The sequence below is a fragment of the Chrysoperla carnea genome, chromosome 1 (assembly GCF_905475395.1).
Source record: "Chrysoperla carnea chromosome 1, inChrCarn1.1, whole genome shotgun sequence".
Classification (NCBI taxonomy): domain Eukaryota; kingdom Metazoa; phylum Arthropoda; class Insecta; order Neuroptera; family Chrysopidae; genus Chrysoperla; species Chrysoperla carnea.
Window position 1 is genome coordinate 128870601 of NC_058337.1, and position 144179 is coordinate 129014779.

The 144179-nt window shown below is 28.6% G+C and overlaps 5 protein-coding genes across 10 annotated transcripts; 1 reads left to right on the top strand and 4 right to left on the bottom strand.

Annotated features, from left to right (window-relative positions):
• The first annotated feature begins 17754 nt into the window (after window positions 1-17754).
• LOC123291015 (exosome complex component RRP41) lies at window positions 17755-19162 on the top strand. 3 transcript variants are annotated; one of them, XM_044871436.1, is made up of 3 exons: window positions 17755-17999; window positions 18060-18196; window positions 18469-19162. In XM_044871436.1, exons 1-3 carry the CDS (start codon window positions 17826-17828, stop codon window positions 18932-18934), a joined length of 777 nt encoding a protein of 258 aa, XP_044727371.1. In that variant the 5' UTR covers window positions 17755-17825; the 3' UTR covers window positions 18935-19162. The 3 variants fall into 3 exon arrangements, with proteins under 3 accessions (XP_044727371.1, XP_044727372.1, XP_044727370.1); XM_044871437.1 differs by having other exon boundaries at window positions 18072-18196; XM_044871435.1 differs by having other exon boundaries at window positions 17755-18196.
• A 133-nt stretch (window positions 19163-19295) lies between these two features.
• LOC123290986 (trifunctional enzyme subunit beta, mitochondrial) lies at window positions 19296-25573 on the bottom strand. Its single transcript, XM_044871400.1, has 7 exons — window positions 25416-25573; window positions 23529-23694; window positions 23146-23333; window positions 22635-22822; window positions 22054-22575; window positions 21502-21741; window positions 19296-19448 (listed from the first exon to the last, which is right to left on the bottom strand). Exons 1-7 carry the CDS (start codon window positions 25483-25485, stop codon window positions 19401-19403), a joined length of 1422 nt encoding a protein of 473 aa, XP_044727335.1. The 5' UTR covers window positions 25486-25573; the 3' UTR covers window positions 19296-19400.
• Window positions 25574-35910: 10337 nt separating this feature from the next.
• LOC123290996 (KH domain-containing, RNA-binding, signal transduction-associated protein 2-like) lies at window positions 35911-78873 on the bottom strand. 4 transcript variants are annotated; one of them, XM_044871413.1, is made up of 7 exons: window positions 78555-78873; window positions 46624-46748; window positions 40778-40973; window positions 39934-40131; window positions 39551-39854; window positions 38498-38574; window positions 35911-36230 (listed from the first exon to the last, which is right to left on the bottom strand). In XM_044871413.1, the coding sequence occupies exons 1-7, from the start codon at window positions 78805-78807 to the stop codon at window positions 36115-36117; spliced, it is 1269 nt and encodes a 422-aa protein (XP_044727348.1). In that variant the 5' UTR covers window positions 78808-78873; the 3' UTR covers window positions 35911-36114. The 4 variants fall into 4 exon arrangements, with proteins under 4 accessions (XP_044727348.1, XP_044727347.1, XP_044727345.1 ...); XM_044871412.1 differs by having other exon boundaries at window positions 39922-40131; XM_044871410.1 differs by having other exon boundaries at window positions 35912-36230; window positions 39919-40131.
• A 9538-nt stretch (window positions 78874-88411) lies between these two features.
• Window positions 88412-89971, bottom strand: LOC123291003. Its single transcript, XM_044871419.1, has one exon. The coding sequence runs from the start codon at window positions 89847-89849 to the stop codon at window positions 88749-88751; it is 1101 nt and encodes a 366-aa protein (XP_044727354.1). The 5' UTR covers window positions 89850-89971; the 3' UTR covers window positions 88412-88748.
• A 2856-nt stretch (window positions 89972-92827) lies between these two features.
• On the bottom strand, window positions 92828-94066 carry LOC123294837. The gene is made up of 2 exons (XM_044876011.1): window positions 92969-94066; window positions 92828-92893 (listed from the first exon to the last, which is right to left on the bottom strand). Exons 1-2 carry the CDS (start codon window positions 94064-94066, stop codon window positions 92828-92830), a joined length of 1164 nt encoding a protein of 387 aa, XP_044731946.1.
• Between the last annotated feature and the right edge of the window lie 50113 nt (window positions 94067-144179).

Here is a 144179-nt window from a genome sequence, read left to right on the forward strand (position 1 = left end):
GATCTTCCTTCCTATCTTACTTTTGGAAGAAGTTCATTATTTTGTAAATGATCGCAGTTTCTAAAAGTATACATTAAAACAAAACTCCTTTTAAATTTTAGAAAAACAGAAATAGAAAATAGAAAACAGAAGTAAAAAGTTTCAGGATTCCCGTTTATGAAAATATCTACCCCGATTTTTAAACTTTTTGGGTCAAAATTACCTTATATACTGAGATTTATCGATATTAACAGCCCCATGTGTTAAAAATATGTATCAAATACATTCAATAACTTTATATATTGTGAATTCAATTTGTAAATATTTTTTAAAATAAATAAAACAAATTTTTTCAAAATAGAGTCATACCTACTGCCGACATTAAACTAACAATCATATAATAAAACTATTATTGATTCATGATAATTTTGAATCATAAAGGTTAATTTTTATCTAAAATATAAAAGCAAATAATTCAAAAACCAATTATTTCTTTTACATTCCTAATTGAAATTGTATTGACAAAATGACTAAATATTCTTTTTTAACAAAGATGTTTAAGATATTCTGTTTAATTGTTTAAGTACAAGTATAATAATTTTTTAAAGGAATATCGCAGGCTTCTCTTATCCAATTGCAAGTGTCCAGGATCTTCGCTCGACTCAGGTCTGACCCAAAGAGTGAGGCTGCCCCTTTTTTGCATGTTAGCAATGACGTGACCACAGACATAGAAAATGTTTCTCGATCTAGCTGCGTCTAATGAAGTTTTGAAAAAAAAGATACGGTACGAGATCCTTATGTGTCCAGGTACTCCAAAAGGATAAAGACAGTCCTGGGAATATGTTTATAGATAAGTACATGTACATATTTTATTAAAGATCCAATAATTTTCGATGTCGGTGCATTTGAGTATTATTTGAAAGTATATTTTCAAGATAAATGTTGCAAGTGTTGGCGAGGAAATTGTACAGCGCATATGTTCTGGAGGACTACGTGTTCCTTCCATGGTCAAGTTTCAAGTCAAATCTAAGACCATCATTAGATTATACGAGCAAAATTCTACAAATTTTGTCTTGGTCATTTTTTTAGTTATTATTTTCTGAAAATTATCAGGGGAGTATCGAACTTTTTGAGCAGTTAAAAAACATATAAAACGGATAATCTGCCTCTGCTTCTCTACCCTTAAAAAGAGCCTTAATCGAGCCCTAAGGGACCACGTAAACTATAACAAAGGTTATATTGGCTGTCCACGAAGGACACACTTAGGCTATAGAGCCCTTGTGATACCATATATGTTTTTACCACCTTTCCGATGATAATTTCATTTATCAGCTCCTCAATTCCGAGGCTGAGTGCAAATCCTTCATGCATATACCATGCACTACACTAGCCCATCACATTATTAATTAAATTAATTTTTGTTACTGCGGCTGGAATCGAACCCGCAACCCTATGCATATCGCTGAAGGAATTGGTCATACCTTAACCAACTGAGTTAATAGAAAAAGCTTTTTAGCTTAGTGTATGAAATCTAATTCGAAAGGGAGTTGTTACTACAAAATAGATGCTTGTTTTTAACCACATTACCCAATAAAAAAACAAATGGTACTTAATATTTATATATGTTCACATGACAAATGTATGTTGTTATACAGTTTATAACGTTGTTGATATCAATTTACTTATTAATGTCTTCACTATTAAATTAAATTAATCGTTTGCGGTTAAATATACAAATAGGTACCGATTATATTTGAAACGTTTTCATGTATAAGATATATTATAAATGCTATTGTTTTGATATCTTTTATATAGTTATGTTAAGTATGCCTTGCGTTATATCTATACACAAGGTCAGCCAAGATTTTTATATTATCTAGTTCTAATAAACTTCGTTAAATCTGTTCGTTGATAGCATAATATTACAAATATTGATCTTTCCCGCAGAAAGCTATCAGCATAATCCAGCAAAGGGTTGCAAAGCTGAATAAATATTTGTGTATTACTGATTAATCATTTATGGTAATCATTCTCGTTCCGTACCGTTTACTGTGCCACAGATAGGAAATTGCGCGCGCCAAATTTATTTATTGGGCCCAATGGGTAATTAGGTATTTGTCATTGCACGAAAAATCTTGCGTGAAAGAAAATATTAAGCGCGTACAGTCTTTCCCGTACACGCTCGAGCATTAAAAGTCCATACTTCCTTCGTGCTTCTAATTCAGCTATCGTGTTTAATTGATAATTTCTACACTTGTTTCACGATATATACTATTATTTACTATTTCTCATCTTTTCAGAAACATCCATATTAAAATTACGATTCGATAAACAGATACATGAATTTTTAATCAATTTGACCGAAGTTAGATTGATTAGACGTATAATTTAACCCACCCTCTTTCCCCATTGACTCCACTGACGCAACAGAAGCATAATGTCTTCCGAGAATATACAAATTCTCGCCTTTACCTTTTGCTTTGACCTAAACTTTTTGAAATTAGAAAAGAGACTTGGATTTATATTTAGTACATTAATTTATGTCTGTACAGAGTGAGGTAAAAATAGGTATACAGTGATAAAAAGTATAATTTGCTTCTTTATTATTTTCGGTAGTGACCATCAAACTCATAAATCAATATTTATAAATAATTTTCTTATGGAATTTGCAGAAATAATATGTATTTCTTGTACTGTAGGAATGGTCTTCCCTGCGCCAACACCAAAAATACATTTTTTTTTTCTCATATATATATACATGTAATATAACCATGGTTAATGTTTCTGTTCGATTATTTTCTGCGGCTTGGCTCAGAAGTTCTTGTCTCCGACACAAATCTATGAAAGAATATAGCTCCGGTATTTAATCCATATAATTCAAAACTGATTTATTTTTTGACTAAGATTACGGTTTTTTTAAATTTATTTCTGGGATGGAACAATCTAGATATTTAATTATTCAATTTGTAAATATTGGACATACAGAATGAATCATTTGAATAATTTTCAATTGAATTATTTTAAATACTTATCACGTTCTCTTAATAAAAAATGATCGTTTAATAAACTAACATGAAGCACGATGCTTCTATTGTGTATTTATAATAATGTTATATATCACGTTTTAAAAATTTTAAACGAATTCGATTACTTTTATTCCAACATTAAGTCTGTAACGGTGTGCTTTAAGTATATAGTTCTAAGCATTTATAAATCATTCTGTTCTCAAGAAAATAAGTGGAGATAATTTTTCTTCTTAAATATCACATCTCTTGTTCAAGTTTTATAGACCTGATAAAATTCACTTCAAGTAATCCATAGCTAGTTCTTCATGTCTGATTCCGATGGTAAGACCTTTCGGTTTTCATACTTCAATCTTTTATAAATAGCCATGTATTAGTGACTCACAGCAATAATTATTTTCTACTTTTTAGTAAAATAAAAGCTTAACTTTTAAAAGATAATTTTTGTTTAAATTATTAATTAAAACTAAAAAAGGTATGTAGGTACATCAAATTTGGTGGAAGCAATGGTAAAATCAGGTCACCATAAAAATACATTGTCATCCGATTTACATATGTTATTCGCATTCTTCTCAGTAAACCCTTTCATTTGGTACTCATATACTGTTGGCTTTACAATGACATCACTTAGCTATCCATACATTGTCAACCTAAACGTCAAATGTCCTAAGCGTTATCCTAAGCTAGCCATGCATTGTCAACTTAACGTGTTTGTAAAATTTGTGCTCAATTGGTTGTGGATTAACTGCTTTAAAATTCAATTGCAAAATTTAAACATATGTACAAACTGTAATTTTCCCGCTTGCTTTTCATGGGGTCAGGGGCGTAGGAACGAAATTTTTGCTCGGTGGGCAGGTTCGAAATTTTTTTTTTGCTGGGTGGGCAGAAAGGTTAATTGTTAGTGAAAAACTATTGTTTTGCCCTTAAAATTATCCTACACGAAATTTTAATAGAGCAATAAAATTTTTTATCTCTTCAACAAAGGGGCATGGCCCACCTAGGGAAATTCGTGGGTGGGCAGCTGCCCACCCTGCCCATACGGCTCCTACGCCCCTGCATGGGGTCCTAACAGTTGCGGGTGTTCCTCAAGAAGCTGAAGGGAATACATTCTCAATACACAGTAAAATTGGATTGAATCCTGAGTTGAATTGATTCTTGAGTCAGTGATGTCTTTTCTTAAATCAAGAAAATAAGAGTTCGACCGCTTAAAAATTAAAGTATAGAAGCATATCTTCGACTATGACGGCTCAAACTATGAAGGTAGTAATTTATCTGTTAATGCTGGATCAAAAGACTCTCAAACTATAAAACTTCTCTCAAAATAGGATTTTTGCAATTATTCTTTAGTGTAAATATCCTTGAAGAACGATTGATTAACTTTGGATAGCTTTAGGCTACATTCTCCGTTGCTAAACTGCACTCTTATAAATAATCTTACAAACTTGAACGGTTAAAAGGATTTTCCTTCTACCCTTGGAGACATTAGCAAGAGCAAGAAATGTCAAGAGCTTATTCAGGATATAAACTCATTTATATATTTTGCCCATTGTCCTAAATAGATAAATCATCATTGATAATTATCTTTTTGTTTATTTTAGTTTATATTATTAAATTTTATCATTCAAAATATTTATCATAATTTATTAATATATTTATAAAATAATTTATAACATACTTCTTATTGCATTATTGATTTGAAAATGCTATTGAACCGTTTATTCATTACATTGATAATAAATAAACAAATGTTTTTGTATCGATACAAATGTCGAAAACTAAAAAAAAAAATCTATACACGAAATACAATATCTATAAACAGCTTTACTAAGGTCATATTTCGCCCCCATTCTATGAGCCTTATTATTAGATGTTGTTCATTGAAATGGGATTTTTTTCTTTTCATGTTTTTGAAACATGAAATAAAGAGTGTCCAGAAGTAATTTTGGTTTTTTAATTTAAAATTGTACATTTTTTTTTAATTCATAAAGTTTGCAGTGTAGAGTTTATGAATAGAATAGCATATCCGGTAAAGTTCATAATATATCAGGTAAAATTACAAGATCTTAATGGCACATAGAAGCTTTTTTATCGAAATTTTTTCTTGGCCATCACTACATAGTATAAAGCTGCGTAAACGGTATAATCGTTTACACAAAATGATCCTGTAGGTAACAAAAGATAATACATACGTTAAGTTTAGTTATTAAAGTCCAAAGTATATTATTTCATATAAATTAATAAATTCTCTTTATGAAACCTGTTGAAATATTAAGAATACAATTTGATTTATACTAGTTTTGCAAATAGTGATTATTGTTCTATTCTATCAAGTAATCTGCAAGCCTCGGATTTCAGTACCTACATCAAAAGAATTGATCTAAAATCTAAATTTTTATGCTGACATATAATTTAATATTTTGTTAAACAATCTTCTTGCTAGTTAGCAAAAACTTGTAATCTATTGGTGTTGACGCAGGGTAGTGAACAAAGCTTTTTAAATTGTTATTCAATTATTAGTTGCAGTTTCTGTATTTGTGTTAAAATTAAAATAGCTAAAACTAAATCAAAAGTTTGAATGCAACACACAACTTTGATATTTTTGAATATTTGGAGACTGATTTTAGTTAAACAAAGATTTAAGTCGATAGATCAAATAGTTTTCTCATAATCGTGGGAAACATTTCGTAAAACTACATTTCGAGGAAATCACGTTGAACTTTTAATGTATATTATCAATTTTCTTATCTATATCATTTGTCAGTGATTTCCGCATCATAAAATAAGCTAAATAATTCCTTATAAGCTTTTTTCTGTTTTGAAAGTTGCTTTTTTTAATCCTTTAGTTTTTTAGAATTGATTGTTAATATACGCCCGTTAAATAACACGCTAAAAATTGGTATTTTTTTGTTTTGTAATTATCAAATTATCGTAGGTTTATTTAAAAATAATACAAATTTTCTTTTGTAATTTTTGGGGTGAATTCTAAACACATTAAATAATTAATACGAAAAAGCTTGGGCTGAACATTAGGCAGAGAACGTACAATATTAATTAAAACAAAGATATTAAAATGAACATATGGACCTTAATATTTACTTGATAAAATTTAATTACATCACCGTTTTATAATAACACTATTATATACAAAATTTTAATAATTAAGAATTTCCATTCAATAAAAAAAAATTAAACTTCTTTTTAAAAGAAAAAAAGAAAACCTTTCATATCAAAATCATCTAATTGAACTTATTGACATTCAAGAGTCAACAAAATCTATCTTATCATATTTCTTTATATTTAATTATTACAGTTATTTGTGTGTGGTATATTTTAAAATATATTATTATGTCGTGTTGGGTAAATCTGATTTTCTGAACGAGCGAAGATTGGATTTATAATTCCATTTTGGAATCATAAAAAATACTTTTTTCGGGACAAGCTTTTATGGTACAAAAAGTAGAAAGTAATTTTTCTTATTCGAACTTATTGGATTTTGTTACAAAAACAGGAAGAATTTATGAAGATTTCTATAATAGCCAGAACATAAGATATTAAACAGCTGAATATATTATGATCAAAAATTTTCAGATATAGTTGTTACATCTTTCTGCCTTATGTATGACCTATGTTTCGTTTGGTCCAGGCCCAACGAAGACTAATGCCTCTAAGCAAGTCACTGCGTCGTGCTGACAATCATTTTAGGATATAGTCATGCAAAATTTTTGTAATTGATACAACATATTTATATAAAATGTTTTACTCGATCGCGATCCTATCGCAATCTAATTAAACATTTAGTTTTTACACAAAACAATTTCTTGGACTTTCCAATCAATTTGGAAACAGTTTCTTGTGTTCGTATTAAATTCTAGTAAAAATAGTTTAAATTTGAGTCTGTGCTTGGTTAAAATCCGTTCCTGAATCAAACAAATTCAACTCAACACTAATCGTTAAATAATAATAATAAGTCATTAAAGTTTAGTCATTTGAAAATTCTATGAAAACAACAAAAAATTATTAATTTGTTTATTTGTTTTTGTTTCGAGATTATTTATTTGTAAAATTTATGTGACAAAGTGCGTTTACGGTTTACGTCTATGGCCAAATTTCAAATAAACATTATTGTTTATAGGCACGATTTTACGTAATGCACGATTTTCATTGATTATATTGACCAATATCCGTGATTACTGATAATACTTTTACACCAAGCAAATTAGCAATTGGTTCCTTGTCTATTTTATTTAAATTCTGAAACAAGCAGTTTTCTCAACGTAAAATTGTAGGTTTATTTCTTTAAAAAAATTAAAATGGTCTAAGAGACGGTATAAGGTCGATCTTCACCCATCTGATAGCCAAATAAGACGTATTTTTTATGAAATTTTATTGATGTTTAAACACTCCACCATAATTTTTCTATCGAGTGTTCAAAGTGTTGATGGCTACTTAAATTAATTTTAATCCTATACCATTATTTCCGTAATTAAAAATTATCTTTCTTCTGATACCAATTTCGATTGGTGAACAGATCGGTGTAGTTATCTATCTTGACTTATCTGTACACATTATATGAACAAATCTACATCGATCTTTTAACCAATCGAAATTAAATAATAATGGTATAGGCTTTCCTGAAAAAAACCGTTCATGGAAAAAATTGATTAAAATTAATTGAATTAAAAGTGGCCATGAACACTTTTCGGTAGAAAAACTATGATAGGAGTGTTTAAAAATTAATAATATTTAATAAAAAATATGTCTGATCTGGTTATCAAATGGGTGAAGATCGACCTTGTACCGTCTCTTGTACTATTATTGCCAAAATCGAACGATATAACATATTTAGTTTAAATAGACTGAAAAAGATTTTCGTATTCTAAAAGACTGCATTAAATATCGATTCTTTCAAAAATTAACCAAACCGTAAGGTTTTTGAATTGTTGAAATTGAAAGGTAGCGATCTACACATTTATTACTGATGATTAAGAAATCTGGAAAAAGCTGGTATAATTACAATATTATGATGAACTTAAAAAAAAAAGTTCGTATCTTTTCCAAAAAATTGTAAACATATGTAACAAAGAATTTTTGGTTTTGAAATATTTTAGCAATTTAATAAAAGATAATTTATTTCAAAAATTTTTGACCTTTTGTAAATAATTTTTAATTCTCTTTGTGTACGAAACATAATTTTTATTAATGGAGATAAGTAATTATTAAAATTAGATTATAAAACTCGAAATATTTATTAAGGTTAATTTATTTTTTGGTATTGAAATTGAAATATTTAGAACAATATAATTAAAAAAAGATAAGGTCATGTTCCAAATTTTTTGAGAGTATTATTTATATTGAGAGGAATTGTGGAATAGAATACGGAAAGATATTTCAAAAATCCGAAATTTATATGTCGCAAATATTAATGTTACAGCTTAAATTGTTCTAACTAATTACAGATTTTTCGATAAATTAAGGAAAACAAATGTGCTTTAAGTTTTAAGGAAACTGAAAACTGAGGAAAGTATCTACTTTGGTAATTTTCACATGTCAATAAAATGGCCTTAAATTAAATACTATCTGAATATCTTTATTATTTTAGACAGGTCTATCAAAAAATTACGATCAAATAGATATACTAGATATCGATTTTTGGTCACACAAACAAACAGTGTGCCTATTTTCAGTTTTATATTATCCTGAATTTTCAAAGTTCATGATTTTTTATGCCAAATTATGAAAATTTATATTATTTATAGAAATATGGGTAAAATGGAAAATACAGACATGGCAACCTTTGGTAAAATAAGTAATATGTTTTAATAGTCTATTTGCGGGGTTTTTTATAGTTTATTTGGATTGCGTTTTTAGAGAAACTTTATTATTTATGGCCATAGATATAAACAAAAGTTGTTCGAAAATTCATTTTCCAAAAGTTTCGATTGCCTGCAATTACTGTTAGTTTTAATTTAGATTTGACTTGTTTTCATTAAATTGGTGTTGGTGCAGGGAAGAAAGTAAAATTGTTTAAAATATTTTTTTTAAACTATTTTCCATTATTGTTAAATTAGACTAATGCTATTCGAAGTTTGTAGTTTTGATTAATGGGTATCACTTATTCATGAAGGTTATTTGAGTATTTCAAACATTGAATTTCTTTCACAATCGAATGTGATACACAAATTTTTATACAATTGATAAAGAGATGCCAAAATAATTGCTCAAGTGAATGAACTTTTTAGTTTAATGAAATCTAATAATCAAAATTTCTCAACAGCACTATATTTATGTATGTACATAATGACTTTAATTCAAGCAATTAAAAAATTACACACGCATTTAACTTTATAATCTAAAGACCTTTGAAAAAAAGGATTCTCTATTAATAAAACAAATATAAGAATTATAAAACAATATGAGGATAAAAATTGACTTGAGGTTATTGTTTATATACCCTGTGTCAAGATAAACATTTTAAGAAAAAATACTTTTTTAATACGAAAACAGCAAATTAATAAGCTAGAAAACTGCTTCAATTTACTAACTATCGCTAAAAGCTCTTCGTCATAGCTATAACAATTCAACAATTATATCGAAAATATAATAAACATACCTGTAAATATTTTCGTTTTCCAAGTGCCACTTATTTGCATAAATCAGTAAGCTCTTGTTTCAAGAATTTATCATGTTGTAATCACGTTAACTCTTTTTATGATATACCATTCACTTTTCTTACAAAGATAAATACTTACACATTTCAATACTTAGAAATCATAGAAATTTCGCTTTATTATGGGCTTACGGTCAAACAAAGCCAAAAAACTCTTCAAGAACAATCCCCAAGGGAAATAGCACTAACAGATGAATGGGGAATGTATCGCATTGCAGATCAAGGCTTACCTAAAATTATACCGTATTGTAAGAGTTGTAATTTGAATTGTAAATTTATCAAAAATTGCTATCATTTTGAAATTCAATGTCTCGATAATTTGTTTTTAAAATGCGAAAAAATCATATCCTTTCGTAATTCATTTATTTCCATTTTGAATTACATAGGGTACAATTTTCTAATTTCAAAACATTATACATGGTATATAAAAATGAAATTTCAAATATAATTATCAGTTTGTTAAGTTTTAAAATAAATTTTTTTTTTATAAATAAAATTATAACATGAATAATAATTATATTAATCTCAGAAGGGTCGATGGTATTATTAGAAAAGGTCTTTTGGATTTTAGATAATAGTTTTGAAATTTATCTACTAGTTTCATAATAGACCGGTTCCTAGAACGAAAAATGGATCAGAATTCTGATCCATTTTTTAAATTCATTCAAAAAACATTTACTTTTATGCTTTAGAAATAAGTTGTATCAGTTTTTCAACACAATTTAAGAAGAAAAAATTTCTGACGTTTAGGTTTCCTGCAAATGAAAGTGAAAATTATAGCTGGATCCTTGTTACTCTTACATAGGTTTATGGAATAATTTTGACAGTCAAAACTGTTTTGCTTTTTTCATGAAGAAATAGTAAAAGCTTACTTCGAAAAACTATCTTATTGTAAATAAAAAATTAGAGTAATTACCCACACATATAAATGTTTCTATCCATACATAAACGTTTCTTTCTACCTACATCACCGACTAAGGTTTTTGATAACTTGTTTTATTCACTCACAGATAGCGAAACTATAATTCGCAATATATCTTGAGAATTTATTTCTAAATTAAGGCGACTTAGCCTATTAAACAAAAAACTATGTATATCAGAGTGACGTTTCTTATTCAAATTCTTTTTAAATTTTATTAAAATAACAAATCCATGCGCAATTTATCAAGCACTTTCAGTTTTATATTGATGGTGATTTAGATTTTCAATCGTATTATTTCGAAATAAGGTTGAATGAAAATTATCGGAGTAGATTAGAAATGTTTTTTCGAGGGATTCTAACAATTGTTGCAAGTGATATTAGCATCGATGTCCCACTCCATTTTTGACCTAAAGACTGGTCTATAAAAAAATAAAAAATTCAACATGAATTTTCATTCATGCACAAATATGTGATTACAGAAAATAGATAAAAAAATATAAAGAAAATAATAAAATTCTTTAGATTAAAATATAAATTATTAGGTAACGAAAAACTGCGGGGTCAATACTTTTATAGGATAGAAACAATATTTACAAAATTTTAAAAATAGCTAATATGAAAAAGTAAATAGAAATGATGGAAAATTCTTAAAACTCACTCTTCATTTATTCTTAAGCTCCTCATGTATAGAACATCAAATCAGATATCAGACTCATAATTATTTCTATGAGTCACTCATACAAGACTTGTTATTTTAAATTGAACTCCCTCAGATTTTACAAATATATATGAGTGAGTTATAGCAATAATTATTTTCTACTTTTTAGTACAATAAAAGCCATTAATAAGTATTTTGTTATTCACATTTTTTATAATTCTGTATCTTTTTGTTGAGTATAAAAGTCTCGTTGTATATGAATATTAAATGTTTGTATATGATATTAGTTATGATGGACTTGGAATATGGTTTCCGGTACCGCTTGATTATGAGACAAGGGGAGTTTAAATTAGAAAATTACTCATTTAATAATTTGTAAATGGGCATATTTATACTGTGTTATGTTTTTTTGTTGTCTTATTCATACTAGCGGACAAAAGTTTTGAACCTGTAATGACAAGGCACTTCGACTTCTAAGCAAATGGCAGTGTCGGATTAAGCCCATCGGGGGCCCTAGGCCAATAAAATTTTGGGGCCCCCCTTTTTTGAATAATTGTAAAATTAATCGTTATTTGTGTATTCATAGCATTCGTACAGCCTATTCATATCATTCCAAGGTTATAAACGAAATAAAATGAACAAAATAATTTTTTCTGTTAAATTATATATTTTCTGATTTCAAATAATTAACAATAAATTATAATTATTTCGAAATTTGAAAAAAAAATAACTTGAAATTGAAAATTTTTGTTGAAAAATAATCATATCAGATTTTCGTGGGGGCCCTAGGCCATGGCCTAGTCCGGCCTAATGGGTAATCCAGCACTGGCAAATGGGCTTATTTTTGTTCATTCTTCTTTAGTATCAATATGCTTTGGAAACGGAATTCTGGTGGGGATTCTGGTAGGCAGGAACCTCCTTTTTTATCTCATTTCGCTAGTAATTTACCAACCTAAAAATATTTATGATACTGTCTATTATAGCCGCTTAGAAAGCGATTGAAAAAAGACCATATTTTGTAATTTGGCTCCATGATTTCATGATTAATAAATTATTATTTTCTTCAATGTAAATTAAAAAATTGGCAACATTTAAAGAATTCCGATATGTTTCTAGTGACATGTTAGTTAATTTTGGAGAGGCTAGAATTCAAGAATTCATTTTTTCTAGCTTTTGGACATATTTACTACTCTTTTTCACGTTTTAGAAACTTTTCGTGTATTTAGGCAAAGGAACCGCTTCTATTATTTTTAGAAATGGGCAACGTTTAAAGAATTCCGTATTTTTTATGGTAGAAGCGCAAGAAAGTGATATATGTTTATCAATCTTCACTGCGCTTGCACATTTTATTCATCAAATTTATGCATATGTATATAGGAACAGACGATCGGCAAATTTTCACTTGAATCAAACTAAGTTAAGAATCATTTGAATAATCAAAACCTCCTAAGAAAAGGATTGCAGTTATCAGAGTGGAAAAGCTAGCAGACAAGCGTTTTCTTTTATGATGCATAGATTATACAAAAGTTTGACTTCGTTTTTTTGGGTATTTCATTAATTCTGAGTAAATAGCTGCATTGTTCTTAGATTCCCATCAGATTCTTAGAAATTATCCGTCAGATACATCGGAAAAAAACTGATAATCTTCAAACGGCTAATCAAATTTTCATTAAACATGTTCAAAAAAAAAATGTACACACTAAGGAATGTTAGCTAATTTGACACTGTGAATCCGTTTTTCTATTTGGAATATTGCTTAAGGGCCGTATTATAAAAATAACTCACAATATATTACACGTAATTCATTAAATATTATAAATATTAATATCTAAATAAACCGTATTTAATAAATAGTAAACAAAAAATAATCGTTTCGAACTACAGTGAGCAGGCCAGGATAATACACCTCTGGTAGAAAGATCTGAATGTAAAAAATGCGTCAATTTTTTTTTCTAATGTAAGATAATTTTAAATCTTTAAAAATATTTTGTGATTATCAAACGACCTTCTTGGATATTGGAAAAAGATCTCCAGATGTCACAAAATCTATCCCATAAAATCTTCACGTTATGATTCATTTAACTTTCGCCTCTTTTTAGTCAACGTATCAAATATTTATTTTTTCTCCCGCTTCTTTTGAGCGTTTTCAGTGGCCCCGTTTAGTTCTTAAGAGTTGAAATTCGGTATGCAGAGTTGTTTACTAGGCAGAACGATGTCATAAAAGTGTCGCAGAATTACAAGAATTCGGAGGAGATTCCCCGAAGAAATTCTCTTTTTTCCACGTTTAAATGACTTTGTGAATTGGCATATCACCTAAAAATTGAGCTAGAGATATGAAAAATGTTTTGTAGATTGGTTTAGTATCAAGAAAGTGTGTTTTGGGAGTGGCATCTGCCATTTCCCCCTTCACTATTTTTTATGTCGAAATATATCCTCTCTAAATTGAGCTATATGGTTGAAAATCCATTTGTAGATTGAGCTCCAAATCTTTTACCTTTTTATATTTTCAAAAATAATATATTTTCACGCTTTTAAATCTTGCGCATCCCCAAAACTCCGCCAAATTGAGGTAGAAGGTTGAAAATTTATCTGAAAATCGAGTTAAAGATCTCTCCTTTTGTTCTGTTACGCAAATATTTTATAAATTTAGCTAAATATTATCATTGTGGGCCCTGAAGGAGATATATTTTAACAAAATGTATATTTCATGTGGTCAAACATTTTTTTCTGTCCAATTCCTTCCTGAAATATTCTAGGAACGTTATAATCGAATCTGGAAAGCAAGAGTTTCGGGATCAGTATTTTCACGCTTAAACGAGTTTTTTTTTTTTAATAAAATTGATCAAAGTCAACTATTATCCTCAAGTTGTTTATTTGAAAATTTTACTTACATGGGAACGTGATATACTTATGAAATGAATTTCTATATCTTTTTGACCTTTTTTTTATAAATCAATAAAAAATTTTGCAAGTTTGTATCTGATATATCATTTTATTTAATTTATTTGTATAAGAAAATAATGACCAATTATGCAAAGTTTTCAAAAATAATTAATTGATACACGATTTCACAATACAAGCCATGTGCCATGATTTTTTTGTGAATTTCATTGAAATTAATTGATTCATTTTTCATAATTATCGATTTCCTGCAGTTGCAGTTAGATTTAACTTGTTTTCCACTTTTTTTTTTTTTTAATATATAATCAATCATCTTTGGGTTTCCCCCACTTACTTTTTTCGCTAAACTTCTTTTTGAATAAATTTTATTTCAATATGAATCATATTCATATTTGGTAGCTTTGTATTCAAACTATGGATGGTAGAGATAAAGAGGGTCATCTTAGTGTATCACAAAGTGTCCATCGAAAAACAGCAAATAAGGATGGCGCTGTTGTAGCAAAAGTGTAAGTTTCAAAAAAAGTAAGTAAAAGAAGATAAAGATCTAAACAAGTTGTTAGAGAAGGGTAGAGAAGTTCACATCAAACACCTTTTGCTACACAAGCGCCATTTGGGTAAAATTTTAGAACGGATATCTGATGTTTTCAGCTGGACACTTTTTTTTACTTTGACCCCTATTTAAGGTGGTCCTCCTTACTTCTTGCCTCCTAATTCAAACACAAACATTAATTTTATTAAGGTACAGGTAACGTGTAGGATAAACGGCAATCTGCGAGGATGATTTATTTTGCAGGGAAATATTAAACGTGTAAATCGATACTAAATTATCGAATAAATTCAAGGACAATCAGCAAAACAAATTTTAGACAAGAAAATGCATCAGATAGAAAGAAAATTTATCGATCTACAATATACTCTCTCAAAATGGGAAAATGGTTTTTCTATGTGACAATCGAAGAACAGCTCTTTGAACTAGTGATCCCTCTACCTAGAATCTGGAGAGCTATAAATCTACTGGAGAGCTGACATAATAAGGGATAATTCACGCCCATCATTCATAAGGCCCTCATCTACTAGTTTTTTCTCCTCAAAGAAACGATATTAATATTTTCTTATTTCCGTCTTTTAGTGAAACTCACCTTAATGCGGAACTAATTATTATATTTATATTGTAGGTAATACGCAAATAGAAACAAATTTACGAATTTTTTTGAAATAATATTTTTTATTTTGTTAAATCATTTCAAACACACATGTGGATACAAAAAAATTTAAACATTTCCATTAGTTTTCTGGAAATATAAGGTTATCAAGTTAGAAATACATAAAAAAACATTTTTTAAGTTTATTTACAATATAATCATCTATTAAATTGATAACTTAAAAATAATGATTAATTTTTAATTCGGACACCGAAAATTTCCAACATAAACACTTTTATTTATCCTAGTTTTAACACTTCCACAAATCAGCTGTCGCAAGATTTGACACAGATAAAATTGTAAGTTAGCTTTGATTAAAATTTCTCCGTTTTAATTCGTAATCATATTTCAATATGTCTAACATACGGAAAATTTTATAGAGTGTAAAACAGCTAATAATATGGTGTAAAAGTGTTGAACAGAAGTGAATGCATACCGAGAACGTCCTTGGCAAAAACGCTTTATTTCTTTCTGCGTAATATTGCAATTTTTATTATACAAGGTAATTAAATCAGGGCAACTTCTTTTACTAGCCATTATCTCGGGTCGTATAGAAAATAAAAAAATACCAAAATAGAGCTAAAGAATCTAGACCTCAGCATTGATAAGCCGAGAAAACTTTTTATTGAACTCATATAAACTTTTAAAAAATTTTAAAAACCTGTTTTGCACTGAGCGAATTATCAAAACAGATTTTTATTTCAAGCTTGAAAATGATAACCTCAGATCTAGAAGCGGAAATCGGGGCACGAGTCTGAGCTGAGTTTTTTGAACACATCCTATGTTGATTTATGAACGTAACACGAAAATATAATCAAAAGACTTTAATGCAGTTGATTTATTCCAAGAACTTGCCGTATTTAAAAAGCTAGTAACCGAAATTAAAGAAAAATCAAGTGTATTCGATGTTTTCTTCTCGATATGACCATTATTCACGAAGTTGCCCCCCATTTCAAAAATCACAAAAACTAATTGAAAATTATTTTGTTCCTTTAATTGATTGAATCAGTATAAAACACGTGTGAACAAAAAATAGATATCAAAAATTATTTTTTATACAATATACCAATACTTTTGACAACATTTTTTAATCAAATTTTTTTTGCAAATTTGATTACGTTAAACTTAAACCGGAGTTAAAAGTTTTATCAACATTTTTTTCTTTGACCTATAACAAAAAATTTTGACGTAAAATATATTTTTAAATTCTATTTATAGAATGGTATTCTAAAGTCAATTAGTCATTAACGTAACTGTGAAATGATAGTTCACTTAGGCAAAATGAGTAAGCAAATTTTGATAAGGGAGATTTCTATTAAGCTAAAAGCTGAAGAAGTCAACTTTCAAAAAAGTTAATCATTATTTTGAGTAATTAGCAAATAACTCCCCATAATATTAGTAAAGTTGGATAGTTTTTAGCTAGAGTGGAAATCTCAAAATTTGTTTTGAGATAAAATCGGAATCATATTTTTATTCCAAAAAATGGAAAAAACGAATTCCTTTGAGTCTTTGACCATTGCATAGTATAGGACTAGTATAGTACATACCATAGAAATTTGCATTTCAATCGCAAATCGTAAACACATTTTTCTTGTCTTTGAATTATTCGGGGCTATTGGGATACAAAGTATAAAAATTAAGTCGAGTTAAAAATTAAAAATTAAGTATAGATATGCAAAATAATCAAATTTTGCCATCGGCAAATATTTTTTATAAGATATAAGGAGGTTTAACGAAGACCGGTGATATTTATGAGAAAAGTAACACAAAGTTTGTTGGAAACATTTTATCGCCTCTGACTTCGAGTATCTTTTACTTTATAGCGAAGAAATTCTTCTATTTTCGCATTGAATTTCTGCCGTAACTATTTAATCCTGGAAGAAATGTTTCAAGCAAAAGTGAAAATACGTTTGTTTTTTACGGAAAACTTTCTAATTTAAATGTTCTTCTTGCCAATTATCAGTTTTTAATCCTGGGGAACATGTTCAAATTCCAGATATTTCAAAGATGTCACCCTTTGTGTCCACAATTTTTGGTTTGAAATTGTTTTTTGAAGATTTTTGAACTTATCGATCATAACAATGTTTCCCGTATAGATTTTTAGTTTTTATTCATTACTAATCATTCATGCTATATCTTTTACTTCTTTGATCTAACGTTTGCCTAAACTAAAGTAAGAAATACGTTCTTTGTTACATTTTTTTGAACACATTATCAAACAATTCTTGAAAATAACTGCTAGAAAATGAAAAAAAAAATTGATGGTTGAATCAAATTTAAAAATAGGATTTAAAATTCCATTGATTTCCTCAAAAGAAATTTATTTACAGAAAAATGAAAGGAAATGAAAATCTCGATTAGGGTTCCATCTACCCAAAGAGTCTCAAAGCTTGTATCAAAATCAGACACCACCACATTATTTGTTTTTAAAAAGTTAACCTAAAAATATTTAAATCATTATAAAATATAAATAATGGAAGACGAAGTAGATATAATAAATGTTGCAGGATTTCGTGAGGATGGTCGCTTACCACATGAATTACGTAAAATATCATGTAAGTTAGGTGTATTTTCTGAACCCGATGGAAGTGCGTTTATCGAACAAGGTTTAACGAAAGTTTTAGTCGCTGTATACGGTCCACACCAGGTAAAAATTACAATACATATTAGCAAAGCTTCAATATTAAGTTGTTATTTTATTTTAAAGCCGAAAATCAAGTCAAAAAGTCAGCACGATGTAGCCGTTATAAATTGTCAATATAGTACAGCCGTGTTTTCATCCTGTGATAGAAAACGACGTCCAAGAGGTGATCGAAAAAGTACTGAAATGTCGCTGCATTTAAGGTAAATATGATTTATGAACAAATATTTCAAGGGCGAATAGAATACAGATGGTTTAAAACTCATACGGATTGGTAGCCTTACCAAAGTGAAAAAAGACTATTTTTCCACAATAGTGTTTTAGTTAATTGGGTTGAATTAATATGGATCCTTAATTTTCGAGGATAAAATATTTGCTAATTAACGCCTCTTAGCCCAATAAATTATTATAAAAGATAGATTCGCCCTTGAATTTCTCTAGATATGAGAATATACTTAATAATTTCTAATTTCAGACAGGCGTTATCGGCAGTAATTCGAACAGACTTATATCCACGTTCCCAAATCGATATCTATTTTGAAGTGTTAGGAGATTTTGGTGGAAATTTTTCCGCTTGTATAAATGGTGCAACACTGGCACTTATCGATGCCGGTATTCCATTACAAGAATACTTATGTGCATGCACAGCCAGTATAGTTCAAAATAATACAACATTAGTGGATGTTTCCCGTATGGAAGAGAATATTGGTGGACCTGTTTTAACAGTCGCTTGTTTCCCGGAATCGGGTAAAATCGTATTTATGGATATGAGCCAACGATTTCATATCGACTATTTAAAACAAGTACTTGAAGTGGCGATTGAAGGATGTAAAAGTGTTAAAAAAATTTTAGATGAAGTTGTTCGATTACATATTGCTGAAGTAGGTTCAATGAGCGGTTGGGGTAAAGATGCAGCTGCACAAATGGAAACTCAAACTTAAAAGGGTTTAGTAGTTGTGCCTAAGTAAGGCTCTGCTTATTTTTGGGTGTAAAAAGTCGAAAAATAATTCTCGTTCTTCGCCGTTGAATAGAAAAAACACTTTTATTTCTTATATCCAAAAGTACAGGGCAGTCTTTACCTCGGGTGTGCAAGTGGTGCGTGGCCAGGTTAATTTTTCGGAGACAACAAAAAATCTTATTTTCGCACCTCCGACACGAAACAGGGTTTAGACGGCAATGGTTATTTTAAATAAAAAAAATATTTTTTTATAAAAATTTGTTATTTTATTTCTTAAATTACTTACAATATTAAATCGATTTAAAAATTATTTCTGAAATTAATTAATTTTAAATAAATTATAATTAAGTTTTCGAGAACAATATAAATTTTATAAATCCTATTAAATAGAAAGAGGCACCAATTGGTAAAATTTATATTCAGTACGTTTTAAAATTATAATACATTATTTAATTTGCAGTGGCATCTGGATGTCTTTCAAGAATCATTCCAACACCCTGAAATACAAAAAATTAATTGTTTAAATTTATTTCGTTTTAGAAATAGGAAGCTAGAATGATTTCGGTAATAAGCGAGATAAAGAATTTCTTATCTTTCAAATAAAATAGTTTATTGATAATAGGGAATATTCATGTATTTTTTTATATTTTTAATTCATTGTTTACACCGTTATAACAAAGTAAAAAAATATAAATACTGCTTAAAAATTCTGTATTTAAGTATAAAAAAATACTTAAAATACATTATAATTTTGAGATATTTAAACGCAGTTTTTTGGCGCTCTCTGTTGATGACGTATAAGTACGTGATCTGTCAATTTTTGACAGTTCAATGTATAATTTACACTTTAAAAAAATGAATTTACCCTCGTTATTATTAAGTTTTCTAATAAAAAGCCGTAGAATAGTATAATTTAATGAAATACCATATAAAATGTAAGTAATTAATATCATACAGTATGTCAACAAATTTGACAAGCCCGTAATTTGATGTCACGTCTGTATAAAAATTTGAATTTCCGTTTTAGAAATTTTTAAATGCCCTCATTGAATTTGTACTTTTATACCATGCATATATGAAATATACATAGTATATTAAGTTTAGTCCCAAGTTTGTAACGCTTAAAAATAATGATGCTAGGAAAAAAATTTTGTCATAGCTGTTCATAAAATCACCTAATTAGTACATTTCCGGTTGTCCGTCCGTCCGTCTGTGGACACGATAACTCAAAAACGAAAAAAGATATCGAGCTGAAATTTTTACAGCGTACTCAGGACGTAAAAAGTGAGGTCAAGTCCGTAAATGAGCATCATAGGTCAATGGGTCCGTAGGACCCATCTTGTGTACCGTTAGAGATAGAACAAAAGTTTAAATGTAAAAAATGTTCCTTATAAAAAAATAAAAAACTTTTGTTTGAAACATTTTTTTGTAAACATCACTGTTTACCCACGAGGGCGTTAATTAGGTGCAAATTTTATAGTATGTATTAATATAGAAATATCAGTTGTGTGTGTCTATTTAAAAGTGAATATCTTTTGTTATTTACGTGACGTCAAAAAAACAAACGATTGCGCATCAACACTGTCTATTCGCTCCGTGCGTGAGTTTCGTTTCCATGGTAACGATACACTACTTTAATTATAGAATTGTGTGGATGCATATATAATTGTATGGATTGCATTTAAGACATACATTTAAAATTTAATATTCTTGTCTCACAAATTTAAATAAATAATTATGATAATTTACATTTGAAAAATAATATTTGTTCAATTTGATTTCTTATTTTCACAATTTTTAATGCATTAAGTTTAATTAATTCGTTTTTTTCAATAATTTTAATTTGACATTTCTATTACATTAACATGTAAAGAATTGCAAATTAGTCATAACAGCCCCCTTTAACTCCAAAATTTTTCACTTAAAGCGCTGGCATCGATTTTATTGTCCCTACAATGACTACGCACACACCGAATACATTTTTGTATGTGTTATGTGATAAAGAACTGAACTCAACACTGACTATGCATGGTATTTCAACAATTAACTCAGTCAATTGTTTCTTTTCACTTGTTATTAATTAATTTTAAGTAATTAAAAATATATTAATTACTAAAAGAATGGTTTAGTTGAAATGTCCAGTCATTAAAGTTACGGAAGAAAAATATTTGAACCAAATTTAAATTTCATGAATATTCCCTATTAAGGTTCATAATTCGAGACCCAAAAATGGTAGCTTCACAAAAAACTAGTTTATCTTTAACTAGTTGCGACCTTTTATCTTTGACCTTTGGCCGAAATGTTGCGTTTTTTCATAGAATATATTTTTTTTTTATATCTCATGGATGTCAATTGTTTTACGAAATTAGCAAATTTTTTTACAAGATATATGCGACTTTCCGTGGCCTTTTTTGCACTTCCCTATCCCAACGAGAGTAAATATTAATAAGAACTGACAACTGCACAAGGTTGTTTTCTCCCAAAGTGTTTATTTTTCTCGCCTATTTCACTTTAAATTCAACCTGAAAAATAATAATGAATATTTTTTACCTGTCCACCAGCGGCACAAGCTGTAATAAGTGCAAATTGTCCATCTTCTTTAACTAATCTGTGAGCGCTGTGCATTGCTAATCTTACACCGGTTGCAGCAAATGGATGACCAATACTTAAAGAACCACCCCAGTTGTTGAATTTTTCTAATGGAGGTGCACCAACTTTGCTGCTACGTTTTAGATAATTTTGTGCAAACCAATCTGAATCCATGGCTTTTAAATTTGCTACAATTTGTCCCTAAAACATGAAAAAAAAAATTATTATTGAATACGATAAAATAAAATACTATAATAAAATCGAAGCACAGTAATCAGACAAAAACGTTCTTATACAAAACGGAATATTTTATATTCATGTATAAGTGACTCTGCTACCGGCAAGGATCATCGAACAATTTACAACATGTCGTAAATGAAATCATGAAGAACAAAAACAGATTTTTTTAAACAAAAGGTTTTATGCAAAACGTTTTGTACAAAATATTTTTGTTTGATAACTGTGTGTTAAGATGTTTAATTTAAAGACGTTTTGCAATGAGCCTTAACTTACAGCGAAAGCTTCATGAACTTCCCAAACATCAATATCAGATACTCCTAAACCGGATTGTTCCAAAACTTTAGGTGTAGCATATGTGGGTCCCAAAAGCAATTGATCAATTGGATCTTGTGATACATATGTGAAATTTCTTAAGTAAGCTTTTGGTTTCAATCCTAATTCTTTGGCCTTTTCTTCGCTCATGATTAAACAAGCTGATGCTCCGTCTGTTAAGAATGATGAATTTGCAGCGGTAACCGTTCCATGTGGTTTAACAAAAGCTGGTTTCAATTTCGCCATTTGTTCGGGTGTTGATACACGAATACCATTATCTTTTGAAATTGGTTTGTCGCTACCAGGGAATTGAACAGGAATTAAATCAGTAAAATGTCCCTTATCAGCAGCTTCTTTAGCTAATGTATGGGATCGAATTGCATAGTCATCTTGTTCTTTACGTGTTGCTTTGAATGCGGCTGCTAATCGATCAGCTGAATGACCCATTGTTTCTCCTGAACTGAATTCAGCAACAGCTGGTAACTAAAATTACAAATTATTTATTAATCCTGCGAAATTCTTGATTGTAACGAGGTACATACTTCTGGAGCGAAGAAATCTGGTCGAATTGTTGCTAATAAGGCCAATTTTTGCATTGGTGTTTTAGCTTTGTTTGCACGCAACAAGAGAGAACGCATTTTTCGACTGTGTCTAATTGGAATATCGGACATAAATTCAACGCCACCGCAAACTATGACATCGAATACACCTGAATTAATATAACCAATACCTGTAAGAAAAAGTTATTGTTTAAATTACAAATTCAAAAAAATTGTGGGTAAGAACTACTGAACGGATTGTGATGAAACGCGATATGTAAATATCTGGAGATCCAGATTTACATATTTTATCTCGAAATTCCCACGGGATGGAATATTATATAATTGCTAAGATATGGCAGCTAGAGGTGCGCCGATAGGCTAGGGCGCTCTCGACATTTAAAAAGTATGTTTCGTCGTGATTTAGTTTATGAACAATCCCTTATCATGTGAAGAATTTCCTTCATTACTTATATAAATAAAGTTTTTACTGAGTCGGAATGATTATATTTACCTGTGGTAATGGCAACATTTGAAGAAATACACGCCATAGTAACAGTGTGAGCTGGTGTTTTGTCACTATATCCAGCAGCTAATGCAGCTTCTCGAGCAATGTTTGATGTCTTTACTTCTTGGATTACAGTTCCATAGATGATATAATCAACTAAGTCTGTTGAAATTCCAGTTTTCTTGATGATACCTCTAAAAAAATAATTTTTACATTAATAATCACGCTCTGAGTACCTTGTTATTTAAGAGCGGTGTATTCTGAAATCAACCCTGCATGCTAACCTTCAAAGAGTTGCTGATTGGTTAACTAATTGTGTCAACATATTACTCTAAGCTGGATTGAATTTCAGAACCCACGCTTAATTATTTATTAATTAGGATACTTACAGAAGTGCTTGTCTGGCTAAATCATGGGCCATTAATTTTGAATAATCTGTACCTGATAGTAAAAACGGTGTTCGTACACCGTCTACAAGTACTACATTCTTTCCAATAGTTTTTGCTTGTTTTTTGGCGCATAATTGTGTTCCTGTTGTGATTGTACGAATTGCTCCTAAAATTACATGAAATTTAACTATTAGTAAAATATAATGTTTAAAAAAGTGCGATTTCTTAGGCGATAAATTGAATCAATAAAGCATGTTCTACAATTAAATTAGTATGTGGTCGACATTCGACTTTGATTGTAAAGGGTTAAGACTTAGATAAGTCAATATTTGGCTTAGTTCACCAGATATCGAAACCTGAAAATTCCTCCCGAAAAATACACTATGATACAAATCAGATTTGTTTAATCAAAAATTTCGTTTAGCGTAATAATCAAAAGTTAATACCAAAAATCCTCACTTGATTAAACTCAACTAAGCTAAACTTGATTTAAAATTAATCGATTTGTTATACTTTCGCTTCTAGAACATAAGAAAGAATGTTTTTTCCTTTTTGGATAATTTCGCTTGTACTTTGAAGAAGAGTCTCTACAATGAATTATTGATACGAATTAATGTAGAATTTTAGATTGAAATCAGAATGAGGCAAAAATTCAAATCTTTATTTTTAGTCTTTTTTGAAGAATTAATAAATGTATGATAAAAATTTCGAAGGTTTAACTGCCTCAAGTGTTATAGGTATGTTAATAGTAACGTCATTGATAACACAGTTCAAAAAAAGTGAAAGTCGGATAGAAAATTTTAAGAAAGAGGGTGTAAATGAACTCAACTTTTGCTAAACCGACAATAGACCCACCACCTTTTAAATTCTAAATAACGTCTAACCTCCCGAGTTGAGTTTAAAAAATTTATTTACTTGAGAAGGCTTTAATTCTCTGTCACCAAGTTGTTCGATGTCACTCACTAGTGGGAAAAATAGAATAGTGCATACAATCCAACAAGGAAAAATTCAGGGAGAGGCTATGGAGGCTCGAAAGCATAATTAAAGAGTGTACTCATCATCAGTACCGGATTAAGACATGTTGGGGCCCCTAGGTGATGCAATTCTCTAAAGCCCACAAACAATGTGAAAATCGTAAGGGGCCGATTATTCTTAAACTTCGTTATCAACTTGGCGCTTCCTTGTGTGCGTCCCATTCTCATAAAACTTGAGTATTTTCACTTTTTTTTCAGTTGCCTAATCCGTCTAAGATCTAATGATTAACCCGTCACTGCTCAACATTCATCACATGACTAAAAATTGTTCAATTTACAACTACAATTTCAGTTCCTACTTTAATAAATATTTTGAGAAAATAATAAATCTATCCCTGGAAATCTTCTTTCAATTACGGGCTATACATGAACTAAATGAAATTAAATAAAAACATTTCAGGTTAAAAAAATTTTATTTAAAACTTTTATAGAATCTTTTAATTTAGTTATTAAATGAAGGCCGGCGTTATTAAATTATTACGAAATATCTCATGTTACTGAATTGCCAAAAAAATTTCAAAGTCACGTTCAATAAACCCTAATCTCAAAATCTGATATTTCAGGATTAATAAATAATTAAAAATAGTTTGGATAAAATTAATTTGAATAATTCATAACAATTTTTGTCACAAACAACATTTGTCCAAAGTCCAGGGTACAAATTATTCATTAAAAAAATATATATAATAATAAAGGATACACATATAAAATAACCTTGTTAAATACTATTTACATCCTTTTCTATTGATTATTACATTTGTAGATATGAACTTTGAGTTGTCTACATATTTCATTAAACTTTCATACTTTTCTCAAATTTTATAAAAATTTATGTTAAAATAATAATACTCACCATAATTATTTTGTCCTAAAGTTAAAGCAAATGGGCTTTTGATGATATTTCTTGCAATATGAGATGCCATGATTTTATTTTAATTTTATAAACCCTTGTACGATTATCACCAGCCCAGCACTGACAGAACACAACTGATTTCTACAATGTTTTTACTTAGTGATCTGTGTCGTGGCGTATGCCTATGAATACGTTCCTACGTATACAAGTGTATTATGTTGCTTTGAAGATACGTAGCAAACAATTGTTTGCAGAGGAGAATATATTAATTTCAACGTTATTGTATTTTGTTATCATAGAAATTAATAAATTATTTGCTAATTTTGATGATAATCAGTGTTTAAATATCGCTATTACATTCCACGCTCTGGTTACATCTCTTGAGAGTAAATCTAGCAACAATATATAAAGTACTTACCTTTAACTTTAAACATCTTTACACTTTTCAGGTCCTATTCGAAAAATTTTATCTTAGACCTTTGTTTGTCGGTTTTTTGCCAAAACACCATTTTTATAAAGAAGGATTTACTTTAAAGATAAACGCCCAATTTCCTTCTAACTTTTTGCTAGATTCAACCAAATTCTTCGATGGTTTTGCGACATGTGTCGAATTAACCCACGTCGGAGCTCATAGGCAATTCAATTGTCCGGTACTCATATAGGAAATGTGTGTGTGGTTTTTTTAGTCTTCGTAAATCAACTTGAGGCCCTTCCCCTTTTGTGAAACCTTCTCATAAAAATTTGTCCTTCCTTCATTTTTTTTTACTCTTTCTTAATTAATTTGGCACCCCTTGTGTGCGACCCTAATCATAAAAATTTGTCTTTCCTCCTTTTTTCTCTTCATAAATCAACTTGAAGTCCCTTTGTGGCACCCTTCTCATCTTTCCTCGCGGCTCCTAGGCAGTTATCTACTCCGTCTAAAGGTAAATCCGCCACTGTCCGCTGCACTACAAAGCATTAATAGATACGAATGATAAATCAGTAAGAATTGGCACTATGTTTACGAATGACCGGGCATGTCAGAAAATCGAAAATGACCACATGAAAAGCCATGACATATAGACGCTAGTTGTCATACATTCTGAGTCATCGGATACACCAATATCAAGGGCAACATTAAATAAAACGGACTGGCGTATCTAGGCAAGAACAAAGCGTAGGCAGTCGATTCACGACTTCGTCGATCAATGATTTCGAGGAGCGTATATAATCTCGATAAAAAAGGAACAGTGAACTTTATACCACTCTTAAACAAAGGGAAGATATTTATTACAAGCACCAGAGCATTTAAGGAAACTGTGAGGTGCTACTCAAAGCGAGGAAATAAATTTTAAGGTTAAGAAGATAAAGAACTCTACACGAAGGAGGCATATGTGTTCATGAAAATTAGAGATCTAAAGTAGACAAAACAGGTCTCCAAGAAAAAATCACCAAGAATTTATTTTTATTTTAAATATTTTATTTGTCCCCCTGAATTTTTCACTTCCACTACGTCCCTGAATTTAACTTTGGACTTTGATTTCACTACTCGTGGTGTAGTACACTACAAAATAAAAAAATAGGAGTTTTGTATAACAAGTTTTTATATCATTTATTTTGTAATATTTAAAGAGAAGTACACTTAATTAATAAAGAGCTCAACATGATAAAGTTTATTACAATAAGCTCTTGTTTGCCCTTCTATTTTTTGAAATTTTTATACTCAAAAGACTTTTTTTTAAATTTGTATATATTATACGCATGCGTAATAATGACAATAGGATGTAAACATTTGAACCAATTTGAACACATTTGTCTTTTAGAATTTTATTAGATATATTTTGAACTTTGTGCTTTCTATTAAATTATTTGACCTCTCTAATAATTGGCAACATTTGAATGAAAAAAATAGAAATCAAATAATGTATCTATATGATCAATATTAAAAAAATTGAACTAATCTAAAATAAAAAATTTCCTACAGATTATATTTTAATACGACCTTACCTTTAATTTGATTTTGGAAGGAAATAATTAAATTTTTAATGAACTTATTAGTAAAGTACTGTTTATTTAAATTCGTGTCGTGCTATAATGTCTGAACCAGTGGAATCCTAACTTTTTAGTTTTGAGGACCACTTGCCATGTTTTTGTGTGATCCTCCATTTAGCTAACTACTTATGCATTTTTGAAAATTCATAAACTTCAAATGTGTTTTGACTCAGTTATAACTGTAATAATTATATAATAAACTGCAGATATTGGAGGCTGAATGCATGTTTTTGGAGACTAAATGCATTATTTGAATTTGTTCAAATATAGGCAATATATAATAGCCATTTTATAAAACCCTTGAAAATTTTTTACAATATTTTTCCTGTATACTTTAAAACACATCTGTGAATACTTTTAGCCTTGCTATTATAAAATTTGTTTAAAATAACTGAATAATAAAATTTTTGAAACATTGATTACAAATATTCAACAATTTGTTGAAATAAAATGAAATCACCTGTGTATTTTGATAAAACAAAACCATTTTCTACATTAGTAATAATAGAATATAGATGTGTATACCTACCTTTATAGTTTTAATAACAATGGATTTCATTACACACAAGGACTGAGGATACTAGTGTAGGTAACAATCATAATAATACAGTTACTCAAATATTGTTAAAATACACAATAAGGATATTATAGAAACATACTGGGTGTTCTTAAAAAGATGCAAGCAGAAAAATTATTATAACATTTATTTTGAGATTGAATCGCTGTAAACTAAAAAAATTGTTGTCTAATACCCATTGACATTATAGTACATAGACTGTACATCGCCTATCTTTCTGTACAGTGAGAGGTGTGCCTGCATCTGAGGTAATTGCTTGGGTCAGCTAGAGACATATATCAAAAGAATATGAGGATAAAAAAAATATACATTGAATATAGGGACATTTATCAAAAAAACATACATTGAATTTCAAATTTTCATATCACAAAATGTTTTACATAAAACATCGTGATTTCACTTACTTATCACTTCACATTTTTTCTTACTAATCTACAATGATAAGTATGACAACAACACTTTGTTTTTACATTTCTACACCGCCACCATGATGGATTTGACCTAAGCAATTACCTCACATATTGGCACGCTTAAAATCGTTTGACGCTCAGTCTATATAACTTAATGGTACAAGCGAATACCCTAATATACTTAGAATCTTTCTCACCGATTATATCTAAAAATGAGTTCTGTTCAAAAGGTAATCGTTACAGTTACAGAAAACTCGTGTCACTCATTTCTCTTACAGGCATCCACTAATCTGAGGCATATTATACTCATCAGTAACCAATAATTTAAGTTGGAAAAGATTTGCAAAACAATATGAAATTATCAGTTTATAAATAAACAATCAAAAGAATCACAAACTCTTATTCTGTTCGCAAATTTTATTTTTAGTTAATTCGAGAATAAAACCGCATTGACAAACAGTCTTCAGCCTACCTGCATTCTCATAAAATACCTACATTTCAATATAAATACAATCTTATCCTTCATTTAGTAGCGTTGACTAGCGTTTGATTTTAAAATCACGATTAACTTTTGTTTCAGACTAAATGATTTATAACCAATGTGATAAAATGAATAAAAATTATCCTCTATCTTAGTTCAACTCATTGCTGTCAGACCGAAAAAATAAACTCCGCACTTGCACTTATGGTATGATGAGAAGGTCTATTAAGAGGCCAAAGAAATAACTTTAAACTTTATTATAATACGTATTGTGTATAAGGATGAATTTTCGTTGACTTCGAGTTTTGGCAAACTATCCATAAACTCTCAGTTTACTAAGCTACTTTATTGATTTCTAGATTTTGAAAGTTTCTACACATTTACCTCCAATCTATCAGATACACCTTGTATGTAGTCAAATTAGTTGCTCAGTTTATTGTTAACATAGAGAGAGGTTCAGAGGCAAATATAACTAATTTATTTCAGAATATTGTGGTTGAATTGTGTGACAGAGTTAATATAAGCTTCATTTGTTTTGTATAACCCATCCACCCATACATATACACATCATTTCTATTCATCTTCTCTGCCATGGCACTGGCAGTCAGAACTACGTTAGCTTATAGCTCTTCACATGATGAATAATGCTATGAATAATAATGAAACCTTAACTAGGTTCTACGTTATACATACTACGTTTAATTGAGAAATTTATCACCTACATCATACGTAAATTACATCATTATAATTAAATTTCTACATATGGGATACCTCCCTATGCAACTCCTTCCTATGTCACTGCATCCAGATACAAAAAACTAAGTATAATAAAATGTTTTTAAATGTAAGTTGGGCACTTTTTACCTGCTCGAAAAATGTTATGATTATTGTTCATTCGTGTCAAAGGAAGCGTAGGAAAAGTTTAAGGTATATTAAATTAGAAATAAATTTTAAAATTTTCTCAACAAATTTTTATAAACACATATCTCAAAGGAAAGAATTTTCTGGCGTTTAGGTTTCTTGAAAATTAATGTGAAAACCAATAACATATATGCATAAGGACGTAAAATTCGAGTGCAGAGGGTAGCAGGAAAAAAGGCGTCTTTCTGGGCGAGATCTTGTCGTAGCGTTGCTCTTGGTTGCGTACTTTGTACTGTGGAGCAGGCTGTCTTTTTTTTTAGTTTTCAACATAGATGTTTTCAATCACTTAGATAGCCTAATGTGCAGTACGGAACACGCAACAACCGATGACTAAACCCTGCCCAGATAGACGCCGTAAACTCAGCCACTTATGACTAACTCAGCCACGAGTGGCGACACTTGTGACATAGTTCGCCATATACCTTAATATGCTATATAACCTTAAATATAGTGTCAATTATTGTCCAGGATTAATTTAATCCTTTTATCAATAAAGAGTAATATCTTAAACGTATTGCATTTTTATATATTAAAGAAAAATTCATCTTTTATAACTTATATAATACATACTCTAATATACGAACAGAGTAATTCCATTCACATAGGATCAAATTTGAATGTATTTGCTCTATTACATCCAAATTATATCAAATTTGGAGAAACCAGGTATGTAATCCTAAAATTTCTTTTAGGATTTTCTAGAATATGGGGTATTGGTCCCGATATTTAGTACAAAAGAGAATTTTACCGAAATAAATGACCCAAAATTACTGGATTTCAAAAAAAATTTCATTCAGTTCAGATCAAATTTGGCAATTTTATCAAAAAAATCGATTTAACTGAATGACGTCATCAAATTCAAAAAAATTTAACTTTGCTCTATCACATCCAAAATTTATTCAATTTTGATAATCCAAGAATTGGTCAGATTATAATTTTTCTTCCAAAATAGACTCATGCTGATTAGTACAATAAATGAGTCTTTATTAGCTCAACTCAACTTACTATAATTGGGTTAAGTTAATACGGATATGGATGTTTTTTAGTATTACAATGTGACCACGACGTATTAAGCTATTATAATTTGTAAAAGCCATTCAAAAATTTATACATCTAATTAGAATATGAATAAATTACCAAAATCTTTGAATATTATCCCCCGAACGAGCAAAACAAACCACTTGAATAAATAAATTATAATTCGATTTATAATATCATTGTACAAATAATACCTAATAATGAATTTTCAAATAATTGATTGGAATCATCTAACACATTCTGGGTATAATTAAATATAAACTTATGGAATACAAAATATGATCTTAAAATTTTGGTTAAATCCCTCGAGATATTCACACGAGTTCAAGTTCTGAATTAGAGTGTAGTGTATTGTATAACTTAAGCAACAATATACCTTATTCTCAACAATACAATAATGATGAAAACCAAAACTAAATTTACTTGAATAAATATTAACAGTGTGTCTATTTGGGGTATAATAATAATATTTTACCTATGAAATGAAAATGGTTTTGCGTATTTAATATTTTATATACAATTACTATTTTATTATGTTGTTCTTTATTAGTGTTGGACTATATCAACATTTAATTCACGAACAGATCCAACGAACGAAATCGTGAAGTATTTTCATAAAAATAATCGTGATTTCGGGTTTATTTACTCTAAATAAAAATGATCTTCAATCTTTATTTATCATTAGTCATTATGTATAACCAAATGTTGACGAATGGGCTTGATCAGTATAAGGGCGTATAACTTCGATGACGTAACCTCTTTATGACGTGTGACGATGGCTTTAAGCGTTAAATTGGGGTTCCACCTAGGTGAGAAAAAAGGAAATTGTGAAGCCGACGAGTTTGCCAGAAATGGCACAATGCTGCGGGACACAAGCGTCAATAAATACTCGGGAGTTCCATTTGCGAACTGTAAGTTACTCCTGAAAGAGGATATCCTGAAAAAGGCCAATCTTAGATGGAGGGAAGAACGTACTTGTGGTACTACAAGACAGATATGGTCTGAGTACAATCGCAGGCATTCCGAAGTTCTCATATCACTTCCAAGGACCTCTGTTCGCAAAGTTGTTGCGGCTATCACAGGACACTGGCTGGGCGGCAAGCATGCTGAACGCTTAGGCCTGGCAGTGTATCACGACAACTGCAGGAGCTGTCACAGTGGTGACGAGGAGGAGACAATGTCTCATCTTCTCTGTCACTGCCCAGCTCTTGTCATGAGGAGATGGACTTACTTGAGCCAGCCTCTCTTTGACGACCTCTCCGACCTAAAGTCAGTCGACGTCAAAGCCCTCCTGCTGTTCTTAAACAGTTCCAAATGGTTCATGGAGTAGTGGCCGGGGATGATGGAGTAGCACCCCAGGACAGCTACTCTAACCTAACCTAAGCAAACCTAGGTGAGAAAAATAGAGTTATGTCCAGCGTCAAATTGAAAAATGAGCGACAAAAAAGTTGATTAATATCGATAGTCGATATTATTTTGGATGGTTTTACAAAGATACTCTCTAAAACTCTTTCAAACTACATCACCAGGAATTTGTATTTTATTTCACTTTGTTCTTACAGATTATAATTAAAAATTATTCATAATTGAAGAACAATCCAAAATGATTTCTAGTATTGCAATCATTATCAGCGTGTTGAAATCATTTTCAATATCCCATTGATTAAAATTTGCATTAATCAAAGCAAGTCTGTAAATTTAATCAATAAAAAACAATAGAATTTCAAAATCAAATGTTTGAAAATTACTATTTTTTTCAAGGGCATAATATAGATAAATATACTTGAATTCATCAGGACAATAGGTTTCTTAGAGGGACTTCGCTCTTGAGAATTTGAGTATATAAAAAAAGAATTAAAAAAATATTGTTAGCATCAACTTTGTTCAATCCATCACTACTTTATTCATTTACATTATTCTCGTAAGTTTATCAAGTTCATATAGAATTTAGATTAAATAATAAAATTTAATTATTATACTCACTAGTTATTATTAGTAGTTTCCTTCCTAGAAAACTGTTTATGTTTAAATTATTATGTAATCTTTACTATTTTGTGTTGACATAATTATTTTGACACCTTTTGATACCACAATCTTGTGTTTTTATTCAATACTTACCTATTTCAATTTTGATTGTATTTTGTTGTAAGTGTTGAGTGTTTATGTTCCCTTGTTGAGCTTTATTACAAAATACTTACGTGTTTTTCTCTCCTGTCCCAGTAGAATTTCACCTTTTCTGAGAAATTTAATAACGACGAAAATTTTATTCAACTATAATTATCTTATAAATTTTTTTTATTCATTCATTAAACAATTCAGTAAATCTCAGTTTTATTGAATTGGGAATATTCATGTATTTCTTTTATATTTTTAATTCATAGTTTACACCGTTATAACAAAGTAAAAAATATAAATACTGTTTAAAAATGCTGTACATAAGTGTAAAAAAATATTTAAAATACATTATAATTTTGAGATATTTAAACGCAGTTTTTTGGCGCTCTCTGTTGATGACGTATAAGTACGTGAACTGTCAAATTTGACAGTTCAATGTATAACTTACACTTTAAAAAAATGAATTTACAACACAGAATTTACACTCGTTATTATTAAGTTTTCTAATAAAAAGCCGTAGAATAGTATAATTTAATGAAATACCATATAAAATGTAACTAATTAATATCATACAGTATGTTAACAAATTTGACAAGCCCGTACTTTGATGTCACGTCCGTATAAAAATTTGAATTTCCGTTTTAGAAATTTTTAAATGCTCTCACTGAATTTGTACTTTTATTAATTAATTTTAAGTAATTAAAAAGATATTAATTACTAAAATAATGGTTTAGTTGAAATGTCCTGTCATTAAAATTACGGAAGAAAAATATTTGAACCAAATTTAAATTTCATGAATATTCCCTATTCTTTGAGATTTACTTCTCGAAACAGGCAAGCTACATATCCAAATATCGTTTCTTCTTCTGTAATCATTTTTGACTCACCAGAAATATATGTCCAACAAGAATATGCCGAGTATCTAAAACTTGAATAGCTTCGCATGTAAAGATAAATTTTAAATAATTTTTACTATTTTATTTATTAATATATCGATTAATACATTACACGAGTTTAAACAATCGATTATTATAAGAATATTATTAATTTTTTATTGTTATTATTATTATTTATAATAATAAATACAAAATTTAAAATTTATTTAACTGAAATTTTTAAGATTCTTATAAACAAACAAACAAAAAACATTTACTGAGTTTTTAGAAAACACACGTATACGAGATAAAATATTATTATTGTTAACTTATTTTAAAAAACATAATTATGGTTTTTTTATATTTTTTAATCTCTTTTTTTTATAAACACACAAATTTTCAAAAAAATTACGTGTAATTGTTTTGTTTTGTAAAATACTATAAAAAAAACCTTTATGAAAAAAGTTTTTCTTGAAGTTTTTAATAATTTTCACAATAGTTTTTCTCCACAATAAATAGTTTGTTTAATTGTAGTTTTTTAATTCAAAAAGACTAACTATTTTATTAAAATGTTTTTTTTCTAAGCTAATTTTTCTCACGTTACACTTAATATAAATATATTTTAATTTGTTTTCTGTTTTTTTATAAATTAATATATAAAATGAAAACCCGGTGGTTTTATATTGAAATTTTTTTCTGTCCATTTCGGTTAAGGTAAATGTTTTTTTCACAATTTTTTAATATATACATAATGATTCACAAAGATTGAGATACACTCTGTAGTTTAATTTATTTTATAATTTTAATGATAAATTAATTCGAAATAAAATTCCGAAAGAACCTGAGAGTTAATATCATTGCTAATCAATTTGTAAGTATTTTTACAATTGATATTGCTTTTACGGTTTTTTAAATCTACATCGTATTTTATGATCGTTTTATTCTGTCACGGTGGGGAGGAGAAAGAAACTGTGTTTCACCTGGATGGACTAACTTGAGCCAGCCTTTCCCTGACGACCTCCCCAACCTTAAGTTCATTGACGTCAAAGCACTCCTGTTGTTCTAAAACAGCTCCAAATAGTTAATAGACTAGTGGCTTGAGATGGGCCAACTCTTTTTCGATATCACAACGAGCCCTTTAACTTAAGTGTGTCCAACCCCAGGATAGTCACTCTAACTTCACAAAACTTCACCTAACCATGGCCGTTTTACGGAAAAAAAATTAATTGATAGAAACGGTAGCTCTGCTCCTCTTCGTTAAATCACTTCAGTGGTCAATCATTGCCGATTCGATAAATATGTTAGGTTCTTGTGTAAGAAGTTCTACAACAGGATATAACGAACACATTATATACCAGGTCTCAACGGTGATGTAAATGTAATCAATAAGTTTTTTAGACGCGGGCTTGTTTTGGGGAGTCACTTTTATTACGACAATAACGGCTGAATTAATCTGCCTTTTCTTAGAAAATTACCTAAAAGTGCGTTTATAAAATGTTTCGAGGACTGGCAAAAACGATGGTGTAAATAGGCAGCGTTCAATGGAATCTACTTGCGAAGCGACAAAATATTAATAACTGTGAACTCCAAGGAAAACAAAATTTAGCAGCAAATTATTTACAGGTTTAAAAGGGAGTTAAATTATCACGCAGAGCGTTAAATGCAAAAATTTATCATTAAAATAATAAAAATTATTTAAGACTAAGAGTAACCTTTGTGAAATAAATAATCAAAAAGAAATATTTAAAAAAAACTTTTGTGACGAAAACTAACTACGTTTCAAAACAACAATGATTTTTTCCCATTTTAAAAATTGTTTTTTTTTTTTTTTGTTTCTAATGTCTACGAATTTTTTTCCACATGATTTTACTTCCAATTTACAAAAAAATATTTAAATATAATATAGTTTAATATTAAATATATAATAAAGTTTCTGATTTTCTTCTTTTATTAAAATGAAATAATACTTGATTTAATTACGAAAATATTTTAAAAATAAAAATATAATATTTAATTCAAGTTAAATTTTTTTGTTTTTGTGATTAATTTTTGATTTAAAAATCGTGTTTCACACTTGTTCTCAATAATTCTTGAACAAACAACATTTTGTGTAAGCCCAAAACAAACACTCTGTGGTGTGAGATATATATTTTATTAAAAAGATTATTTACGTGAATATTAAATTAATTGATTTAATTATTTCATTTTACTTTTTTGATTTTGTTTTTGCTTTTTTTAAACTGCCATCGGATTATTTTGATGGACGGGTATATGGGGAAGTTCGATAACGTGATGATTCATGATGTCTTGAACTGGAACTTGATGACGGTTTATAATTACTCTTCCACGATCGCGAAGATGGTTCTGCTTGTTCAAAGGATATATTTTATTATTAATTTTTTTTATAGTTTATCTTTGATTTTTTTGTTTTTGGTTGATTTTTTTTTTTTCAAATTTCTATTTATTAATAAATTATTTAAAATATTGTGTAAATGAATACTAAATCAAAGTTCTCGTTAAATTCTTTTTGGTTTTTTGATTTTTACAGTTTTTGTTTTGTATTTTTTTGATTTTTTGCTTTGATGTTCAGCTTCATTATTTATTAAAAATTAAATATTTAAAATGCAAATGATTAAAACTAAAATTATCATGTAATTTTTTTTATCGTTATCTTCAATTGAATTATGTGATTTTCAACATATTTTGATGATTTGTAAAATTTTTACCGATTTGTGTTTTGCACGTGCGGTAATTGGTGACATAAAATTGAACTTCATCAATCAGGATGCACATTATTGCGCGCTAACTTACAGAGTAATAGTCGTCAACAACAATATTTAAAAAAATATAGGTTAAGGACATTAAAGTTTGTCTAAACGTTCGAACAAAAAAATTCAAGAATAAATTTATTGGTCATTAATTAGATAAGAAATTTTCCAAAATCAAATCAATAAAAGTTGTCTCTGGCTAATTATGGCCAGATGAATAAGCAAAGAACTTAAATACAGGCGTCTCCTCTCCAAAACTAATCGTAGTTTATCTGCCTTGAATCATTCCAAGTTGGAAAATATAGCCCAGTATTTGATACTCTGACAGTACTTATGTCAGAAAAAAATTTGCTCTGAAAATAAGGAGACTCGAATCGAACTACGTTTTGAAATATTTTTCCAGGGTTTGGATAAGCAAAGAATTTTCTTTCTGGATCAAATTTACATGGATCCGGTAAGTATTCTGGATCAATATCAATTGGGTGGTCCGTCTGTTTGAGTCCTACATTGGGGCACCAAAAATGCATCACCTAGATTACTACAGAGTATTCAAAGAATCAGAAGAATCAAGAATTCATGGATATCTCAGGAACTATGTCCCAGAAAATGAAGAATATTAAAGACCTATACGAATCACGATTCTGTGATCGGACATCTTGAAATAACTGAAAAAAACTAGAATTTACAAATCCAGTTCAGTTCTTTTCGTTGATGCTTGGAGCACTAAGCGCATCTTGATTATTGAGACTTTGCGCATGCCATGCGACAGGCCAAGCAAATTGAGCTCGGCTTAAACTCACTATAAAACAATTGAAAAGGGTGGTGAGACTTTTGACAAGTCCCTTTCGGTTGAACTGCCACGGAACTTGGAGATCTCTGATGATTCCACATGTAGGGCCTCTGTATGGAGGACGATGAAATCTCCATACAAATTATTTGCACCTTACAAATTATTTGGGTCCACCATCCTGGGAGCAATCCCGGAGGAAAAATTCTGGGCTTGAGCGATATTCGTCTAGGCAGACGTCTTGCCTTCGAGTGACAGGTTGTTATCAAGTAATTCACATTAACCGAGGATCTCTTGGTCAGGGTGCTAGAGATCCATTTGCGGTATCCTTTTTTTTGTATTATTATTATGCTCGGAGCACTAGACGGGGAGGCGCATTATTCTTTCAAAACTTCGGTAACTAGCATGTTTCGGAAGATCTATTTTTTTGACAAGACAAATCATCTTAATATGTTGAAATCATCAACCATAAATCATAAAATTATTAAAAAATATTTAAATCACAGCACTTATTTTGAATCAATTTGTGATATTTTAATTAATATTAAAAATTTTTTTTTGTTTGCTAATTTAAATAATCACGTCAATTACATTACTGAAGAAATCAAACATTTATAATATCGACACACTAATTATTTTAAGGTTAATTACGGACGTACTTTAAAATAATTAACAAAATTTTAAAATATATCATAGAAAATCAATTCTATATATAGAATAAAATCATTTCTAGGTTAATTTATTCAGACAACACTAAAACGCGATTGCACTAATTTTATAATATAAATGACATTTTCCATTTAGGATAATATGAAAATATGATAAAATGTAAGAAAATTGTTTAACGCTGAAATAAAAATCTATGATTAATATTAAAAAAAAAAAAACTTAGGTGGAGAAAATTGGTTGAGGGATGTACATACATGGAAAATTATGATGGAAATCATAAGGATAATTGATGTGAAATGCCAGGATACTATTTCTGATATCTGAAAGAAATTATTAAAATAAAAAAACAACTAAAAAAAGAATTGGAGTTTTATTTTTAAAAAGAGAGAGGAAGAATGTCCTCTGCTTACCTTCATAAGGATCTGCAGCTTCATGATGCCGACTTGAACTTGGATAATATTCGGTATCATATTCATCGTAATGATGACTAGATTAAAAAAATGTTTTGTTATGTTAAAAATTATGGTTTTCGTCAACTTTTCGGTTAATGCATCTATTTCTATCATCCCCACTTCTAAAATTCTCATCGAAAATGATAAGATATTGAACAAAATATGAGGTGTTACAAAACTGGAGCATTAGAAGAACAAAGTTATGTTGAGGATAAAATTCTAAGAATAAAGTTTCTTTAGAATTTTGGAGTTCGATGTGCCATTTGGACATGGGGTTTCGTTAACCATCCAGAATGGTTTCGTAGAGAGATTCTTTCACGCTTATTTTAAAACATCGAATACAAAAACTGCAAAGTAACTTTCTTCTAAGAATTTTATCTTCTAAATTACACGGCTCTTGTAAGTATACAGTCTTAAACACTCTGTCCTAGCAAGGATTTCTCGAGATCAAATTTCGTGACAGACAGACAATAAAATACTTTGACATATTTGTATAATAATTTAGGCTCTAGAGCTCAGGTACATTCTGGAACCTCATTTTGTTAAGGGCGTCAATTTCAGAGGCTTTTGCATAGTTCAAGTCCATCAAGTTTACCTCACAAGTAAAAAATTAATTTGTTGAGGACGATATTGAATAAGAAGGTAATCGAATAACAAATGCAGAAGTCTTTTTGTTCGACAATCGAAGGAATGGAGTATCAAGGAAAATTTCAATTTTCTAGGTTTCGGCTGACGCACATCCTTTATGTTTTAAATGATTTTTCAGTTCGTTATTTAATTTTCTTCTCCATCGTCCTTAAATTTAATCTCGTGGCACAATTTACGGTTTTTACGAGGCCCCTGAACTAGAAGAGCCCCGGGTAAGAGAATTTTCGTAGATGAAATAGTTGTTGAACAGTATCTTGACAATAGCCTCTCAAAATTCTATCATCAATAAGATGAGTTTCCAAAGTCTACCCTGGACCTAGTTCCAAAAAATAAATTTTTACATGATTTGGATAAAATTTATACCTGCTGCTATACGCATGTGAGCTTGGCGCTACGTATTCTACATAACTACGCTCATGTACCCCATGATGTGGTGGTGCTTCGTATGCTGGATCATCGTACACAGCACCATAACTTTCTTCCATAGCAACACGTGCTCGATCTAAAATCGATAAGATTTTTGTCTTAGCAGGCATAACACCTCGCGTACCTGCTGGGGGAGGTATAGCAGTAGCAGACCGACTTGGTACTGCAGCAACAGGAACTGTACGTATACCGGCTGTGGCTGGTCGTGCAACGCGTGGGAAACCGGCAGAACTATGTGCACCTATAATCATGTTACAAAAAATATTATTAGTTTCAAGAAATGGTGTATATCTCATTAAAAATACCACGAATTATTGTACCACTAGGTGGAGCTGAACGTTTTATTCCACGTGGATGTGCTGTTTCAATTTCTTCACCGGTTGTTGGATCAATTGTTGATATGATTTCCATTTCGCGCATTTGTTCCTGCCGTATGTTGTCGTTGTTATCCGGTATTAAGTATTTACGTACTTCTGCTAATGCGTAAGCGACGCGAGCATGTGCTTCCGCAGGTGGTCCTAAAATCAGATATAATATAGAAATATTTTCATTATTTGTGATCAATTGGTGGAAAATTTTAGAGCATTAATTCGCCATAAAGGAGAGAATGGCAGGATCGTAGGTCGGGGAAGAGAGGATTTTTTTGTTCGGTTACTTTATCTCTTGGGCAGTAAATTTCTATTTTCTATTAAAAAGAAAACACTAAATTTATTTGGTTGTGAATTGATCACCCGGTATATTAAAAGTGAGGATTAAATTGTAAATAACTACACAAATAAATCCAATCAGTTTAGGTATCCTGTGTTTGTTTATTGTAAGTTGTAACCATTCAAGTTTGGCATTGGTTTAAACAATAAACCAAAATTTTAATGCGATTGATTATCTGTGAAACAGTTAATACTTCGATAGAGTATTTAACAAACCGTTTATCCCATAGACTTATATTAAATACACTTCTCATCTTTATCTGACAAGTGTTAATTTTAGTGTTTTATCGATTTCTGACATATTTTGTTTTTTTAATATTCTTAATACTACGAATTTGAGAAAAATTATAACGCTACGTTATCAAGAGGTAAAGCGCTATGTTTAGCAGACAGAACAAAAAATGCTATTTCGTGGATTTTTATTTAGTATTGTCAAGAACAAAATCTATCTACTTACCTAGCGCACTAATTTCCACATGTAAATCATCACTTAAATGTCCATATTTTGGGTCTAAACTGTTACGTAATTCTTCTTCCTTAGCACGATCTTTCATTGAACCACGTCCAAGAACAGCCATTTTACACATTGTCTCCTCTTGTAAACGTTTCATTGAATTACCCTTAGGTCCCAATAATTTACCAACGAAATTAAACTGTAAATTAAAAAAGATAATTCGTTTTAGCAAATAAATTATTTTTTGTCCAAGGAAAACTTTATTACTTCGTAAAAATATACATTTTAGTTTCATTAGGAAATTTTGTTTTAACGGTATTTCGAAACATTACATAATGAGATAAATTTCGAATTTTTTATTTTTCATTATTAAAGGAAAAACAACTTCAAAATGACACCATATTCATTAAAGTTGATAAAGTATTATGGGAGTAAAAAAAATCCCGAAAAAAACCTTTTTGAGAAATAAACTATAGAAATAACAGATGGAACTGATGATCATCGACATATGCGACATCTATAACATTTGATTCAAATCATTTTTTTTAAGCCTAATGCACCTAAGTGAAGATTATGCTAATTTTATGAGCGTTTAGTCCTGTTATTAAAATTTCTCCGTATACTTTTTGGAAAATATGTGTTGTATTAAAAGAGATTGAACAAATTATATTAAATTAAAATATAATTTTCGAGCAAAAAAACCAACAGTTTATTTTAGTGAATTACAAATATAATTAATTGTAGTTGTTTTAGACAGTTTTACTTCAAAAAAAAAAAAAGGTCTGTTGTTAGTTTGAATAAATTGTTTTTTTATTGTACATGTAACAATTATATAATGTATTCCATTTATTACACATGTGCCGTCGAAGTCACTAAAAATTTTTCATTTATAAAAACAGTTGAGGTTTACAATAGCAGCAAACAATGATACCGACAAAAAAAGTTATTTCACAGATGTCATCACTACCGAAAATATTCCAGGGATCATAATCTAGACTCAAGCTGAACATTTCTTAGTGACACTTCACCTGCTTCGAGATTTATCCATTCCACATAAGAGTTGAAAGTATTTTTCGAGAGGGGATTGCATAAAATATTTTAATTTTTTCGTTTCAATGATGAAATCTGTAGGCATATATCTTTTTAAGATTGACAGATTGATCGCCAGTGGTCAAATAGGATCCATTGGTTCTTTCAAAATTAATTAAGGTATATTACGAACTATAGTCTCGCCATCTGTGAGTACATTAAACAAGTTATCAGAAATCTTGGTCAGTAATGTAGGTGAAAAGAAATGATTATGTATGGATAGAAACATTTATATGAATGTGTGGGTAAAAATAAATATGTATTTATGATTATTTTTTAACTTTCAACTAAAATATAAAAATGCGAGAATTTTTTCTAAGTAGGATCAATAAATTTCTTATTTACAATAAGATCGTTTTTTGAAAAAAGTTCATTTTTTTTTCTTAATGAAAAAAGCCAAAGAGATTTTGACAGTCAATTTCCACAATCATTTTTAACCCCCAGACTAAAAAAAGGGGTATAATTTTGACCGCCAGGTGCTTGCGAATGTCTGTGGCATCGAAGCGCCTAAACGGATGAACGGATTTTGGTTTTTTTTCCTTTGAAAGGTAATTTAATGGAGACTGTTCTTAGCTATGCTTCAAGTGTGATTTTAGGGTTCCGTAACCGGTACAACTAAAAAATAAGCGATGATCCTCAAAATCGATCCAGTTTGGAGAATGCTATAAGGAAAAAGGTAATTTAATGGAGAGTGTTCTTAGATATCTTTCAAGTGCGAGTTTAGAGTTCCATACCAGAAAAATTTCACGGGGGTTTTTTAAATTTTGTCAATTTCATTTGTCAGGCAACCCAATCGGGAGAAAATTTGTCCCTAAGAGTGTTTATTAAATAAAAATGTATCAGTCTTTAAAATGTTGTGAAAAACTAATATAATTTACTTCTAATGCATTATACTTTAACCGTGATCGAGTTTTCAATTTGTAAGAATTAAAATGCCAATAAATAGAAAAATTTACTTTGGCCGACCAAAAAGAATACACTTTTTTTTACAGGTATATAAAATAAATATATATCTATTTATAACTAACTGGTGTATGAAAAAACAATACAAAAGTTTTACAATTATTTGCGTTAATTTACGACGATTTTAAATCATAGGCGAGATTATAGTGGTATTAAACTTTTAAATAGTATGGCTTTTTTTATTTTTAAATAGAGCCACCCGTAGCGTTCCTTGTATGTTTTTAATGGTAATATGATTCACACCTGAGCTCCTGAATATTCTTATGTTTAAAATACCTGTACAATCTGAATTCTTTAAGCTTTTCAGCTTAATCATGACAAATAATGGTAGCGTTTTATTGTTGGATTTGTTGTTTACAAAAACGAGATATACTATGATAATTTGTACATAGGATAAACAAGTTTATGACAAAAAAAATAAATAGTTATACTTAGAAAATATTTCACGTTTAACGATTTTCAAATGGAACATTTTGTCATGCATAAATTGGAGCGAGAAATTTACAGGTAGTTCATTGGTAACATCATTCTAAAACCCCGACTAAAAAGAGGGGTGTTATAAGTTTAACGTGTTTGTGTATTTGTGTGTCCGTCTATGGCATCGTATCTCCTAAACGGATGAACCGGTTTTTGTTTGTTCTATGTTTTAAGTGCGAGTTTAGGGTTACGTACGCGAAACAACTAAAAAAGAGGCGATGATCAAACGCCTGAGTAATTTTCGTGAAACATAGACATGAAACATGAAACATTTTGTCGTAAATTAAAGTACAATCACACTAATCCGGCACTTCAATAGACCGATACATCTAATAATCCGACATCCTCTATCAATCATTATCCAAAAAAATGATTTTCGTATCAGTGATGATATTTATTATGAATTTTTCCATACAATCCAGTAATCCTAACATTCCAATAATCCGACATCGTCTGGTTTTTAATAGTGCCGGATTAGCCGGTGGGATTGTATTTTATTTTGTTTTTTAATCCTAGAAAACTATTTTCTTGAACTAAATATGTAAACATTGTTCTTCGACATAGTTTTGGCTTTTTTGCAGGGTTCATTCGAAGATGAAAAAGGAAAATAATTTCAGCCGCAACTGAACTTGCTTCAACTGACTATACCAAATAACATAAAGGTGGGAAAAATCACACTAATGTGCTGTTAGTTCGCAATATAGTAAACCATGCCCTTGTCAAGAGTTGGCAAATCAATACTGGCCCAACTTCGATTCTAAATAGTGATGACACAGTTATGGCAAAGCCTTGGTTTGGCAGTCCTTGCCAAGCTTTGATCAGTTGCTAACCTTTGCCAAAGCTTTGGACAAGGCCTGGGCAAGAGTTGGTAAGTGGATAATTGATAAACCAATACTAATCCAACCATGATTCAAAATTGTGAACCCAGACTGCGATAATTGCTTCAATTATTTATAAAAATTAATATTGAGTTGGGGAAAATCACTCCAAAACTGTGCTATTAGCGAAGTAACCAGAATTTCTGATTGGTACGGATCCTTAAGAAATATAGTTAAAACAAACAAACATGGTTGATAAAATTTTCGAGTATTTATAAAATAATGAAAATTAAACAATATGGAACACCGGAGCATGTTCGTTACTGTTATACAGTTCTTAAGGTAGTTTACTCGTAAAATTGTTTTTTTTTCTTAGAAATTCAAAAAAATTGAAATAAAAGATTAATAAAAGTATTCTGTATTTAATAGAAAAAATAATTTTTGTTCACCGACTGTGAAATATAAAAAAAAAACTTTTCTATGTATCTCGCAAACGGTTGTTACTATTTCCTACGAAAACAACTTATTGAAACATTAATTTATGACAAATTTTTTGGTACCAAGAAAAACGTTCTTGCCAATTTGTTAAAAAGATAAACAAAACACAACATCACTTGTGTGTGTATAGAGTATTCAATGTAATAGTATTGTACACTGTTGTCACAGATAGTGCAGAAATATAAAAGCATGTTTTTATGGACTAGAACGAGTGAACTACCTTAAATAGTAATAGTTTTAAGTTGTAAATGACTATGAGAGAAGAACAAAAACATATTTTATGTTGACTGTACACTTAAAAGTTTTGTATGCTTTTGAAGTGCTATGTAAATAATATTTAGAGAAAAATAGTAGAAAAATACGTGAAAAATGTTTTTATTTAACGTTGCACATACATCTAAGAAAATTAAAATAAGATAAAAAAATTGGTGTGATTACGTCATACAACGTCTATGCTTAGGCTAGACTACTAGGTTGTATTGGGAAAATCATTTTGTTATGCCATAGTAATTTACAACAATACTGTTCAAATGTATGAATAATTGAATGTTCTAGACTATTGCCTGTTTTCTTGTTTGAGCCTGCTTGACGTCATTTTCGTGATTTTCCCAATTTTAAATGATTTTTACATGCAAAAATTACGAACAATTCGCATCATTTTGCAAAATTTCGAGGAAACTGTAAGCACTGGAGATAGGCTAAGGCGTATTTATCATCGTAGCGTGCGTTCAGTCAAGAATACGTCATTGGATTTCTTTTTGTGGGGTTTTCTTAAGAGTTGCGTCTATTTCAACAAACTTGCAACGATGGAGCATTTAAAGCAATTATCCGGAGAGGCGGCCATTTGATTGACTTAATTTTCGACTTAATTGAGATAATATTAGATTTTGCGTGTTTAAAAAAAATTTAAAATTAGGAAATTCATATTGGATCACTTTGTATAGTCCAAATTTGGTATTTTTTTAATCGTACCAATAAAATCCCAAAAATTAGATACCGGAAAAATCGAAAATTTTATAAAAATTTTAACTAACACAAATTGAAACAAAATTTAAATTTCTATGCAAAACGATTTGCGCTTTAGTGCCCTCGTCTAGCAATTCGATTTAGTGTGTATACAGAGGTCGAAATAGCAGTAAAGAAAATATTGTCTTAACATGGTTCAAAAAGAAAAGATTAGAAGTGTTAGTGCAATGATTCTTTTTTGTCTCGATTATAATTATTTTAACACCGTTTTACTATTATAAATTTTTTTTTGTGATTTTTACATGACTGCACCATTACATTTTTATGCACTAATCCATAGTTTAAAACCTGTTTTTCCTTTGTGTATATTATTGGGTGTGAAAATCAAATGCTTGAAGCGTGTCAAAATGTTTAATTGAGAACTCATGTAAATCCGATTCATATTTATAAAATTTTTAATGAAATAATTATAATTAAAGTTTTTGATTTGGAGAAAATTTTAAGCCATTATTTAGTATGGAGATACGATTGGGTGATTCCATATGTGGATGATTCCCGACAAATTTTTCGGGAACTCAAAGCATTTTGAAGATCTCCGCCAATTATTAGTTTTTTCTGGTAGGTAATCCTAAACTCGCACTTAAAACATAGCTAAGAACACTTTCCGTTAAATTACCTTTCAAATGAAAGCAAAAAAATTAGGGATAGTATTTCCCAACTATGAATAAACAGTGGAACTTGATTTAGTGGGATCTGGATAAATGAGAAACCTCCATAACTGGAACTCATGCTGAGGACCCAACACTTTAGCACGGAATTATCTCTGTTAGTGGGACGAAGCAAACCTCTATATCTGGGATTCGTTCTTACTATTTTATCCTCATAGTTACCTTTATCATCAATTCGAAGAAATACAATATACAAAATAATTGAAATAAAATTTTTGGAACTATTACATAATATGATGTCAGCTTACTTTTGACAATAATGCCGGAGTCTAAGTTAATAAAAAAATACGTATTTTTAATAAAAACTTACTCTGGGATGTTCACGTACGGGCACTAATACTTTCACAGAAACTTTAATTGGTTTTTCACGATATATATCAACATATTTATTCTCTCGTGGTGGAGCTTTACCCAATGTTTGAACTTTTTGTAGTTCTGTAACAGAAAAAGAAAAGAAAAATTATTATTATTATTATATTTTCATAGTCAAAAAATATGTTCATAGTTTAATTTAGAAAGAAAATACACAAAAAATATTCAATTATATTTGTGGAATCATATTTTTGGTGAATGCTTCCTTGTATGCAATTTTATATAGGGTGTTCCCTTTAAACATTCTATGTTTGTATGTAGATCAATAAAAAGTGGGACGAAAATTTTATAAATAACGAACAGGTAAAGTCGTAATATTAAATATGATTCAAAATATTACAATCACATGCGCCATTTTTATACCATGTATATATAAAACTAGCTGTTTCCCGCCCGCTTTGCGTGGCGTAAAATATACCCGCTTTGCTGGGCAACATCCCCACTTGCACCCCTCCCTCCACATTTCCTTGCTTTGGATAACAGTTTTGTAATGTACACGTCATGCTCTTTTATTTGATACCCCACTTAGGTATATTTGTAAATATTCGATATTTCCTTCCCACTTTCTCGCTACAACTTTCTACCCTCCGAAGGTTAAAAAAATTTCTAAATGTAATTTAAAACATTCTGACCAAGTTTTGAACTATTAAAAGCCATAATTGAAAAATATGAATTTTTTATTCATGAACACCCCCGCAACCCCCCTTGTGGGTGGAATTTCGTAAAATCCGTTCTTAGCTGACCTCTACTTGGCAAAAGGAATATTCCTGCCAAATTTCAAGTCTCTAGGTCTTATAGTTCCAGAGATATCGTGATGAGTGACTATCTATATCTATAGAAAGTCTCCTATATATTTATAGAAGATATATCAAGGTAAACTAAGTTTTATTCCCAAGTTTGTAACGCTTAAAAATTTTGATGTTACAAATAAAATTTAGGTATTCGCACCGTGCGTGAGTTTTTTTGGATGCGTTTTCATGGTAACGATACACTAATATAATTATAGAATTGTATGGATTGCATTTATGGACTTAATCACCTAATTAGTCTATTTCCAGTTGTCCGCCTGTCTGTCTGTCAGTAAGCATGATAAATCAGAAACGAAAAGAGATATTGCAACATAGATCAGTTAAGTCTTGGGTCCGTACGACCCATTTTGTAAACCGTTGGAGATAGAACAAAAGTTTAAAAGTAAAAAATGTTCCTTATAAAAAAATTAACAAACAACTATTGTTTGAAATATTTTTTCGTAAAAACAATGTTTACCCGTGAGGGTGCAAATAAGGTTGGAAAATTTTATAGTATGTATTATATGGGAATATTAGTTATGCCGTGTTACACGACTATGGCAATCTAAGAGTGACTATCCTTCGTTACTTACATGACGTAAAAAAAGAAACGATTGCATAATCAACACTGTCTATACATGGTTTTTCAAAAATTAACTCAATTAGTCAATTGTGTGTTTTCTTTGTTTAAAAATAATTCATATAGAAAACAAAACAACATTTTTTTTAGAACTTTGTTGCGAAACTTATAAAATTCCTTTTTCTCATTTTTTTACGAAATTCAGTGGTATTTCCCTGACTTTTTCAGTAGAATTTGAATTCCCGCACATTTCCAGGTTTTCCAGTAACGTAGCCAACATGATTTATCCATGAAAAAGTCTAAAATTGTTCTGAATTACAAAGTTTTCCAGGTCGATTTTACTAGTCCCGATTTAGCGAGCCAACTTGTATACAAAACTTTTCATTTTCAACATCAGAAAAGTTTGATTTTTTTTCAGTGTCAACAAATTCTAAAGTAAATTTCGTGTAGACAAATTAGTTTCTAAGAAGTTTTTAGAAAAATAGTTTATTTACAAGAAAAAAACTTTTTTGATAACTTTTTCAAGTATAAGAAAGAATACAATCCTATTTTAATTTTATCAACTGGTTAACTTTAATCCAAACAATTTTCCTGCCAGGATCTGTATTTTGTTTATTGTATTTTTTAAGGGAATTACTAACAGGAGTAACTTCTAATAAACATAGTTTTGATCAACCTAAAACATTTTTTACTTGATAAAATTCTGGAAAACCTAAGATTTTCTTTTCGCTCCGAAAATATTTGATTGTTTTTTGACTAATCACTTGTGGAAACTGGCATGGGAATGTGGACCATATCTGTTTTTCTTGTAACGAGCATTTTCGTAAAAGTTCACTTTAAATTAAAATAAAACAGAGAAAAATATCGTGCCGCGGCTGGCGCGTAAATGGCGTAATTTAGATTGACGTTCAATTTTCACACACTAATTTCGCCAATAACTCACCTAATGTTATATTCCAAGTGTTAAACCGCCTTTAGTTTGTCGCCGTAGATAAAAGATTTTGTATATCCTCAAGGAAAATAGTCTGCTGGGGTTAGATCGTACAATCTTGGAGGCCAATTAACAAGTCCATTACACAAAATTTAAAAAAAATTCAACAATTTGCAAGCGTTGCTCTGGGTTGAGTCTAATTATTCAATAGGGCTTTTCATTTACAAAATGATTTTTTTTTGTTTCGGACTGTTTTCAATCAAGTAAAGACATATCTTATTTCTTCTATCCTTGTCAAAAAGCGATACTTGATAAAGATAAAATATATTTAACTTTCTTAGGTGTAATAGTTTTTTGACAACTGTCCGAAACAAAAGCAAATCGATGAAAAGGTCTATGGCAAACCAAACTAAACGAAAATCGGCTGTCTGCTGTCAAATTGGTTATCAAATAAAATATTGTTGCCAACTCAAAAATGAGAGCCTCTAAAAAACCCTTTCAAATCAATCAGAATACATGTCAATGGTGAAACCAATTTGTAAAAGGTTCTCATAATAAATTCAATTCCTTTCATCATAATAAAATAAATATAAATTTGATATAGTTTCCCAAAATTATTAAATCAAAATTTAATAACAAATTTCAATCATTGTTTCAAAGATAATAAACAGATTGACAGGATAACAGGATAAAACATATTATTTGAAACATTTAACGAATTGAAATCCTTTCAAAACTACATCAAGTGTACATAGATTATGACATGGCATTGATTTGATGAAGGTAGTTATATATATATACACTCTACTAGACTAGTAACCTATTAACTGTAATATGATTGTCTTAAGAAGAAAGGCAGAAATTTATACAGGCTGATTTCCTAAAATGTTACCACCGTAAAATTTCTAAAACGGAATAGAAAATCCTGACCCTATTCTTACACTTTTTAGCCCTTATAAACCGTAGGATAAACTGCCAAAAATTGAGGTCAAGGAAATTAATTATTTAAATTTCGATATTTCGAAAACCAACGCAGATATCGAAAAATTTTATTTTTATTTTTTTTCTACACCCTTGAAGTTATAACAAAATTCATCAGCAAAGTTGAAAATAAGGTACAAATAATTTCAACCACAAGTCTAAACTTGTCTTGGTGCTCGTAGTATGATTCAGTCAATACAGACGAAAAAAAGGCCGGACCTGGAAAAAATTACAATAGTGACTCTGAGGTTATAGATCGTTAAGGGGGCATGTAAATAACTTAAAAAAAAATTAAGAGAATTTTTCGTTCCGCTGTTTTTGAGAAAATCCAAAAAAATGGGAAACAAAAATTTGGAATGCGTTTTTCTCGGAATCTATTGATTTAAGGGAAAAGTTTTTCAAATAAAAAATGTAGAAGACACTGTAAGCTACATTTTATGTCATTGGAGCAACGTCATACGAGTTAAATTACAAAAAGTAGGTGGCGTTAAAGTATCAAAAAAAGGGTTTTTCACGACTTTCATTAAGAAAAAATGATGTTTTTGTAAAAATGTAAATAAGAAAGTTGTTTGACTCAAAATTAGTTTCAACTTTTATTTAAACAATTTTTATGAAAAACTTACCGTTTTCGAGCTATAGTAAAACAATGTATGTTTAAAATAAACCAAGAAAATAAAAAGGAAATCAAGTACTCCTTTTCAAAATTTTAAAAAACTTAACTTTCAGATTTTTTAGCAAGCTGTATTTCAAAAACGGTAAGTTTTACAAAAAAATTGTTTAAATAAAAGTTGAAGCTAATTTTGAGTCAAACAACTTTTTCATTTACACTTTTACAAAAAAATCATTTTTTCTTAATGAAAACCGTAGAAAACCCTTTTTTGATACTTTAACGCCACCTACTTTTTGTAATTTAACTCGTATGACGTTGCTCCAATGACATAAAATGTAGCTGACAGTGTCTTCTACATTTTTTATTTGAAAAACTTTTCCCTTAAATCAATAGATTCCGAGAAAAACGCATTCCAAATTTTTGTTTCCCATTTTTTTGGATTTTCTCAAAAACAGCGGAACGAAAAATTCTCTTAATTTTTTTTTTTAAGTTATTTACATGCCCCCTAACGATCTATAACCTCAGAGTCACTATTATAATTTTTTTCCAGTCAAAATGCCAGATTTACTGTACCAGTACCTTAATAGGAAAAGCAAGAAAACTTCTATCGCTTCGCTGGGCGATTTCGAAAACTTCTGAATGGATTTCAATGAAACTTTACAATTATGTAGCTCATACATCATAATAACACATAGGCTATAATTTATAAAAATATCAGTTACCTGCTCGCTTCGCTGAACGATTTTCATTTTAAAAGCAAAATAATTTGGTTTCATAATAAAACGTAACATATATTTCGAGTGTTATGCTTGGTTTAATAAACATTAAATGATGATTTAACAAAACAAATTTTTCAGATTCTTACAGTAAGAATGAAAATTTTGGCCGACATTTGTGTAAACACACTGTACACAAGAAAGATAACCATAATTTCTAATATTTAGTTATCAATTATAAGTAAAATCAACCACCATATGAACCAGATGACGCTAGTCACCAACCAGTCACCACGTAACAAACCCCTATCTATATATATACCTCTGCATATGAAACTTATAAAGCCAACATACAAAATTACAGAGTTTAAGTAAAGTAGTGACAGAGTCTGTTGAAAATCGATTTGATGAAAATGTGTTAGATAATAAATTTATTTGTATAAGGATTTGTAAAGTAAGTGACTACATTAGATTTAAATCTTATTACAGTCAAAATCCACTATTGCGACATCGCTCATTTATACAGGTCGAAACTAAATTCAAATATGATCAATAAGTTTATTTCAAACTCACTGTAAGTTAGTAACAACAATCTTTATGTAGTTGACACAATCACATATGGACTAGATATGTCAGCTATGTGTTCGTAATAAACAAATCCTATATTTAATCGTGTTTAAAATTCAATCTCATTCTATTGTAAATACAAATATTTAGCTGTACTTGTACCAATCATTAGGAAATTGTTTGAAAGTATTTTTACTTTAGTTCAATATGAAACGGCCAACTTCGGGATGAGGTTGTCATTATTTTTTAATCGACTTCAAACAAAAAAGGAGGAAGTTATCAAGTCGACTGTATTTTTCTTTTTTTTTATGTGTGTTACCTCAGAACTATCGACTGGGTGAATCGATTTTGATGATTCTTTATCTGTTTGAAAGCTGGTGCTTCCCGTGTAGTCTCATTTTATTTTGGTCCAGTTCAGACAACGGCATCCATAAGAAAACCATAAAAGTCTTAAATTTGCAATAAGTATGCACGACAAAGGGACGAATAACTCAATATCACGCGAAACGATTTTGATGATTCCTTTTTTAGTGACAAATTAGTTAGTGTACTTTAGATTCACTAAAAATCACAAAATAAAAAAAAAACTTTTAACAAAAAGAAAACCGACTTCAAAAGAAAAACTTTTCCAAAATAAATTAATATGCACTAAAAAGTAAAAAAATAACGATAATACAATGAAGTTAAAATTATTGTTATTTTTGGAGTCGGTGTCAGCCAAGCTAATGTAGCAAACTGTTCTGTCAGAGTTCTGACACCGACTTCAAAAATAACAATAATTTTAACTACATTATATTATCGTTATTTTTTTTACTTTCTAGTGCATATTAATTTATTTTGGAAAAGTTTTTCTTTTGAAGTCGATTTCGATTTATTTTTGTTAAAAATTTTGGTTATATTTTTTTGCAGTGTCAAACGACCAAATTTATACGTCGCTACAATGTCGTCTTAAAAGATTTTGACTGTATATGAATTTGTATAAAGTGACTACATTAGATTTAAATCTTATTACTTGTGTGTTTGGGTGGCTGTTATTAGTTCAAACCGATGATTACTAATCCAACATAAAACCACTGGAATCCTTTTTATAGATATAAATAAATGTAAACAGATTTGAATAACCCCAAAAATAAAATAGGAATCGATAATAAATACGTGATACGAATATTTCGAACGATATAAATATTTTAACAACATTCATTTTGTCTGTTTTTGTAACAATTTCGAGATGTTGTTTGTGTGTTAGGATTGTCTTTGTCGTTAAGGAAATTGATTTTAAATGTAGAATAATGGTATTTGTTATTTTGCGGGAATAAATTATAATGGTTATTTTTATTGAAAAGATTTTTTTTTTAAGGAAAATGCCTAAAATTTTTATTGAATTGTCATTTTTAAAAATCAGCACCGTATGGCGTATATTTGAAATCATCAGAAAGGTAAAATTTAAAATTTTTTATCACGTCCAAAACTTTTCATATAAACAAACTAGCTATGAACTACTCGCTTCGCTGGGCAATTTCAATTTTAAATTCAAAGATTATTGTGTTAAAACCTTCACTTCAGATGACGTCACTTATCCTCCTTTTGTTCACAATTTCGTCGATTTTATTATTTTGGTGCGGAACCCTGATAATGAAACTTTCTCTACGTGAAATTATTTTTCAAATCGGTAAGTATTTAGTACCTACACCTATATCTTGAAGGCTGTTGCCCAGTTCATATCCTCTGTTGCTTTCACCTTTCTAAATGGACTCTGTAATTCCCTGCCTACAGCTTTTATCCCCTATTTTTACCCCTTTAGAGTAAAACTTTCCCAAATCTGAATGTCGTATTTATTTATATCTAATCAAAAGCCTAAAAAATATGTTAAAAGCATCTAGCTTTAAAAATGACGTTATTTTTCATACAAACTTGCATCCCTACAGCTCATTTTTCACAGTAGCCTAGACTATCTTTGTACCAAATTTCATTTAAATTGATTCATACCACTTTTAATTAACGCCCCTTTAAACTTGCATTCCTTATTTTAACTTCTTACAACCTTTTTTCGCATTAATCGCTTTTTTCGCCTATGTCCTTTCTCAGACTCTAGACTATCTCTGTACCAAATTTAATTCAGTTCAGTAGTTAAGGCGTGATTGCGTAACATACAGACAGACAGTTATTTTCGCATTTATAATATTAGTAAGGATTTAATCACAGAGAAATTGGACTAGTAATATGAAATCAGAACATTACAGTTGATCTAGTTCTATCGGACGTTTCGTCTCTTTATTGAGACTTATTCAGAAACTACAAATTATAATTGTAACCGAATTTATAAGATCAATGTAAAAAGTCTTGAATTTTTATTTGTTTAGTTTTTTTTAAGTAATTATGTATTATAGATTATTACATTATAATTTTGATAAATATAATTTGTAGTTGCTGAAGAAGTCTCATTAAAGAGGCGAAACGTCTAGCTCGATCAACTGTAATGTTCGGATTTGATATTCCTAGCCCAACTTCCCTTTGATTCAATTTGTTTGTATGGTATAATGATTTTCGTGAATGACAATCTCAACGATTACGTATTTTTAACCGAAGAAAAAGGAGATTTTTGAAAATTAAATGTGTTCTATAGAGGTCGTGCGAGTATTTTATACAATAGCTTTTAGGATATACGATATATATATTAATAGTGTAAAATGTTAATTAAATTTCCAAATGAATGTAACAGCTACTGCCTAGTTATTTATAATAATGAGTGATCTAAATTAATTTTTATAATATTTCTGAACTATTGTTAGGATTATTAGGATATGATATGCTGATGATGTTCGATATCTATTTAATAGTAAAATGTTAATTAAATTGTAAAATGATGTAAATACTAATTAAATAATACTTTTATATTCTAATTTACAGGGGGTGCCAAAATCATCGGGCCAAACAGTAACTGTGAATACCAAACAAAATTATAAAATGAAAAAATTTTCATATCCTTTTTTTTCGGTTTAATTTTTCGACTAATATTAGGGCAATGAGTAGTTTCACAAATTAAAGTATTTTCAAGTCCCAGCTGGGACGTTTCAGTTCCAGATAAAAACCACGAAAACTGTGATACAAACTAATATATTTTCATCCATTTCTAGTAGGTCCCTAAGAATAATTTAGAATTAAAATTATTTTCTTGACATAATTACCATTCAAAGTTTCAGGAACGTGCAGGAACGTCCCTCGAACAAAATCGTATCTAAAGTGTCATGTGATTTATTTAGTACGATATAAAGGCCATAAATTAAACAAAAACAAGTGAAAACAAAGAATTGACTTAGTTAAAAATACCATGTATAGACAATGTTGATTACACTTTCACATTACACAAACATACATGATACATGTCACACATATATAACTGATATTACCATATATTACATACTATAAAATTTGCGCTCTCATGGGTAAACAGTGATGTTTACAAAAAAATGTTTCAAACAAAAGTTGTTTATTTTATTATAATGAACATTTTTTACATTTAAATTTTTGTTCTATCTCTAACGGTTTACAAGATGGGTCCTACGGACCCAACACCCAAATGACATACGATGCTCATTTACGAATATCTTGATATCTTTTTTCGTTTTTGAGTTATCGTGTACACAGACGGACAGACGAACAGACATCAGAAATGGACTAATTACGAGAATTTATGAAGACCTATACCAAAATTTTGCTCATAACATCAATATTTTTAAGCGTTACAAACTTGAGACTAAACTTAGTATACCTTGATATATTTCTATACCTGGTATAATCATGAAGTTTATTATTTCTTCTTGACTGGAAGATATTCGTATTGGAATTTAGTAACGAGTTCATGGTTTTTGTTTGATCCGGTAATTTTGGTACACCTTGTATAAAATGGATATTAAATGGATAGTTGAAAATGATGTTTTAATAAAATATATTTTACAATGGTTTGACGATGCTAAAGGCTGTGCATGTTAACAACCGTACATAAATTATCAATTAAAATAATTTGGTGTACATTAATACTCATAAAAATTAATTTTATGTTATCAAAATGAACAACGCAAATTTCCAGTTTAATTTATATTATTGTTCCACGATTTGCTTGAAAATATATACCTACTGATTAACGATATCACGGTAAGAAATGCATGACGTTAATTACAATGCTCGTATGGTAACAGACATTTTACCGTAAACAAAGACTGGATTAACAAGGCTAAAGTTCCCAAAATTTGGTCGTCATCTTTCGTTTTATTGTCTACTTGGGAGTACCATCACTATTATTGAAAACAAGTGAAATCATACAATTGATTGAGTTAATTGTTGAAATACCATGTATAAACAGTGTTTATTATTCTGTCACATCACACATACATACATGTCACACATATATAACATATTACCATGTAATACATACTATACAATTTGCGCTCTCACGGGTAAACAGGGATGTTTACGAAAAAATGTTTCAAACAAAAGTTGTTTATTTTTTGATAAGGAACATTTTTTACATTTTAAACTTTTGTTTTATCTCTAACGGTTTACAAGATGGGTCCTACGTACCCAAGACTCAATTGACCTATGTTGCTCATTTTCGAACTTGACCTCACTTTTTCTTTTCGTTTTTGAGTAATCGTGATGACAGACAGATAACCGGAAATGGACTAATTAGGTGATTTTATGAACACTAAGGCAAAATTTATTTAGTAGCATCAGTATTTTTAAGCGTTACAAACTTAGGACTAAACTTAACATACTTTGTATATTTCATATATACATGGTATAAAAATTTATGTTTCAAATTTGGTGTAAACATTAATAAACGTTAAACGTACAAATTTTTGTTGTTGTTGGGAATAAAAAATTTTTTTCAAACATATTATTTTTTTTTTAAAAACCACATTTTTCAAATCATTATCGTTACTTTACACACTCATGGATCAGTGATGGTACGTACATATCGTGATGTGGTGAATATATTTTGTTGTTTACATCGCAACGAACATTTATTAGTCCATATAAATACACATAACAATGGTCTATTGTGTTTACATAATATTTTTGAAGCACTAGTAAAATAAAACTCTATACAGTTCGATGAATTGGTCACCGACTCACCGCCATAACACAAACGAATGTGTTTTTTTTTTCAAGTATTTTTTTTTTTAAATGTGGAAAATTTTTCATTTATTGAATGGGGTTTTAAATATCTCAATACCTATTTGTTGGTGTATATTTGGTTGGTTTATTTATTGACTTCAGTACGAAATTATGTCAAGTATTTGTTTGTTTTTTTCTGGGTTTTGTTAGCACAAGCAAATTTAAGGTATAACGTCCGTTATAAGATAATTCATAAAAATATGCTGTGTGGGTAGATTTTAATGTATTATGGCTAATAGCTCGTCTTGTATTTAACGAATCAAAAAATCTTTAAAGATAAGACAGTTTGTTCTGACATCAGATTGAACTTGAAAGGTAAGAGATAGAATAACACTTTAAATTAGAAAGTTAATCCTCATAAAAAAATTACACTCTTTATTTAAAATTTATTTTTGAAAATCGTTAGCTTTCGAAGGAAATGTGATTTAAAAATATGTTATTATTGCCTATAATCGAAAGAAAACACGCAAGCTTTAGAAAAATTTTTTGACTCAAGTTATCAAAGACGATAAAGATCATTTGTTTGTATAAATAATTTTAAAGCTTGGGTAAATTTTCAAGATCATTTGAAGACCAAGGTCAAATGACCTTCAAACTAGAATTTCAGGTCAAAGTAATGGACACAAGCAAATGTCTTTTATTGCCCTTAAATATATGTGTTTTACCACCTTTTCCGCTGATAATTTCATTTATCAGTTCCTCAATTAATTTCAGAGACTGGGTGCACCTCCTTTATGCATATACCATGCATTGCACCAGCCCATCACAACTATTAATTAAAATAATTTTTGTTGCGACAGCGGGAATCTTACCCGTTGTTACCCCAGGACGGAATTGGTTATGCCTTAACCAACTGAGCTACTAGGGCGACTGTGAAAAGACTAAAAGTGAGGATAAAATTTTTCGATATCTGGAGTAATTTTCTAAATATCGAAAATTGAAAGTTTTGTCCAACTTTCGGTATTTCGAAAGCCAGGGTAGATATCGAAAAAATTTATTCTCATTTTTCGTTTTTTATTGTTAAGTTATAACATAATTCACAGTCGCCCTAGTAGCTCAGTTGGTTAAGGCATAACCAATTCCGTCCTGGGATAGCGGGTAAGATTCCCGCCGTCGCAACAAAAAATAATTTAATTAATAGTTGTTATGGGCTGGTGTAGTGCATGGTATATGCATGAAGGAGGTGCACTCAGCCTCTGAAAATAATCGAGGATCTGATAAATGAAATTATCAGCGGAAAAGGTGGTAAAACACATATATGGTATTACAATATTAAGACAGCTTTCGGAGGTAATGCTACAAAAAAAAAAGCTTTAGCCAAAATTTCAGACTTATATGGTTTTCTCATGAATGCCAGAACTAGACCAAATGAAATGGGACCACACGGGAAGCACCAGCTTTCAAATAAAAAAGAATCATCAAGATCGGTTCACCTGGTCGAAAGTTCGGAGGTAACAAACATTTAAAAAAAAAAAACAGTCTAATTGAGAACCTCCTCCTTTTTTTGAATTTGAAGTCGGTTAATTATCTAAAAAGAATTTAAACCACCAAGAATTTAAATAAAAATTACATAAATTTTCATATTTTTAATTATTTAAAAATATCCGAATGAAATAATTATAGAAATGTTCAAAAATAAAATAATATATTATTTTCTTCCTTCATTTTATAGTAAATGTATGATGGTTTGGTTAATGTAAATTTAATTACTAATATAATCGTTAGCGATTTCATTAAAATTAGTTGCACATACACACATTGAATATATACAGATAAAATGATTCTTTTAATATTTGAATAATACGAGTAATGAAGAAATTACTACTAAAGTATTAATACAGTGATTATCAAAAGTTTGGAACCACAAATTTAAAATCACAATTAAAAAGCCTTTTGCCGCAAAATGCTTTACCAGAAAGCACTATGATTAAGGTAGTACGAACACCAAGACAATTTTAGAAGGTTGAAATTATTTGTAACATATTTTCAACTTTCATGATGAATTTTGTTATAACTTAATGAATTTAGACGAAAAATAAGACTAAGTTTTTCGATATTTGCCTTGGTTTTCGAAATATCGAAAGCTAAATAATTATACAAAATTTTCAATTTTCGATATTTTAAAAATTACTCCCGATATCGAAAAATTGTTTTTTTTTTCTTTTCGTCTTATATTGTCAAGTTATAAAATAATTCACCATCAAAATTGAAAATATATATTTCTTTTGTGTTTCCACTACCGTGCTCATACATCCAAAATTAGTCGGGTACAACGGTTTTTTTTTTCAATAATTTATTAAGGTTTTAACCTTAAATATTTTTTCTTTGAATTTCCTAGATTTGAAAAATTCGAATCGTAAATCTCAGATATTTACATACACTCACTTTTTTGGGAACGCCCTTGACCAATCTATTTCTACTTAGAACTTTTGCCCGGTAGTGTACAAAAATACATACTTAGTTCACATATTCAAATAATGAAATGTTTATTTGTTATAAAAAGGAATAAGCTTGTCAGATTTAAAGTTTTTAACAAACACATTGAAAATAATACTTCTATTCTATACATTTTATAAAACATACGAGAAAATGTATGTATATCATGTTTTATGAATCATATTTATTATGAAGAAAAACTCACTCATTATGGCAGAACAAATTCCACTTAGCGAAAATTCACATAAATAGTTTAAACAATTAGAAGATCATTAATATTATAATAAAGATACGATTAGAAAAATAAAAATGATATTAACATATAAAACATACTATATAATTTGGGCCTAATTTACGCCCTCACGGGTAAACAATGAGGTTAACGAAATAAAGTTTCAAACAAAATATGTTTGAAACTTCCTTTTTTATATTTAAACTTTTGTTCTATATCAAACGGTTTACAAGATGGGTCCTACAGACTGAAGACCCAATTGAACGAATACGAACTCGACCTCATTTTTTACGTCCTGAACACGCTATAAAAATTTCAGCTGAATATTTCTTTTTGTTTTTAAATTATCGTGTTAACAGACGGGCAGACAGACGACCGAAAATGGATTAATTAGTGATTTTATGAACATCTATACCAAAATTTTGTTCGTAGCATCAATATTTTTAAGCGTTACAAACTTGGGACTAAATTTAGTATACCTTGATATATTTCATAGATCCATAGTATAACCGTGGGGGTTCTCATTTAAAAAATCGATTTTTCGACATTTAAAAAATCAATGTTCAAGGTTATCATTGGATTTCCAGTCAAAAAATACGTCGAATATTGGTATTTTTCATTTTTTTCCCCGCTGATTCTGCAATACCTCCAGAGTTTCCAAACATTTGGGACAACATGTCAAGATACATACAAAAATTGGAAATTAAATAAAAGCTTATCAAAATTGAATAATTTTAAAACACTATAAGTAATAAAAAAAAATCCAAATTTATTGTAAAATATTCAATAAACATAATGTACAAAATATTTAAATGTGATATTTTCCTTAGTGTTTTTCTCTTCAAAACGTACCATATTACAATACAAATACGAACGAAGACATACGACATTTGTGTAATAACGACGACAATTCGGTTTGTATAATAAAACCGGAAGACATTAGCACGGTTAAAGACAATTGAATTCCAACATCATCGTTTGAAATATGCCTTGTAACCATCGCACACACATCCTTTATACAGTCTAGATTCAAATGTAGAATTTGACAATAAGTTTAAAAGGCCTTGAAAAGACCCCACACACAATACATTGATTTTTGGTTTCGAATAAAATTTTTTGAAAACTGATATAGAAGACTAAGGCAGTTTGGATGATGCTGAACTAATGTTCTTATGGACTCAATGCTCAAAAACTCTTCCTATCCGAGCTACGACCCTTCAAAGGTTTTGCCTACATGAGATATTGACTACCATAATATGTACATACTTTTCAAAAAGAAAAAAACTTTCATGCAGTTAAAATTATTGTTTTTTTTTTTTTTTTAGTCGGTGTCAGCCAAAGAAACAGCTCTGACAGAACAGTTTGCTACATTAGCTCGGCTGACACCGACTCCAAAAATAACAATAATTTTAACTATACTTAATGTCACAAAAAATGCTCTTTTTACATATAATATTATATGTAATCTGATGCATTTTTTGTGCAATTGAGTATACATTATATTATCTTTATTTTTTACTTTTTAGTGCATATTAATTTATTTTGGAAAAGTTTTTCTTTTGAAGTCGGTTCTCTTTTTGTTAAAAGTTTTAACTAATTCGTCACTAAAAAAAATAATCATCGAAATCGTTTGGCTTGATATTGAGTTATTCGTCCTCTTGTCGTGCATACTTGCTGCAAATCTAAGACTTTTACGATTTTTTCATGGATGCCGTTGTCAGAACTGGACCAAAATGAAATGGGACCACATGGGAAACACCAGCTTTCAAACAGATAAAGAATCATCGAAATCGGTTTTCGTGATATTGAGTAATTCGTCCTCTTGTCGTGCATAATGAATGCAAATTTAAGTCTTTTATGGTTTTATCATGGATGTCGTGAATACAGTTGAATTGGAAACCTCCTTTTTTTTGGTTTGAAGTCGGTTAAAAAAGTTAACCGAAAACAAAGTCAATGTATTGTGTGCGGGGTCCGTTGGGAGACTGTTTGTTGTCAAGGTCATATCTAATAACTTTTTCCCTTAAAAAATTTTCATAGTCAGGGACTTATTTTTCAGAAAAAAGTCTTGACAAGAAATTCTCTCTCCAGCTGTTCTGAAATAACTATCAAATTCACAGCCTAATCCTTGACCCTATTATTTTCAATATGTGTGTTATGTGTGTATGAAAATGATAACATAGAATCACATAGAATACTAGAAAACAGACATAAAACCAAACCAACTCCATATTGTTCGAATCGAACATGAACTAGGTACTCTTCTTCAGTACTTTGTATGAGAATATATATGTAATTAAAATACTAGGAAACAATACATATTGCGATAAATGTCGTTACTTACATTTTGTTTGCTTTACAAGGCTTATCAAAATTTTTGTACTATTGGGTTTTCCAGCTAAGTGATATTCTATCTAGCGTTTTCATTACGAACCTACATCGAAAATAAACAATTGATAAATGTTTAGTTACCTGATCTAAATTAGAACTACTCAAAACAGATCAGCACCCTATATTTTATTTAGTACTAACTAGCTGTTAAACCCGCTTCGCTGGGTTGTTTTTGCACATTTAAATATCAAAATTGTTAAATGAAAAACTTTTTTTTTTTAATTCTCTCTGTGTGTACGGAACAGTAAGATTTTTTTGGCCGATCCCAATATTATGTCTACACTCTCTGTGTGTACGGAAAAGTAAGGGAAAGATCGATAGAAACCCATGGAACATTCCAGAATATTCGAGAAAATTCTAGAAAATTCGACAGAAACCCATGGAACATTCCAGATTGTTCGAGAAAGTTTGATAAAATTCAATAAAAATCCATACAACATTCGAGAATATTCGAGAAAGTTCTAGAAAATTCAATAGAAATCCATAGAACATTCCAGAATGTTCGAGAAAATTCTAGAAAATTCGATAGAAATCCATGGAACATTCCAGAATTTTCGAGAAAAATCGAAAGACATTTGCGCCATCTAGTGAAAATTGTACTATTGACAGTGGCGCCATCTGTTGAAAATTATTAGAACTATTTTTAATCTATTTTCTATGAATTCCTAGATCATTTTTAATTCCACCCCCACCAAACTCCCTTATTCACAATGGGAGCCTAAGGGCTACCCAATGACATAATCCCCTACCGAAGGTCAATGGTTAGTTTTAGGGAAAATCGGGGACATACAAACAAACACTCTCTTTTTATAATAATAATGGGGTTTAACCTCCGTTTCTCTGACATATACGCCTATAACAGAGGCCACCCACATCATTATTTGTGAATCTTTATTTATTTAATTACAAATTATATTTACAATTACATTTTTGATGTGGGGGACTCTCTTTTTATATATATAGATTATTATCGCCAGTTGGCGGGTTTGTAACTCCCACTTATGTGATAAATGAGAAGCAAAAGTGTAGGCTATCTGGGAGTCCAAATTGGAACTACTCAAAACGGGTCAGCATCTAGTTATAATTAGTAAGAATTATTATCGCAAGTTGGCAGTGTTGCAACTTCCACTTGTCAATACACATCAGTAGTTTTTAGATACTTACGTGTTTTATACACTTCAGTATGATTCGATTTAAAATAATTTAAATGATCGTTAGTTTTTTTGTTTCTAAGGAATCAAAATTGTTTTGTACTTTTAATTTTCTAAATATTTGCAAAAAATTTTCTCAAGTCAAAAATTAGAAAATAAATAATAAGGTATTCTACTATGTTTGTAAAAGTACTTCAAAATGTTGATATTCCTAATAAAAAGGCCACAATAGAATACATTTCGGCAAAATAAACACGCTTTCTTGTCATAAAATGAAATTAAATTTAAAATTTATTTTAATTCTCGCAAAAACGCTGTCAACCATTTTGGTGACATAATAATGGGAAAAACAACAGTCGTGTATGTAATTATTATATGTATAAATAAAGATGATGGTAACATAATCTTCAATTAATATGAAAGACATCAACAAATTAGTAATAAATGCATATTATTTTTGCCTCTATGATGTCACATCATGGCGGCTCGTGTTTAAGGTCACGTGATATACAGATTAAAAATAACTACTTTTAATTTTAATATAATAAAACAACAATGTGCTTTTATGACTCAAAATCAGAATATTTAAGTATATTTCTTCATAAATTTTATTGATTTAATTCAAAGAATGGGGTATATTCTTTGAATTAAATCAATAATAATTTTCAATTTTTGTTATTTTATTTCTATGGTGTTAAAATGTGTTTCTTGATGACTTCTTCAAGTCAGATTCTTAGAACTCCCTGTATAATAAGTATTTTCGAACGGCATATTAACGATAATATTATAATAATTTTGCACAATCTTTTCAAAATGTAATCATTTTATTACTCGACTGCACTGCAATGTGGTTTATGTGTTTAATCTAATTATTTGATACATATCAATATTGTTAATAACGAATTTTCTAAGATGTATTTACTTTATATTGCACTAGAGTTACCGCCACGCGATACAATTACCGCCAGATTGTGTAAAATTATATTATTTAGGTTAATTGTGATCTTATTAAGATGCTATCAACAACACTTTAAAAGATAGTTTCTTGAATTAGTTTGAGGGTGGTTTTTCATTAAATTGCTCTACCTTGAATGACTAATTTTCATTAGTCTACATGTAAATGGTATAATAAATGTCAAATTAAAATTATTGAAAAATAACAATTAATTAAACTTGTACAAATCATATTTTTAAATGTAAATTAACATAGTTACTTATTTAAATTTGTTAGAAAATAGTATTAAATTTTTAACGTAAAAACATACATGCAAAACATAGATTTATATGTGCATCCATACAATTATATAAATGAAGAAGCTTGTCGTTACCATGATAACTTCCTGAAATAAAAATCAAGCACGGAGCGAATATAAAAGTTTCAAAAAGTAGGAATCAGGCACACCTTTGAAGACATTTTTCTAATTAGGTCTGAACTTAAGAACGTTCATTCGGCAATTTACCGAATATAAATATTAAATTAATAATAATAATTGAAAATTTGATTTTTACCCATTTTTTGGTGTTTTCGAATTTTTTTAAAATACTTAAAGAGTGAAATTTTTTAAAACCCGTAGTTCAGACGATGGATAGACTTATATGGAAAATTCCCACCAAATTTCAAAGAAATTGGTCAAGTAGAACTTCAGATATCATGTCAACCACCTCTAAAAATATAATTTCAAGAAAAACGCGTTTATAGTTTCAGAGACAATTCCGACAGAGTAACTCGTATAGTAATATTGCTTACTTCGGATTTATCAGCGATCATACATTGGGCCTACTTCTACTTCACATGCAATGTCTTGCAAAATTATTTCTGCTAACCGAGCTGTTTTGTTTCATTTTGAAGCTAGCAGTACAGAGCGATCAATTCGTAATTCGTCACTAGAAAATCCGCTGTATCCCCGAAAATAATTTAAATTTTGAAAAATTCGTTTAAGGACGTATTCTTGAAGGTCTAACTTCTAAAAATATGCAGAAAAAAAATAGATTTCTTCAAATTTCTGGACCAGAATACTGCCTTTACAAGTTTCATGAAATTACGTCCGTAACAGTTTAAGGTAGTACCAGCATGGTATTTGCAGTTTCTATGTTAAAGCAATGGTACAATTTTTTTTTCGACAGAATTTAACGAAAAATTAAATTTAAGAAGTTAATAATGCTTACTATTAATTCCCAAAGTTTCAGAAATTTTGACCGTTTAAAATGGGAAATAATTATGACAACGTCCCAATTTCGATCAATTTACGTCAAAATTAATATCTCGAAAGTGAAAATTAATTTCTAAATTTTTTTTTTAGAATTTTATTGTATAAACATTTTTTTCTACTTTTTCTTCAATATATAATAATATCATAAAAAATAGGAGAGAGACCGGACATTTTACATGCTTTAAATGGGACATGACCCTCAAAATCGCGAACTTTGTCTTTAAATATCTCGCGATCTAAACGGTCAAAAATTATGAAATTTTAGGAATTCATAAATAAAGCTCTTATAAACCCGAGAAAAAAAATTCGGCCAAATCTGTCGAAAAGTGATTTCATGCTGGTACTACCTTAAGGAAACGAACTTAAGATTTGAATAACGATATTGGGTTTCTTTTAAGAATTCGGTAATTTATTAAATTTCGTCACAAATTTGAAAAAACTCAAACATGGAAGTTTCGAACAAAACTTTCTTTTTTTCGAGTCTTAATTTTGCATAAACGTAAAGTGCGAACTAGATTTTTGTTTTGTTTTTGGGAGGCATTCTTCAATTTCTGGAATCAGAAAAACCATCAAAATATAATCCAACAAATACGTTTAACGAGGTAACAATTTCTAAATCCCTATAAATCTATCTCCGTTGTTATTTGATTGATTTACAATATCTTTGTACAGACAGAATTAATGGCCGTGAACAAGTTTTTTAACTAACGGATACATTTTAGAAAATTTGTACGCAACACGTTTTATTATACAAAAAGCTTTGATAAATTCTTTTTTTTTCAAAAACGTAAGTGCCCTTTTTATTTAATATGAAACAAATATTGAATACAAAATTGGATTTTATTATACTGCGAGAACTGGTACTATGACGATGTCTAAAGAATAATATTATATACCGGTTGTGTGCGTGATTGTTGGGCATTACTTAAAATTTGAGAAAATATTAATATTTTGATATGGAATTAAAATACAGTGGAACTTAGATAACTCGAACCTCAAGGTAAATGCAAACAATTACGAGTTAATGAGTTTTTGACTTAACAAGTAGTTCTGAGATACAAAGGATTTAGTTGTTAAAATTTCGACTTAGAAAGGTGTGATTGTATTTTACTAACTAACTCGAGTTACAGAGAATAAATATGTACTATCAATACCTCGCAGAGAAATAACCTTTTTTACAAGTTACAATGTCTAAATATTTCGCGATATCGCGTATTTAGAGGTTCAACGAAAGAGAATGACATTTTTTTCAACTTACTGAAGATTAAGACTTAACGAGGTTCGAGTTATCGAGGTTGCATTGTATATTGCAATCACATTTGGGTGAGTAATATCTGGATAAGCGAGAAAATTCTACAAGTGAGAGTAATTTTCAGGTCCCGTTATTTTAACCTTCTAAAACTTGAAACATCCTTAAGATATAGTTATTACACACTCAAAAATAATACTTTTGCCTTGCCTCTTTTTTTTGGCAAACCTAAACAGCAACAGAATATCCATTTGAAGACGCAGCAGTTTAGATCAGCTTCATTCAAACGTTAAGTGATGTAACACGTTGGCGTGAACCAATCAGAACCACGTTTACGCCAGCATTTTACGTCACTTACCATTCGGAGGATCTTACGCATAATGTGATTGTATGCCCAATATGACGATACAGATCCTGTACACATACAATAAAGTACAGCATGTTGTTATTTGAAAAAGGTACATGTTGTCATCATCCATAAAAATTCACTTTTCATATAATATATGAAGTATATGTGCAGCACCACACATCATCAAATAATAACACATATGTTACATTTTTATAATACTACAAAAATGTGCGATTCCTCTTACTTCTTCAACTTCTTTCTTCAATAGTAGTCGCAGAAATAAAACACTTTTAACGGTCAAAATTCGAAAAATTTGCACAATAAGTCGGATGACAATTCAAAAACGAAAAATGATATCAAGTTGAAATTTTTACAGCGTGATCAGGTTGTAAAAAGTGAGGTGGAGTTCGTAAATAAGCAACATAGGTCTTGGGTCCGTTACCCATCTTGTAAACCGTTAGAGATAGACCAAAAGTTCAAATATAAGAAATGTTTCTTATAAAAAAATAAACAACTTTTGTATGAAACATTTTTTCGGAAACATCTGTCCGCCTATCATGATGACAGGCGGACAGACAGACAGACGAACAACCGGAAATGGACTAATTAGGTGATTTTATGAACACCTATAAAATTTTGTTCATACCATCAATAGTTTTAAGCGTTACAAACTCGAGACTAAACTTAGTATACCTTGAATATTTCATATACATGGTTTAAAAATATGCAATTTGCATAAATAATATGAATTTTATAATTGTATTTAAAAAAAACCGTAAATATACTAAATTCACAATTGGGTTACTAGTGATGAAAATGATTCCACACTTGTAACTCGGTTTTTGAGAGGAGTAACCAGGATAATTGATATCACCGTCGTCTCCTAGAATTTTCGGGAAATTCGTTATAAAATCGGTCCAAATTCGTTACTTGGACGATTATATAACGAATTTCCTGAAAAATTCAGGAGACGGCCTGGATACCGTTTACCCTGGACACTAGATATCTCAGACACTTATTTAAACTTGGAGTTTTCGCGAAATTCAGTATATAATCGATCCAAACTTGTTACTCGGGGGTTTTTGGGGTCGCTGAACACGAATGTCACGACATAATCGGATACCAGGTGTTTCGGAGACCAATTCGGTCTCGATATTCGTGCGCTACGACTCCAAAAAAAACCTGAATTACGAATTGGGACCGATTATATAACGAATTTCCCAAAAATTTCAGGAGACGACCTGGATACCGTTTACCATGAGCACTACACATTCTCATCACTATTAATCGAATTGTGAATTATTTACGGTTAATTTAGAATGCAATTATAAAATGCATTTTATTTATGCAACTTGCATATTTTTAATTTCTTAAAAATCAATTTAGGCTAAAAAATTTACTAATGCTTTAACGAATCGAATGCCGAAAATCGCATTCAAATCGGACTTACTGTTCATAATTTTGGCAATTTGACCGTTTTTAGTGTTTCGTTTTTGCCACTACTTACCTCTTCAACTTCTTTCTTCAATATTATTATATAAATGTAATAAAAAAATATGATGTGATTTTTGGTTGAATGTGAAGCACGAACTGATGATATATTCATAAAATACAAATTTTTATCTCAGACTTTCTTGGCTTTGTCAGGAAACACATTTTACAAATAGATTAAATAAAACACTATAATAAAAATTATTCACACAAATAGATTAAATACATTTAATCGCATAGATAATTAAATTTTACTTAAGAGAAAAATATATGAAAAACTTCATTAGTACTTTTGGTAGTAAAAAATAAATTATGAAATTTGATAAAAATTAAATTTTATGTAGAAGTATACTTAAATATTCTGATTTTGAGTCATAAAAGCACATAATTGTTTTATTATATTAAAATTAAAAGTCGTAATCTGAATACCGCATGACCTAAAACACCAGCCGCCATGATGTGACATCATATAGGCAAAAATAATATGCATTAAATACTAATTTGTTGATGACTTTTATAGTAATTGTAGGTTATGTTACCATCAACTTTATTTATACATATAATAATTACATACACGACTGTTGTTTTTACCAATATTTCGTCACCAAAATCGTAATTTTTAAATTGTATATCATGTGACCTAAAACACAAGCAGGCCCTGATGTGATGTCATATAGGTAAAAACTGTCGGTTCAGTGTTAACAGCTGGGTGCATATCTGTCAAATTTAACTGTGTTCGTAAACGTTTACCCGTAAGGTCGCAAATTAGTACAAAACATAGGTGTCCCTTTTTTTCCCAAACCATAAAAAATAGGGAAATGAAAATTTGCAGGTAGCTTCAACTAGTGGCTTTGTGAAACATTCTCGAAAAACAAAAAATAATTCTAGAAAATAACGCCACATTTGTTGATTTCTTCAATGACGTTATAATCTGTACTTAAATAAATCTCGTTTTTCAATTCACTCTGTATCAATTCCATTTTTGATTTAATGAATTGTTCAGATTAAAATGTCATGTTAAAACAGTAAAATTAAATAAGCAATCTAAGTTGAGATTAAAAAGGGTATTACCACTTTATTATATTACAGACCTAATAACACATACTTCGAATTTCTATTGTATTTCTAGGTGCATGACGATACTAGTGTTCAATGTATTAATTTAGGTAATCTTCGTTCGGTTTCCTCAAATAATGTCCTGTTAAGATTAATTGAATTGGAAAGTAGTAACTATAGAAAGTGAGGTTAGATATATTTTATTGTTTATGTATATTTATTTGATTTCATGTATGTTTTTATTAATGGGAAAATTTTCTATGTGAAAATGTTGTCATTAGAATTGTTTTTCTATGAACATAAGTTGGAATATAATAGATCGTAGATGTTATTCGAAAATTTGGGGATAATGGTGAACCTTTGACTAATGAGCAAATATTTCTTATTTGATATAGGTTCAAGAAAAATAAAGTATTATAAAGTAGATAAATTTTTCATTGCTTTTCTCTCAACACTTTTGAATCCGATCCATTGAAAAGCAGAGTGTCCGTCATTTCATCCCTGAACTAAAAAAAAGGAATGTTATAAGTTTGACCGCTATGTGTGTGTTTTTGTCTGTCTGTGGCATCGTAGCGCCTAAACGGATGAATCGATTTTGATTTTTTTTCTTCGAATGAAAGGTACTTTAATGGAGAGTGTTCTTAGCTATGTTTCAATGGCGAGTTTTGAGTTCGGTACGCGATAAAACTAAAAAATTGGCGATACCTGGTTCTTGGGCGGACTAAGCCAAATTCAACCCCCAACCGCATCTACAACCATGACAATCCCACATGGAAACGCCCCCGCCAAGCCCTCAATACATCCTCTTGCATATGCAAATTGTTGCATTGTTGATAGTGTCATCTGTAATTTTCACAAGAAAATCCAAAGTTGGTGTTTGGTTTGGTTCTATAAAATTGTGTTTTTCGCGTTTTTGGCTGTTCTGCAGCGATGACACTTAGCTAATTAAATTTCTTATGTTAAATTTTATCTGTTTACAAATTTTCATCAAAATCGTTTATCCCGAAAATTGAATTTATAAATACATAAATATATACCGTTTGTAAAGCATCTAGTTAGCCATTATAATATATTAAGTAAGAAGAGTTTTTATGGACGTTTTTATCTACAGGACAAAGAAAGACTCTTCAGACAATTCATTGTGTGTGATGCAACTTCCATTTAATCGAATGATATGATTTTGCGCGCATCACATACAATGAATTGTCTGAAGAGTCTTACTTTGTATTATACATAAGAACGCCAATAAAAACACTTCTAGTCCATAAAATATTAACGAAAGAAATATCCAAAATTCAGATGTATTAAAAAAAATTCTCGCAATGATCGTTTACTTTCGTACCAAAACTGCGAATGAAATTTTAAAATTTCAAACTTTCCACTGCATTTACAAATCATATTTGGAAACTATTAAAAAAATTTTTCTAAAAATTTGTTTATTCAAATGATATCAAACAAAAATAATTATACCATTTTTAATTTGCACAGTCATGAATATTCAATTTTGTTTGATAATACAAAAAAAAATCAGTCAAGCGTGTATCGATGACATTGTATAAGATTTTGTAGTTCATTTCTTAAATTGAAAATTATAGCTAAAAATTTGTATTTAATTGTTTTTGGGGGCATAATAAATTTTAGATTATTGCATAGCAAATTTTCCGCTTACAATAACATTTAAAATATATAAGAAAAGACACATGGCTTCTTGTTCTAATATTTAAAAACTAAATTCCATCCAAGGGAGGGAGAAGATTACAGGAAAGGCTACGGTAGGCTATAGGGAAAGAGGAAGGGGTCAAAGAGGCTGAAATTAAGCCACGTAGTTTATGAACGCTCCCTAATGACAATATGTTTTAATTTGTAGAAAATTACATGCTTATAAACACCAAATTTGATAAAATTCAATGGTAAGGTATCCTAAAAAACGTGGAAATGTGTAAGCATATTGAGAAGTGAGAATAATGAATATTATGTGTTTGTCCTCATTTATACGGTTTTTTTTTTTCGAGTCTATACGGATTATAAAGCTTCGTTTCTATAACTTTAACAAATGTGTAAAAAATTAATCAAATTAATTCACAATGAAAAACTGAATACTTTGAAAACAAACTGAATTTTAAACAGTTGTCGTGCATTCTATTCTAAGTTTGTTTTGCATATTCAAATCTCAATACGTATTTTTTTCTTCTATGGTTATCGGCAACAAATAGTTCAACTGATCTTCGTTTCTTTTATTTTAATTATTCTTGTTTTTTATTGTTGAATAATCCACCTGCTGGAGTAATTAGATTAATTAATAAATATTTGAACCGTAAACTTGTGAAATGAAATCTTTTTTATACCGAGCTGCAACTTTTATAGCGTGTTCAGGACGTAAAAAGTGGCTTTGAGTTCCTAAACGTACAACATAGGTCAATTGAATCATGGTAGCACGTTCCAAAATAAGTTTGATTCGAATTCCATACTAAGCCCATCCGGCATAATTAAGGAGGTCAAAGGAGTCAATTTGAAGGGGGAAGGGTTGTTCTTTAGAAAATACCTCGAAAAATTTCGATAATGAAAAAGTATTATCTAAAAAAGCTTTCTTTATAAATAGGTACTTATTGGTGTTAGGCACTGATACTTAACTTTGTCTTTACGGAGTATTTCAATAATTAATTCAGTAAATTTGTTTTTTTATCACATGTGGTTACTAATTCTATGGCCTGACGTAGTATTTGATAGGCACTTCAGACGGCTCTAAGAACAATATCCTTTTTTCTTTCAAACACCCTGTGTATAAAATCCTACACCAGGTCTTATATTCGAAAGAATCTCGCTTTAGCAATGAGGAAATATGAATGTCCAAATTACCGCCTGTCAATGAAATTGCAGATACCGTAATGCGATAGAGTGAAGCATTAAAACCACTGCAATTAAAACGTTAATAAACGCATGATTGTACATAAAAAATTAAATGGATCCAATTACCTGGTTTTGTTTCAAAAAAAATAAATTACATGTTTTATTTTTGTTTAAAAAAAAAAAAAAGCCGTAAACCATATTCTAACTAAACAACTCATTTTCATTAACTGAACATATTAAGGTAGTTCCTCCGCGACCGTCCAGTCAAAAAGTTTTGGACTAATACTATCATTCAGTGCATTAACTGTGCTATGACTATTATACATATACCATATATTATTTTCACAAGACTGTAGTTCCTCACTACTGTTTCTAGTATACATATAAACACACACACTATGACATATGCCTTTAACATTAGTCTTCATATCTTTTCCACAAAAATCATCGCTAAAACGAGTTATTTATTTAAGTTTTTTATCGAAACTATATGGTAAATAATTTTTATTTTTATTTATATATTTTCTAAATATAGTATTCTACATTATATTAGTTTTTCATAGAGATGGACGTCATTCATTGGTAAATAAATATAATATTTGTAAATTTGTGTATTTTTATACACTTCTCCCATGTACACGTACAAATTGCGTCACTTTTAATTGCTAATATCTCATGTATGGCATGGTAAATCATCTTCTAATTTTAACAGCATGTGTATTATGAATTAAATATTTTATATTCTGAGTTTTGAGAAATTCTTGGAATATCACTTTCGTGTAGGTACTACCTTAACAGAGTGTTACAAAAAAATTGAAGGTAGAATGGAAAAAACAAAACTTTTATACATCATCTTAGTGTATTCCTCTGAAATTGAGACGAAAAATTGTTCTCGAAGTTCAAGTTTCAAGTTCTCTTTGAAAAAAGAACTATTTTTTTTAGGTCATTTTAAAAAAAAATTTTCTGAAAGCAATTTAAGCAATCGTTCTTCATTCGGAATTTTGAACAATATCTCAGAAATTGTTAGTCTGAATCATCAAATGAACTCGCTTCGTGGATCAGAATTATCTTATGTAATGAGTTTTATCGAAATTAGAGGCAAATTTTTTTGTTCAATCCAACACAATTTGGGTTTTTTGTTCGTTATTTTGATTAAAAAAAATTCATAATTTGAGTTTATCTGTAAAATGGGAGGTTTTTGAGGTCAACTAATGAGTTTTTTCTCTGCGAAAATTTGAGATTTTTCTTTCACGCGATCTGAAAAATGTTAACATGGTCGAAAATTTAAGGTTGATCGGACAGTATCTACATTATAATTTTACAGTACACTCTAAAAAATTGTTTTAAATTTAGATAGCATCCATCTAATACCATTAGTAATCAGATTTACGTAAATATTTAATTAACGAAAATAATAAATAATCGTCTTTTGTTCCAGTCTGTTTTGGCGTGCGAATTTTTGATGTTTTTAATTAACACGGTATTCTGGTCTAGAAATTTGAACTCTATCGAAATTTTTTCTCAAACTTAACACGCGTTTTTCTCGAAATTACTTTTTTCGAGGTGGTTGCCTTGATATCTCAAGTTTTATCCGACTAATTCCTTTGAAATTTGATGGGAAATTTTCTTTATAAATCTCTCTATCGGCTCTGCAATTTTTATCTATATATATGCCTTATATGTAAGATCAACCTTAACCGAAGGTCAAAAGAATTTGATGTCCGTTTTTTGACATTTTAAAAATTACAATTATCAAAGTGTCCGCCCTGCTTTGTTGAATGTCGCACAAAATGGTTTTTAAATTATTTTTTTTCGCTTACTGCGTAATTAAAAACAAGTCCGCAGAAATAATAATAAAGCCCCTCCTGTGAAAATTTTTGTATTTTAACTTGTTATACATTGGACAATACCCTCTCAAAATTTCCAACCTTTTTTAATAACTGTCAAATTCTAAGCCTCGCCCCAGACCAGAAGGTAGAGATACACATTCTGTGAGATGTGTGTGTGTGTGTGTGGGTGTAAAATACATCCCTGATTGTGATAAGTGAGTCAAACCTGTGTGTTGTGTGCATATAAAGTCACTAATTAATGTTGATTATCCAAACAGAATTTTCAACTAAAATTTTCACAATTATTGTGTATTTTGTGTCTAGTGAATGGATATGTTGGATATATAACTACATTTATTTATATGTAAATAAAATTTTATGTCAATGTTGGTTGGATATTATTCATGTACTACTACTGTGTTAGTCACTAGTCAGTATCTACAACTATGTATTAACGTTTAATTCAATACGAATTTACTGGGTGTGTAACGAAACATTAGGCAATATCAATCATTGTTCATGTGAGTACGACCTTTATGGTCCACACATCCAACATTCCAGATGATGAAAATGACTTTCTATGACTGTTACAGAAGTTGTTTGATGTCAAATTTGACATATTACTCATAAAAATGTAAAATTAGACTTGATACCATTACAAAAATTGAAAGTGAAATTAAAATTGATTAAAAAACGAAGAAGTTTTCAAAGATTGTTTCCCATCTCTTTTTAGCAATACAAAGTTTTATATGTAATCTCTATGGGAATATCGGACAATGACGTCACTACCTATATCTTCCTCTTTGTTTAATTAGGAATTTTAAACGTTCATATTTTGCGTACTTCTAAACATTTTCAAAAACTAATTTCACTTTTCTGCCCGTAAAGTGAATATTCTTAATCTGAAGTGATTATTCACTGGTGAAACACGACTTCGAATTTAGGGGAAAAACAAGTGTTTTCCACATTAAAGGGCAAATTTCTCGAAAACGTGACTTGCTGAAACGCTCAAATTCGTATTCAGCACGCCAAAAACCCTAAATTTTCTTTAAAATAAAAAAAATTAAAATCGGTTTATCCGTTTAGGAACTATGATGAGACAGACAGACACGCAAATACGTCAAACTTATAACACCTCTCTTTTTAGTCGGGGGGTTAAATAATGGTAGCAGCCTGAATGCTGACGCACAAATAATTTATGAGGCGGTAAGTCCTGATTCCTCCCTACATGTTTTTCACAATTCATTGTACAAATAATTTGGTTCTTTCTACCAAGACTACTCACAAAACTTAGCAACCATCACTTATTAAAATAATAGATTATCAAGACAAGCGAGAACTAATAGTATTCGAAGTTAGACGTAATGGCCATGTTTTACTTTTGATGTACAAAGAGTCCAATTAAAAAAAATTTTTTTTCTCATAAACATATTAAGGCTTTTGAAAATCCGATTTTTCAAAATGAAAACTACTATTGTCCATCAAAAGTGCCTTTTAATGCAAAATCATCACTCATAACCTAAATTTTATTGACACATCCTAAACAAACATTATTAGAGTGGTTATATTTATTTCCAGTCCAAAATGATGATAACAACCCTCTTTTATTGTCATCTATTGGACACACTTGTTTGTTTAAAAAATTTGTTTTATTGCTCATTAATATAAATTGAATATTGAATTATTTTATACACCTACTTTGTGGCTTTTTATTTTTGTAAATTTAACGAACCTTAGTTAACGCATCAATGCTAATTCTACGCTTTTGCTAATAACACTTCAGATTATAAATTAACAAAAGCACTCAAGTTGAATATCAAAGTTAAAAATACATTTTAATAGGTTGGCTGATAAGTCCCCGGTCTGACACATAGATGGCGTCGCTAGTATTAAATGCATATTATTTTTATATAGTACCAACCTTCAAATGATTCGTGTCAAAATTTGACGTCTGTAAGTCAATTAGTTTGTGAGATAGAGCGTCTTTTGTGAAGCAACTTTTGTTATTGTGAAAAAAATGGAAAAAAAGGAATTTCGTGTTTTGATAAAATACTGTTTTCTGAAGGGAAAAAATACAGTGGAAGCAAAAACTTGGCTTGATAATGAGTTTCCGGACTCTGTATTTTTTCCCTTCAGAAAACAGTATTTTATCAAAACACGAAATTCCATTTTTTCCATTTTTTTCACAATAACAAAAGTTGCTTCACAAAAGACGCTCTATCTCACAAACTAATTGACTTACAGACGTCAAATTTTGACACGAATCATTTGAAGGTTGGTACTATATAAAAATAATATGCATTTAATACTAGCGACGCCATCTATGTGTCAGACCGGGGACTTATCAGCCAACCTGTTAAAAGCCTACACATAAAACTTAGTTTGTTTGTAAAAAAATTTTCTATAACTGAGAAGCCAGTTGGAATAAAAGCGAAAGTGTCTTAATGACTTTGAAAATTTTGTTGATGTTGTTTACAGTAACTCAAGTACTTTTAAAATCTCTTAAAACAAGTCAAAATAAACTATTGACTCAGTTAATTGTTTAAATACTGTACAGACAGTATCGATTATCTACCATATCTTTGTATTATAAATTAGAGAAGATTAAAACAAGTGAAATTTTCAAAATTAAGAACACTATAAGCCTGTTTCCTGGGAAGATTAAAAATAAATTCTCTAGATGGCAGGATATATTTGTACCCCCCCCCCTAAATGTTGCCATCTAGTGGATCTTTTTTAATTTTCCCAGGAAAAAGGCTAATTAAATTATTTTTTTCCTTAAAGTGCCTTAACTCGTTGAGTATTTTTTCGTTGTTCTGGGTACGGAACTAACTCACAGTTGAAACATAGCTAAGAACACTATCCATTTAATTAATTCGCAAACGAAACCAAAAAAAATCAAAATCGGTTCATTCGTTTAGGTGCTACAGTGCTACAGACAGACAGGCAGATACACATATAGCGATCAAACGTATAACACCTCTTTTTTGGTTTGAGGGCTAAAAAAACAAAAATATTTCTGTCAACTAACCTCCCCCCTCCTTTTTATATTATCCGACAGGTCTGGTGTGAAATTATAATCATTAGACGAATTATTTTGAAGCTACCCACAAATTTTCAACCTTAAATCTTGTCAAGTTTCAAATAAAATGAAAATTTATTCTCTAGCCTAATTTGCGCCCTCGCGTGTAAACAAAAACGTTCACGAAAAAATGTTACAAACAAAAGTTGTCTATTTTTGTATACGGAACATTTTTTAAATTTAAATTTTTAGCTTGATATCTCTTTTCTTTTTTGAATTACCGTGTTACCGTGTTGAATTATTTTTTTTGAATTACGGATAGACAACCTTAAATGGACTAAATATGGAATTTTATTAACATCAAAATTTTGTTGGTATCATCAATATTTCTAAGCGTTACAAACTTGAAACTAAAATTAGTATATCTTGATATATATTTTATATATCCAGGGTAAAAAAATATAGAGGACCCCTTGAAAATCAAAACTTGGATATTATACTTAGTAAAATATTGGACAAAACCAAAATTTTGTGCTGCTTAAAATAAAATTAAAAAAAAACCTCTAATAAAAATTGGCAACCTTGAAGAAAGTCCTTAGTCGAAATTTGGAGAGATTTTTGACGATGCGATATCTCGAACACTATTCATCTTATCGTGAAATGAAGTGGATTTTTAAGTATCTTTTATCCTTTAAATTCCCTAAATAAACACAAAGTGGAACAGTGGATATTTTGGTATCTTATATATCGTCGATATCATCGTACCGATAAAATTCCAAATATCAAATATCGGTAAAATCGAAAAAAATACAATAATTTTTGATATGTTATGTTAAAAATGAGTGTCTAAAAGGCCCGAAAAGAAAATCTATTGAATTGTTGGATAGTTTACAAGATTCTTTATACTTTTTAGTTTCCATGATACCTATCTTTCATATTTCCTGATCATTTCCGATTTTCTCGGTTTGCGACCTCTCTGAATACAAATTTCATTGTTGATACTGCCATCTATGTGCGAAAATATAAAAACCTTGCAGTATTCATTCCATATGTAAATTTTTTTTATACATAATTGAACATCCTGTACTCGTGACTAATTATCACTACCGCAATTATTCGTTAATTTTCATTAAATTTAATTAACGACATACAAAAAAATATTAATTTTAATTACAAATAAATTGATTTTACACTGAAATAAGCGGCCATATTGTTTTTAACATAAAACAAAATCTTTTGTCAAAACTATTGAAATAAATACCTTGATCCAAGAGTCGAGCTGCATGTGCACATTTTCCATGATCAATGGCAATTTTCTCAGCTAATAATTCTCTTATATATTCAGCGGCTTTTTGTGCTGCTGGATTTTGTTCACCATTTTCATCGTCTTCATGAGTTTCTTCTTGATTTTTTCCTGAACTATTCTCAGCCGTTAAGTTTTTCCGTTTAAAATCACTTGAATTTGAACCGGAATAATTTTTATAATCACCATTTGAATCATATTTATCAGCCATTTTAAATTATTAAATTTGTTTTGATTTATACACAAGTTTAACACAATCAAACAACGCGACCGGCCATTAACAAACCATACGTCAAGAAAAGGAACATATATAAATTCAATGCGTGCGCAATGTTATGATTCGATATTTAAAATGGAACGAATTTTAAAATAAAACTATACAAATACAAAAAAATACTTTTATATTCTATTTTATTGATTGCTAATTATAACAAATTAATATTTAATGTATTTAATTAAATTAATTTAATAATTATTTTCAATTTAAAAGGTATTGTGTTAATTTATTTGTAATTCATTAGTTTTATAAACCATTTGTGACCATTATCATTATTAAAATTAAATTTTAATAATTAATTTGATATCACGATTATTACCCTGCATTAGTATTTTAATATAAATTAGATGATTATATTTGAGATTAGATTGTTATTAAAATTTGTGTACATAGCAGTCATTATTATTAAGAGAATATTTTAATTTTTATTAAAAGCTTTACACTATGCGTGTAATTTAAACGGAAAATAGTATAATCGTATAATTTTAAATCGATTTTAATGAAATGTAGACTAAAAAAGTAGAAAATAATTCTTAAATACAATAGAAAATTTATTGTTAAAAAGTTTAGGTTGTATTTTTTGGACAGAATATAAGAAAGAAAAAACTGGAGTGAACGCCATCCTTTCGAACCAAGGACCTCTAGGGGGCTAATCAAAAGTTAATGGGCTACATTCAAAAATTTGAGTGGTTTGGAAAATTTGGGAAAAACTGAAAAAGCAGAGTTATTTTACGTACTTTTAAAACTTCAGGGAATATCAGGCAGATATAAGCATATAATTTTCTCATCAGATTTGCAAATAATTTCACAGTTTCAATTCGATGCAATGATTACAAATAGGTGAAAGTGAGATTCAAAAGTTCGAAAATATACCAATACTTTTTCAATATTTTTGTGAATTTAATAACGAAAAGAGAATATGATGCAAACATTTTACATTATTTTTATTCAATCGAGCAATAAACTCATAAATAATAAATTTATTATCACTTGAACTAAGACGGGTTTTCTTTTACGAATAAGTCAATTTTAATTTGCAAAATTGTATTGTTTAAAAAACACTTTTTCTCAGTATCAACGCTCTGTGGGAATTTTAAAAAAATTGTATATTTATATAGGTGATCATAAAGTCGAGGATAAGGAATTTTACGTCGTTTTCTGACGATTTCAAATTAGCAGAGATGATCGAAATTTTCACCTAAAAGCAGTTCAAAATTTTAAATAATATTTTGACGATTTTACTGAGAAAAAATGTGAAACAGACAAAATTTATTGTTTCATGCCTTAAAATCATTAAAATTCAGCTAATTTTATTTCCGAACTCATGATTTCAGAAGATATCTCAAGAACTACTTACCCAATTGTTAAATGGCTTTTTTAGGTTTTAGGGTCAACTTTGGGCTTAAGCGTGTCCAGCTTATGATACAGGATGGTGCAAGTTAGATTTTTTTGTCCTAGGGAAAAAATTAATGCTACATTAATATTTCAACCATAGTTTATACGAAAATCGTGAACTTAAACTTTATGAGCTGCTTAAACTTTATGATTTTTTAAACCTTGCACAACAGAGAAAAAGCGCTCTTTTATCGTCGAGTCCTTCATTTTAACAACCCTAAACTGCAAACTGCCACGTTCTCTTTGCCTCTTGATTGTCATCATTTAATACCCGTAAACGGACAAAAATTCAAATCATGTATCTTACGTTAATTTTGGAACACCCCTTACAAACCACAACTTTCTGTTACCACAGACAGCTTGTATGCTTCATAGAAAGTACTAAAAATGAAATTTATATTAAATTATTATATTTGTTTTCTATACTGGGTACAAACTACAAACATACCTAACCATAACAGTGTATTTTTTAAAACTATACTATTGGGAACAATATGTTACAGTAACACTAAAACCATTGATAATACACCCATTTATCACTTAACGGAACGGAAAATTCTTTTTAAACAGGGCTCAAATTACAGTACACTTATATTAATAATGGTTTTTGAATTTTTCAAATATAATTTACGTGTCTGGAAAAATAAATATTCTTTTAGTTTTGTTATGTAGGCAACTTACATGTCTTATATGTTAAAATTATGTATAAATTTTGAATTATGTTTTCGAGTTGATGTGATGATACTATAGAGGTAATAACATAGAGGTTTAAAGACATAGGAAACGCAATAAGTGAATTAGAGACCGCTAAAAAGACGACCGAAAAAAAGTCCGTTCTTCTCCATTTGTTCTCTCTTTTGTTCTATCTCTAACGGTTTACAAGATAGGGCTTACGGACCCAAAACTTTGACCCATGTTGCTCATTTACGAACTCAACATCACTTTTTTCGTCCTGAACACGCTATAAAAATTTTAACTTGATATCTTTTTTCTATTTTTTGAGTTATCGTGTTGACAGGCGGCAGACGAACAGACACACAACCGGAAATGGACTCTTTAGGTCATTGAACAACTATACCAAAATTTGTTCGCGGCATTAATGTTTGGGACTAAACTTAAAAGTATACATTGTATATTTGAATTATACAAGGTATAAAAATCAAATTTATTTGTTTTTAAGAATTGAATAATTTTTATTGAGAAAATATCTGTCAATTTTCCTGACGAAGTTCAAGTTAAGATATAAGATACCCTACCTACCACAAATTAGAATTATCTGAATTCAATTCGAAAAATTTTCATCTTTTGGAATTCATATTAACAAGATAACATGCTCATATTTTAGCATTGTACTTGTGTAAGGATTTACATGATATTCAGATGTACAATAGGTAGGTAGGAGGTACCGTGTGCAATAATTCGAGTAAAAATATTATCAATGATACCTCTGGGACATATTTACAAAATTTTTATAAATCAACGAGCCAACTAAAACATTTTATGTCAAATTTTCATGTATTGCTAAAATAAAATTTAAAAAATTTTGAAACAAAATATATTCATAAACCAGTTTTTTTTTCAAAATCAAAGTTTAATTACAATTAAATATTTTAAACGATCCTTGATTTTTCCGTTTTCAGAGTTAATATTAAATAAATATTCAGTTTAAAAATAACTTTTTTTACCTAAATAGCTATGGCTATGCATAAAATATGTTTCCCATAATTTCGTTTCCTAACCTCTCGTTACATTTTCAGTAAAACCATTGATACAAATATTACGTCACATTTCCTCCCAATATAAATTATCAAAAATTTACAAAAATCGAACAAGCTAAGACAAAATATTAAATCAAATTGACAATTAGGTCTCTACACAACAAGAAATATAATAAACTAGCTTGATAACCGCCCGCTTCACTGGGCTAAAAAGTAAAAACCACCGTTTTATGGCCTCCACATCTCTTGGTCTCAGTCATCCCCCTTCCATAACACTTGAAGGGATAGTTTTACGCAGCTAAAAGATATGCATCGTTTTCAATTTTTTAAATTATAAAATAGTCATAATTCATTGAGCATATAAGAAAAGGTGGCTCTGAATTATTTGACATTTACTATTTTAAATTTTATATAATCATATACAATCATCATTTTGAACCTTAAATTAAAGATATCTGTAAAAATTTAAAATAGTAAATGTCAGATTAAATTTATTTTTTTTTTCTTTTTTATATATATCTTTATAAATTATAGCTCATGTTTTATTCTGATGTATCAGCTATATTGCTGTACAGTTTCATTAAAAACTATTCGCTACTTTTTGCGTGAAAGCGTAACAAACAAACAAGCAAACAAACATCCTTACTTTCACATTTATAATATCTTCATCTTCAAATTCTTTTCACAAAAATAAATTTGTCTTTCAGTAAATATTATTTTCTAAAGATTTAAGACGGAAGTTAAATTATTGTCATAGAATTGAGAATGAAAACACAGTAAAAGATTATCAATAATAATTTTATTTCCTAATAAACTATTTTGTGCAGAATAACTTCAAAAATTTCTCTTTTCAAAAATCATAAATTAGTTTAGTTATATATCCTCATATTTATTTACCCAGGATATAAATTAAATTAAATATATATATTTTCCACGGAAATTGTTAAATATTATTATTTGAGAGGACAAAAGAATATAATTTTTAGACGCACAATTTAAATTAAATCAAGCGTTACAATAAATGTAAAAAGAGTAGCACGAACAATTTGTAGATACTAATAGCCTTTATGCTTGCCAATAATTCGAACGTAATTTGAAACAGTTATATCGTTTTAAGTTAACAGGTCCTATTGGAACTATGTTCCTTATCGCACATTATCATTCTGATTTGTTTGCTAATTGGAAGGTAAAACCAAAAATATGTGTATAAAAAACCACACCAAAAACCAAACCAAAAACCAACTCTTATAATTTGCCAATTTGTATTTTTGTCACAATTTTATGTTATTTCATAAAATGTTTTCCTTAATACATTAAATTTTCAGAAATATATCTTGTAAGTAAAAAAGTAAAAGTACGAAAGGAACATAGTTGATACCGAGTGTCCCACGACATCTCTCGTTTTTTGAAAGTGAATAAGTTTGAAATAAAAATTAAGCCCATAAAAATAATTTCAATCGACATGATATTGGGTTCACTGGATAGCTATTTTTATGCCATTTGTGCTTAAATATTATTTTACACTTAAAGGTACCGTGGTTGGCTTCAAAGCGTAATTTAGAAATCGTATTTTCGACACTTTTATCGAGCAGTACAAAGTGTATGTAGATATTAAAATTAGTTTTCCAATGAACCCAACGCCGGGGCAATTGATGTTATTTTTATGTCTTCAATTTCGATTTGAAGTTGATACCTTTTAAAATAAAACTCATTTTTGTATATTCGTAAACCAACTTTAATGCCATGCCGAAAACGTCGTATTATAGATAAAGTTTAGGCAAGGTACAATAATTTTAAGATGTTTTGTAATTATATATTGTAAACTGACGATTAATAAACTAATTTGAAACTTGATCGTAACGCCATAGCCTCAAAATAGTTCGGAATTATCGGCAGCTATAAAGCTAATATAAGAATATTATCATAGTAGCTACAATGTTGTTTTTACTTAAATAAAACAGTAATCATTTGTAACAATATTTCGTATAAAATGAGAAATAAATTTTAAAAAGAAAATTGTAATTTAACCACATTGTAAAAATTTATATATTTTATTTAATATACACATACTATTCCTTAGGTGCAGAACAAACCTAACGCCAGAGGTAGCAAATTTATCAGCTTTATACTTAAGTAATTTCCATTCATTATACATTATATGCAATATTATTACATAAATGCTGAAACTATTGAGTATAAACTAAGAGCATTTAAGATTTTTTAAGGTAAAAAAATATATTTTTGTTTTTATTTCCACGAGTGATACAATTAAACGTATCTGAACATTGTAAAATCTGTTAAAATAATGAATATAGATTATGACGTTATTTACGTAAAACGGGGCTAATTTCAGTTCCGCACGAAATGAATGCTACTATAACAACTCTCTCATAGAACAAAATATGTTCACAACTACAGACTTGTTTAACAATTACATTAAAATAAATAAAATTTATAAGGTAGAATTTATGATTATTTCGTAAATTATTTCATTTTTGTAATAAAATGTTTATGACATCACAACAGTCACCCAAATTATTGTGCTTTTTATGTGGTATAGCGTGAAATATTGTAAGTAAATATCGAATTTTTAATATCGCGGAAAGAAATTTTAGTCATATAATTGTAATTCTTGAATTGTTATTTGTTGCATAAAGAACCACGCCAAAAAAAATTATTGTGATTGGTCTTGAGAGGCGTATATGAGTGTGACTCGAAATCACTAGAACAGCAGTGCGTTAACTATCGGTCTCACGATTTTTTCGGATCGTCAGATTTAAAAAAAACGTAAATAAACATTTTTCGTAACAAATTGACAGGGAACAATAAATAAGTTATAAACTAAGAGGAAAATAATTGTAATGTAAAATTCAAAGCGGAAGATGCTCTGCTCATTTATTATACATTTCCTGATTTGACAGATATCGACCACCCCACGTTTTAAATTTAACATTATATATATATTTTCCGTTACAAGTTATATTTTTAATTTAACTTTTGATGCCAAACCGGATTTAAAAAATGTGAAATAAGACGATTTTGGTTTTTCGTAGGAAAGCTTCTTTGATTTTCTTAGGTCAGAAGCCCCTGCACACTGATTTTCCAAGCATTGTCAGGAATGTTGTTACAAAAATTGTGTTTCTCATAAATTATTTTTTGATAAATCTGTGATAATAGATTTATCCGTATTGGGGACACTTGACTATTATATTTGACATTGTCCTTTAATTACTGGACTATAAAAATAAGTGTATGATACAGCGGTTATATTTTTAAAGTAAATGTTTAACTATTTCGATGATTGTTTATAGCGGAGTACACTTTAGCTCAAAAAAAATACTGATAAAATAGAATATTAATAATTTATGCTAAATTTCTGTTAATTTCATTTTGAACTTTACCCGTGAAGGCATCTTTTGGTTCCAAATCACAGTTCCTTACCATCAAGTGGCTATATAAAGATGAAATAAATGCAAATAACTGACGGAAAAAACCGACTGTGAAAAGTAGTTTTCAACCTAAATTGCAAAAGCGTGAGAAGGGCCTCAATCTACCAATAGACTGGTAGGTAATTCGAAAAATAGATCGGGACTCCGATCTCGACGTAGCTCAAATGAATAGTTCCTCCAAATAATAATTCTATCTAATCTGATAAGGATTCGATTGATTTGATCGCCATTTATATTAACGACAAGGAAATTTGAATATACTTGTCCACTTTTATAAATTTGTTCAAATGTGATGTGCTCAAATGTTAAATTTTTAAGTACAAATTGAAAGCTACCGCTTTTGACTGAATCTGCAGCTTTGATCTATTAACTTTATGTGATGTGTATGTAACCAATATTTTGACCCAATAAAAAAGTATAATATTTAAGTAAAAAGAAACATTCACCAAACTTTTACGAGAAAGTTGTTTTATAATTTGTAAGTAAAACTTACGAAAACAAATTCCTAAATTATTTATTTGGCTTCAGTGTGGCTCTATTTTAGGTAAAATAAGTGTACCTACATACATTTTGTAGAATCGTAAATTGTAAGTTGTGTAACAAAAAATAAAAATTTTTTTATTATTATTTGCTTAAATATTATTAAAAATATTTTTTAAAATAACAAAGTAACAAATGTGTACAATACCACTAAAAAAGAAAAAAAAAATCAAAAGTTTTAGTAACGTGAAAACTTTGAAAAATAATTTACAATCTGTGTAGAACAATTATTCGAAAAGAAAGGACCCTACATAACTCTTATGAGAAATGGCTAGCGGCTAAATTTTTTTGGTAATTGTTAATACAATGAAGAGTAAAAAGTTATGAATGACTACAAAATACAATAGTTTTTAATGTTTGGGATATTTTACGCAAAAATTTTACTTGCTAATCACCATAGATTTTTTTCAGATTCTAGGTAAAATATCTAGAAAACTTCTTTTGAACTTTGTTGTCGTATCTTCGAAACTTTTCTTCTATTCTTTAAAAACAAACATGTAGGTAACCAATTTGTAGAAAGGTTGACTCTGAGCGATTTCCCATAATTATTCTGTAGGATCTTTTCGTATATGTGTTACCCTAGTTCACCCCAGGTGAAAGAAAAACAACATGCAAAATTTTGTGCTTTGATGATTTAATGGAAATCTGAGCTAAAAAAAAAACGTTAATTTAACAATTTGCTTCAATTTTCTTGTGTACTTTTTATTTAAGTCAAGACTACCAAATATGATGTTTTTTGATACTTGGCAATATTAAGGTTTTTGCCTAGCTACAATCCGAACTTTAATTATGTTTATCTGTGAGAGACGTTCAATCAGCTTCAACTTTTGATGATAAATATATTATAATATCCATAATAAGTATACAAAAAATTTAGAATTTTCTGACAATATGCCCATAGCAAGACAACAGCCTTAACACATAAATTTAACATCATAATTGCGTGGGCAAGACTTTCCACTTCAATCAATTGACGCACAATACAATTTACATTTAAACAAAATAGCACCGAAAAATTATACAGTTAATCCGGTAATCGAATACGAGTCCTGCAGATACTTGCAAAATGTCTAGCATCACAATAAGACATTTAACTCACATTAAAAAAAAAAGGAACGGCTGTATAATATAATTGGAAAAACAAACATCAAAAATAAGTTTGGTACAAAAAAAACCACATTGAATCTGTGTAAATATACGACCATATACGACTACATTTGGTATACTTTCGCATTAATTTAGATTACATTTTAAAATTTATTTCTCACCGTAAACAATAAAATACAAAAAAAAAAAACAAAAACCGAATTTTAATTAAAATTATTATATTTATATTTTTATTGTACTTTATTTTATAATTTTGTAACCCTTAGTATAATAAAATTTACTTGGTTTTATTACCAAAAATATATAGAAATCATATATGGATGAATATACAGGGTGTTCTGGTTATTGATAGCAGAAAATTGTACCACTAAATTAAGCTTGTCAAGACAAATGGAAAAGCTTTATACCAAATTTCCATTTGAGGCCTAATGCGGAAGATGTGACTATGGGAAAATAAAAAGATTTATGAATTCACAGACCTATCAAATTCATTAAATTAGTAGGTGTCAATTTAGAATATAGAGGGGACTATCATAAAACAATAATTGATTGTCAATTGATTGCATTGGGTAGTGAATACTAAAAAAATATTTTGTTGTTATTATTTATAAAGAAAACAAAAATATGATTCACCAATACAATTAGATGTGGGAGGTATCAAATTATACATTATAATAGATCCGGGATAGGAGGCAACGTCAACACACAACATATGCTTTGGTTTGTCTCGAAGCATATGTATCTAAGCATAAATTTAGCAAAACGGACTGGTCAATACTTAATTTACAAAGAAAAGCAGTGAAGGTTTTAATGGGTTAGTTTTTATAATAACATAAGTAGCCAAATAGAGTTTTTTTGTAATAATTTTGCCTTTAGAGTCGCATTCCACTATGATAAAACACATCCTCTCTTTAAGTAGTGTGTTATTGGTTTCATTTAAAATTTTATTGAGCTGTGATTCGATAAAGATATATTAATTTATTTTCTTAATTATCTCGCAAAGTAGGCTTCAGATCCAAAAGTGGAAAATAACTTTTTCCTTCGTCGTTATGAGCTTATTCTGCAGGATGACGATCTGCAGTCAATAACAGAACGCCCTGTATATAAATTTCTTGGATACAAATAAAGGATGAATGACTAGCTCGACCCGTGAAGAATTCCGCTCCCGTAGTTATCGTACAACCCGTGGCTAAAAACAATAAAAAACAACAAATTTCATAGAAAAGTGGCGAAAAAAGTCCTTAAATTAATATTAGGAGAAGTGTATTAAAAATAGTAATTATATGTCTAGAGTATTAGGAGAGCACCTATAAAAACTAACATGTTTGCCTAGTAGACTTATTATTTAAATTTGTGTATTTTTTCGTTCAAATTAATTGTCTAGCGTGCTTTTTCCTAAGTGGTTCATTTTTAGACCGTGAGTATATTTTTGATCAAACCTAGACATAATGAGCTTGAAAAGGATGGATGAATCATGGAATTTGATTAAGAAATATGCAATGTGTTGTGCCAAAGATACGACATATCATTATAAAATATACACTCTTTTGACCTTGCCCGCGTAAAAGTAATTTTTCGAGCTAGGACGCTGCGGTTTGCGCAAATCGTCAGATTATACGTTTTTCATGCTCCATGAATTTCCATGATGAAGTTCCATGTTAAAAATTTACAAAACATATTCAAGAATATCTTGATAAATTTCACTGAACCGTTCTCTTAAATGTTCATCATTCTTTAAAATATTCAACACAAATTCATTTTTATTTCCAAAATTAAAAGGCCAAAAATTATCAGCATTCGATAATACATTATCAATATCTTCTGATCGATAAAACACCATCACTGTATATAACGCTGCTAAAAGTATTCCAACAATTCTTTTCTCCGAACAAGATTGTAAAAAATCATTTTTTGGATACAATTCATTAATATTTAGCGAATACGTTTTTAATTCATCCCCTAATGCATTGTAATACATTTCGAGGAAATGATCATAATATTTCGTACGAAATTCCCGATTTGTTGTTGTATACATTGCAAGCATAAGATCTTGTGATGGGCATGCATATCGTGCGAATTGAAAATCCACAAGTAAGCATTTTAAATTTTCACCTTCGTTACCAGAAAACATAATATTATTACACCATAAATCACCATGGTTCATTACATTTCGATAACGATTTATTTTCATTCGATTTGGTAAATTATTTAATTCTTTCCAAATTTGTTTATCAAATCCTTCTTTATAATTATTCAAATATTTTAAATTCGATACAAATGCGTTAGCATTACATACTAAAGCTTTATGTCGAATATGTGTTTCATCGCAAGGATAACCACATTCTTCTAATAAATTTCTATATTTATCAATAAGTCGAAAATTTTTGAAATCAGAATTTTTTCTTGTTAATTCTTCATAAATAATTGTTGTACTATGAAATGCGGCTACGGTTTTAATAAAAGCCGAAAATTGTTGATATGTGAAATATTCACGATGATTCATAACTTGATAACCTTTTCGGACAAGATTTTCCATAATTATAGCATCATTTTCATAAATATAATAAGATTTGGGACACCATGCGTTTGTACTTAATTTTCGTAATTTTTCCAATAATGTTTGAAATAATTTTGTTTCCTTAGTAAATGTTCCAATTTCATTTATATATGATTCAAAATTTGGTAATAATGTTGGCATGGATTTTACAAAAAAAGTATATGTTTTTCCATAACTTGTTGAAATTTCTAAATTAAAATGGTCTCCCATAAAACCTTTTTGTTCGTCACTAAATTTTTTTAAATTCACTTTTTCGATTGTGAAATTATTATTGAGTTTATTAGTTTGATCTCCATCACATTGTTTAATTATTTTTAAACAAATATCGTTTGTTATTAATTTCTCCATATTTATTTTTCAGGTGAATTAATAAATGTATTCAACCTCCTATAAAAAGCGATAAAAATTTTACTTATAAATTTATACAATATATATGCAAATCTTGTGAGCACTGATTTACGTTAATTAAGCTTTTAATTTAGGTAAATATTTATAAAAATCAACAAACATAATTTATTTAAAAATTATTCCAAATTTTTTATACGATTAACGAATTGTGAGAAACTTTAAAGAAATGTTTAGAAAATATTTTTTTAGCTAGAAAATTTGAAACTTATGTAGTCCAAAAGTTTGAGGCATTGTATTTAAATAAAATGATAATTTTTGGAATTTTTCTCAAGAACTCATCAAAAAAGCGAAGTTTTAGCGAATAATTTGAGTCTCTTTAGTGGCAGTAGGTGTATTTAAGGTCGTTCTCTTTTAGGCAGATCATTTTAATCTCGGAAATGGCTCTATCGATTTTCATAAAAATGAGTATTAAGGGGTTTTTGGACGAAAAGTCGACCTAGCTAGATTTCATTTTTAAAAATCATCGTTTTATCCGTGTTTTCAGGAAAAAATGAAACATACACTGCCAAATATGACTCTTTCTGACATCTATTGGTATATATCGTAGTTAACGAAAAAAGTATATTACCGGAACATTCAAATTGACATTTGCATGGGAAAATCTTAAACGGTTCTTATATTAGTGATAAAATTTGTGTCTTTTTAACTCACCGAGCAAAGATCATCCAGGTACTCTATACAATTAATGTTTAATATGGCATATTGCAAAAAAGGTTCCTACCCACAATGATTTCCTAAAAATTTGTGATCAGGACCAAACTGGTGTTATCGATCACTAAGTTATAAAGTAAATTTTAATTAACCAGTACGTAAAAAAAATTCTGAGTTACTGAGACAAAATTGTGTATGAAACGAAGCAATGAAGTTCGAAATATTTGAATAGTAAGTCGGATTTGAACGCGGTTTTCGGCATTTGATTCGTTAGTCCGTCAGAAAATTTGGTGACCACCATTTACTAGAAATTAAAAATATGCAATTTGCATAAATAATATGCATTTTTAGATTAACCGTAAATTTACTAAATTCACAATTCGAATAATAGAGATGAAAATGATCCAAACTTGTTATTCGGGGACTTTTGGGGTTGTTAAACACAAATATCGCGACAGAATTAATCTCCGTGGTACCTGATTCCAAGAGTACCTCGGATACCCTGGTACCCGGTACACCAGGTACATGGTGCCCGATATTGTCGCGATATTCGTGTTCAGCGACCCCAAAAAACTGCGAGTAACAAGTTTGTAATCATTTTCAACACTATTAACCGAATCGTAAATTTAATATTTATAGTTCATTTAAAATGCAATTATAAAAGACATATTATTTATGAAAATTGCATATTTTTGATTACATATGCATCAATTTTGGTCACTGAATATGACGCTCTATCGAATGCCGAAAACCGCCTTCAAATGCGACTTACTTCTCAAATTTTTCGAACTTTGACCGTTTTTAGTGTTTCTCTCTGTGACTATATTAACTACAGTAGAAACTGGATAACAGCTTGAATTATACAAGAAGTCTGAGCAATATTTTAAGGCAAGGTTTTGTTCATTTTTAATTCAAAAGAATACAGATCACGATAAGTACAAATAAATGCTGAGATGTCCTAACTTATTTGTACGATAAAGGGTTAGGTAAAACCTCTGCAGGAGAAAAATTGGGTCTGGAAACTGTACTATTATTGGTTATTCTATCAAAAACTCTAAATCCGGCCAATTTGTTTCGCATTATCTTCAGACCAGCATATTTAAATTTCCTAAGCATTAAACAAAGTAGCTACGTCACAATAGACAAGTCAAATTATTTTATAATCCTCTGTCGCAGTAAGTTATCATATAAAATACTGTACTATTATTTTCCAACAAACTTTCAAATTATTGTTTACTTTATAAGAATCACTAGTAGACTAGATATACAGGTTGAGGAATAATAACCAAGCGGACAGTACAATCTTCAACTCAAAGCAATTTCTCTTTTATCTCAGTGTCTTTAATGGAGCTGTCATCATTGTGAACAAGAAGAATAACGCATATCCACATATGAGTAACGGATCAGTGTCGACGGAGATTTAACATGGTCATGTTCCTGTTACGGTCATGCGTTAATATACTCCGTGTTCTGCTATTGACTGCAGAAACCCGGCTTATCAAAATTAGCTCATCAACAGCAACAAAAGAACTCTTTTCCAATTTTGGATCTGAGTCCTAATTTGGGCGATAAGGGTATGGCAAAAATTGATAAATTTGTTCATTCACTGACTATCATTCGATAACCTGTAGCCAATGATGATCAGTAGATATTAGTATATTTGATTTTATTATATTTGCGAGAAAACATTAGATTATTAGTAAAATTACAAATTACGCCACAATAGGTATTAGCTATTGTTTTCTCACAAAAATATAATAAAAATATAAAAAGTGGAATATTTTCGAAATTCTCTCTTAATTTTCCTTAAAAGAAAACATGGTGGCACATGAGCGTAACACTAAATCATAATGTACCGACTTGGTAAACTTCAAGTTGATACATTGTTCTATTAAGGTGTAGTACCATTTAAAGAGCAGACAATTTTTTTAAATCATGCGGTATAAAATTATTACACTATTTATTTACTTTCTAAAAATATACTAACAATACTTATCTTCATAAATCTAATGATAAAATATTTACATATTTAGCTAAAAAACATATACAGGTGTTTTTTTTTTTTAAGTTGGCATAGGCTTGAAATTCGAAAATTCAAGCAAAAAATACCTTAAATTTAAACACAAAATTTATAAAACATATTCAAGAATATCTTGATAAATTTCACTAAACCGTTCTCTTAAATGTTCATCATTCTTTAAAATATTCAATACAAATTCATTTTTATTTCCAAAATTAAAGGACCAAAAATCATCAGCATTCGATAATACATAATCAATATCTTCTGATCGATAAAACACCATCACTGTATATAACGCTGCTAAAAGTATTCCAACAATTCTTTTCTCCGAACAAGATTGTAAAAAATCATTTTTTGGATACAATTCATTAATATTTAGCGAATACGTTTTTAATTCATCCCCTAATGCATTGTAATACATTTCGAGAAAATGATCATAATATTTCGTACGAAATTCCCGATTTGTTGTTGTATACATTGCAAGCATAAGATCTTGTGATGGACATGCATATCGTGCGAATTGAAAATCCACAAGTAAGCATTTTAAATTTTCATCTTCATTACAAGAAAACATAATATTATTACACCATAAATCACCATGGTTCATTACTTTTCGATAACGATTTATTTTCATTCGATTTGGTAAATGAATTAATTGCTTCAAAATTTGTTCATCAAATCCTTCTTTATAATTATCCAAATATTTTAAGTTCGATACAAATGCTTTAGCATTACTAATTAAAACTTTATTTCGAATATGTGTTTCATCGCAAGGATAACCACATTCTTCTAATAAATTTCTATATTTATCAATAAGTCGAAAATTTTTGTAATTTGAATTTTTTCTTGTTAATTCTTCATAAATAATTGTTGTACTATGAAATGCGGCTACGGTTTTAATAAAAGCCGAAAATTGTTGATATGTGAAATATTCACGATGATTCATAACTTGATAACCTTTTCGGACAAGATTTTCCATAATTATAGCATCATTTTCATAAATATAATAAGATTTGGGACACCATGCGTTTGTACTTAATTTTCGTAATGTTTCCAATAATGTTTGAAATAATTTTGTTTCTTTCGCAAATATTCCAATATCATTGATGTATGATTCAAAACTTGGTAATAATATTGGTTTCGATTTAATAAAAAATGTATATGTTGTTCCATAATTTGTTAAAATTTCTAAATTAAAATGTTCTCCCATAAAACCTTTTTGTTCGTCACTAAATTTTTTTAAATGCACTTTTTCAATTGTGATATTATTATTCAGTATATCAATATGATTTGCATCACATTGTTTAATTATTTTTAAACAAATATCGTTTGTTATTAATTTCTCCATATTTGTTTTTCAGGTGAAGTAACAAATGAATTTAATATGCTATTAAAAGCTATATTAATTTTATATGCAATTTTTATTAACACTGATTTACGTTAATTAAGCTTTTATAACTGAGGTAAATATTTGTGAAAATCATCAACCATAATTTACTTAAAAATTATTCCAAATATTTCAGACGATTTAAGAATTGTGAGAAACTTTAAAGAAATATTTGTTTACCTAAAAAATTCGAAAACCTAAATAGTACAAAAGTTTAAGGTATTTGCATTTGAATAGTATGAGTTTTTGGAAATATTGTTTTTATAAACCCTCGAACCGTTTTTTTGAACCCTTTCAACCATCCATTGCTGCTACAAAAAATATGAATATTAAGCCTTCGCCCAAAATTTTGTTCCTTTTCTTGTATCATCGGTCCACTTGCCGGAATGTTTTTGTCCACTTGCCGAAGGTGCCTGATCCATGTTAGCAAACACTGTTCCAGTTCAGTTTTTCACGTACTGTTCCAGTTCAGCTCTTCACGAAACATCCGTACTAAGCAAAATCCGTAAGCAAAACTAAAACTGAAGATCATTGAGACTCAAAATTAGTAAAGTGCGGAAATTTCGGGTAGAATAGGAATAAGTAAGCAAACCAACAAAACGATGTTATCTCAGTTCTCCCAGAGGTTTATGCATAAAAAATTCAATCGCAGTCTCAGATATAGAGGTAACTATGGCGACAAAATCGAAAGAACGAATTCCAGATAGACAGGTTTTCTTCGTCCCACTAACAGAGGTAATTCAGTGTCAAAGGGTAGAACCTCAGCATGAGTTCCAATTATGGAGGTTTCTCACTTATCTAGGTCTCGCTTAACCAAGTTCTACTGTACTGTAAATCCAGCCAATTTGTTTAGCATTATCTTCAGACCAGCATATTTAAATTTCCAAAGCATTAAACAAAATAGCTACGTCACAATAGACAAGTCAAATTATTTTATAATCCTCTGCCGCGGTAAGTTATCATATAAAATAGTGTAATTTTATTTTCCATCAAAATTTCCAATTCTTGTTTACATTATAAAAATCAGATATACAGTGTATATTTATAGATATGTTATCGTTTTTTTTTTTTTTTTTTTTTTTTTTTTTTTTTTTTTTTTTTTTTAGTTTTTAGTGCATATTAATTTATTTTGGAAAAGTTTTTTTTTTGAAGTCGGTTTTCTTTTTGGTACAAGTTTTTTTTTATTTTCTGATTTTTAGTGAATCTGAAGTACATTAACTAATTTGTCACTAAAAATAGAATCATCGAAATCGGTTGGCTTGATATTGAGTTACTCGTCCTCTTGCCGTGCATACTTAATGCAAATTTAAGACTTTTATGGTTTTATCATGGATGCCGATGTCAGAACTGGACGAAAATGAAATGAATCACACAGGAAGCACCAGCTTTCAAACAGATAAAAAATCACCAAAATCGGTTCACCCAGTCAAAAGTTCTGAGGTAACAAACATAAAGAAAAAAAATACAGTCGAATTGATAACCTCCTCCGTTTTTGTTTGAAGTCGGTTTAAATATACTGACAATACTAATCTTCATAAATCTAATGATAATATTTTCATATTTACCTAAAAAACATATTTACCTTATTGTCATTGAATTATTATCTTCCCATTATATTTTGATCTCACGTGGCTCTGATGACGACAGACGGCAACTTATAGAGCGTCGCCTTATGAGATTATCCAAATTGACTTCTCACATCAGCTTAAATCTTATTAATACTTCGTAGGCACTGTAACTATGGCAACAAGATGTAGCAAACTAATAATAACGATTCAATTATTTTAATATACTGATATCAATTGAATTTTCGCAAAAAATAATTTCAAGTAAAAGTTGTTTGTATTTAAATAAAGAATACTTTTTGTAGGTTTATTTTTTTGCTTAAATTTGGGCATAGTTTAGCGTAATATCACTTCCGAAATTGTGGTTCTTAATGTACTCATTATTACCTTAGGTTAGGTTATATTGGTTGTCCACGAAGAACTTAAACTATAGAGCCCATTGTGATACCATGTATGTGTTTAACTTTCCGCTGATAATTTCATTTATCAGCTCCTCAATTTCAGAGGATGAGTGCACCTCCTTCATGCATATACCATACACTATACCAGCTCATCACAATTATTAATTAAATTACTTTTCTTGCGACGGCGGGAATCGAACCCGCTACCCTAAGCATACCGCGGACGGAATTATTTACGCCTTAATCACCTGAGCTAATAGGGTTGACCAGTCTTTGTTTTTCGAGCACTGTAATACTAAATTAGACAATCGGCATAAAACATTTCCACCAGAGTAGTGGACATCTCTAGCAGATCAGCCATGAGCCAGGATAATATATTGGAACACTGTTTATGAAAGTGCATGTTGCCAAAAAAAATTGTGGTCCGGTATTTTTTTTTAATGTTAAAAAATACAATAACTACCATTTTCAAAGTCCGAAAACTATTTTAACAAGTGAAAACAAACAATTGACTGAGTTAATTGTTGAAATACCATGCATAGTCAGTGTTGATTTCTTTATCACATTACACATACAAACATGTGACACATACATAACTGATAATCAATTATAGTACATATTATAAAATTTCCGCCTAATTGGCGTCCTCACGGGTAAACAGTGATCTTTACGAAAAAATGTTTCAAACAAAAATTGTTTAATTTTTGATAAGGAACATTTTTTACATTTAAACTTTTGTTCTATCTCTAACGGTTTACAAGATGGGTCCTACGGACCCAAGACCCAATTGACCTATGATGCTCATTTACGAACTTGACCTCACTTTTTACGTCCTGAGTACGCTGTAAAAATTTCAGCTCGATATCTTTTTTCGTTTTTGAGTTACGTGTCCACAGACGGACGGACGGACAACCGGAAATGGACTAATTAGGTGATTTTATGAACACCTATGACAAAATTTGTTTCCTAGCATCATTATTTTTAAGCGTTACAAACTTGGGACTAAACTTAATATACCTACTATGTATATTTTATATATACATGGTATAAAAATGATATTGTCCATGTTAGAGTCATTGGAACATTATTTTGAACATAATGGTTGCTAAGTTGAAAATTAAAATTCTATAATCGACTAAATGGATGATGACGCGTAAAAATTTATAGGTTACGTTTTATATTAAATAATGTAAAGTGTAAAATTTTATGTTAATGACTAAATGATTATTCGAAAATACCTACATACAAATATCGGTAAATTATTCATAAATAAATCACGCATTGAAAAAAAATTTAGAATACATACAAATCAATTAACCATATTCGCTCCGAGCGTGAATTTCGTTTCCATGACAACGATACACTACTTTAATTATAGAATTAATGGATGCATATATAATTGTGTGGATTGCATTGAAAACTTACATTTAAAATTTAATATTCTTGTTTCACAAATTTAAATAAATAATTACGATAATTAACATTTGAAAAATAATATTTGTACAATTTGATTTCTTATTTTCACAATTTTTAATGCATTAAGTTTAATTAATTAGTGTTTTTCAATCATTTTAATTTGACAGTTTCTATATCATTAACATGTAAATAATTGCAAATTAGTCATAACAGCCCACTTTATCTCCAAAATTTTTCACTTAAAGCGCTGGCATCGATTTTATTATCCCTACCATGACTACGCACACAACGAATAATAAATAATAAATTGTATACTAAGTACACGGTGAATTTTTCTCGGTGAATCTGTCAATTTGTATTTTTTGTCCAGAATTTATGTTTTTTCATTCAAGAAAATCAGTTTATCAGAATTTAAAGGAAGTGAGTTATCAGAAGTTAAAAGTACTAGAGAAAATTTAAAGTTAGTACAAGTAAACGTTATGTTGTGTGATAAAAAAATATCCCGATCAAACCAAATGTAGGTAAAATAAGCACATATTGGTTTAGCAACTAACTCAGAAGCATGCCATTTTGAAACTAATATTACAATTAATTCATAAAGTATAGAGTTAAAGTAGCTATAATATTTAATTCGTTAAACAATAAAACAAGTATTTGACTTCTTAAATTAATACTTTAAATTTTCAGAATTATCAATGGACAGAATTGTAAACAGTATCTTGAGAGAAAAAATACAAAAAAACCATTAAGGATGTTCTCTCGCCAGTAATAGAAAAAAATAAATTAGTAGATAAGGATCCAAATTTTTAGTATGTTGTAGTTAACGATACATATTATTAAATCAAAAAAAATTTTGGGTATCTTATCGATCAATTAAGACAGTTTTTATTAATTAAAAATACACTAAATAACATAATCATCCTCATATCATGCTATGTTATTTAGTGTATTTTTAATTAATTAATTACTCTCTTAACTGATCGATAAGATACCCAAATTTTTTTTTGATTTAATAATATGTATCGTTAACTACAACATACTAAAAATTTGGATCCTTATCTACTAATTTATTTTTTTCTATTACTGGTGAGGGAACTTCCTTAACAAGAAATTAATTACAATAAACCTGCAAGGTAGCGTGCCACAAAACTAATATTTATAATTGGATACTAATACAGTTATTTGTATTTTCAAGTAATTTTTATCTTGTTGTATATTTTTCATCTTTTTGGAATTGTGTTTTTCTTTATAGCAAATCGACTATAAGTCGCACTGTATATTTTTAAAAATATAGACAGACGAAAAAAGCACAAAATAATCTTACAAAATTAAACATATGCATAATAAATCATTCAAACAGCAAAAACTACATTTATTGGTTCCTACCGGGTGTCCCACAACACCTCTCGACTTTTTTTTCCTCCCTCTTAAATTTGAAAATTTGCAAATTATATCTAAAGATATATAATAAACGAAGAAACTGACTGGCTGATCGATCAATGCACAGCTGAAATCGTTAGGTCTAGAGGAATGAAATTTTGCACAAACATTCCTTAAATGATGTGAGTGTGCACTAAGAAGAGATTATTGGAAATTAATCCTCTGAGTGGTGAAAATGAGGGATGAAAGTTTGTCTGGAACTCCGTCATTTTTTGATTATTTGTATGTATTCGAAATTGAAAATACTCAGCGAAGTGGGTGTGTAGGAAAACTTCACCGTGTTGGTATTCTCCTAAGTATTTTGTATATATAATTATGTTCTCGATTAATTAAGTAATTTATGATTAATTAACGCATATTTACATATTGTATGTATCTGTAATTAATTATTTACAGATTGTTAATTTTTATTTTACATATACTATAATATTAAACAGTTTATATTCTGTGGCTTTACGCACATTAAATATACAATGGGGAGGACGGCGAAGATGTGTGTAATTTTGAAAACGTTGTTAAACAAAATCCAATCGTTACCACTGGTACAAGAGACGGTATAAGGTCGAACTTCACCCATCTTTTATAGATGTTACATCTTTTATAGATAATTTTTAACAAAAAACAAAGAAATTTTGTAAGAATACTGGAAAATCAAATTAATTTGTTAATGAGCTTTTCTCTTGCTCTTCAAATTGTACAAACGCAATAACAACTGTCGCAATTAATTCAATTATCTAAACAATAAAAATTTTATTATATTTCATTATAGTTTTTCCATTGAAGTTATGTTAAGTTTTCTTACCGATAAATAATAGGGAAAATCAATTTTCAAAAAATAAAAAATTTTAAATTCATAATGTCGTTGTGCCAATATTAAACTTGGTAAAATTGATTTGATTTCATTTATATAAATATTTTTATTTATTAATTTATGTAAAATTATAGATGTTTCGTTTGCCTAGAAAACAAAAATATTTACATCAACAAATCGTAAATGATGATGCCGAATATATTAATTGACAAGCAGACAGGTAGGGGCAAGTATCTAATAAACTTACCATGTCACAAACATCCACACAAACGCGTACTAGAGCAAATATTATCAATAATTTAAGTAAACAGATAAATAATGAGCTAATTAACCAGACATTGGTTGTGGTTCCTCGGCCAATTCTTTGTACAATGAAATGAGTTGTATTCGCAACAAAAATTGTATCCCATAATAAGCAATAAAATAAAATTACTGAAAATATATTTTGTATTAATTTTAAATTATTTAAAAGTTTGTTGTGAATTTTTATTATTTGTTTTATTTTATAAGTTTTATTTATTAAATATTTATTAAATAATTTAAATTGTTCACAAATTATAAATATTAAATTATAAATAAAAAAAATGTAAACATATTGACGATATGAAGCTATTTCTATGAAAATTTCCGAGAATGGATCATCACCAAAATAGTAGTAAAATAAATCGTTCAATATAATAAAAAATAAAATAATAATAATTTGTTTTGATTTAAAATTATTAAAATAAAAATATTTATGTTGTTCGTTTAATAAATTTAATAATTCTATAATCTTCTGTTCATTAAATCGTACAAATTGATATTGTAAAAGAACAAATGCCAAATATAAAATTCGTTCAAACAGGTTTAATATTGTCTCTGATATTGATGAATTTAAAGTATCCATATATTTGAATAATTGGTCATTTAATAGATCCGTAAAAAGATCATGATTAGCAAGAAAACAAATTATTAAAATAATATTTTGATATGCGAAATAATAATTTTTTATAATTTGATTTTTGATTAAATTTTTTGGTGCTAAACCAAATATTTTTAATAAATTTAATATTGTTTTCAATTTCTTTAACAAATTTTTATTATTCTCCATTGTTTTTATGTTTTTTGACAAACTAAACAAAATGCAATTATTAATATCTATTATGATGAGTCAATTAAATAAAATAATGATAAAAATGAGATAATTACTTGATAATGAGTATAAAAACTCATTTTAATTTAACATTAATGTCTGGTATGACCCCCATATAACCTTTATTGTACAGGTACTTATGATACACTCGATCTCGGTTACGAAAGATAGTTCGGGTGAAAAAAAGTTAAATAACGTTTTACTTAATAATTTGACTTAGGCGAGAACCAGGGAAAAACTTGATTATATCCCTATATATAATAAATGTGAAATAAAGGATGTTTGATACGCTTTCACGCAAAAACTAATGCATGAATTTGAATAAAACGTAACAAAAATATGGCTCATACATCAGAATAACACATGAGTAATAATTTATAAAGATATATTACCAAAAAAATTTCATTAAATTATTTTTGTTTGTTTGAATAATCACACGCACACTTCTTCGATTGTTTTACACAAATAAAAGTATATGTATCACATATACATTATATAATATGGCACGCCATTTTACTATTTAATGACCGAAAAAAAATGATCGTAATAATAATACATTATTATTATGTTATCATCATAATTATAATCATTTTCATTTTGTACATAATTTTAATTCAAGCATTTTTATTATGTACATAATTTTAATTCAATCATTTTTATTATGACCATAATTTTAATTCAATCATTTATGGCACGCCATTTTACTAATTTAATGTCCGAAAAAAAAAAGGTCGTAATAATAATACATTATTATTATGTTATCATCATAATAATAATCATTTTCATTATGTACATAATTTTAATTCAATCATTTTTATTATGTACATAATTTTAATTCATATTAAATAGTAAAACGGCGTGCCATATATTTCCATTATGTACATAATTTTAATTCTCTATTTCCATTATGTACATAATTTTAATTCAATCATTTTTATTATGTACATAATTTTAATTCACAATTTTCATTATGTACATAATTTTAATTAAATCATTTTTTTTTAAATCTAATTCAAATAAAATTAACTGATTTATGATTTATTATTATGTATCTTCATAATAATAATACATTATTCTCATCTCTCTTTTCTTATCTTATCTTATATCAATCTCTCTTTTATATGGCACTCCATTTTACTATTTAATGTCCGAAAAAAAATGATCGTAATAATAATGCATTATTATTATGTTATCATCATAATAATAATCATTTTCATTATGTACATAATTTTAATTCAATCATTTTTATTATGTACATAATTTTAATTCAATCATTTTTATTATGTACATAATTTTAATTCATATTAAATAGTAAAACGGCGTGCCATATATTTCCATTATGTACATAATTTTAATTCAATCATTTTTATTATGTACATAATTTTAATTCAATCATTTTTATTATGTACATAATTTTAATTCAATCATTTTTATTATGTACATAATTTTAATTCTCTATTCCCATTATGTACATAATTTTAATTCAATCATTTTTTTAAAATCTAATTCAAATAAAATTAACTGATTTATTATTATGTATCATCATAATAATAATACATTATTATTATGATGATACATAATAATAATACATTTTTATTATGGCACGCCATTTTACTATTTAATGTCCGAAAAAAAATGATCGTAATAATAATACATTATTATTATGTTATCATCATAATAATAATCATTTTCATTATGTACATAATTTTAATTCAATCATTTTTATTATGTACATAATTTTAATTCAATCATTTTTATTATGTACAAAATTTTAATTCATATTAAATAGTAAAACGGCGTGCCATATATTTCCATTATGTACATAATTTTAATTCAATCATTTTTATTATGTACATAATTTTAATTCTCTATTTCCATCATGTACATAATTTTAATTCAATCATTTTTATTATGTACATAATTTTAATTCTCTATTTCAATTATGTACATAATTTTAATTCAATCATTTTTTTAAATCTAATTCAAATAAAATTAACTGATTTATTATTATGTATCATCATAATAATAATACATTTTTATTATGATGATAACATAATAAAAATGTATTATTATTATGTTATCATCATATCAATTAATTAATTTTTTTCTCCATAAAAATTAGCCTAGTAAATAGTAAAATTGCGTGCCATAATATAAGGTAATTTTGACCCAAAAAGTTCAAAAATCGAGTGCATTTGATGACTGGTCGAATAATTTTTGAGATACGGACTAAAATCGATTCAAATATTACGATATCCCATAAAGTGCAAAGCAATCAGCTATCCTTCTTTGCCTTTCTTTTATCCACAGAGTTCATATCCACAGTTTAATCAAAATCAAAAGAAACAATTATTTTTTGAAACTCTTGGAAAAACAAGTAACACCAATTTTCTTATAAATATCAAATTACCCACGAAATTTTCCCTAAAAATTCAATAATTTACATCAATTTTAAAAATAAAATTAAGAGAGCATGTTTTTATTTCAAATTTATTAAAAAATACAAAATTTTAGATTAAATGGATATTAAATTTTTAATTAGTTTTCTTCCTTACTGCCAAATTGTCCAAATGCAATAATAATTCGCAGTCAGTAGTTTCCAGTATCTAGAAAAAAACTTAAATTATATGACAATATTCAATTGAACAAAAATGTTACATCTTTTACAGAAATTTTTAACACCAACAAACAAAGAAATTTGCTAAAAATACTGGAAAATCCATTAATTTGTTGATGAGCTTTCCTCTTGCTCTTCAAATTGTACAAACGCAATAACAACTGTCGCAATTAATTGAATTATCTAAACAATAAAAATTTTATTCTATTTGATTGTACTTTTTCTAAATGACTGTAAATTTTCTTACCGACAAATAATAGGGAAAATCAATTTTCAAAAAATAAAAAATTTTAAATTCATAATGTCGTTGTGCCAATATTAAACTTGGTAAAATTGATTTGATTTCATTTTTATAAATATTTTTATTTATTAATTTATGTAAAATTATAGATGTTTCGTTGGCCTAGAAAACAAAAAAATTTACATCAACAAATCGCGAATGATGATGCCAAAGATATTAATTGTTGACAAGCAGTCAGGTAGTGGCTAGTATCTAATAAACTTACCATGTCACAAACATCCACACAAACGCGTACTAGAACAAATATTATCAATAATTTCAGTAAACAGATAAATAATGAGCTAATTAACCAGACATCAAAGAATGAAGCTACCGTTCCACGATTAATTCTTTGTACAATGAAATGAGTTGCATTGGCAACATAAATTGTATCCCACAATAAGCAATAAAATAAAATTATTGAAAATGTATTTTGTATTAATTTTAAATTATTTAAAAGTTTGTTGTGAATTTTAATTATTTGTTTTATTTTATAAGTTTTATTTATTAAATATTTATTAAATAATTTAAATTGTTCGCAAATTATAAATATTAAATTATAAATAAAAAACGTGTAAACATATTGACGATATGTAACAATTTCTATAAAAATTTCCGAGAAAGGATCATCACCAAAATAGTAGTAAAGTATATCGTTCAATATAATAAAAAATAAAATAATATTTAATAGTTTTGATTTAAAATTATTAAAATTAAAATATTTATTTTGTTCGTTTAATAAATTTAATAATTCTATAATCTTCTGTTCATTAAATCGTACAAATTGAAATTGTAAAAGAACAAATGCCAAATGCAAAGTTTCTTCAAACAAATTTAATACTAGCTCTGATATTGATGAATTGATATTATCGATATATTTGAATAATTGGCCATTTAATAGATTCGAAAAAAAATCATGATTAGCAAGAAAACAAATTATTAAAATAATATTTTGATATGAGAAATAATAATTTTTTATAATTTGATTTTTGATTAAATTTTTTGGTGACAAACCAAATATTTTTAATAAATTTAATGTTATTTTCAATTTATTTATCAAGTTTTTATTATTCTCCATTGTTTTATTTTGACAAACTAACAAAATGAAATTAATACCTATTATGATGAGTCAATTTATAAAATAATAATAAAAAAAGAGATAATTAGTTGAAAATCAATATAATAACTCATTTTAATTGAACATTAATGTCTGGTCACAGAGACTGGTGTGACCCATATAACCTTCATGGTATACTTATGACACAAACGTTCCTGGTTTAAAGAACGAGTGAAAAAAAAATTAAATAACATTTTATTAAATTATTTGACTTAAGCGAGGTCGCCGTCTTAGTGTGGTTAAAATTTACCAGGAATTAAATTAAATTTACTTACAATTAAATACAATTTGATTAAAAATTAATTTGCTTTAATGTTTTTTTTGGAGTTTAATTTGGTTAAAAGATTATTTTGAAAAAGTATCCAAATTGCACAATTTTCTGCCCCACTCTGCGTCACCTACACGTATTAGAGTGTTTAAAATTAAAAAGCTTAAAAGTTACACAAGTTACACTTTGTCTCCTTTTTATCCACATCTTAATCAAAATTAAATCGAGCAAATTATTTTGATTGATTTTCTTCCTTACTGCCAAATTGTACAAATGCAATAATAATTGTCGCAATCAATTTTATTATCTTTAAATATAAAAAAAAAATTAATATTTAATTTTAAAAAGTAAAATATTATTTTTTATTACCAATAAATATAAACCAAAATCAATTTTCAAAGAATTAAAAATTTTAAATTCATATTTTCTTTGTGCGAATATTAAACTTGGTAAAATTGATTTTATTTCATCTGTGCTATAAATATTTTTATTTATTAATAATGTATGTAAAAGTTTCGATGTTTCGTTTACCTGTCAAAAAAAGATAATTAATGGATTTCAGGATAAATATTGTTAAAAATAATTTACCGTATTACACGCATCCATACAAATTTGTACTAAAATAAACATTATTAATAATTTAATGAAAATAGTTGATAAAAAATTCCATAACAAAAAATCAAAAATTGAAATAATTTCTCCTTGAATGATAAATTTTATAATAAAATAATTCGTATTGGCAATATTAATTATATCCCAGAAAAAACAATAAAAAATAATTATTGAAAATGTATTTTGAATTAATTTAAAAATATTTAAAAGTTTGTTATGTATTTTAATTATTTGTTCTATTTTATAATTTTTATTTACTAAATTTTTATTAAATAATTTAAATTGTTCAGTAATTATATACAATAAATTGTAAATAAAACAAATATAAACAAATTCAAGATATGTGGGAATTTCAGAAAGAACATCTACGAAAACCGTAAAATAAAAAGTTATATCGAAAATTATTAGAAAAACTAAAATAATTAAACAAATTTTTATTTGTTTTGGTACTAAATTTTTAATTTCAAAATATTTTTGTTGTTGATTTAATAAATTTAATATTTTAATAATATTCTGTTCGCTGAAGTGTACAAATAAATTAAATAAAATTAAATATGCAAAATTTAAAATTTCTAGAAATGAATCTAAAACTATTTGCGACACTGTTAATGGATGATCATAAAATGTGGAGCCATATAATAGAAATGAAATTAGTTGATAATTTAAAACAATTAATACAAAAATATATTGATATAAAAAATAACATTTTTTTAAGGTTTTATTTTGAATTAAACTTTTTGGTGCTAAACCCAGTATTTTTAATAAATTTATAATTAGTTTTATTTCTGTAAAAATATTTCCATAGTTTTGCTTTTTTTCTTTAATATATTTTTTATTTTGAATTAGGCTTTTCGGTGTTAAATGCAGTATTTTTAATAAATTTAAAGTTAATTTTTTAAGAATATTTTTATGATTTTTCATAATGTTATTATAATAAACTAAATGAAAATAAATAATAATAATAATAAAATAATAATTAAATAAATTAAAATAGATATGATTAAATTGTAGCTAATTCGACTAATTAATTGTAGTAATTGAAATTGTAGGTAATTGATGTTTCCTAAACAATTTTAAAGGAATGGAAAAGTGATGAATGAATTAGTGTTGAAACAAACCGAAATGACCCTAATTTAATTATTATAATTTTTATTATTACTGTCGTAAAACAAGCTAGTCTTCAAAAAATTTATTATTTGAGTTTGTGTATTGTTTTTGTTTGTTCCTTTAGTGTAAAACCGGCATTATTATTGATAATTTATAGGCCCTTGAACAATTTTCGAAGGGTGGTAAGAAGTAGATAATAGTGTAGCTAATGTGTGTGTAATATAACATCCCCACTTTTCCACCCTCCACCGATATCTTATTGCGTAGGGGTTAAAGTTTTGTATTGCACACGTAATGCTCTTTTATTTGATGATTTGAGAAGAATTGGATTTTTTGAATTATGATGACGTCATAAAGTTAAAAAAATCGTTTTTTTTTATAACACAGGCAATTGTTATCCGATCGTATTGGGATTTTTTTCGAAACCTATTAATTTTGGGTCATTCTTTTCAGCTGTGATATCAGTTTTTCGCTAGCTATCACTTATGTGCTTAATTTCGGTACCAGAACTCCACATTCTTGAAACCTATTAGAGATAGGCTAGTTTTGATCACAAATTTGAAAAAAATGACCCAAATTTAGTAGGATTACATACTTGGTTTATCAAAATTGGATAAAATTTAGATGTGATAGAGCAAAATTAAATTTTTTGGATTCTGATGACGTCATAGAGTTAAAAAATTTTATTTTTTTGATAACACAGGCAATTGTGATCCGATTGTATTGGGATTTTTTTCGAAACCTATTAATTTTTGGGCATTCTTTTCAGCTGTGATATCAGTTTTTCGCTAGCTAACACTCATGTGCTTATTTTCGGTACCAGGGCTCCACATTCTTGAACCCTATTAGAGCTAGGTTAATTTTGATCACAAATTTGAAAAATTTGACCTAAATTTAGTAGGATTACATACTAGGTTTATCAAAATTGAATAAAATTTGGATGTGATAGAGCAAAATAAAATTTTTTGGATTCTGATGACGTCATAGAGTTAAAAAATTTTATTTTTTTGATAACACAGGCAATTGTGATCCGATCTTATTGGAATTTTTTTCGAAACCTACTAATTTTGGGTCATTCTTTTCAGCTGTGATGTCAGCTTTTCGCTATCTACCACATTCGTGCTTAATTCTGGGACCAGGCCTCTACATTCGTAAAACCTATTATAGCTAGGTTAATTTTGCTCACAAATTTAAAATGTATGACCCAAATTTAGTAGGATTACATACTAGGTTTATCAAAATTGTATAAAATTTGGATGTGATAGAGCAAAATTAAATTTTTTGGATTCTGATGTAATTCAATAAATTTTAATTACATGAATTTACTTAGAGAAAATAAAATTTAAAAGAAGGAATGGGAAATTAATAAATCGAAGGGAAATTTGAATAGCTAAACTTTGAATTATGGCAACTGATGCTCACATCTAGAGCCCGTTCAATCCATTTTATAAGAAAAAAATAATACTACAAAGTGGAAAATAAATATCAACAATACAGGAGAGCAACCTTTTTTAATAACAAAAAGAATCAGCTGTCAAAAACACGTTTTAAACACAATAATACGAAATTTCTACAAAATAAATAAATATATCAACGTATTCTATAAAATCTTTCTTTATTCCTGAGATGTTCTTAAAATTATTATGGGATAAATATTTACATTTGTTTATTCTTTCAAATCATGTTTTACAAATCTTCATCAAATTTAACCATCAATTATTATTTAGCCGTATCTGCAAAAAAAAACTTAAGTTAGAGTAATATCGGTTCAATTAAAAAAAGATGTAATAGAAATTTTTAATACCAAAAAATAAATAAATTTTCTACGAATACTGAAAAATCTATTTTTGATGAATTAACTTTTTGATGAGCTTTCCTCTTGCTTTCCAAATTGTACAAACGCAATAAGAACTGTCGCAATTAATTTAATTATCTAAACAATAAAATTTTACTTAATTTCATTATAGTTTTTTTCTAAACGATTGTCAATTTTCTTACCGATAAATAATAGGGAAAATCAATTTTCAAAAAATCGAAAACTTTAAATTCATAATGTCTTTGTGCCAATATTAAACTTGGTAAAATTGATTTGATTTCATTTTTATAAATATTTTTATTTATTAATTTATGTAAAATTATAGATGTTTTGTTTGCCTAGAAAACAAAAATATTTACATCAACAAATCGTAAATGATGATGCCGAATATATTAATTGTTGACAATATTGCCTGTGTATATTTTATAACGAATTTACGAAATAGGTAGGCAGTTTTTTCTCTGGGAATAATTTAGGATTTCTATATTTTTTAGATAAGCTACAACTACGCGCTGGGGCCATATAATAAAATGGGTAGTTGGTATCTACTGAGTGTTTTAAGCAGTTTAAGAATGGATAAGAGAGAGACTCTGTCAAGCGTTTTAATAAGAACCCACATCAGTAGTTTTTAGACACTTAGGCTAAAGATGAAACAAATGTTATTTTATTGTCCAAGAAATTAAAAGAAAACTGTAAAGGTGTTATGCTGCATAAAAAAAGGGGAGGTTGAAGGGTGGTTAAATTTGTTTTTAAAGTTGTGATTGTCGAGCGAAGCGACCGGGTAGTGGCTAGAATTGAATAAAATTACCATGCCACACACATCTATACAAATGTGTACTAGAGTAAATATTATCAATAATTTTAGTAAAACGACAAACACGGAGCTAATTAACCAAACATCAAAGAATGATGGCAACTCTCCACGACTAATTCTTTGTATAATGAAATGAGTTGTATTCGCAACAAAAATTGTATCCCATAATAAACAATAAAATAAAATTATTGAAAATGTATTTTGTATTAATTTTAAATTATTCAAAAGTTTGTTGTGAATTTTAATTACTTGATTTATTCTATAAGTTTTATTTAATAAATATTTATTAAATAATTTAAATTGTTCACAAATTATAAATAATAAATTATAAATAAAAAAAATATAGACATATATATATTCACGATATGTAGAAATTTCTATAAAAATGTCCAAGAAATGATCATCAAAATAGTAGTAAAGTATATCGTTCAATACAATAAAAAATAAAATAATATTAATTTGTTGTGATTTAAAATTATTAAAATTAAAATATTTATTTTGTTCATTTAATAAATTTAATATTTCTATAATATTCTGTTCATTAAATCGTACAAATTGATATAGTAAAAGTATAAACGTCAAATTTAAAATTCGTTGAAATAAATGTAAAACTAGCTCTGATATTGACGCATTTGAATCACTGATATATTTGAATATTTGGCCATTTAATAGATTCGAAAAAAAATCATGATTAGCAAGAAAACAAATTATTAAAAGAATATTTTGATATGCGAAATAATAATTTTTAATAATTTGATTTTTGATTAAATTTTTTGGTGCTAAACCAAATATTTTTAATAAATTTAATATTATTTTCAATTTCTTTATCAAATTTTTATTATTCTCCATTGCTTTTTTTGATATACTAAACAAAAAATTAGTATAATTAATACCAATTATGAACTTTTTTATGAAATGACAATAAGAAATTTATTAATTATAATAATCATTATAACTCATTTTAATTTAATATTAATTATAATTAGTAATTATAATTTTAACTTTTGTGGCATATCTTATGTGACACTCGCTCCCGGTTACCAAATATAGTTTGGGTGAAAAAAATTAAATAAAAGGTATCTCAAAATTAACGCAAGAAGTATTTTTGATAGTAATTTTGATAGTTCTTTAATTAACAGTTGTACATTAAAGTTGTAAATTCATAAACTTTGCAGTATAGGGCTATATGTATAGTATAGCATACCAGAAAATTTTCCAAGATCTTGATGGCCTATAGAAATATGTTTTTGCCGAAATTTTCCTTGACAATTTGCATAGATATTACTGAATAGTGATGCTACAGGTCTAAATTTTCTCAGTCAACGCGTGGGTGGTGGCAGACTTGTTATCAGAAACTTCAGATATCAAAAAACTCATGAAAAAATCCTAAAATGTTAAACCCCAATATTTGGAAAATCTATAATGGCCTTATTTCCCTAATTTTTTTCACATTTGATGGAGCTAAACCACCATTTTAACCGTAGTTTATACGAAAATCGCCAGCCATAGCTGCTTAAACTTTATTATTTTTAAAATCTTACCCAACAGGGAAACACTTTATTTTTCGTCGAGTTCTCCATTTGAAAAAACACTAAACTTACCACGCTGTGTTTACTTTTCCATTGTAAATACTTTGCCACGCAATTGGGGAAATATTCAAATCTGGCGTTAATTTTCAGACCCAATTCATAAACAGGGAAAATTTGCCTAATTAAGCCTGCTGCCAAACACCTCTAGATCAAACACCTGACAATTTTTAACCTTGCTATAATTATTGAGATTAAAAAGTATAAAATATCCTGGGTCCACCTTTTCTAAAATTTAAAACAGTACGTGGTGCAAAATTTGAAGTGGTAACTATTCTTCGCTGACTTATTGCTTAGACTTTCAAGGAATGGTTATGTTTTTACCCGATACTCAAGGAGTGTTTATGCTTTTCGCACGTATCTTGTATATATGTATATGTATGCATGTATGTATATTTGTTTGTATTTTTCTTTATTACCTCGTATGTTCCAAACGGATCAATGGAATTCATCATTTATGGTATCTTTATCAAAAACCCACGTGTTCTAAGATAAGTTTTTGAAAAAACAAAATAAAATGGCTGATTTTTGGAGCCAAATAATTAAACATGTAATTTTAAATTAAATTAGGAAGGTTAAATTGGATTAAAAGATTTAATATAGTATAATAAGATGTTTTATTTAGGGCTTAAAAAGTCTAAAATAAAGTATAAAATAAAGAACTCAAATTCATTAAATAAAATCTGAAAAGAAAAACCAGTACCTTACATAGCAAATTTAACAGCCGGGGCCCATTGAAATCTAAACCGACTGAAGTTGGCCCAATAATGGGCCCCAACTCTCAAAAGCCGCAATGTAAACTACTGGACTTGTTTCTTCCTTTTCTGATTTTATTTAATTGAAAGAAACTTTGAATAAGAAAATGGTTTTTTATAAAATAAGTATAAACTTTTATTTATATAAACTACTAATCGATAAACAATAGAATGAAATATAGGTCATGCATGGGCAAACGTGGCTTAGAAAAGACATTCATACTTCTCTATCTAAAATTCGAATAAGACAGTGACAAGATAACCAGTGACAACCAAAAATACGAGTAAGACAGAGAGACGACATTTTTTTTCTACCTATTTCATTACGATAAGAGAAACTGAGATAGGTAGACGAGTCGTATACCCGTCTCGCTTCCTTCTCTATGAGCAATGCGGTCTTGGATAAAGGGACATACAATAAAGTTTATGGCACCCAATAAAGTTATAACAATGGTGGCTTTGACTTAAAATAACTCGCCCTTGCCAGATATAGATACTATAAGCATAATAAAAATATTTACCGTATTACAAGCGTCCATACAAATATTTACTAAATTAAATAGAACTAATAATTTTAGAAAAATAGTTGCTATAAGACCTCCAAGACGAAAATTGAAAACGGAAGTCATTTCACCACGACCAAAGAGTTTTATTATAAAATATATCAAATCGGAAACATAAATCGTATCCCATAAAAAACAATAACATAAAATTATTGAAAATGTATTTTGAATTAATTTTAAAATATTCAAAAGTTTATTATGTATCTTAATTATTTGTTTTATTTTATAATTTTTATTTTTTAAATTTGAATTAAATAATTTTAATTGTTCTGAAATTATGAATAATAAATTATAAATAAAACATAGATAAATATATTCACGATACATAGGAATTTCTCTAGAAAGTGACACAATATTATTTTTAATATAAAAATAATAACATATATCGTTTAATAAAATAAAAATTAAAATAATTTGCATTTTTGTCGATTTTAAACATTTGATATTAAAGTATTGTTTTTGTTTATTTAATAATTTTAATATTTTCAGAATATTCTCTTCATTAAATCGTACAAATCGATATTGTAAAATTAAAAATATAATAGTTAATATATTATGAAAAAATTCTAATACTAATTCTGCTGCTGAATAATGTGAATCGATCAATGTTGTCCCGGTAAATACAGCCGCAAAAAATTCATCTTGAGTAATAAAACAAATTATTAAAAAAATATTTTGAAATGAGTAATAAAATTTTTTTATAATTTTATTTTGAATTAAACTTTTTGGTGCAATGCCAAATATTTTTAATAAATTTAATATTAGTTTTAATTTTTTTATTAAATAATTATTATGCATTGTGTTGTTTTAGGAGACTAAATAAAAAATTTATAATTATCATTTATAAAATTGAATTTTATAGCTAATAAGTTGTCGAAACGTATAATTAATTAGTTTTCGATACTAATCGATACTACATATAAGTACCTACCTACATAATGCAACAGAATAAAATAAATAATTTAAAAAAAATTGAAAACTCGACTACATAGCGACTTTAATTGGCCTCCACTGTTAAAAGTCGTTATGTAAATTACTAAACTTGTTTCTTTCTTTTCAGATTTTATTTAAAAGAAATCGGTTTTTTGTTTTAAATTATTTTTGGCTTTTCAGTGTCTCGGCACTAAAAATCCTCTTATTTAACCATATTAAAACTTTTTAAACCAATTTATCATTTCGAATTAAATTTAAGCATATTACTTGTATAAATTTTTGATATCTCCTTTTAATTAATTTTATTTTAATACCCTACCCGATAGATTTGATTATTTTTTTTTAACTAACTGAATACTATTTAGCGCCAAAAATTCGCTTTTTTATTAAAATTTAAAAAAATACATATAAAAAAAATTGCTCTTGAAATGCTCGTTCAGAATATACAATTGCGTCACTTAAATAATTAATAATTCATTGGTTATCCATATTTAAAAAAATCTTAATTTCTAATTATTTTCACTACATTTATACAGGGCGTTCTGTTATTAACTGCAGATCGTTGGCCTACAGAATAAGCTCATAAAGACGAAGGAAAAAGTCATTTACCAATTTTGGATCTGAGCCCTAATTTGGGCGCTACAGGTATGACAAAAATTGATAAATTGGTAAATTCACTGGCTATCATTCGATAACCAGTAGCCAATGATAATCAGTAGATATTAGTATATGCCATTTGATAATATTAAACTAAAGAAGGGATATGAACTGATTTCAATTGGATTATATTATTTTGAAAAAAACATTAAAAAAAACTATTATATTATTTCATTGGTTTGGTCAATTCCCACTCTTTTTTTATTATTATATTTTTGCAAGAAAACATTAGATTCTTAGTAAAAAAACAAATAATATCACCGAAGGAGTGTTTTTAATTTAACGTAAACAATCAAAATTATTAAAACTTAAAATAAAATAAGTAAAAAAACAAATTACGTCACAAAAAAGGCGTACTTGTTTGTTTACGTTAAATTAAAAACATTCCTTCTGTGATATTATTTGTTTTTTTTACTAAGAATCTAAAGTTTTCTTGCAAAAATATAATAATAAAAAAAAAGTGGGAATTGACCAAACCAATGAAATAATATAATAGTTTTTTTTAATGTTTTTTTCAAAATAATATTATCCAATTGAAATCAGTTCATATCCCTTATTTTTATCCTCCGTAGGACCCATCTTGTAAACCGTTAGAGATAGAACAAAAGTTTAAATGTAAAAAAAAAATGTTCCTTATCAAAAATTAAACAACTTTTGTTTGAAACATTTTTTCGTAAACATCACTGTTTACCCGTGAGGGTGCCAATTAGGCGGAAATTTTATAATATGTACTATACTTGATTATCAGTTATGTATGTGTCACATGTTTGTATGTGTAATGTGATAAAGAAATCAACACTGGCTATGTATGGTATTTCAACAGTTTACTCAGTCAATTATTTGTTTTCACTTGTTATTGTAATAAAAACGGTCTTAAAACTTACAGTGCTACACGCTTCCATACAAATATGTATAAAAATAACTAATATTAATAATTCAAATAAAATTGATGATAATAAACTACAAAACATGAAATTAAAAATTGAAGTAATTTCTCCACGATCACAGAGTTTTATAATCAAATAACTTAAATTTGCAACATCAATCGTATCCCATAAAAACCAATAACACAAAATTATTGAAAATGTACTTTGAATTAATTTTAAAATATTTAAAAGTTTTTTATGTATTTTAATTATATGTTTTATTTTATAATTTTTATTTAATAAATATTTATTAAATAATTTATATTGTTCAGTAATTATAAATAATAAATTATAAATAAAACATATATAAATATATTCACGATATATAGGAATCGCTGTACGAAGTTCCCAAATGACATTTTCATGAAGAAAATAAACTAAGTCATTAAGTATGAACAAAAATAACATTATTTTAATTTGTTTTGGTATTAAATTTTTGATATTAAAATATTTTTGTTGTTCATTTAATAATATTAATATTTTTGTAATTTTTCGTTCATTAAATCGCACAAAATAAAATTGTAAAATAAAAAATACAATAGTTAAAATATTTTGAAACAATTCTAATACTTGCTCCGATTCTGAATAATTTAAATCTTTTAAAGTTGTACCATTCAATACTTCCGAAAAAAATTTGTATTTAGTAATAAAACAAATTATTAAAAAAATATTTTGAATTGAATAATAAAATTTTTGTATGATTTTATTTTGAATTAAACTTTTTGGTGCTAAAACAAATATTTTTAATAAATTTAATATAGGTTTCAAATTTTGTACTAAATAATTATCCATCGTGGTATTGTAAATATTATAATCAATAAAAAATAATTTCCATACATTTTCTTAAAATTTAAATTATAAGAACACGTCATCGATATTATAATGTAATGTTACGACAGCCTAATGTAAATAGCATTGTTGCTAACTTTCAATGTTCAAGGCCACTAAACAGACACTAGTAAACCACTAGGCAGCAGTGTTATCATAATAAAATATCAAATTGTTAAATTATTTGCCCTCTTAAGGAAGACTAAAACTGTTGAGTTGGCTACACTGGTAAGTAAGAGCTTATATATTGAACGATAAATCGTTCTGTAACTATGCGCTGCTTGCTAGAATGTGTGCGTGAATATATGAGACAGTTCGTTGTAGCGTTGAAAGATGAACTGCACTAATACAACTGCTATTACCATAACCATGTCTCTTCTCTTTCTAAGCTATCGATTTCTTACTCGATCTGATAGAAATACTTTAATTGATTTTGTACAACATTATTAACTATAAAAATTTCGATTTTCTTAATATTTACAGAAAAATTTCAAGTTTTATTTTTATGTATAAAGCTCAATTTCACTACGTCATAAGATTTTATGAACAATATGCAACAATATCGACGGATCTAAGTTAGAGAAGAAGGTGGGTTGTGGGATATTTTCTGAAGATCTTGATCTGCGTCTATCATTTCGGCTGCCAGATCACTGTAGTGTGTATTAAGCGGAAATGATGGCTATTCATGGGGTTTGTGAATGTCTAAGACTGAACACCCTTAGGTACAGGGACATTAAAATCTTTACCGACAGTCAAGCGGCTCTAAAATCCTTCAGCTCACTCTATCTAACGTCAAAGGTAGCACAGACTGCCGTACGTCCTTAAATGAGCTGGCGGGACAAAAGAATGTAAACCTGATATGGGTATCGGGACACAGGGACAATTGTGAAGACGACGAGCTTGCCAGAAATGGCACAATGGCTGCCGGACACAAGCATCAATCAATACCCGGAAGTTCCATTTGCGAACTGCAAGTTACTCCTGAAGGAGTATATCCTGAAAAGGCCAATCATAGATGGAGGGAAGAACGTACTTGTGGTACTACAAGACAGATATGGTCTGAGTACAATCGCAGGCGTTCCGAAGTTCCCATATCACTTCCAAGTTCCTCTGTTCGCCAAGTTGTTGCGGCTATCATAGGACACTGGCTGGGCGGCAAGCATGCTGAACGCTTAGGCCTGGCGGTGTATCACGACTACTGCAGGAACTGTCACAGTGGTGACGAGAAGGAGGAGACAATGTCTCATATTCTCTGTTACTGCCCAGCTCTTGTCATGAGGAGATGGACTTACTTGAGCCAGCCTCTCTTTGACGACCTTTCCGACCTAAAGTCTGTAGACGTCAAAGTCCTCCTGCTGTTCTAAAACAGCTCCAAATGGTACATGGAGTAGTGGCCTGGGATGGGCCAACCCATTTACGGTATCACAACGGACCCTATGGTCTTAGTGTGTCCCACCCCAGGACAGCCACTCTAACCTAACCTAACCTAAGCAACAATATCGGGATTCTATAAATGCATGTCAGTTTTTGACTCAAGAAAGAGAGTCGTATCAGGAAGTTTTGGTACGCCTATGACTCAACAATAATAAAACACCAGTATTAATTTATTAACCTCCGATTAAACTTGTGAGAGGTGTTGTATGTTTAATAACCTCCGTGTCAACCAGAAAGAGGTATTATGTGTTTAATTTATGTATCTATCTATCTATGGCATGGCACCTTCCAAACGAAAGGGCAGCTTTTGATTTAGTTTTATATGATAAAAGAAAATCTGCTCAGCTTTAAAGTTCTGCAGAGAAAAATCTTTTTTTTTTCGTGGTTTAAAATTCGTTGCTCATCTCTACAGTTTCTCCAAACTGAGTTAGATATTTGGAAATTTTTACCGATTTGAATTAGTGTCCAGGAAGTATTAAAATACCACCAATTTCCCACATATTTCTCAGGTTCATGCATGGGATAGTAAGAAATGAGATCATTAGGTTATGGGATCAAAAAGGTATTTCCGGCATTTAAGACGCGCCTAAATTAACAATGCTATAAAAAGCATATAATTACTACAAAGCAAATAAAATGCTACAAAAGTGTTTGTAGAAAGGTTTGACTTTTGAAAAATCCCGGTAGAATAACTAATAAGGCCCATTAATTAAAAAAAATTATTATAAATGTAAAAAAAAACTCACAATATTGTATACGACATTTTATAAGAAAATAAAACTATGTGTACGTTACTTTACGAATAAAACAAAAAACCTACCGTTTCTTAGGACGAAAAATTATAAAATTACTACCTAGTTAGTTGCTTCAACAAAGCCTCGTTCGTCACTAACAAGATGGCGGCACAATCGACTACGGACCACTATCGTAGTGTTTACACCAATTAAGCGCATGTGTGCTGGAAAATTCAAGTGTAACGGCATTGTTTTACCGCGAAATTTCAAATGTGTGCTTTTACCCTTTGGACCTTATTTACCTCCAGAACCTTACCCACGATACTCGAAATACAATTTTTAAAGTATATATTTTGTATCGTGGGCTTTCTAAAATTGTGCATTATACCATGTATATATGAAATATATCTCAAGGTATACTAAGTTTAGTCCCAAGTTTGTAACGCTTAAAAATTTTGATGCTACGAACAAAATATAATATCTTTATAGGTGTTCATAAACACGATAACTCAAAAAAAAAGATATCAAGCTGAAATTTTTACAGCGTACTCAAGACGTAAAAAAGGAGATCAAGTTTGTAAAGGAGCAACATAGGTCAATTGGATCTTGGATCCGTAGGACCCATCTTGTAAACCGTTTGAGATAGAGCAAAAGTTTAAATATAAAAAATGTTCTTTAAAAAATTTTAACAACTTTTGTTTGGAACGTTTTTTCGTAAACATCACTGTTTACCCGTGTGGGCGCAAATTAGGCGGAAATTGTATAGTATGTATTATATGGGAATATCAGTTATGTATGTGTGTCTAATGTGATAGACATACATACATGGTATTTCAACAATTAACTCAGTCAATTGTTTATTTTCACTTCTTTAATATTATATTCAAGATGTTTACCGTGTCACAAGCTTCCATGCAAATGTGTACCAAACAAAAGATTATCAATAATTTCAAAAAAATGGCTGATACAGCACTAACAAGCCATACATTAAAGATCGAAGTTACTTCTCCACGTCCAATCAGCTTAATTATAAAATGAGCTATATTGGCCACATAAATCGTATCACATAAAAAACAATAACACAAAATTATTGAAAATGTATTTTGAATTAGTTGTAAAATATTTAATAGTTTATTATGTATTTTAATTATTATTTTTATTTTAAAATTTTTTTTAAATAAATATTTATTAAATAATTTAAATTGTTCAGTAATTATAAATAATAAATTATAAATAAAACAAATGTAAATATATTCACGATACGTAGGAATTTCTGAAAATAAGTCTAAGATATTAGTTGTATGATAATAAAAAAATGTATCATTAATTAGAAGAAAAAATAAAATAATTTTTATTTGCTTTGGTAATAAATTTTTAACTTTAAAATATTTTTCTTGTTCGTTTAGTAAATTTAAAATTTCTGTAACTTTCTGTTCATTAATTCGAACAAATTGATATTGTAAAATTATAAACGCAAATGTTAAAATACATTGAAATAAGTTTAATACATTCTCTGATATTGATACATTTGAGTTGTTAAATGGTAGACCTTTAAATTTATCCCAAAAAAATCGGTATGGTGCATAAAAACAAATTATTAATACAATATTTTGATATGTGAAATATAATTTTTTTACTATTCGATTTTGAATTAAATTTTTTGGTGATAAACCAAATATTTTTAATAAATTTAATATTATTTTCAATTTTATTATGAAATTATCATTTGTCATGATGTTGTTATGATAAACTAAATAAATAAATTCGTAATTATCAATTATTTAGAGTTTTAAAAAATTATACAATTATAAATGAATTTGCTTATTATTTTAATCGATTTATTTATTTTAATTCCTATTATTATTTTAATCTATTCTATGTCAATTCGTGAGCATAAATGTTCTATCACTAGGGTAATGTTTTCCTCCTTTCGGGCGCATGTTATTTTCAGATGTTTTAAAGATTTTGTGCCTTTTTTTTATTTTTAATTTTTTCTTCATTAAATTTTAGACATTAATTTTATCTATAAAAACAAGTGAAAACAAACAATTGACTGAGTTAATTGTTGAAATACCATGTATAAACTGTATTGATTACACTGACACGTTACACATACATACATGTCACACATATATACCTAACTGATATTCCCATATAATACATACTATGTAATTTGCGCCAAATTTGCGAAAAAATAATGTTTACGAAAAATTGTTTCAAAAGAAAGTTGTTTATTTATAAGGAACATTTTTTACATTTAAATTTTTGTTCTATCTCTAACGGTTTACATGACCCAATTGAACTACGTTGCCCATTTACGAACTCGACCTCACTTTTTATGTCCTGAGCACGTTGTAAAAATTTCAGCTTGATATCATTTTTCGTTTTTGAGTTATCGTGTTGATAGACAGACGGACAAACGGACCGAAAATGGACAATTTAGATGATTTTATAAACACCCATACCAAAATTTTGTTCGTAGCATCAATATTTTTAAGCGTTACAAACTTGGGACTAAACTTAATATGATATGTTATATTTCATATATACATGGTATAAAAAGACACTAATTTTATAATTCTATACATTAATTTTGCCTATAATGAAAATTGAGATAAAAATTGAAAATAAATTTTCATTATAAAAATATACCTAAGCTTTAAATATTATCTTCAGCTAAAGCTGGGAAAATTAATACCTTCAATAGATTCCTCCTCTTGTTCTAATTTTAAAACTGTAATAATAACTTGCACCAATGATTTCCATAATCTAAGAAATAAAAATTATTCAAATTTATCTTAATTTTTCCAATAATTTTTTTTACTGATAAATAAAAGAGAAAATCAATTTAAAAAAAAAATTAAATATTATTTCATTTTTATAAACATTTGTTTTTATTAATTTTTGCTAAAATTATAGATGTTTTGCTTAAAGAAAATAACTCAAGAGATCTGGGTCATGATGGTCGCTTTCTTTGATATCTTTGCCAATCTTCTCGATTTAAACTTGAATTCTTTTGACAGAAAATATATTTTAATTCTACAGGCAATTCTCAGCGAAGAAACACCTAAATCTCTTTTATCTCATCTTCGTGTTGGATTAGCTATGCCACTTCATCAAAAATTTGTCTCTTGAAAATTTATACAAACCTATAATGAATGGAATTTCAGTTTCCACAAAATTGTCTAAAAAATTTCCACTTTTTTTTAAAATCCAGAACTTTTTTATTTTGGAGAAAACAAAGAAAAAAAGGTTTTATCCAAATCGATTCTTAGTAACCGGAATCCGAGGTTTGACCATATTTTCATCTTCATGTACAGTACTAATTTTTGTAATGGATATTACCTTCATTATGCAATCGAAAAAAATCATTAAACTACTCCAAGGACCAGAAATGAGGCGTGGTAAGTATTTTTTGAACGGTAACGTAATGGCATTTTATATTCAGTCAAACCTAGGAAATTGAGAACTGCTTAAGTGAGAAGACTCTATAAGTGAGAGTTATAGCCAGGATCCGTCATTTTTAACCTCTATTAGCGAGAAACAGAAACCTCTGTAAGAGAGAGTCGTTTTTCCCTCATGGACCTCCGTAAGTGAGACTGCTACTTATCTATACCTCCATAAGCGACAGTCGAGCCTCTATAAGCGACTGTTATTTTATACCTCAATAAGCGACAGTTATTTTATCATATTACATATTTACTACATTCGTACTTGCTGTGACTTGTTATTGCTGCGTTCCTCTATAAGAAAGAAACGCTACCCATGTACCTGCATTAGCGAGAAACTCGGGTTAGTGAGAAACCTCTATAAGCTAGAATGAGATTGTGCCTCCCTTGAACTCTCGCTTATCCAGGTTTGACTGTATTTTTGAAAGTTTGAATTCCTACGGAAAAGGATTTTTTGCCAAACTACTACAAATTATAAAATCATTTAAAATGATTCAAGTTTCAAAACTAACGATTCTGCGAAAGGGAGTAAACCGTAATTTTTTCATCTGAGTCTAAATTAAATTTTTTTTTTTTTAAATACACATAGTATTAGTACCTACCGAAATTTTGACGGACCAACCTGTAATAAATTCAATAGAAATAAGTGTTTTCCATAGATTTATTTAAAGTATTTAGCCTAGCTTATATACCCATGCAAATCATAACAAAATACAAGCAAATGGTAACAAAAATTAAAATTAATGACAGTTTATATTTTTTTTTCATAAATAAATACAAGGATATTGTATAAAACATATGTCAATATATTATGATTTCACTTTGTTATCCCACAGGAACCGTTTCTCATTTTTCATTATTTCAACGTATATTTTTTTTAGCCACATAATATGAGATATTTACAAGATGTTGGAAAACTATATTAATTTAAAACAACAGGAAAATTTGATTTTTTCCTGTTAGTTAGTCGACCAATATGCTAATAACAGCTGATGATGTAAGCATATGCCTATTAAATCCCTTATAATATTACTAGCAGATACCAGCCCGCTTTGCTGGGCAATAAAAACTAAGAATATGACGTTATAGCTCTCACTTATCCTCCCTTTTGTTCACAATTTTATGGATTTTAATTTTGGAACTTTTTTGAAATGTTTTGCCCATAATACTCGTTGACAATGTAACTTTCTATGGGTCCCATCATTAAATTCAACTGATTTTTATACTTTTTGGATCAAAATTACCATATCCACTGAGTTTTATCAAATTCCAAAACAAAAATTTTTTGTGCGATTTTCTCAATTTTTTCAAAAGGGTACGTACCCCTTAAAAAAATTGCTAAAAATCGAGCAATTTTTTTATCTTCATTTTCGATAAAACTTCAATATATAAGGTAGTTTTGACCCAAAAAGTACAAAAATCGGGGACATTTGATGACATGTCGAATAGTTTTTGAGATACGGACTAAAATCGGTCCAAATATTGCGATATCTCAGAAACTCTGCATTCAATCTCTGCATTTCGCAGAAACTCTGTATTTAATAACTCCTACGAATTAAGGTAAATGCCGTAAATATAATTTTAATTGTAATTGTATTCTATGCTAGTTAACAAAAAATTTATATTAATAAGAAAGAAACTTATTCAATTTCAGAATTCAAATCAGTTTCCGTAAATTAACATTCAATAAACGGTCTATGTTCTTAACGAAAAAGTGCAATGAACAATTCTTATTCAAAACCCAAGTTATGATAATTTTCGAAAAAATAAAATTATTACGCTCAATTTTATAACACATTGTATTATTTAAAAACTGTAGGTAAATAAATAATACAATAAAAACGAAGAAAAATATTGTGTTAAAAATTGTACGACATATTCCCTAAAGATCCTGTCATCACGTTATTTAACTAATGATTTAAAACATTCCTTAAAAAATACAATCAAAATCATTATAATCTATATTTACATTTTTTTTTTTGTATTTATAGGGGCTTAAATAATAAAATCACAATAAATTGTGCGAAATTAATGATGGCTAACGTCTTTTAGTATCAAAGAGTGGGGGATATGACTTTTATAAGCCAGACCAATATATATTGGTTCAGTAAATTATTTTGTTCATTGTAAAATTTTATTTTTAAATCCTGGTTAACAAAGTTCGATGTGATAAGCAGAATGTGTGTGTGTATCTGTGTGTCTGTCTGTGGCATCGTATATCCTAAACCGATTTTGATATGTTTGATTGCTTGAATGGTATTTTTATCGAAAGTGTTGCTAAGTTTTAAGTTCAAGTTAGGCTTTCGTATCCGATAAAAACTAGAAAAGAGGTGATCTTCAAACGGCTGAGTAGATTTTCGTGAAACATTGATACTGTCGATGAAATCATCGTTCAAATTATGTGATTACAACTTCGCATTTGATAAAAATTTCTAGTTTTCTTATAAGAGCTAGAATGTCACAAAAAGTTGATTTTGAAAACAGCTGAATTTCCTCCTTCGATATTCCTTTTCTTGAAAGGCTATCTATTCATATAAAATGCTTTATCCAGAATGACTGACTAACGAATCAACGCACAGCTAATCGTAGAGATCTGAAAGAGGGTTTGTTTTTTGTATAAAGTAGGCATCCAAAAGAACGGATTTCTCGAAATTCTACCTCTAAAGGGGTGAAAAACGGGAGAAAATTTTATATGGGCCAAGGAATCACGCTATTAAAATTTTGCATATACATTCTTTGAAAGTTGCGCAGCGAAGTGGGTGGTTCACAGCTAGTACTAAATATGTAATTTTTATTTGTCAAGGAGATATTCGGTTTTTTTACTAGCGCGCATTCAGCGTTAGTCAACGCAACCGCGAAGAATCTCAATTAGAAATGAGATGTTCGAAATTTAGTCCTATCCGACCTAGAATACTAAGTTTTTCGTAGAATAGTTCGTTGGTATTGAAACAGAGTATACATACAGGTTTAAAACAGAACTTATGATGAAAAAAAAGTTCTTGCTTTTTTCTTCAAAAAAAAAAAAAAGTTTAATTAATAATAATAATGTTCTTGCCTAATACATAAAAATGTTGTAGCCTAAAGCACACTAAGCAGTGAAAGCGCATTGATCCCGTATGCAAACGGTATATATAAACCAGCAATCTCTACGGGGACTTTTATAAAAGCTATTTTACCTTGCTTTTTTCATTCAAATCCATAAGGATTTATACTTTTATAGACAAATAAATACAGTGTGTCCGACATAAAATTCATTCTTCAATTTAAAGACTGAAACCAAGCATACTTTGATGGATTTTAAATTTTTTCCTTTATTCAAGAATAAAAGTTTGCATTTTTGCAAAAGGAAGACAAAAATAATTTTGTGCCAAGTCAATATTTTTCACTCGGAATCTAGACACTGAAGGGAGAATACGTCTAGAATAGGGTACCTAAAAATCCGTCCGTTTTCATTTGTGGAGTTTCATTGTTTAAGCCTTTACAAATAGAATAAGTAGAGTCGAATATTACGTCATGTTTACGGGGTGGTCTTGAGGGCTTATGACATAGTCAGTGTAACAACAGTATCTCAAAAACTGTGCATTTATATTTAGTGCTATTGACAGCGTTTTTGATCAGCGTGATAAAAAGGACCTTTTCAATTTTATTAATGCAAGAATCTTCGATAGAAATTATTTTTAGGGTAATTTTCGCCACTTTAGAGAAAAGTTCTTGAAGGTGATAAAATGTGAGCATTGTTTTTTGAGCACTCTATAAAAATACTATTAGTACATTATTGTAGATACATAATATTGGAAAAATTGTTTGCTATCAATTCTACGCTCACTTGTTTTTCGATGTTATTGGCTGTCATTATTCTATGAAATAAATTTTTTACTGGTCTATATAAATAAGAACCGCAGAAAAATAAGTAAAATAATTTTAACTTCCATATAAAAACAATTTTAACTTCTACGTTACTTTCTGTATTAACTAATACGCTATTTTTTAAGGTTGTTAACATGTGAAATATAAAGATAATAAAACCATTTTATCAAAAACAACATATTCAAACAATTTTTGATGATTTTTTTGGTACAAACGGAACTTTTTGAACCAAAAAGAACTTAAAAATTTGCAGTGGTGGGTGTGTATATTGAGTATATGTATAGATACCATGTCTAAATATTGTATACGGCTGTCACAAATAGTGTACGCATATAAGAGCTTGACTAAAATGTGTCGGGATTGTATTATCATCTTATCTGCCGTTTTGCACTAAGGCTCGACTCTTTACCCTAAATCAGGAAAAAGATATAGTGCATAATTGAGGGAGGGATTGTAAAGAAGTACCTATTTCTGAAGTACACTTAAATTTTGCAGACTTTTGAATTGCATAGTTGAGGGTACCAGCGGAGGACTCATTTCAAGGCTGCAATGCTGCCAAATTTTCCGTGTAAAAGATCTGTTGTAGCATGAAGTGTGCTACAAATATTGCCCTATTTTTAGCCAAGTGACGTTTAAAAATTGGTTATCATTGATATAAAAGGATTTCATATGACAAAAATTAAGGCCATCACATCCTTTTGCGAGTTCCGATTTCCAAGTTCGAGCATCCTTAACTGGAAACATTATATTATTAAATATAAAGTAGAACAATTAAGTAATTATTAAAAAAAACTTCTGCAATTAGTAATTAGTGTAATATATTTTTATTACTAAAACTTCATTAGCAAACATTTCACATATGTTCTTAAATGTCCGACCATCCTATGTCTTTTCATATTAGCATATATAGAAGATGTTTTTATTAAAATCTAAACCATATCTATTTGACTCAACTGATTTTTTTCATTGAATGAAAAGACGAAAGATGTATCATGATAACATATGTGAGTAGAAATAATTTATATTACAATAACCTTCTTAAAATGAAGACAAAACTTGCCTTGTCAACGATAGTAGCTCAGTTGGTTAAGACGTAACCAATTCCGTTCGCGGTATGCCTAGGGTTGCGGGTTCGATTCCCGCTTTCACAACAAAAATTAATTTAATTAATGGTTGTGATGAGCTGGTGTAGTGCATGGTATATGCATGAAGGTGCACTCATCCTGTGAAAATAATTGAGGAACTAATAAATGAAATTATCAGCGGAAAAGGTGATAAAAGACTTATATGGCATCACAATGAGCTCTATAGCCTAAGCGTACTCTGCGTGGACAGCCAATATAATCTAACTTAACCCGTTAAGCAATTTACTTTCCATTAAAAAATTTGTCATTTTATTTTTGGAATTTAATTTTGCTTTGGAATTTGATGAAACTCGTTAGATGGGGTAATTTTGACCCAAAAAGTATAAAAATCAAGTTAATTTAATGATTGGATGCAGAGTTTCTGAGATATCGCAATATTTGGATCGATTTTAGTCAGTATCTCAAAAACTATTCGACCAGTCATCAAATGCACCCGATTTTTGCACTTTTTGGGTCAAAATTACCTTATATACTGAGTTTTATCGAAGTTGGAGATTTGAAAATTTCTCGATTTTTTGCAATTTTTTTAAGGGGTAATAAAATCGAGAAAAACGCAATAAAACTTTTGCTTTGGAATTTGATGAAACTCGGTAGATTGCTCGATGATTCGCAGCATTGAAGTCTCATTAGAGGTGTGAATAATTTTACTATTTAGAAAATTAATGGTTCTATTATTTGTAATTTACTAGGAATGTATATGTGTATGTAATAGATAAAGAAAAGTGCATAATTTCAACGGGTATTCTATTTTAATTTTAATGATATTAATGAGTTTAGCCGTGTGCATTTACTAAAATTCTATTATTTCCAAAATTATTGTATTTGTTTTCATGCTTTAATAATTAATTATTAATATTAATAAAATTTATCAAATTTGTAAAAAAAAATTGGAATAAACGTCAATATTTCCTTTAAAAAGATCTGAACATTTTGACATACAACTTTTTAAGCTGGAATTACTTAAAATGTCCGTGCATAACAGTGAGATAAATAACTTATTAATGACATTAAACATTCTTCCAATTGGAACTAGTAATGCTATTTGTCGTAAATTTAACAAATTATTACGAATTGGACGTATTTTTATTAATATATTAATAATTATATTAATTATTCATATGATTCACTATAATATTACGACCATTAAAAAACCATATTCAAAAATATTAATGCAAATTACTTTTCTATGTTTACTTCTTTTTGGTTACATCATATCAAATTATTTGAAAAAATTTCCAGAAAATTTATTGTACATTTTTAATAAATTAAATACAAATTCAATAAGTAATAAATGGAAATTTTATCGATTTTGGATAGTTGTATTGGTGAAAATAAGTTTATTCTCCGTGAATTTTTATATCGAATATTCGGACAAAGAGTTTGCAAGTGTTTCAATGTCCGGTGCTGCTTATCATTACATTATCAGTTCAATTCAAACGATTATTGAATTGATCTTTGTAGAAGTAATAAATCAATTGCGAAACAACTTTCGAGATATAAATAATTCAATCTTGGCAAAATATAATCGACGAAATATTAAGATTATATTCAAAAAGTATAATTTATTGTGTGATTTGGTGAAATTTGTGATTAAAAGTAATGCATTGTTTTTGATAATATCTCATTGCTTACGTTTTACTATTTTTATACATATGATGTATTATACAATGAGCATAATGTATCCTAAAAAATATCTGGTATTTTTTTCGAAATTTTTGGAAAATTGCATATGGAGTTGTATTAATGGTTTAGAATTATATCTTCAATATTTAATTATTTCTAGTTGTACGAAATCGGTGATAGAGGTAAGTCGTTTTGAAATGAAACTACACTAAAAAAAATTACTCAGAAAGTAAATCAGTTAAGGTAGTACCAGCATGAAATCACTTTTCGAAAGATTTGGCCGAATTTTTTTTCTCGGGTTTATAATAGCTTTATTTATGAATTCCTAAAATTTCATAATTTTTGACCGTTTAGATCGCGAGATATTTAAAGACAAAGTTCGCGATTTTGAGGGTCATGTCCCATTTAAAGCATGTAAAATGTCCGGTCTCTCCAACTATTTTTTATGATATTATTATATATTGAAGAAAAAGTAGAAAAAAATGTTTATACAATACAATTCTAAAAAAAAAATTTAGAAATTAATTTTCACTTTCGAGATATTAATTTTGACGTAAATTGATCGAAATTGGGACGTTGGCATAATTATTTCCCATTTTAAACGGTCAAAATTTCTGAAACTTTGGGAATTAATAGTAAGCATTATTAAATTCTTAAATTTAATTTTTCGTTAAATTCTGTCGAAAAAAAAATTGTACCATTGCTTTAACATAGAAACTGCAAATACCATGCTGGAACATCGTTAAGGAAAACGTCACGTTATTACAATGGAATGCTACGAACCTTGGGTTTGGTTTCTGTTCATTTCCCATTCACAGTTGACGCTCGTGTTCTAAATTAAGTATAGTTCTAATTCTCATTAACAGGTAGCACTAAAATTTAAAAATAATTCGATTTTCCATTCACAGATTAAAATTTATTGCCATTATACATAATCAATTATAATACATTTTTATAAGTCATATAAATTTTGTTTTAATATGAAGCGAATGAAATTTCAATTCTGTCATGGGTCCTAAAGCCCATACATCTTTGATTATTTCGTGTATGATTTCAATAAATGTTATTGAATTCACAAGAGGCTCATAGATTTGAACCTTCAGAGTCTTTTCAAAAATCATCTTCATTATAATAAATACACGATTAAAAGTTTAAATTTGTTAAACAACCAAAAATGCTTCAAAATTGTATTTTTAAAACTGAATAACTTGATACAGAATTATTTTTTAAAGATAATTTGGCAATTATTGGTTACTTTGGGATACCTGCTTTTTACTATTTCAAACTTTTGTCCAGAATAAAATACTTTGTTACTTCTAGGCAAATAACCTGAAAACCATATTGTTTAAGTTGTATTACACTGAAGATCCTACAAACAAGAAAATGAGTAAAGTACAAATTTTTCATTTAATTCATAATGATATTAAATTTTACTTCAATGTGTATAATTTTGAACTGAAGTTTTCCACATTAGTGACGGTAACTATCAGACAGTGGTTTAACTTTAATTAATAAATAGTTTTAGGAACTCTAACTTTAGAACGCCTTTAGAGAATCAAATATGATATGGAAAAACTTGATTTCAGGTTTTTACTGTGTTAATATCATACACAATAATGATTATGGAACTGGATAAACCAATTTTATAAATAATTGATAAAACTTAATAAAGAAATGGTTGGTGCAACTCTCCTGTAGATTATTATATCTTAAAAATAGAATATATTTGGGAACAATGATAATCTGAAATTAAAGTTACATATTTCTAATATACATAATTTAATTGTAAATCCCTTAAACAACAAAACATTATATACATTATACATTATACATTATACATTATACATTATACATTATACATTATACATTATACATTATACATTATACATTATACATTATACATTATACATTATACATTATACATTATACATTATACATTATACATTATACATTATACATTATACATTATACATTATACATTATACATTATACATTATACATTATACATTATACATTATACATTATACATTATACATTATACATTATACATTATACATTATACATTATACATTATACATTATACATTATACATTATACATATATTATGGTATCGTGCAACCGATACAAAAAATGGGTTGTACAAATTACTTGTAGCTGTATGTGTCGAATATTGACTATGTGCATGAAGCCAAGTAGCGCCAACTAGTGGAAAGAGTAGAACTATTCACCTGTCATGCGGCCATTGTTTTTCTTTGTATACATTGAACTGCATGTAAAAAGAGCAGAAAGTTTTTTGCAATACTTGTTATAATTATTATATACTAACGCCAAAAAAGGTATTGTAATTATTAAATAAACATTAGTTAGCTATTTCAACGCGTTCTCAATAAAAATGTGTATTAAATGTAGTAAAAAAGGTATTGTAATTATTAAATAAACATTCGTTAGCTATTTCAACTCGTTCTCAATAAAAATGTGTATTAAATGTAGAAAAATGAAATAGCATTATAGTATTTAGATGTGTGTTAAAAAGAGTACACAATATTTTACAACCACTGTAACGATATGACATTGCTATTGAACGCACCCTCAGATCTACACAAGTTGTGTATCCATGTATTTGTAGTAGATACACATGTTTGATGTTCTTTAGTTGAGCATCAACCGTTGGATAGTAAAGATCAATAAACGTTCATAATACTCAATAGTCATATTGCGTTATTATTTCAAATATAATAATTTAACAATTATTACATGATGTCAGAAGTAAAAATCGTAATTGGAAAACAGAAAATACATTAAAAAAATGGAAAAGAATGGAATTATGGAACAATAGTGGGCAACGTGAATGATCGATCGTATATTGTTAAAGATAACTTTGATAATTGTTACAGACGCAACCGAAGATTCATTGCTAAAACTAAAAATAATGGTTTCAGGGCTAGTGATGTGTTATTTGAGGAAAATATTGTTAATAATAAATTGGAAAACGCTGACGATCAGTATAGGGAAATTCAAATTGTGGCGCCTGATAACCAGCAACTGAAGCAAAATAAAAGTTTTCTCAAAGATCTAATAAGAAGAAGAGCGATTTCCTGGATTTCATAAAGAGATGATTTTCTAAGAATTGCTTGAAATGGTTATAAAGTATTAGATTTTTAAATCGTAAAAAATACGTGGCATATGTTTTTTATTTTTATGTATCTAATCCTCCAGTGTTATGAACTGCTACGTATAGCCTTCCATGAATTTTTGTAACACCCTTTATAAGAAAATTTCAAAATAGTAAAAAAGATAGTCAGTTGTTCTGTTAATAAAAATTAACATTTTCATATGAAGAACCTTTCATTATGAAAGTAATGCAATTAAATAATTACTTAAAATTACTTCATTTATTAATTAGTCTAATATCGATATGTTATTAGAACTTTAGTAGCAAGCATTTCATTAATTTTCTTAAAAGTTCGATGTGCTGTCTAATATCAGCATATTTTTAGGATCTTAAAAAATTTTCAGCGAGTACGGTTTATGAAAATTGATTGTTACTAATATTACTTTAATGTTAATAAAACTAAAATTTCTAATATTTCTTAAATGTTTTACCATTGATTTAATATTTGAACAAGGTAATTTCATAATTTCAACGGGTTTTCTAATTTTACTTTTGTATAAAGAAATTAAACGATATTGATAAATTGAGAGATATCCAGTCTTTTTTTTCCGCGTTTGAATAATTATTATAATAAGTTAATTTAATTTATCCAATTTGTGAAAAACATTAAAACATTTCAAATTAAACAAAAAATTATTTGAATAATTTCAATATTTGTTAAAAAATAAACAGAGGCTCTAACATTCTGATACATATTCGATATTTGTGGACTAGAATTTCAAGAAATGTCGGAGATAAATAATAACTTATTAATGACGTTAAATATTCTTCCAATTGGAACTAGTAAAAAAATTCGTTTTAAATTTAATAAATTATTACAATTTGGACGTATTTTAATCAATATATTTATTATTATATTAATTATTCTTATGATTCATAATAAAATTACAACAAATAGCAATCCATATTCAAAAATAATGGTTGAAATTACTTTTACATTTTTAATTTTTTATGGATGCGTTATAGTGATATATTTACAAAAATTTCGAAAAAATTTATTGTTTGTTTTTAATAAATTAAATACTAACTCATACATTAATAAATGGAAATTCTATCAATTTTGGATAATTTTATTGATTAAAATATGTTTAAATAACGGGAATTTGTACCTCGAATATATGGCAAAGCGTTCTGCACTTTATTCAATATCAACTTTTATATTTCATAACATTCTTGGCATAATACAATCGATTATTGAATTGATCTTTATTGAAGTATTAAAGCAATTGCAGAAAAATTTTGAAAATTTAAATAATTCAATTGTAAAAAATCATAATCGTCGTTTTGTAAAAATGATAATCAAAAAGTACAATTTGTTATGTGACTTAGAACAATTTGTGATTGAAGCTAATGCATTATTTTTATTAACATCCCATTGCACACGTTATACCATTTTTATACATTATGTATATTTTTCAATATGTTTTATAATGCCGAAAAGAAAGAAAATTTTTAATGCCACAATGTTGCAATATGGGGTATGGACTGGTATTATTGGTATGGAATTATTATTTGAATATTTTATTATTTCAGTTTGTACAAAATCAATGGCAGAGGTTAGTCATATTTGCTTATTTTAAATCTATCAAAAACTTATAATATTTTGTAGTAATAATAAAAATAATAATTTTTAAAAATATCAAGTGAAAATAAACAATTGACTGAGTTAATTGTTGAAATACCATGTATAGACAGTGTTGATGACCCAATGGTTTGTTTTTTTACGATAGCCACACACGTGTAACTGATACTCCCATATAATACATACTTAAAAAATTGCACCTTATTTGCGCCCTCGCGGTTAAACAGTGATGTTTACGAAAAAATGTTTATGAACAAAAGTTGTTTATTTTTTTATAGCGAACATTTGTTCTATTTAAACTTTTGTTCTTTATCTAACCGTTTACAAGATGGGTCCTACGAAACCAAAACCCAATTGACCTATGTTGCTCATTTTCGACTCAACCCTACTTCACCCCTACTTGATATCTTTTTTCGTTTTTGAGTTATCGTGTTGAGAGGCAGATGGACAGACAATCGAAAACGGACTTATAAGGTGATTTTATGAATACCTGTACCAAAATTTTGTTGGTAGCATCAATACTTTCAAGCGTTACAAACGCGGGACTAAACTTAATATACCTTGAATAAATTTCATATACATGGTATAAAAAGGAACGAGAGGTGTCGTGGGACACTCGGTATGAACTATGTTTTCTTTATTTTTGTGATTTATAGGCAAACAAACTTAAAACAATATTATTCAAATTTCATAATATTAAAGAATCCACGAATAGGAAGTTGTTAATTTGTAAAGTGAACATATTTCACTTATTACATAATGATATACAATTTTATTTCAAAGTATACAACGTTGAATTGAAGTTTTCAACTGTATGGGCGGTAAGTATTACTAGAGAAATAATTTTTTGTTCATTGGTTTAAGGTAGTATGAGCGCCAAGGCTAGTTGAGACTTGTGGTTGAAATTATTTGTACCATATTTTAAATTTTGATAAAATAAAATTTTGTTATAACTTCATGAATGTAGATGAAAAATAAAAATAAAATTTTTCGATATCTACATTGGTTTTCGAAATATCGAAAGCTAAATAATTAACCAAAAATTTTCAATTTTCGATATTTTGAACATAACTGCAGATATCGAAAAATTGTATTCCTACATTTCGTCTTACATTGTCAAGTTATAACATAATTCACCATCAAAATTGAAAATATTATTTTTATTTTAAATTTGGGTCCCCGCAACCATGCTCATACATCCTGAATTAGCCTGGCACAACTTTTTTTTTTTCTTTTTTTTCAATTATTTATTAAGGTTTTTTCTTACAATTATTTATTTAAGTTTTTTAAGGTTTTTTTTTTTTAATTTCCACCTTATAGTTTTGGAGAAATTTATGAAAACCTATCACCCATCTATCGTTTTCCCATAAAACCAATGTTAATTATGACTACCTTTGAAGTTATTTATTTAAATAATCAGACAACCTCCCCTAAAATTTTGAGGATTAATTTAGAATAAGTCCAACTTCATATAAAAAAAAAAATCAAGCCTTTTATCCAAAATTGTCCTGTCGCTCGTATATGCACATCCTTCAACCGTCTTCAAGTTCATGTTTGAATCGTATAAAAATTGATTTTAGGTTGGGGTTACATTAATACCGTATACAGCCATGATGATGCAGTTGGATGAAATGATTCGATAAAAATGTCTAAATTAAATAAAAAATATACCTGTTTGATTTTCTTATATTCAGAAAAGTCACATAGGTAAATACAAGACTTTACCTGTAATAGGGTATTATCGTTAGTCAAAAGTAAATCATGAAATTTGAAAAATGTTAAAATTTATGTAAAAATATACTTAAATATTCTGATTTCGAGTCATAAAAGCACTTTTTTCTTTTAAAATATAAAAATAAAAAATCATAATTTTTAAACTGTATATCACGTGACCTAAAACGCGGGTAAGCCTTGCTGTGATGTCATAGCGGTATGAGTCATAGACCATCAGTTAGTTCAGTGTAGACTGCTGGGTATAATATATACATAGATAATAAGTACTTATATTTATTATAATCAGATGTCTATGAATATATCTGTCAAACTTATTTGTGTTATTTCGTGTAGTGATACCCATATTACGTCATCAAATTGGATGCCCGCGTTTTGGACAGTTTAAAAAAGGTTTAAAATTTAAGTTTTTGGCAAGAAAGCGTGTGTATTTTTCCGAAATAAATTGTTGATAGCTTTTTATTAGCAAAATCAACATTTTGAAGTACTTTTTTCAAAAATAGTGGAATACCCTATTAAGAGAAATTATGATAAAACAGTCTCTTGAAATCGCGGACGCAAAGCAAGGCTATTGTGTTTAACTTTATCGAGTTGAGATATCATCTTTGTTGGAAGTTCCCATTTTCAAAAGTATTCCATGAAGCCGGTAATGTGAATCAACAACATGTCTTCTGAAATTACAAGGGAATCCACATTCATCAGCCCTAAGTATCATTCTTTTATTTTAAATTGTTTTAATTAATTATAGTTTAAAAAAATGTAGTTTAATTTTATAGTTAAATCCAGCGCACAGTGTTCACTCAAATTATCCTTAATAGTTTGACTGTATTCGCTTTAAGCGAATTTATTTTAACTTATTGTGTCTATGCTAATGGGTGGCTATGCCCGTGATAGCTACGAAATCGCAAATTTGGATTTAAACTAAGGGCGCCTAAATCTACCGCCCATATTTTGAATTTTTATTGAAACTTGGATGGTGATTTTAGGTTATACTGACCTAAATCTTCAAGACCTTTTTGATTTTTGCGCCGGAAGTGACGCTATTCAAAAAAAACCAAAAACAAAGTGAAACACATAAAAACCATTATCTTTCCCGGCATATATTTTATTTTTGGAGTAAACCTCCTACTCGAAAAAAATTATTTAAAAAAAAAAAAAAAACGGTAAAAATAGCCTGTTTTTCCTCAAGTCGGGGAGCAAAATGAACCAAAAATTCGTGACCAGCTCACAAAATTACTCTTTAGAAAATTATTTTCAGTCATTCGAAATTTGTTTCGAAACGGGTTCGATTTTGACTAGCAGGTGACTAAATTGTAAATAAACTACGAATAATTAATTATTCATTATCAACACTTTATTAATTATATTATTCATATACTCATCGGAAATGAATATTCTATTAGTCGATTGAATTATTTTATTAAATTAAATTTAAATGATTTATGAATACATATTTTAGTATTTTTAATTTGTGAAATAAAAAGTTGAATCAAGAGAAAATGCAAAATAGTAATATCGATAATTTATTAATAACGTTAAACATTCTACCAATTGGAACTAGTAATGGAATCCAAAGAAAATTTTACAAATTCTTACAATTTGGACGAATTTTTATTTACATATTTAATATAATACTTAATATTCTTTTAATTCATTTCAGAATGAAATCCATGGATGATATTCCATTTTTAAAAATATTAATTAATATTACAATTGTAAATGTATGCTTAAATGGATGTTTTACGATATATTACTTAAAAAAATTTCCAAAATTATTATTAAAAATATTCAATGAATTAAATACTATTACAATTACAGTCAGTAAACGAAAATTTTATAAATTCTGGGCAATTTTATTGATTCAAATATGGTTATTTTTTTTCGATTTTTTGTTTCAATATTTAGATGACTATCCCCATTATCATTTAGTGTCCATTTATGGTTATGTTATTGTTCAAACACAAACTATTTGTGAACTCATCTTTTTGGAAATTGTAAATCAATTAGGAATCAATTTTCAAAATTTAAATAATTCTATTTTTCAAAAAGATAATCGACATAATATTGAAATTTTATTAAAAAAATATGATTTATTATGTGATTTAGTAAAACTTGTGACTGAAAATAATGGATTATTTTTGATATTGTTACAATTCAATCGTTTTTTAGTATTTTTACATTATCTTTGTTTTACAATTGACGTAAAATTACTTGGACGAACTTACGATTATGTTACTTCATCGTTAGCCCAACTTATTGTATGGAGTTGTATAGTTGTTTGGGAACTGTTTAAAGAATGTGCGCTGATTTTAAGCTGCACGAAACTAATCAAAAAGGTATTTATTGAAATTTCAAAAATAAACTACATTGACAAATTTTGGATAGCTTTTCCAACTCGGTCTCAAAAGTGCTATACAAAGTATGTAAAGCTCAGACAAAATCACTACGAGATCATCGATCAACTATTACCTACACTCATCAAAAGTATTAAAGGAAAATTTTTTTACACACAAAATGAAAGACGAGATACAACTTCCAGAAGTGTTAATTTTGCTCCAAAGAGTTTGTACTAGAATTTTTTATAGCTCATTTTCAAGAAAAATAAACAAACTTTTGAGTGATCTCACAGATTTGTTTTTAAATAATTTTTGAAATTTTGATCCGGTTCTAAATTTAATATGCCAAGGAATGACAAAAATGTTTAAGAAACAGATAAGATCTATTCTAAAATTTTTCATTTTTTAAAATTTTCTTTTAATATTTTGGTGAGTATATTTAAAATGATTTTATTTGCAGGCCGACCTCCTTAAAGCCATAATGTTTGAATTGTATAAACCTAAAGGTCCAGTAAACAAGAAAATGTTAATACACAAAGTGCAAATTTTTCATTTATTTCATATTAATATTCGATCATATTTTAATGTATACAATTTTGAATTAAAGTTTTCTACTTTGATCACGGTAAGTTCTAAATTAATTTTTGAGAAACCTAAAAACAAAAACACGAAAATGTTTTTAAAATCTATAAAATTTGAATTTTCGATCTGAATTTGAAATTATTATCTTCAGTCAAAGTTAATTTATTTGAACTTTCTGAATAAATATAAAATGAGTGTGTATTCCTAAATAAAATATACCAAAGTTTGTAATACAGAAATCTACACATTTTTTGGATTTAGAAGTTTAACAAAATATCGTCTTAGATTTTTCATAATTTGTATGGACTTCATTAATGCTTTATTTTCTGAATAAAAATAAATGAATATAAAAGATTAAAATATACCAAAGTTTATAGTACCGAAATATACAAATTCTTGTACTTTAAAAGTTTAACTATCGTTTATGATAAAATATTTGATTTGCAGTCAATCTGGTTAGTAAAATAAGAAACACAGACCTGTAAATATTAGACATTTTGTTTGGCAAAGTTTTGTACACTGTACAAAACTTTATAATCATATTATAATTGATTTCAGGTTTGGTCTACATTAATATCGCTATCAATAATGATTATACAATTAACTGTAGCAATCAATTGATTTAATTTTGCCTGGAAGCAGTATGCTATTAATATAAGAAACGCTAATCTTGTTCATCAAAGTGGCGTCAAGTAAGGCGTTATAATATAAATCTATTCTATTGTGACAAAATTGATCAGGTATGTTTACTAATAGACGTATGTTTCAAAATATAATAAATCTAATTTCTGAACTTTTGTCAATAGTTTCAATAAATTGTTTGAATGAAAATAAGATTTCTGTTTTTTTTAAAAATGAATTTTCATCTATAGCGTCGAAAATATTCGGGCTGTCAATGGAAAACATCTTCCACAAATTCAACTGTAGCAAATCAAATTACATTTCACGGTAAGAAATTTTATTTGAATATTACTACGTCAGTATCGGTGTGAACGTTACACTTGTGTACTGTATTGAGGGAATTGCAACGTTAGCAATAGTTATGGCGGACGAGTCAATGCAGGGCCCATACTGGTTGGCGATACCTACAATATTTCTGGTGGATAATCCTTTTCAGTACTGTAATTTTACTCATACGAACATAGATACTATATGTATCTGTCTCTATACTATACCAGCATTGTTCTAAACGTCATATGTTTCTTTTCGTATACATACTGAAGAAATGAAAGTGTCCCGTTTTAAAATTTTTTATCATAAATATAAATCAAAATTAAACATTAGTGATATTCTGTAAAAATGTCATTTTTCGTAAACAACTTTAAAGAAACAAATTTTTGACATTCGTCTGTATGGAAGAAATATTATAAAGCTTCTAACTTATATATTATGAAAATTTAAGTGCAGTGAAGTTACTATATTATTTACTGGAATGTGTAATATGAAGCATACGTGTGGGCATGAGGTACTATGACAACCCGAAATATCTAAAGCCATTGACCAATAAATCAGATGTAGCTATTCAAATCAGTTTAAATTTATTTTTCACGACCCTTCACATCAGTGCTGGATTTACACTAGGGGCAGTCGGGGCTAGTGCCCAGGGCGGCAAATTTTCTAGGGCGGCAAAATTTGGAAAGTGAGAAAACATTTTCTATACAATATATAATTAACTAATTCTTTTAAATAAAGATTTTATCTTTCAAGAAATATAATTTATGCATTATGTATCAAATTAAAATTTTGTATATTATAATATATTAAATTTAAGTGAAAACTATTAAAATAAAATTAATTTATTTCCATAAAGGTTTGAACAAATAAAATTTGATACTTTTTTTTTCTGAAATTGATAAATTCATATAGTTTTTTTTGAAGAATTAAAAAAAATTTTTTTTCTCATGTTTATTGAGAACTCTAGACATAAAGCTGAAGATTTGCTAGTTGCTGTATTATCTGTTCTTCAGTTTTTTTATCTTGATCTCTCAGATTGTCGAAGTCAGTCATATGATAACGCGAATAATGTATCAGGGATTTATTCGGGCTTACAGGCAAGAATTCATGAAATTATATCTTGCAGAACATGCTTCTTGTGCTGTTCATTCTATGAATTTAGTTGGAGTTGAATGCGCCCCAGTTGCAGTAGAATGCGCCCCAGAAGCTGCGTCATTCTTTCATACAGTACAAACTTTATACAACTTTTTTACTGCATCGACGCATCGCTGGGAAGTCTTACCCCGGAAGTACCTAACCGGTTCTTTTTTCTGCAATTAATTAGTTATTCTAATTCTTAAAAAATAAGATATCAAAACTATTAAAATAAAATTTCAGTCATAGGGCGGCATTTTCTTCAGTGCCCCAGGGCGGCAGAAATTTAAATCCGGCCCTGCTTCACATTAAAACTTTTTGAGACCGTAAGTATTTGTTTAGTATACCTGAACAAAATTCCGCCCAGTTTTGGGAGCTGTTAACTCTGCTCTGTAATAAACGAATCTTCGGACTTTTCTAGTAAACACGTATGGTATAAAATAATAGAATAGCATATAACTACAACATACAATACAATTTTAAAACAGTGGTACTTCATAAAATATGTAAAATGATGTGGTTGGTTACTGTTATTGTATTAATAATAATAGTTATAATAACTATACACTACATCAGTTCTAGCTACAAAATATATATAGGTATAAGGCTAGCGTATATTTTTTTAGACTTAAACAAATCATAAATTTGGTTTATTTACTAATACAAGCCATAAATTTGGTGTATTTGGTGTATGGGCATAATTGAGAGAGCCGCTCTTATTGAACTCTGGATAAATTTTTAATTGTTTTGCTTGCTTGATTGATATCATTTTTTGTGATATATAATCTATATATATAAAACAAAGTCGTGTTAGTTACACTACTTATAACTAAAGAACGGCACAACCGATTTAGCTGAAAATTGGCAGGAAGGTAGTTTAGAGCCAGGAGAAGGACATAGGATACTTTTTATCTCGTTCGACAGCATTCCCGTGGGACTTGATAACTGGGTTGGTTTTTCGGTGGTGGTGCCATATATAGTAAACATATTGAACTAACATTTATTTCGATGGTGGCGCAATCTATGGTAAACTTATTGAACTAACATTAATTTCGATGGTGGTGCCATCTATGGTAAACATATTGAACCAACATTTATTTCGATGGTGGCTCAATCTATGGTAAACTTATCGAACTAACATTTATTTCGGCTGTGGTGCCATCTATGATGAACTTATTGGCCAATCCTTATCCTTAAACAATGGCCAATCCTTAAAAGTTTGTGGTTTAAATATAGAACATTCATGTTTTTCCCATGGTCAATTATACGTGGCATGTTCACGGGTCGGAAGACCATCTGCGTTGTTTGTTTTTGCGCCTGATAATAGAAAAAAAATGTCGTGTATCACAAGGTACTTAAATGAAGAGAAACCTATGTACTAAAATACAGAAATAATTATGAATGATTAATGTATTTTTTTATTTTTTTTTATATTTTTTCCAATAAAAAAAAAAAAAGAACTGCTTATTTATTGCCATTAAGGCGGAACAAAGTTCGCCGGGTCAGCTAGTTTTGTAATAAAAAAAGGTATTCGAGTTATCGACATTTTTGACTGTTTTTCTCGACACTTAATAAGGCAGCATATCAGACGAAAATCGAATGAGAATAAATGCAAATGTACATCAATAAAAAAATGGGGAAGGAATAAAAATTGGCCGGTGCTCAGAACCCAAAAAGCGCTGCCTCGTCAATAACGCTCCAGTGCTCAGTAGTACACGTTTTATTGATAAATACGTCTTTGTAATAGCCCAAGTACGCAGAAAAACTTATCAGAGGGATTGAAAGGGGATCTTGCCTGACAATGTTGCCTTGCAATTTTTTGCATCTAGTAAAATTGTAAGTGGCGTGCTTTTTGTCACACGTCTTGGAAAGTCTTTGATCACGCGGACAATCTTCAATAAATGCATAATTTGCTTGTAGATTACAAGTTCATGCAGAAATTTTTCGGATGAAATGACCGACCAGGAATCATGAAGAACAAGATGCTCCTGTATGTTAAAGTAAGTTAAAGCATGATGGCGTCAGTTTTGCGCGATACAGGTGAGTACAGGCAAGAATATGAATGCCACACTCCTTAGTATCTCACCCCTGTACCATAAAATATGTACGGCGTTGGCGGATACTTCTGCCGTACATAAATAAATCCGACATCTCGGTACAGAAAGTTATACCAAATTTTTGATCTCCCGTCAATTTCCGAAGCCCTATATGAATTATTCCTGTGTGGCATTGATGTAAATCGCTTCGAATACTTATGCAGAGTAAGTATCCAACAACGCTGTACATGTTTGATGGTGCAGGGGTGAGACATCAAGGGATGCGACATTCATTCTCTTACCTCAAAAATGGGCTTTTGAGACTATTGGACCACTAGCTTTACGTCTATGACTACGACTACATATAGAATCTTTCTCCTTACGCCCCCCCCCCCCCCAAACATTTGTTGCTTTACTGTTTGTAGTGTTTGCTATACATATGTACATAATAAACTTTTGTATGTAATAATATATTAAATGTTATTCATAAATAATAATTCAAACCATTATATAATAATCATTTCTATAATGGTTTATATGTACATGGTTAGTACCATTATTCTTTTACCCATTTTATTATATGGTCAAAAGTTTTAAGTGCTTGGAGTTCATGGGAGGGGGGAGCAGTGAGGAATAAATGGTAACGATAAAATGATTTTAAAACAGGAAGAAGCGCTTAAAAATATTGATGCTACGAAAAAAATTTTGGTATAGGTGTTCATAGAATCATCTAATTAGTTCATTTTCGGTTGTCCGTTCGTCCGTCCGTCCGTCAACACGTTCAAACTAAAAACGAAAAAAGTTTTTCAAACTGAAATTTCTACAACGCACTCAGGACGTAAAAAGTGAGGTCGAGTTCATAAATGAGCAACATAGGTCAATTGGGTCTTGGATCCGTAGGATCCATCTTGTAAACCGTTAGAGATAAAACAATAGTTTAAATGTAAAAAATGTTCCTTATCAAAAAATAAACAACTTTTGTTTGAAACATTTTTTCGTAAACATCAATGTTTACTCACGAGGACACAAATTAGATGCAAATTGTATAGTATGTATTAATATGAGATTATCAGTTATGTATGTGTAACATGTATAGGTATATGTGTAATGTGATGGAGTAATTAACACGGCCTATACATGGTATTTCAACAACTCAGTCAATTGTTTGTTTTCACCTGTTTACTTAGAAAATGTTTAACCTTTAAGTGGTGTTTTGTGCTTCCGCAATTTGGACGATATTTCAACAATGTATTGAAATTTATCCTTTAAAGGAATCCATCCATCATTCAGAAGTTCTACAGTCTACACAAGTTCTTTAGTAACCTCAGAGAAATTTCCTGTGTAGCTTCGCTTATGTGTCCAAATAATGGAAATAAAGATGGCATTTTACTTGATAGAAATTTTTAGTGTTCATTTTGAAAGTTGAAAAAAAATTTGAGTAAGTTACCAATGTCATATTATATAATACGCAGATGTGAGTGAGTGTTTTATAATAAAATGCCGTAAACATAGAAAGGTTTGTCGAGTTGATCTTAATTAAAAATGATTCATATTAAGCCTTTTAAGCAACTAATAAGAACACATACATACGATCCAGTTTGTTAAGGCGCTTGACATGAATCCAAGATATTCGGCTCCAACTCTTGGTATGTGTGTAATTTTATTAATCCTCTTTGGTTGAAAGTAAATTTTAAGTGATATTCTGTATCAATGTTGCCAACTCACAATCTGTCTAGGTAATAGAAATGATATAAAAAGTTGGTAGTTTTCAGCAAATCTTACTTAAAATTTGTTAGATATAGTCTTTTTTTTCTCAGCAAAGGACGCCGTGGTGTCCTTTAGTCGGTTTTAGACGCCCTGAACCAAAAAAGGCAATGAAAATGTCGATAAAAACACAGAAACAGAATATTATGAGGCATAGTTATAAGCATTTTCACGGAATTTTATTAAAATTTTTAATTTTTTATATACTTAAACAGTTGGTAGATTTTCCTTGCGAGGTAGTTGATTTGAAAAAAGGTACTCAAAGTTGGTTTTGGTAGATTTACCTAAAAGTTGGCAAAGTTGGTTTAAATTTTGACAGCACTGCAATATATATAAGCAAACGTTTACCTTTTTGGCAAAAAGGTGAAGGTTTAAACCAAAAATGGGTTGCAGTATTATGTGCACAAGATGTATTTAGAACTAAATGGGGAACAGACTTTAATTTCGATTTTGTATAAATATTTTGAACAACTACAAAAGAATAAAAAGGGAACTTTCAAAAAATAAAATATATGATGTTCAATTTTAGGTTTCATCTTGCATGTTTCTTGGTTATATTCAACATATTTCCTGACCATAGAAATAACATGACGTTGTTATCTTGTCTTAGTAAATAATTTTATTTATTTATTTAGATGTTTTTGAACAAGAAGACAAGAAGGTATGTTTTATATGCTTACAAAGTTTATGATAGTACACTAGCAGATACCCACCCGCTTTGCCAGGAAATTTACCCCTCAAAAAAATTGGAAAAAATCGAGATATTTTCTTTATCTCCGATTTCGATAAAACTTAGTATATAAGGTGATTTTGACCCAAAAAGTACAAAAATCGAGTGCATTTTTTGACTGGCCTAATACTTTTTGAGATACGGACAAAAATCGATC

Bases quoted from the DNA above. Each gene is read 5' to 3' on its own strand.
- LOC123291015 (XM_044871435.1), top strand. From the start codon at position 17,826: ATGGAAGACGAAGTAGATATAATAAATGTTGCAGGATTTCGTGAGGAT. The intron at 18,197-18,468 runs GTAAATATGATT...TTCTAATTTCAG, and splicing joins GAAATGTCGCTGCATTTAAG to ACAGGCGTTATCGGCAGTAA.
- LOC123290986 (XM_044871400.1), bottom strand. From the start codon at position 25,485: ATGGCATCTCATATTGCAAGAAATATCATCAAAAGCCCATTTGCTTTA. The intron at 23,334-23,528 runs GTAAGTATCCTA...TTATTTTTTTAG, and splicing joins TTAGCCAGACAAGCACTTCT to AGGTATCATCAAGAAAACTG. The intron at 22,823-23,145 runs GTAAATATAATC...TTTTTCTTACAG, and splicing joins AAATGTTGCCATTACCACAG to GTATTGGTTATATTAATTCA.
- LOC123290996 (XM_044871410.1), bottom strand. From the start codon at position 78,807: ATGGCTGATAAATATGATTCAAATGGTGATTATAAAAATTATTCCGGT. The intron at 40,132-40,777 runs GTAAGTAGATAG...ATCTGATTTTAG, and splicing joins TGTGGAAATTAGTGCGCTAG to GACCACCTGCGGAAGCACAT. The intron at 38,575-39,550 runs GTATAAATTTTA...TTTTTAATCTAG, and splicing joins TCACATGCGTATAGCAGCAG to TCATCATTACGATGAATATG.
- LOC123291003 (XM_044871419.1), bottom strand. From the start codon at position 89,849: ATGGGAGACCATTTTAATTTAGAAATTTCAACAAGTTATGGAAAAACA.
- LOC123294837 (XM_044876011.1), bottom strand. From the start codon at position 94,066: ATGGAGAAATTAATAACAAACGATATTTGTTTAAAAATAATTAAACAA. The intron at 92,894-92,968 runs GTATTATCGAAT...AATATTTTAAAG, and splicing joins GATCAGAAGATATTGATTAT to AATGATGAACATTTAAGAGA.